The sequence below is a fragment of the Crinia signifera genome, chromosome 2, assembly GCF_055691185.1.
Source record: "Crinia signifera chromosome 2, ASM5569118v1, whole genome shotgun sequence".
Classification (NCBI taxonomy): domain Eukaryota; kingdom Metazoa; phylum Chordata; class Amphibia; order Anura; family Myobatrachidae; genus Crinia; species Crinia signifera.
Window position 1 is genome coordinate 110,742,758 of NC_139218.1, and position 119,149 is coordinate 110,861,906.

The window sequence follows — 119,149 nt, forward strand, 5'->3', positions numbered from 1 at the left end:
AGAGGGACAAGACAATCCAGAGGATGATTTTTCCTACCACATACTCGATAGCATCATCAAAACTTCGAGAAGTGGTATTAGAGCACTGGCACATACTAGAATCCGATCCCATCATGAGCACTTTTTGCAGTGAGAAACCGTTGTTTGCCTATAAGCGGAGCAGTAATTTCAAGGACCAGATCACATTCTCCGACATCAGTCCAGCCCCCAGCAGAGAGATGTGGTTGGGATGCAGAAATGGTGCATTCAAGTGTAGCGGCTGTGTGAACTGCCAATATCTTATTACGGGCGACACCTTCTCCGATGCAAGAACGGGAGTCAAGTTTAAATTAAAGCACCGAATGAATTGTGACAGCAAGTTCATCGTGTATGTAATTGTTTGTCCATGTCAATATCTATACGTGGGCAAAACTATTCGGATGCTCAAAGAGCGAATAGCGATGCATCGCTCTTCCATAAAAAAAGCCATGACGACCAGGGATCATACAACTCCGCCTGTGGCCAGGCACTTTTTTGAGGCTGGCCACAACATGAGGGATTTTAGATTCATGCCGTTACACCATACTAAGTCACCTAAAAGAGGTGGTGACCGTCACCTTTCCTTATTACAGAAGGAATGTGAGTTTATCTATAATTTGAATTCTTTAGCGCCCAATGGGTTAAATGAAGAACTCAATATGAACGTTTTTTTGTAGGTGGGACTACCTATGTGAGAGCATTTGTTATTGTCATCTTTTTTAGTGCGATCCCATTGTTGCATGACACAGATTATTTACTATATTGCTCATGATTCGATGTTCTATGACAGGCTATAATATGTTGTCATATGCCAATAATCAGTGCCATTTGTACCACATGGTGTGGCTTATGTCCCCAATCTGGGACTTGTATATATTTTCTTTATTGTAAGATCTTTTTCACATACTTGCTGCTATCACGATATCACTTGGTGACGATTCCCCAAAGAGCCAACTGGAGGTGACCAATAATCTATTCAAACTATTAATCCTCCCTGTACTATTAATTATATACCTTGATTCCGCCCTTTATTGCTATTCACTTTCAGGGCACGATATTTTATTTCCTTTTTTGTTTGACATCCTTATGCCGAGACTGGAGCCTGAGACATGGCTGTGCGTTCCACCGTCAGGCTCTGTGCGGTCCAGCGGCCGGAAGTGACGTGCCGCTAACAGCCTCGACCATGGACGGCGCTGATCTCACTGTGGAGTGGGTGAGGCACATGTTCCAGGTCTTGAGACGTAGCAGGTAGCGTCACCAGCTTTGTCGCCTTCAGTAGCGTGGTGTATCTATAATTTACAAGTGCCACTTGATTGTGCTGGGAGACCCGGACCGGAAGCGGAAGTGCGTGTCACGGAGGCTTCATGCGTTCCAGGGTCCCAGCGTGTTTTGTGAATGGGGCAGGTAAGGTGAAAACATTACAGGTGAGGTATGTTTGATTGATTTTGGCGCCACCTGAGGCTCTATATATGTGGCAGCTATCACATTTAGGCTTATACCCTTGACAAAGGTAGTAGCACCACCGAAACAGGCTGTTGGGTAATCTGCTGGAAGTTGGTGACGGGTGTCCACAGTACACTTTATCTGCAGTGATGGACCTATGATAAGTACCTGTACCTTCCATTCTTGAAATATTCAGTATGTTGCCATGTGCTGTTGTTTATTCCCTTTTGGGATTTTTTTCTTGTTATTTTTCAATATAAAAAGCTACTAAGCAAACTGGTGTGCGGATCACTTTCTACCTAGTGTGGAATCCTGCTATATGACATTATTTATGTGTTCTGGCACCCGAAGTTGATCTCTGGAGCAGTGTGCGGTTTTTCATCTGTAAATATATATATATATATATATATATATATATATATATATATATATATATATATATATATATATATATATACAGTGTTCGAAGTGGAAATTTTAAAGTGGGGGTATGGAAAAACAAAGGATTTATTTATTATGCGCTCCAGAAAAGGGGTGTGGTTACGGAAAAAGGGGCATGGTCACCTATAAAGGGGCGTGGTTACATTGTCAGATACACATGCCCCTACAGTGCGAGATACACACTGCCCCCACAGTGCCAGATACACATTGCCCCCCAGTGCCAGATACACATTGCCCCCCAGTGCCAGATACACATTGCCCCTCTGTGCCAGATACACATTGTCCCCCAGTGCCAGATACACATTGCCCCCCAGTGCCAGATACACATTGCCCCCCAGTGCCAGATACACATTGCCCCTCAGTGCCAGATACACATTGCCCCCCCAGTGCCAGATACACATTGCCCCCCAGTGCCAGATACACATTGTGACCCTATTAGCATTCAGTAATGGACAGAAATTGGAGATAATAGCAACTAGGGACTGGGGGTGGGGTGGACTGGATGGCACAGTACTAAGCTGGTTCAGATCATTTCTCACTGGCAGGTCACAGAGAGTGTCATCTGGAGTATACTCATAGTATAGTGGGAGACTGAAGAGGCATAATAGTGGGAGAGGGGAGAGGAGGAGGAATAGTGGGAGTCGAGAGAGAAGGAGGAATAGTGGGAGACGAGAGAGGAGGAGGAATAGTGGGAGACTGAAGAGGAGGAGAGAGGAGGAATAGTGGGAGAGGGAAGAGGAGGAATAGTGGGAGACGAGAGAGGAGGAATAGTGGGAGATGGAATAGTGGGAGAGGGTACAGTAGGAATAGTGGTAGACAGGAGAGAGGAGGAATAGGGGGAGATGGGAGAGAGGAGGAATAGTGGGAAAGAGGAGGAATAGGGGATATGGGAGAGAGGAGGAATGGGGGAAATGGGAGCGGAGGAGAGAGCGGAGGAGAGAGGAGGAATTACTGGGAGACAGGAGAGCAGAAGAGGGGGCATCTCTAATACATTGTCCCAGCAATCTAAGCCTTGTCCTGGACGTATGGACTCCTGCACTTGCTTATATAAGATGATTGCTGATCTGGACCCTGGCGCTAGCAAGGATGTAATGCCAGTGAGATAAAAGTGGGGGTGCTCTGTAGCAATTATTGAATCTATGTTCACTAATCACACACTGCTTTTACACAGAGTGGACCCCCAGGGCCGGCGCCACCACTAGGCAAATCTAGGCATTTGCCTAGGGCGCCGGCCACTGGAGGGTGGCATTTTGTGCCGCCCGGGTACCTGTCCTACGGCGCTGTCTATTTAAATCTGGCGGCGGAGGCAGCGGGGGTCCCTGCAGTCCATTAAAAATCACAAGCGCTATCCGCCGGGCTATGCGGAAGCGCTTCTAGTGTGAAAACTCTGGCAGCACGGCGCACGCTGATCTCAGCCAATCAGCGTGCTGCCAGTGTTTTCACACTAGAAGCGCTTCCGCATAGCCCGGCGGATAGCGCTCGTGATTTCTAATGGACTGCAGGGACCCCCGCTGCCTCCGCCGCCAGATTTAAATAGACAGCGCCGAACGACAGGTACCACCCCCACCCCCCCCCCATCCCCCCCCCCCGGCACCGGGGCGCCCCCAGCCCGACTCGCCTGGGGCGCTCCGGTGCCTTGCACCGGCCCTGTGGACCCCACACTGCTCACACACAGCACGCCCCCCACAGACACCCCACAGACACTGCTATTACACACACGTACACCCCGCAGACACTGCTCTTACACACACCACACACCCTACAGACACAGCACCAGGGATGAGAAGAAAAGAGTGAGGGGAGTGAGAGATAAAGAGGGTATCAGGGAAAGAGAGAAAAAGTGAAGATAGAGGGGTGTCAGTGAGAAAGAGAAAACTTTATTTAAAAAAAGAGGGAATGAGAGAAAGAGAGGGAGGAGTGAGAGGAGTGCTAGCGGAGGTTAGAGACAATGGGGGGGGGGGGGGGGTGTTCTAACATCCGCACCCCAGCTCAGCCCCCCTTCGCCGCCCATTGCATTCATAATTATCGCATATGCACTAACATATGCGATAATTATGGCAAAGGACAGCTCTTGCATAGGCTTCTATGGGACATCGGCAGATTTTTCTGGCGATGCCCCCCCCGCTGCGATAACCCGGCGGGGGATGCTTAATAACGGGTTTTTTACCGCATTTTTAGTTTAGAGAATCTCCCCCAATGTCAGGGATGGAGAGAGAAAGAGGGCAGCAAGAGATATTGAGAGTGTCAAGGAAAGGAAGAGAGAGAGGGTGTCAGGGAATGTCGCAGAGACAGGGAGAGACAGTGGCGTAGCTTGTGTAAGGCAGCCCCCGCCACTGCTTGGAGGCGCGTGGGCGCCAGAAGCCTCTCACTCTAACCTGCAGAGCTGAGGTGAGGTCCGTACTGTCTCACTCCGTCTCTCTCCCTCCCTTCCTCCCAGCAGCAGCAGCATACAGGCAGGAAGTTCGGAACTGTTTCTGTGTACACAGCACACACAACCTCCGTCCCTCCGCGCAGGCTGGGCAGCTGCAGCATCATCCCTCTCCCTGCTTTCTGTTCTTGACCGTCCTGTTCCAGCGGCTGCCTTCTATTCCCCTGCACTCTGCACTCCAATTACAGAGCCCACCCCTTCTACAGGCATCAACACAGGAGCTGAACACAACAATAAGGTTAACTCTTTCAAAACCTGGTTTTCTACAGTGGGATGCAAAGCACTCAGTGTCTGTGTCATCACATGTCAGCATATTTGTGTCAGTGTCTGGGTGTCTGTGTTATGTCTCTTGATGTCAGCGTCTGTCAGCATCAGTGTCTCTATTTGCAGTCCGTGTGTCAGCGTATCCCTGTGTATAGGCGTCTTTCAGTGTCCATGTGTCAACATATGTGTCTGTGTCGGCGTCCATGTATCAACTTGTCAGCGCCCGTGTTTTAGGATCTGTCCATTTGTCAGTATCTGTCTGTTTGTCGGCGTCTGCGTGTCCATGCGTTAGCATCTGTCTGAGGGGCTGGGGGCATGCCAGAAGCTCACAGAGCGCTTAGCATGCCTCCATAGTGATGAAAACGGGAGGCATGGCTTGTGGAAGCATTATTCCCAATAAGCCTTTCCCCCTCTCAGTGAGGTCACACCCTTTTCTTCGTCGACAGCGGACATCTCACCCGAGTTCAGTGTAGTGCGAGATGTCCGCTGAATTCTGACTTTTTTTTAAAGGGGAATTAACTTACAAGGCAAAACCATGCAAAAAACATCAGAATTCAGCGGATATCTCGCACTGCATTGAACTCGGGCGGCATGAAATTCCGGCCATAGTGTAAGGTGCATTTAGATTTGTGGAGTATAAGTTTAATGACGGCATGTGGCATATAGTGCAAGGGGCATTATGATGTGTGACGTAATGTTTAAGGGGCATGGGGGGGGGGGGGGGGCGCCAGAAACTTTTGCTTTGCTCCTGGCCACGGGCGTGGTGGATACAAACAGTCTTTCCCACCATAGCCTGACATGGGGGCTGCCATGTACTTTCCAGTCACATGTCAATCTGAAGCAATCCTGTACGGTCTAACCTCCCTTTCATACCTACCCGGCCAATCCTGGCCTTCCAGTGGGTATAAGCATGCTAGGAGCACAGACTGATGCTAGTGCTTCATTTGTCTTCTGCAAGTGTTTCCTGTTGGTGCATTTGTCCTCTCTCTGCTGCAGTGTGATTGTTCCAAGTGTTCTAGCTCAGTCTATATATATCTTTAGGATCAAATATTGCTGAGCAACAGAATAAAGTAAATTTGAAGATGTTGACCCACATATATTGCTTTTGCATGTGTTGGAAATTATATGATTTTGGCAAAATAGCTGCACAATTTAAAGTTTTATGACAAAACCAAAATTAAATGTAAATGCTATATTGCCAAAATATCAATTATAGTAATTCTAACATCAATTCTGTTAGTAAAATACATACAGCAATAAGTGTGGTTTTGGTCCTTCAATATAATATATTGGAATTGCATCTGTTGTATTACAAAAGTCAATAAAAATGCCTCTATTCACTGAAACGGATACCATAGTATTTTTTTTACTTACTCGTCAAAGGGAAATCCAATCTATTTCATAAAAGAACTCTATAAATATTCTTGCAGAATATATAGCACTTACGTAACACACAAAAATAACAATAACAAGCCACTTGGCTTTTGGGATTTAACTCCCTTGGCCTAACCCACACAGTGCAGCAGCACTATAAATAAAAAATAACATTCTAAAAGGTGCAGGAAAATGCATGCAGGGATACTTGCTCCCTGAGCCGTCAGGAACTGTGAAGTCGCACCCCCGGCAATTCTACCTCTCACAGTGGCACAGCATACCGTTCAGCAAAGGCCGGGTCTTCCACCCTAGGGGCACAGCTGCGGCTGGATCTTCCACTCCCGGCGGGTCCTGGCGGCGGCATTATCTGTTGGGGACAGCACATAGTGTTTCAGCAGTGAAAAGCAGCATCCACCAGGGCAGCTGCTTACATGCAGGCTGGCCACACTCCCTGCCTCCTGCTGCAGAGGGCTGCCTTTGCGCACTAAAAAAAAAAATCACTTCCGGATCAGTGGTAAAATGGTGCCGGTATGTCATACCGCCATATACCGGCCCACTTCGACCACTGGGCTTGACACAAACATCAGATATCAGCCACAATCAAATCCTCATTCTTTCATCTGAGAAACATAGCCAGGATCAAACACTTAATCCCCTCTTTAGATCTGCCAGTAGTCATACATCCATTTGTATCATCTTGTTTAGATTACTGCAATGCTCTCTTCCTTGGTTTCTCAGCAATCTGGTACAAAGCACAGCTGCCAGGCTGTTAACCAACCAACCCCATTCTAGCCACATAACACCCATTCTCTACTACCAACACTTACTGAGTTTCAAAGCCCTACATGACCAAGGCCCAAGGTACCTGAAGCAGCTTCTGATTCCATATTGTCATACCCAAGTACAGCATTCTGTAGATGAAGGACTTTTCACAGTACCTGGAATGTCCCATAATTCATCTGGGGTCGAGCTTTTAGCCATGCAGGTCCAACTCTACAGAACTCCCTGCCCTGCATAGTTCAAGAGGCCCCCATTCTAAAATCCTTTAAAAACAGACTCAAGACTTTCCTGTTTACTCAATCATTTCCATAATTCCCTTAAGTATTTCCATGTTCTCTGTATTTTATGAAAAGCTTTCTCTACTTCATTGTTCCTGTACTGTATTATCTTCATTCTATCTGTTAAGCGCATTTAATCCTATTGGAGAAAGAGTGCTATATAAATAAAATTATTGATGGACCACTAGAAACTACTGTTGTATTAGGCGCTAATAGAGAAGTTGCTATTATGTATTGTTAGTTAATCCAAAAAATGTAAAATATATATATATATATATATATATATATATATATATATATATATAACAAAATGAAGTAGATGGCACTCTGAAGATTTCATAGAAACTGCACGGCGGCAGATCAAAAGGTAAATCAAGGAGACAAGTCGGTCTGTGTGTCAACGTTTCGGGTATATAACCCTTTATCAAGACATAACATGAGAAGTGATAACATACATACATTTATAGGGATATGAGGGAGCAGGGACACCTCGTGCAACCATCACCTGCAACGCACCCGGCGAGTAGTGGATGACGTCATCTCAACCCCGTAGACGGGGAATCGGGGTCACCGGGGGGCGTGGCTGTGAAAACCAGGGCTGGTGACCATGGTAACCTGAAGACGCTGAGTGCGGTCTGACTGTCAAAGCAGTGAGCGCCGCAGCGAGCTGTGAGGGGTGGGATGAGGAACGGAGCGGGCAGGGGAACCGCTGAGCAGCTCACAGGTGATGGCTGCAGCGGGAGCTGGGGAAGACACAGATCAACAGCATTAATAAAACGCGAACAACCAGCGTGTGCATACATAAGGTGAAAGACACAAGAAACATGAGTAAAGTGGAGAGTGTGGAGGCTGTGTGCACCCGGTGAGTGGTGTTGGAAACAGAGTGTGGGGCGAACAGTAATGTGACATACAGTGAAAAAACCGTGTCCAAATGCAAGTAATGATGTGAGAAAAAATGTGTGAGCGCCCGTGTAAAGAAAAAGGGAGAGGACTCTGACCACGGTGCTGAAAGAACAGCGTCATGGTACAGCTGACCTCTGAGGTGTGTGTAGTGGAGTATGTGTCAGATATGGAAGTGGGAGAAGGGCAACAGCCCAGAACTGTGGTGTGTCAGAACCTAAAAGAGGACCGTGAATTGGTTATGGTGTGTGTGGACAGTGTGAGTGAGAAATATATCTGGTGTTGGACGGTGCACATCAGAGAGTGGGTGTGTAGGCAGAAATGAGAGTGAGATAAGGGGAGAGAAGGAGAGAACAAGTAAAGGAAAAAGAGAGAAAGAGAGTAAGGGAGAGAGAGTGAGAGAGAGAGAGAGAGAGAGGGTAAAAGAGAGCAGTTAATGTAAAAGGAACTTATATATAACACTGATCGGGGCAACGAGCAGATGAATAAGTGTCATAGGGAGAAACAAAATTAAATCTACACAGTAAGTGTGGATGCATAGTCCAAGAGAGGGGGGGGGACCAGATAAACTGCGGATACTCAGAGTTAGAGGAAACAGGACAAGAGAAGAGTCTCATTCAGTCCAAAGGTGTCACGGCCTGGACTGTCTGTGTTCCCGGCACTGACCTGGGTGCGCCAGTGGAGGGCGCAGGGAACTGGAAGCGAGGAGGCTTGAGATAGCTGGAGCTCATGCACGGAGAGAGGAGAGAGCTGAACTGCCGGGGACACAGGGAATTGGCTGAGACCTAAGGTAGAGGCGCGGGGTCTAAGCCGACAGTGGTATTCACCAGGGACCCCCGCAAGGGGATATGGACTTAGCTGCAACTGCCGACCAGGTCGCGGCCCTCTGCCCAGGTTCCCCTGTGACTTTAGCAGAGTTTGGATAACAAGAGTCTTTAATGGGGTACGAAAACCATCGATGGTGATCGATGGCACTGAATGCTATACAGCAACACGGAGGGTTCTTGAGAGTAGTGGGATGCGGCCTGGAAGCCGGGGATGACGTGAAGGTAACACAGGGGGACACTGGAGACAATGAGGAATACCGGAGCGGCTAGGGAGCCGATACTTGAGATCACTGGGGATCGCTGGAGCGGCTAGGGAGCCGGTACTTGAGATCACTGGGGATCGCTGGAGCGGCTAAGGAGCCGGTACTTGAGATCACTGGGGATCGCTGGAGCGGCTAAGTAGCCGGTACTTGAGATCACTGGGGATCGCTGGAGCGGCTAAGTAGCCGGTACTTGAGATCACTGGGGATCGCTGGAATCACTGGGGTGGCTAGGGAGCCGATACTGGGGATCACTGGAGCGGCCTGAGAGCCGAGAGGAGACGGGCACGGAACCCACGGATAACCGGACACTGAGCAAGTAACCTGGGCTGCACGAGAAGACAGGATCACACGGCAGATGGAAACACGTGGAGACTTCTGGCAGGAGTAGAATGACCAGGACGCTGAGAGTAACACAGGTGACAGCGGACTCAGGAAAACCAGACCTCTGGAGCACGTGGGGAGTCTTGACAGGAGCTTAACGCTGGAGAACTCACAGGTAAACTGACGAGTTGTTCAAGACAAGGAGGAGACTGTGAGCTGGGTATTTATCCCTCCAGGTGATTAGGGAATCAGACGCAGGTGATGGAATTAGCCGCAGCAGCAGCACACAGACCAGGAAGTGAGATGGAGTTTACCTGGATCATGTGACCCGCAACTTGATCAGGGAATACACCTGGAGCTTACAGTGACGCAGGGGTGACTTGGAAGCAAAAGACATCACGCCAGGGATTGCCGACCGTGCCGGCAGCTGACCTACGGAGGACACTACCCCAGCGTGCCGGTAAGGGGCGCATGCGAGCAGTGCGGGGACCGGGGTTCATGACAGTACCCCCCCCTTTAAGGGTGGGCACCGAACACCCTTTGGGCTTACTTGGATTGTCTTTATGAAAAGCTGCAATCAAACGGGGAGCATGCACATCTGCAGCATTGATCCAGCTTCTTTCTTCCGGGCCATAGCCCTTCCAATCGATGAGGTATTGGATATTTCCATATCTTTTGCGAGAATCCACCACCTTATCGACCTCGAATTCAACCCCTCGATGGGTATAAACTCTGGGGAGCTCAGGAGTAGTACTTTGGAACCGGTTGAGAACAAGAGGTCGCAATAAGGATATGTGGAAGGAATTTGGGATCTTCAGGTATGGTGGTAGCTTCAGCTTATAAGCTACGGGATTGATCCTTTGGATCACAGGGAATGGCCCAATGAATCGGGGGGCGAACTTCATGGACGGGACTCGGAGGCGGAGATTTCGAGTGGAAAGCCATACCTTGTCGCCAGGTTTTAACTGAGGAACTGCTCTTCTTTTACGGTCAGCAAAGAACTTGTATCTCTTTGAGGCTTTCTTGAGAGAAACATGTACATTTTTCCAAACTTGCGAAAAATGTTTGAGGGTGGAAGATGCGGCAGGCACTTCCAAAACTGGTAAGGGCTCAAAGATCGGTGGTCGAGGGTGATGACCGTAGACTACGTAGAAAGGAGAGTAGCCAGTAGCTGTGTGGTATCTGAAGTTGTGGGCAAATTCAGCCCAAGGCAGCCAGTTGACCCAGTTGTCTTGTGACGAGGACACATACAGGCGCAGAAATGCTTCTAGGTCTTGGTTAACCCTCTCTGTTTGCCCATTAGACTGCGGATGGTACGCTGTGGAAAAGTTCAATTTCACTTTCAGGGCAGAACAGAGAGCTCTCCAAAAGCGGGCTACAAATTGCACTCCACGATCGGAGACAATATCTGTGGGAAGTCCATGAGTTCGAAAGATGTGTTGGATGAAGATCTGGGCGAGCTTGGGAGCAGAGGGCAGGCCAGTCAATGGAATGAAATGTGCCATTTTGGAGAACCGGTCTACCACCACCAGATGGTATTACATTCTTGAGACTTTGGGAGTTCAGAAATAAAGTCCATGGAAATGTGCGTCCAGGGACGCGTGGGAATGGGCAATGGAAGGAGAGTACCTGCAGGGGACTGACGATGGACTTTATGTTGGGCACAGATAGGACATGAGGCCACGAAATCCTGGACATCCTTTTTCATGTGAGGCCACCAATATGACCGGCGAAGAATTTCCAGGGTTTTGTGAACACCTGGGTGACCGGAGAAGGGCGAGGCGTGAGCCCAAGACAAGATTTTGGGCTGGAGTTCAGGTAAAACTAGCATCTTTCCTCGAGGTGGCACAGGTGACACATGGGTGGCTGCAAAAGCCGTAGGACTGATGATGGGACGTTGTTCTTGTAGCACTGTGTCATCTTCCATAGAGCGGGACAGTGCATCGGCTTTTACATTCTGGGACCCAGGACGATAGAAAATTTTAAAACTAAATCGTGAGAAGAATAAGGACCAGCGAGCTTGGCGGGAATTAAGACACTGGGCGGTCTGGACGTACAGTAAGTTCTTGTGATCTGTGAAGATGGACACGGGAAACTTGGCCCCTTCTAACAGATATCGCCATTCTTCCAGTGCAAGTTTAATTGCCAACAACTCCTGATCACCAATGGAATAGTTTTTCTCGGCAGGGAGGAATTTCCGGGAGAAAAACCCACAGGGGTGCTGTTTGCCATCGTCTGTGACTTGAGAGAGCACAGCCCCAACACCCACATTAGAGGCGTCGACTTCCAAGAGGAAAGGTTTGTCTGTATCTGGCTGCCGGAGAATGGGTGCAGAAATGAAGGCTTGTTTTAGCAGGTGGAATGTGGACAAGGCTTCTTCGGACCAGACAGCTGGATTGGCACCTTTTTGGGTGAGGGCTGTGATGGGGGCGATGAGGGTGGAGAATCCTTTGACAAATTTTCTGTAGTAGTTGGCAAAGCCAATAAAACGCTGGACTGCTTTGAGAGTGGTTGGTTGGGACCAACTATCGATGGCTTCAAGTTTTGCGGGATCCATTCGCAACTCTGAGCCGGATACGATATACCCTAGGAAGGGTATCTGGGGAACTTCGAATGTGCACTTGGAGAGTTTACCGTACAATTTATTAGCACGTAAACGGGACAGCACTTCTTTGACTTGAGACCGATGAGACTGGAGATCTGAAGAAAAAATCAAAATATCATCGAGGTATACAACAAGATATTTGTATAGGACATCTCTAAAAATTTCATTGACGAATTCTTGGAAGACGGCAGGTGCATTACTGAGACCGAAGGGCATCACTAGATACTCGTAATGCCCATCTCTAGTGTTGAAGGCAGTCTTCCATTCGTCGCCTTGGCGAATTCTGATTAGGTTATACGCCCCTCGGAGGTCAAGCTTGGTAAAAATTTTTGCCCCTTTGATACGATCAAATAGTTCAGTGATCAAGGGAAGAGGATAACTGTTCTTGATGGTTATCTCATTGAGGCCTCTATAATCTATGCATGGGCGTAACCCTCCATCTTTTTTTTTCACGAAAAAAAATCCTGCACCAGCAGGGGAGGTAGAGGGTCGGATGAACCCTTTCTGGAGATTTTCTTGAATGTATTCAGACATCGCTTTGGTCTCAGGAATTGACAGGGGATAGGTACGCCCCTTAGGAGGGGACTTCCCAGGGAGGAGATCGATGGGACAATCCCATCGGCGGTGTGGAGGCAGAACATCAGCGGCTTGTTCACTGAAGACATCACTGAAAGAATGATATGCTGATGGAAGACCTGGAAGGCTTTTGACTGTGGAAGATCGGACTGGAGTTACTTCAGTCAAGCAATGTTTCTGGCAATAATCGCTCCATTCCACAATTTGGAGAGATCTCCAATCGATACGAGGGTTGTGGAGTTGTAGCCATGGTAATCCTAACACAAGATCATAAGAAGATTTAGGAATGACCAGGAAGTCCATACATTCTTGATGAAGTACCCCTACGTGGAATGAGACAGGGACTGTCCGATACACAATATCACTCCCGTGGATCCTGCTTCCATCCACCGCTGTGAGGTAGTGAGGCTGGGGAAGAGGCAGGATTGGGATTTTGCACCTCTTTACCAGCTCGGCTGAGATAAAGTTCCCTGCAGCTCCGGAGTCTGCCAGGGCTGAAACTTTCAGGGTACCCACAGGGGACACAAGGGCAACAGGTAGAATTAAGTCATTGGTGGGAGGAGCTTTACTGAGACAACCTAACCTGACTCCCCCACTGCAGGTTAGGACTTGGCGTTTCCCGGACGCTCGGGACAGGACCCAATGAAGTGACCGGGGGCGGCACAGTAGATACATAATTTTTCTCTTTGTCTCCTGGACCGTTCATCTGTAGATAACCTAGATCTACCTATTTGCATAGGTTCTTCTGTGGAGGTTGTCGCAGGACGGTGCTGAGACGGAGGCGGGACTCGGGGAACTACTTTCTTTAATTTTTCTAAACCTCGCTCTCTTAGGCGCAGGTCTATTTTGACACACAAGGAGATTAAATCTTCCAGCTGCTCGGGGAGATCTCGGGTGGCAAGTTCGTCTTTGATGCGCTCTGAGACGCCCAACCAGAAGGCGGCTGTTAGCGCCTCATTGTTCCATTTGAGCTCGGAGGCAAGGGTCTGAAACTGAACCACGAATTGACCCATGGAACGAGAGCCCTGTTTGATACGGAGAATTTCTGTAGAGGCTGACACAGGCCTTCCTGGCTCATCGAATATCCGTCGGAAGGTAGAGACGAATCTCTCATAATCGGTGAGAATTGGATCAGATCTTTCCCAGAGGGGTGATATCCAATCTAGGGCAGAACCTGACAGCAAGGAGACAATATATGCTATCTTGGTTCTGGCAGTCGGAAAGTTCTGTGGTAAAAGTTCAAAGTGAATGTCACATTGGTTTAGAAAGCCTCTACAGGCCTTGGGATTGCCATCATATTTATTAGGAGTAGGCAGCTGAAGACGAGGGAAATATGAGGAAGCATGAGTGGCAGGCTGATTAGATACTGGTGGCGGAGGTGGCCGGAGGGACTGCTGGAGGGAATCCAGACGAGTGGACACATCCTGGAGGTATGTAATCACCTGCTGCTGCGTCGCTTCTTGCGTCTCTATACGCGAGGTGACATCTTGAAGCGCCGCTGGCCCCACACTATGGTCGTGTGCCGAGTCCATCGGTCTTGAACAATCTGTCACGGCCTGGACTGTCTGTGTTCCCGGCACTGACCTGGGTGCGCCAGTGGAGGGCGCAGGGAACTGGAAGCGAGGAGGCTTGAGATAGCTGGAGCTCATGCACGGAGAGAGGAGAGAGCTGAACTGCCGGGGACACAGGGAATTGGCTGAGACCTAAGGTAGAGGCGCGGGGTCTAAGCCAACAGTGGTATTCACCAGGGACCCCCGCAAGGGGATATGGACTTAGCTGCAACTGCCGACCAGGTCGCGGCCCTCTGCCCAGGTTCCCCTGTGACTTTAGCAGAGTTTGGATAACAAGAGTCTTTAATGGGGTACGAAAACCATCGATGGTGATCGATGGCACTGAATGCTATACAGCAACACGGAGGGTTCTTGAGAGTAGTGGGATGCGGCCTGGAAGCCGGGGATGACGTGAAGGTAACACAGGGGGACACTGGAGACAATGAGGAATACCGGAGCGGCTAGGGAGCCGATACTTGAGATCACTGGGGATCGCTGGAGCGGCTAGGGAGCCGGTACTTGAGATCACTGGGGATCGCTGGAGCGGCTAAGGAGCCGGTACTTGAGATCACTGGGGATCGTTGGAGCGGCTAAGTAGCCGGTACTTGAGATCACTGGGGATCGCTGGAGCGGCTAAGTAGCCGGTACTTGAGATCACTGGGGATCGCTGGAATCACTGGGGTGGCTAGGGAGCCGATACTGGGGATCACTGGAGCGGCCTGAGAGCCGAGAGGAGACGGGCACGGAACCCACGGATAACCGGACACTGAGCAAGTAACCTGGGCTGCACGAGAAGACAGGATCACACGGCAGATGGAAACACGTGGAGACTTCTGGCAGGAGTAGAATGACCAGGACGCTGAGAGTAACACAGGTGACAGCGGACTCAGGAAAACCGGACCTCTGGAGCACGTGGGGAGTCTTGACAGGAGCTTAACGCTGGAGAACTCACAGGTAAACTGACGAGTTGTTCAAGACAAGGAGGAGACTGTGAGCTGGGTATTTATCCCTCCAGGTGATTAGGGAATCAGACGCAGGTGATGGAATTAGCCGCAGCAGCAGCACACAGACCAGGAAGTGAGATGGAGTTTACCTGGATCATGTGACCCGCAACTTGATCAGGGAATACACCTGGAGCTTACAGTGACGCAGGGGTGACTTGGAAGCAAAAGACATCACGCCAGGGATTGCCGACCGTGCCGGCAGCTGACCTACGGAGGACACTACCCCAGCGTGCCGGTAAGGGGCGCATGCGAGCAGTGCGGGGACCGGGGTTCATGACAAAAGGGTTGAACAGTGTTCAATTTATGGATCCATTTCGCTTCGCATCTCAGGAGGGCTCTCCCCCTATCACCCCCTCGAATGTTTTCAGGGATATGGTCGATCATTTTATATTTCATGCTTGGGAGGCTGTGTTGGAATGCTCTCCAATGTCGGGCTACAGGTTGATCGGATCCCTTGGGGCCCAATGCAGCTCTGATACTGGATTTGTGGAGGGCCATCCTCTCTTTGAACTGCCGGATGGTTTTACCCACGTACATGGAGCCACAAGGGCATTTGATATAATATACCACGTAGCGGCTGGAGCAAGTTGTATATATATATACAAACAATCCAGGCTTTGGCACTCCCTGTAACTGGAATCCAAGGAGCCAGTGCCTTCACTATAGGGTGATACAGGAGCAAGACAGTGGGGCCCTCATAGCCTTTCCAAAGAATACAATTAAGCCAGTAAGCAACAACTTGTTGCTCACTGGCTTAATCGTATTCTTTGGAAAGGCTATGAGTGCCCCACCGTCTTGCTCATATATATATATATATGTAACAAACATCGGCCAGAACAGTTTCACAGGGTAGCGCGGGTGAGAGATGTGCTCACCGTATATCTACAATATTACCTCTTGCAAAAACATTCCACTCTGGTGAACGGTCAAATCTTAAAGGACTCCCCAGTCATTGACTATATGTATGGAAGTGATTGTCACAATATAAAACGACAAATGTATATACTTACTACTCTAAAAGTAACAGTGATGATTTATTTACGGCTGCAAAATGGACTTAGTGCTATTTATTTATTAAATAGATCACAGTAGTGATCTATATAAAAAATTCATATAAGGCTTGAGTAAAAGCATATAAATGTTTTTTTTTTTTTAGATTGGATTAGTATTTTTAGTATAATTGAATATATTATTGTTATTTTATGTTATTTTATTTTTAGGTGGCCGCCTAAATACTGTTTAAACTCTAATTGATATTATATAAAAATAAATATTTACAATTTATTATTATCCTTCCAAGTGTATATGTGGGTATCCATCCATGGTGCTTTAGATATAGTGAACAACACAGAAACTCTGCCTATTGGTTATTTAAATAAAATTATTAATAATATTATGATGATCTTTGAAATACTGGAAAGGAAAGAGAGTAGTTTATTCCGGGAAGCGGTCATCTATTAGAATGAACTTAGGTCTACAGTCATTAGATCGACCCCACTAGGTCGACTGGCAGGAAGGTCAACCTGACTTAAGGTCGACATGGGCCAAGGTCGACATGACCTAAGGTCGAATTTGCATAAAGGTCGACATGAGGAAGGTCGACTGGTCATAAGGTCGACATGGGGATTTTCACTGTTTTTTGAGCCGACATGTGCCGACAGGCGGTATTTCATGCCCTACCATCCACTAGGGCGTGGTGGGAGAATAAAATAGTGTGCCGAGCGCAGCGAGGCACCGTGCCCGAAGCATTGCGAGCGAAGCGAGCGATGCGAGGGTCCGATTCTCATTGCCAACTGTGTCCATGTCGACTGTGTCGACATTCGGATAAAAAAACAGTGAAAAACCCATGTCGACCTTATGACCAGTCGACCTTCCTCATGTCGACCTTTATGCAAATTCGACATTAAGTCATGTCGACCTTGGCCCATGTCGACCTTAAGTCAGGTCGACCTTCCTGCCAGTCGACCTAGTGGGGTCGACCTAATGACTGTAGACCTAAGTTCATTCTGACAGATGTACCGCTTCCGTTTATTCCATAAATACCATCTCACAAATTGTAAAACACAGCTGACTTTTTGGTCCTATCAAAGACCTTCATTATGGCATCCTACAGTATCCAGCATAGACAGGATGACAAATGTGATTCCAGAGCAGCTTTAATTACCATATCCCTGATGACAACTCATAGTAGCTATGTGCAAAATGTTGTGACGCAATCAAGTATTATAGGCACACTCTTGTCCATACATTATATAATATAATATGTGTCAAAAATAGAGGTGTAAAGGGGCATACACCCGACGATTTCAGCCCCATCTTGTCAGATCACTTAGAAATGGAGCGCAGATTACTCTGTGTGTAAGCCCCCAGTGATGGCAATGGGTGGCCCCACACGTCGCCATCACCCATAGGGAAAGAGAATGCATGCACTGTCTCTCCTGCTAAGATTGCAGCATAGGAAAATTGCTGCTCCGCACTGATCACTCAGCACACATCGCGGGTGCATAGCAGGTGTGCAGAGATGGGTGATGAACGATCCGTGCTTAAGCACATTGCTCAGCACCGGCTCCCCCATTGCCCTGTGTGTGTGGGGCTTAAGTGTCTACATTATTAAATATGTGACATTTTCTATCTGTACATCTACCTGTTTATCTAATGCACTGCTATTCCCTCTGAAAAAGAAAGCAGCACATTGGAAATACTACACTGCTTATCAGTCGTGACACACTTCCTCTTAGAAAGGAAACCTTTAAAAAGTTGCAGGTCAAGAGCGGAAAAGCAGAGTTGAGTAAGAAAATGACACAATACAATGCAGTGTACGCAGCTAACAAATAGAGAAAACGTCTTGTTTCACATATCTATAAAGCTGCGGACGAAACCCTTCAAGTATTAAACTCTTCATCTATTACAAGGTACGTTACCCAGATAGAGGCGCACCTGTTTTGTGAAATTTGGCTCAAGAACATGAAAAGATGATTTTGTTAGCTCACACATTGTTAAAAAGTTAAAAACACATGACTTTTACAGGAATATTTGTGGAGGAATATTGAAGGCAGTCTTCGAATGCACACTATCTATTAGATAATCTATTTACAGAGTAACTGTAGCTAAATGACAGTAATAGCATTATACTGTTACAGTGTTTATTGATTTAAAATAATTAGCAGTTAGCAGATTTCATGACCTATTATATAAATATGACAGAATTACACTTCAACAAGGATTTTTAGAAACCCATGTACAGTATATGCACATTGAAAGTGAACACTCCTGTAATTTGTTATGAGAATTTTTTCTGCATTACTTTCACTACAGCTTAATGGCATAGTCATGACCAGAACTGTGTGGGCTCTATAGCAATATTTTGAAAGCCACAACTACAGTTAAGGTGACACATACAGGGGTAGAGTGGGGGTAATCTCACACACCCACACACACACATGAGTAGAGTGGGGGTACATGCTGTCACACACATATGTGGGGCAGGAGGTGTACACTCTTATACACACGGGTAGGGGGGTTTACCAGTTGTCACACAAAGAGAAGTAGGACATGTGTCATACACAGGAGGGGGGTACAAGTTGTTAAATACACAGGGGGTACTGGTCTCCCCATGCTATTAATACCGCAGTCCACCTCAGCGTGAGCTGCAGAGTGTCAGAGAGGGAGGGGGTGGCTGGAGGCTGGTTTCAGGGGTGTACATTTAAAGGTGTGTGCCGAGACAGTAAGCTCTAGCTCACCGGCTGGATAGATAAACCTGCCTCCATCTCTAGATAGATAGATAGATAGATAGACAGACAGATAAGCTATCCCCTCCCCCAAGCCACTTACCTGGTTAATGGACTCTCCTCTGCTCTGGAGCCTCTTCACCTCTGACCTCTCTATCTCTATTGTCTCCCTTGGTGCATCAAAACTTCTTTTGTAGCTCCTCTTCCCCTCAAATCTTCCTCTAAGCCCTGCCGCCATTTCACTCTCTACCCATCTAGTGTTCCTATGAAAGGAAACCTTGTCTCGTCAATGGCGGCCATCTTTTTTGTAGCTGTGGGGGGGGGGGGAGGGGGGGCAGCCATTTTCTGTTAACTTCTGCAGCTTAGCAGCATTACAGGACAGGGCCAGCCTCTGCATGTCTACTGCAGCTAGATGGGCCTGAAATACTTACATTGTACTGATCTGGGGGGCAGGTGGCATCCTGCCCAGCCCGCCACTGGTTTCCAGGCTACTGAATATAGGACCAAATACCTCTATATTCCCCCTTGGCCCAGTCCACCTGCAGCTGTATGGCCCCATGGCTGTTTCTATCGTTGACGTACAGTGTAATTAAGTGCTGGGGATATAGGCCCTGGAGTCAGTCCGGGTCCAATAGCAAGCTGCATACCCTGCACCCATGGTACTTATGCCACTGGGTAAAGCCATGTTGCTTATTGTGCCATGGAATAAATAAATCTTAACTCTAGGCTGCAGAGGAACATTGCATTATAACAGCCAGTTTATCATGATTTGATTTGTACGTTTACAAGACACTAATTTCGGATAACACAAACTAAAATATTATTTATACGGGGAACGCAGCCCAATTTCACAAAGTGTGTGTCCAATATGAACTTTAGGCCTGTCACTTGGCACAGTCCTCAAGTGGTGGTAAGTTGGGCTTAAAGTGATGCTATCATTATTTCCTAAGTACTGTACATACTGAGGTGTATCTGCAAAACAGATCATTTCAATGGACTAGGGGGGTTATTCTGATTCACTCGGAAAGGCACAATCGCTCTCTAATGGACAAAACCATATGCACTGCAGGTGGTGCTGATGTAACATGTGCAGAGAGAGTTAGATATGGATGTTTTATTGTTTCTGTGCAGGGTAAATACTGTCTGCTTTATTTTTACACTGCATTATAGATATCAGTTTGATGTACACCCCCCACCCAAATCTAACTCTCTCTGCACGTTTTATTTACTTATTTATTTGCCCGACAAAAATCCTGCAAGTGTAAATGGGAGCGAGTAATGAGTGTGAATGAGAGACGCAGATCTTGTGCAGAGCGAAGAGGTCGGGTGGGGATATATTTTGAGATAAGCAAAGAGATATAAGTCGGTGTAGTCAGAGTAATGGCTTTGTATGTAAGTAGAAGTATTTTATAATGAATGCGGTAATATACGGGCAACCAATGGAGGGACTGACAGAGCGGATCAGCAGACAATGGACGTCTAGCCAGGAAGATCAGCCTCGCATCTGCATTCAAAATGGATTGTTCTGGTGAGAGTCTTTTAAAGGAAGACCGGTAAGGAAGATATTGCAATAGTCAGTGCGTGATATAATGAGTGCATGGATTAGAGTTTTTGCAGTGTCTTGTGTGAGGTACGGATTGAATGTGAGGGATGAAGGACAATTGAGTTGAGGATGACCCCTAGGCAGCGAGCTTGTGGAGTAGGATTAATTGTTGTGTTCTCAACAGTGATAGAGATATCAGGTTGGTAACTACTCTTGGCTGGTGGAAATATAATTAATTCTGTTTTGGAAATGTTGAGTTTGAGGTGCTGAGATGACATCCAAGATGAAATGGGAGAAAGACATTCTGAGACACGGAGCAATACTGATGGGTACAATTTCCGGGGAGGATAGATAGATTTGAGTACCATCAGCATACAGATGATATTGAAATCATAAAGAGTTGATTAGTTTCCCAAGTGAGGAGGTATAGAATTGAGAAAAGCAGAGGACCTAAGACTGAGCCTTGTGGTACTCCAACGGACAGAGGTGGTGAGGAGGAGGTAGAATCAGAGAAGCGAACACTGAAAGATAAATTAGGTAGGTAGAAAGAGAACCAAGAAAGGGCTGTGTTCTGAAGACCTAGGGATTGTTACATCAGCCCCACCTGCAGTACAGATTGTTTTGTCCATAAGAGAGAGATTCTGCCTTTCTGAGTGAATCAGAATAACCCTCTAGGTCCAAGGCAAGGAATGGAAAGTTGGCAGTTTGAATTGGTATGTGCTTACTTAGTGGTCTATTTATGAAGAAATTATAATGGCCTTTATGACAAAGAAAGGAGCTATCACTGATTTCTATTTTACTAGAGGACTGAAGCAGCGGACTCTAACTTTTCTCCTGTGGAGAAAATCTCTGATGTAACCTCAGTTTCCATAGCCTGAGGATTTTATAGGACTAAACAGAGGTTCAATTTATTTATCAAGTAAGTGTATAGCTAGGTGACACCATCTTGGCTAGGCAATAACCCATATATTTTAAACTGAGACCTGCACTAAGCTGTCATAATTTTGAAATGCAGACAGGGAGAAAGAACTGATTCCACTCAGGCCCTTTCAGTATGGTGTAAAATTATAAATGGATATAATGTTCAAAAAGTACCAATATGAATATAAGTGATATATCCTAAATATAGGCAAGATAGTACGTTGGTGGTGTGCCCAAGGGCCAGTGGTACAAATTGGAATTTTGAAGGTTGATAAAGTGGAAATATGTTTCCATAAAAGGCCTTTTTTGAAAATACATTTTGGTACTTGTGGATTATCACGGCTCCCATGATGGCCATCGTATGCGAAAAAAATCGCATCGCATCGCATGCGATTTGATCGCATGCGATCGTATACTGAAAAGCATCCAAATGCATTGGAATTAGTATGAAACATGTTCAATGGCCCCCAAATGGCATTTTTGAGGCTGTACCACCCCCACTATCAACACGAACCCGAAGCGTGGCGAGCGCAGCGAGCCCGCGAGGGGCGTCGGTACGCGTCCTACGACCTTTTCATACCCCCACTATCCACGTCGGCGTGGAGTTGAGAATAGAAAGTGTGGCGAGCGCAGCGAGCCACCGAGCCCGAAGCGAAAAAAAATTCAGTGAAAAATCGTATGCGATCGCATGCGATGCGATTGCATGCCATTTTGACAAAAAACTGCAAAAATCGGTAAAAATCGCATTGCATCGCATGCCATCGAATGCCACTATATATGGCATGCGATGGGAGCCGTGATAATCCACAAGTACCTACATTTTTATTGAAAATTTTGTCAGGTTTACATTGTATATATCAAATAAAGACAATTTTTACAAAGATGACAAGAGTATTTGCTTATTGACATTGTGGTGAAGATCTGGTAGGAATGCAGTGAGATGATGTCTTCACCCTCACAATCCGGGAGGGCAAGTTGTATGGGCATAAACCGAAATAGGCAGTCCAACAGATTTATATTATTTGTTTGTGGAACATTAACTTCAACATTCAAGTTGTAACTGGGAAATCAAATTACTAAGATGTGCAATATAAACATATACAACAATATCAATATTAATATGATATAATACTTTAACTATTAAACTGACAAAGCAGAAAGAAAACAAAGGGGGGTTAGAGGGGATGGGCGCGAGGTAGGGAAAGGATGGGGGGACAAGACAAGACACTGACAGCTATTATCTAGATGCATCTGGTACCATAGGTCATTCAGACCAAACATGTTCATAACAAATTGTGGGCTTATAACTGTAGGGAATAGCAGTATTCATTAGGATGTGAGGTGGCGCTGGGTCAGGTGGAAGAACCAGGTCGTGTTTTCAAATATCTTCTGTATTTTTGTTTGCATGTCTGCGTCTAGGGTTAGAATATAAATCTCCCATTTGGCATAGAATCTGGCGACCCCTTTTTCAATATGACATAATGCAGATAGAATAGAATATTTAGGAGAAAGTTTTTCAATTCAGTCAGAGAGGGACCTGTCCTATGAATCCAGTGGGTCAGGATTAGTTTTTTCGCTAGAACTAAGATCAGAGTAAGTAGAGGGATAATTCATTTTCTGTTGATACCTAGATCCCAGTCGTGGAAATAAAGGAATAGGGAGGGAAGCGGGTCATATGTTAAGGTGGCCATACACACGCAGATTTATCTTCAGATCTGGCTGGTTGGAACAAAAACATGGTTATGGATGAGAGCAAATGACAGTTGACCATTTGCTTGGAAATGTTGGAAAACAGACTGTCTCTCATCCATAACCATGTTTTTGTTCCAACCAGCCAGATCTGAAGATAAATCTTACTAGTGTATGGGCACCATAAGTTGCAAGGAAAAGCAAAGTGTTCAGGAAACCCAACAGTTTTCTCCAAAAGGTTCTTATTAAGCCACACTCCCAAAAATTATGGAGGAAGGTAGCACCTCTCGCCTTGCATTTGGGACAGAGGCCTAGGTCATCAAGGATGAAATGGCTTCTCTGTTGTTGGGAAACACATGCCCTGATGAGGAATTTGAGAAGGGAGGCAGACTGGAGGCATTTTAGGGATGATGGTAGTTTTTTCAGTAAGATTTTATATGAAGGTAAGGAGGGGATGTCTGATATCCATCTAAGTTCAAGGTGCTGCATTAATTTTTATTTTGGAATAGTTATCAATTGTTGGTAAAGGTTCCTAATCCTATAGCCTAAAATGTTGTGTGGTGCCAGTAGGATAAAATTGGGTCCAGGGTGACTGAGGGTGGGGAATGGGTTTGGTTGGGATTGGGCGTAGTGATGAGCTTGCAGATATATAAAAAATTGGGATTTGTGGAGGTGATATTTGGTTGTAAGGTCTGAGAAAGGTATGATTGTGCCACCAGGGTCAAATATATTTCGTATGGCTGATATACCTTTCTGGTGCCAGTCTATATAAACAGATGTAGCGGGATTCATCTTTGCAGGGGATGGCGATGGCGTCGCCATCGCCATCCCCTTCCCCGCCGCCATCTGTATGCCGGAAGGGGACGCGCTCGCACGAGGTGCGCGCGCGTCCCCTTCCGACGGTGCTGCCCTCGGTCGCCCGCACCCCCCCACAGTGGCCAGAGGTCCCCCCCAGCACTATCGAGTAACATTTGCAGTAGATATGATAGTTTCAGGAATAATACACTTTTAACCACTGTGACGTGCCCATACAAAGAGAGGGGAAGAATCATCCATCTATCAATCAACTTCGCTATTGCTTGTAAAACTGGCTTAACATTAACTGCGTATTATATATCCAGTTGGAGTGGGATCAGGATGCCCAGATATTTAAGCGGTGATGAGCAGACTGTAAACTGTTGCAGAGGGGGGTGGGCTGCAATCAGGGAGTGGGGTAATGCAATAGGAAACATATGGGATTTTGTGTAGTTAATTTTGAAACCTGAAAATGCACTAAAGTCATTTATGACTGACATGGCTGCTGGGATCCAGAGGTGAGGGTTCGACAGAAATAAGAGCATATCATCTGCAAACATACTGAGTTTGACCTCCACCGTTCCCACCAGGATACCGAGGGCAAATAGAAGTGGGGATAAGGAACAACCCTGGCGGGTGCCTCTAAGTATTTGAAAGGGGGGAGATAAGTAGTTGTTAGCTAGCATCTGAGTGGTGGAACCTGCATATAAGCTTCGGATCGCCTCAGAGAAGGCCCCAGGGACTCCAAATTTATGTAAAGTGCTAAATAAGTGATCCCAAGAGATCATGTCAAAGGCCTTTTCGGCATCCAGTGACAATATGGCATGTGAGTCTGTGGTCCCTAAAGCCTGTGCGGACCAATGTGTCATTGCCATCTTTCAGGACGGTGATAATGGTAGGTGGGTATTGTCCCTGCAGTAAATTAGACATTAGCCGATTGGATTTAACCCAAATCTATGTGCTTGAAATTACATTTGTGTTTCTATTTTTGAGAGTAATGTATCAAATACTGTTTTAGCCTGGTTGAATGCAGCTTTGTTAGCAGTTGTGGGTGACATTTTGAAAGTTTGATAAGTGGATGTTAGACTGGACTGGGCTTCAAGAAATAATTTAGTTTTTTCTTTTCATATGTGGGAATTGTAGGAGATGACTGCTCTGCGTAATACTGGCTTAGATGCCTGCCATAATAATAGAGGGGAGCCCGTTTCCACCAACTGATTGTTGTGTTAATACTCCATCCAGGTGGACTCCAGGAGGGATTTCAATTTGGTGGAGTTAGCTAAGTGGCTAGGGATGCGCCAATGAATATAAGAGCCTCTGTCCTGTGTGGAAATTAGAGTAATCGAGCATGCTGCGTTGTCAGATATGGATATAGTCTCTATACCCGATTTATGTACCCTCATAGAGAGTAATATACAGTCTATTCGGGATAGGGTATTGTGAGCAGCAGATAAACAAGAAAATTCTCTCTCTACAGGTTGGCATGCCCTCCAGATGTCATTGCAGGCTAGGCATTAAGTATTGCATACCATGTCAGGGGGGTCTTCTAGTAAGCGAAGATGACTCTCGATTTAACTCATTAAACTTTGTAACATTGAAATCTCCAGCCAATACAGTTGTGGTATCTAAATACTGGGTGAGCAGGGTAAAAACAGTTTAGAAAAGGAATTGGGTGCATATACATTGCATAACGTGTATCTAGTTGAATGTATGGTGGCATCCAATAAAATTAATCTGCCATCAGGATCAGCCGTGGAGGAATGGATGACCACTGGGGGCTGCTTCTTCGCTAAAATGATGACCCCTCTAGATTTTGAATTATAGGGGGGCGATGCCAGCACCGTCCATCCCAGTAAGTTCAATTTGAGGGTTTCAGGGGGTGTCAAGTGAGTCTCTTGTAAGAATGCCACCTCTGCTTGAATTTTATGTAGGTAAAGCAGAGTTTTCTTCTGTTTGGAAGGAATATGGAAGCCACCAACATTCAATGTTGCTACCTTTAGATCATGCGTGACACATCACAGCGATCAATAAAATACGTTCAGAGCAGGTAGGTAAACGCTTTAGGGAGGAGCCAGATAGGCGTATCTTGAAGGCTATCAGTGACATAAAACACAAGACAAGACACAAAAGGCAAAAACTTGAGGAAAATGAGAAGGGAGGTAGAGAGGGGAGGGGGAAACCAGGGAGTCGGGGGTACCACAACCATGATTAAATGGATAAGATAGATGATGTAACTTGCAATTGCTAGTACCAGTCCCATACTCCCCAACACCCCTTACAGGGAACAAACATAATAATATACATAAGGACTTCCGGAGGCCCAGCAGCAGGTAGGACTACTGGGTACCATTGTCTCCGGGGTAGGGCAACGTAAGCACATGAACAAAATGCTCGCCTTAGCCTTAGATAGTATCTATAATGCTCGCAGTGTGGCACAGGGGTGTAAATCGCTCCCCGGTCAGCCTTCGGCCAAAGAGGAAGTTAAATAAAGCACACACTTAATTTTTGAAAACATATATAGTAAAGTGAATAAGGAATAAAGAAACTGTGAAAAATACCACTGCTTAAATTGAGACTTGAAGCCATGTAGGGAGGAGTGCCCCCTAGGGGCAACCATGGGTAGTCAGTAGGGTCATAATAAAGCAGTCTGTGGGTGATGCCAGCCCATAGGTGCATATAATTGCAGCAAATGATCTATAGAGCATAGGTCCTGATCACATATGGAGTGAAGCAAATCAAAGACCTAGAAGTGTGGATAAGCAGGGTCAGTCACGGGCCACACATTCAAATTGAGACTAGGTGTAGCAGCCAGGTGCTATCGTGGTCGTGTTTCTTATGAAATGTCTGGGCCAGCAGAGGAAAAGGTAGCTTGGGCCATCTCCACCAGGTATGCCTCTGCATCACTAACCTAGCTAAATTCCTTAAAGGATGTACCAGAAAAGATGCGTAGCTTGGCGGGGTAGAGAAGTGAATACTTTGTGTGTTTTTTTACCAGGAGGGAGCATAAGGGGGAAAATTATCATCTGGCTCTTGTGACCTCGGCTGAAAAGTCTTGGAATATGAGCAACTTGTTGCCCTCCCACTGCAGGGACCTGTTTTGCCTGAATGCTGCCCATATAGCCTCTTTATGTTGGAAGTTAAGGCATTTAAATATGACCGCCCTTGGTCTTCTGTTTGTTTCCTCCTGTGCGGGGCCAAGCTGTGGGCTCTTTCAATAATCATGCCTTTGCAGGCCTCCTCCACTTGCGATAGGGTGAGGAGTGTGGTAATTAGGAAAGTGAATAAAGCAGGGCCCTTGAGGGACTCAGGGAGACCAAGCACACACAGGTTATTTCTTCTAGAATGATTTTCCAAATCATCAAGCTTAATTTGCATCTGGTAGGTAGATTTCTGTAAAGTGTCAGTAGTGGATTTTAGGGTATACAGTATATATCCTAAAAGGCCTCACCAAGATAGGCCTCATTAGCATTTACCCTCTTGGTGGTCTGCTTCAGCTGTGATTTAATATCTTGCTGCCTGCAGGAGCTTAGCAGCATGTGCGTCCAGGATAGGATTAATAGTGTCCTGGATAGCTCTAACCATGTCAGCATAAGTAAGTGGAGCTGCTTGGGGCTGCTGAGACTGGGGTGTAAAGAGTTCTGGCTGTGTGGGGGGTGCCTGGGGTGTCTCAGAGACACTTACATGAGATGGGCGCGTGTCCAGTGTCCCCCTCGGCGGCAGCGGTGGTCTGGTGTGCGGCGTGCAGGAGCTGACAAGCTGTGGCGGTAGCGGAGCTCAGTGCTTTGCTGCCGTCCTCATCAATGCTGGAACCGGAAGTCCTCATAATAGGCCTTTAAATGATAATTGGAACTCTAGAACTTTTCAGAAGGAGAGTGGAATTACAAGTGTCTATTATACAAAGGTGTTAAAAAAAATAGGGCACAGATGATGCATGACCCACATTGTGCCTCTGTATCTGTATGGATCCTTTTTGTATTTATTCCGAAGTTGTACCATGCAATCATATGAACATAATTTTAAAGCTATTAAAATGAATAATTTCATAAGAAGGGCTATACTGCCAAAACAATTAGGTTTTTTTTAAATCTTAATCTTTATTTATTTTTCAAATATAAACACATCAGATTTACACAATTAGTTTGTGACATGTAAAAAAAATCTTCAATATTGGTAGTGACGATGGTTCCATTTTAATTCAAATAGGGGACTAAATATAAAAAGATTTTGTTTAAAATCTATTACAGGTTACACTAAACTAAAGCGAAACCTGGCTGCTATATTGTACCTTGGGCTCCCTCCCTTAAATATTGTTCCTTAGCCAAGAGACTTGTAAATGATGCCTTTGTCTTAATGTTGTTCTACTACAGAACAACTACTTATAATTACTACCTTGGGCAAGCCTTTTAATGTTGTATGTTGTGTACTTGCTTAATTCCTTGTTTAATAAAATGACATTGTAATATTTCTGCGGAATTGTGCAACTTTAACCAAATACATCTGTTTCCTGATATTTTTAATAGCTATTAAAGCGCAATGGAATATGCGGCGCTATATAACTGTAAATAAATAAATTATTACAAACTAGACTCACAAGGAAATCATAAAAAACTAAATGTTAGTTTAGCAGTTACAGTAAGTCTTCTATTGTATATTATCATTTTAACTTACACAGGAACCATATACAGTATATCTTCCCCTTGCTGTAAAACAAAATAAACCCTGAGTGTATTTATTTTCAGATACCCAAAAATGACTTCCCTTGTTGTTTATTTTGTTTTTAATCCATAAGAAGATATAGGGGGTTATTCTAGTCCATTCTTTCTGACAAAATCCTTCTTAGATGGACAAAACCATGTGCACTGCGGGTGGGGCAGATGTAACTTGTGCAGAGAGAATTAGATTTGGGTGGGGTTTTTCTTCAAAGTGAGGTCTATATTGAAGTGTAAAATCATGCAATCAGTATTTTCCCTGCATAGAAACAAAATAACTCACCCAAATCTAATTCTCTCTGCACATGTTACATCTGCCCCCCTGCAGTGCACATGGTTTTGTCCTTGTAAGAAGGATTTTGTCAGAAAGAATGAACTAGAATAAACCCCATAGTGAGTACGGTTCCTCTATAAGTTAAAATGATACACAATACAGAAAATAGATTGCAATAGTATATGTACCCATGTACCCCTCTTTCTCAAAAGCAAGACAGTCGAGAGCCTGGCCTGGCCCTTTGGGGAGAGCTGCGGTCCCCCGAGGGATGTTGGGAGGTGTGGAAATGCACCCTTGGAATATAATTTAGCACTTTAAGCACCTCCTTTGCCACACTGCATCCCAGGACACAGCAGCATTGTCACGATCCGAGGACTGAAGCAAGCTCTCTTACCAGCTGAGTGTCTGCGCAGGCTGAGTTTGTTTATCGAGTTCCAATGCGGCCGGCGTCTTGTGTGCTGTGCAGCTCTCCGGTGTGCCGCTTTCCTCAAGTAGAGTGGCAGTGTCCAGTGCCCGGCAATCTCCCAGTCTGCCGCCATTGCTCCTGGCCACGGGCGTGGTGGATACAAACAGTCTTTCCCACCTTAGCCTGACATGGGGGCTGCCATGTACTTTCCAGTCACATGTCAATCTGAAGCAATCCTGTACGGTCTAACCTCCCTGTCATACCTACCCAGCCAATCCTGGCCTTCCAGTGGGTATAAGCATGCTAGGAGCACAGACTGATGCTAGTGCTTCATTTGTCTTCTGCAAGTGTTTCCTGTTGGTGCATTTGTCCTCTCTCTGCTGCAGTGTGATTGTTCCAAGTGTTCTAGCTCAGTCTATATATATATCTTTAGGGTCAAATATTGCTGAGCAACAATTAGAATAAAGTAAATTTGAAGATGTTGACCCACATATATTGCTTTTGCATGTGTTGGAAATTATATGATTTTGGCAAAATAGCTGCACAATTTAAAGTTTTATGACAAAACCAAAATTAAATGTAAATGCTATATTGCCAAAATATCAATAATAGTAATTCTAACATCAATTCTGTTAGTAAAATACATACAGCAATAAGTGTGGTTTTGGTCCTTCAATATAATATATTGGAATTGCATCTGTTGTATTACAAAAGTCAATAAAAATGCCTCTATTCACTGAAACGGATACCATAGTATTTTTTTTTACTTACTCGTCAAAGGGAAATCCAATCTATTTCATAAAAGAACTCTATAAATATTCTTGCAGAATATATAGCACTTACGTAACACACAAAAATAACAAGCCACTTGGCTTTTGGGATTTAAGTCTTTATAATCTACCCAGTCCGGTCACACCTTTGGTGCACTGCTGTCTCCAGGGTGGTGAGGGAGGTGCTGACCGCACCCAGTTGTCATTCTTCCAGGAGGTGACAACAAAATACAGACTCTTCTTCAGGAGCTGCACTTTGACATTGTCATGCTGCACCTAGCACCTGTCTCTGAGGAGGTGCTGACATTGCAGGCAGAGTCTCTTGGGGCAGCCAATCATCTCCAAAAATGCTGGGTAAGCCACCGGAGTGATAAAAACAGGTGTGTGTAATGAGTCCCCTCACCTTGAAGTCACGTCTACTTTTTCCGATGCTACTGTACCTGCAGGGGATTTATACTGCACACTGGGTGTCACCGACCCCAGTGACGCAGCTGTTTTGGTGGATCATCCTCTAGGATTTTATATACAGAATGTTGGGTTGTAGAACCCGATGTTTCTGATCATGTGTATGCCTGATATTTAAAGGTCCATGCAAGATACAGCTAGTAAAAACACCTTTTAAATATTGGGCATAACACAATCAGAATGACAAATGCCTTTGTTTTAAAACATTTAGGGACATACAATCCCCCCCTTCTACCAACCCCTGTTTTCCCAGCCCCAGGGACATACACTATGTCCCTGGCTCTATTGACTTATACTACCACCCTCCCATTTGGCCCAAACACATTGTACCCCACATCCCTGGCAAATACACTATCCACCCTACCAACCCCCCAGTCCACTACCTTCTCCCCCAACCAAAGGACATAAATCACCTGCCCAGCCCCCTGGCACCCGAGACATACATTACATAAACCAGAGTCCCTGATGACCCAAAATGGCTGTCCAATATGAGTCCACTATAGTATATTATAATCGCTTTTCGGCCTTTTGGCTAAGATCAAGTGTAGTATCTGTTCTTATCAGTGGGTATGACCGGCCCCTGGCAGAAGAATAGAGAAAGGCTGGACTAAGTAACTGCTCTAATGGGCGGAGGGTATGGGACCCCTCATGCCTGGAAGCAGGGAAAAGTCTGGCTGAGTACCTTCACCCCTGCCAGATGGTGGGACAGTTCTAACGCCGTAATTCCACTGGTAAGGTGAGGGGAGAAACACTGGGCCATTAGGTGACTCTCTTGATGGGGTGTGTAGCCCCGGAAGGATGAGACCCACCGCCCTAATACTTCCGGGGGTTGAGGGAAGAGGGTCGCTTTAAGCTTCGGCAAAGGGGAGTAACGGGGCCCTTCTCCTTTGGGAGAGAGTCAATAAGTATGTACGGCCCCCTTTGCACCATTTAGGTCACTATCCTTGGTGTTAGGAGCACACCTCGGGCTCCCTGAGTTTCTACAAACTCATATTATAATCAATGATTATACCCCTGGAAAATATTTATACACTGTTAAAAATAAGTCTAACACATTTTTAAACATGTAAAATGAATCTGCCATGACAACCTTCACTGGTAGATTATTCCATATTTTAACTGCCCTTACTGTGAAGAATCCCTTTCTTTGTTGGGTATGAAACTTTCGGTACTTATGTAATATCTGGACTCCCGTTTTTCTTATGAGACCGCGTCCCCTCGCGGGGCTCGCTGCGCTCACCACGCTTCGGGCACGGTGGCTCGCTGCGCTCGCCACACTACATAAAATCAACTCCATGCGTAGTTGGATAGTAGGGGTATGAAAAAATGGGGTGCATTTAACATGGGAGTCCAGATAATACATAAGTACCAAACTTTCTCTCCTTTAACCTTAGGGTTTGACCTCAAGTCATGTGCACAGACCTCTTGGTAAATAGATTACCAGCTACTTCACTTTATTGACCCTTTATGTATTTGCATATGTTAATTAAATCCCCTCTTTCCCAATGTAAACATACCTAGCCTGGCTAGCCTTGCCTCATAACCCAAAACCACTAACCCCTTAATCAATGTATTGTTCTTCTCTGAACCTTTTGAACTTCCCAAATTTATTTTTTTGTGGAGTGGTGACCAGAACTGTACACAAAATTCTAGATGAGGCCATACCAACGATTAATAAAGTGGCAAAATTACACTGTCTTCCCTCGCCTCTCTATCTCTTTTTATGCATGCAATTACCTTATTGGCCTTAGCTGCTGCTCCTTGACATTGAACAATACAGCTAAGTCTACTGTCAAAGAGCACCCCCAAGTCTTTCTCCTTTGACAATTCCCCTATATTTCCCCCATATAAATTATAGATTGCCCACTTGTTTCAGCTTCTACTCCCAAAATGCATAATGTTACATTTATCAATAGTAAACCTCATTTTCTATGTTGCTGCCCAATCCTCTAGTTTATTTAAGTCTTTCTGTACAGAGACTACATCCTGATCTGATTTTATTACCTTAAATAGTTTAGTGTCATCTACAAAAATTGCCACTTTTCTAACTAGGCCATTACCTAGGTCTGGGGTGCCTCAGGACACTTGCAGGGGTGCTTTGGGTTGGTGGTCCAGGATCAATTAAAATTGTTATGGTTAATGTACTAGGTAAAAATAGTGCTAGTGGATGCTAATAATAAAATATGTGGACAAACAGAAGCAAGTGCTGTCCCTCATCACATAATTAAGTATGACATAAAAAAAATATATTTAGTTTAATAATTTTTTCTTAATATCTGAACAAGAAACATTTGAAATAAATTCTGATTTAAATCAAAATAGTTTGGGATCCTCTGGCCTACACCATTAATAAATATGTTAAAAAGAAGTGGCCCCAGCACAGACTCTTGAGGAACCTGGCTTAAAACTTTAGCTGAATTTGAAAATGTTCCATTTCCCACTCACCTCCTCATAGAAGCTAATTGTATTAGTTTAGTATGACCTATCCCTCACAAATCCATGTTGGTTTCCACTAATAATCTTATTGCACATCAAGTAATCCTGAATGCTATCCAGTAACTTCCCCACTATTGATGTTGGACTTACGGGCAGGGCCGGATTAAAGGGGGGGCAAAGGGGGCCAGCCCCCCCCCCCCCCCCCCTAGCTAGGACCCCCTGTGGTTGGCATGTATTTTTTTTAGCTAAAGGTTTTGTGCATGGGAGTGGGGTAGTGCTGCAGCTTCACCTATCTGCCAATCTGCCAATGATTAATGGTGCTGAGCATCGGGTGCCAAGGCACACTGACTGCACAAGTGTGCAGTGCATTACTGGGAGTTGACTAAGTCCCATGACACTTTGCACAAGAGGGGAGAGGCTGAGAGGTTTGTGCTGAGCTCTGATTGGTGGAGCTCATTACATGCTTCTCAAGCCCATGGAGGACAGCAGCAGCCTAGTCATGGGAGGGTTTTTAATCAGAGGCAGCACTGAGCCTGTGAGGTCTCCTACAGTCCTACAGAGTAAGGTGCAGAGGGACAAACACAGGCTTTTCATGTGGTATGTATGTATGTGTATATATATATATATATATATATATATATATATATATACATATATAGAAAACTTAGCTTGTTCGGCACTCCAGACAAAAATATCAATATACCGCGGTGCCCTTAATGTTCAAATGGTATACAGTCTTGTACCCCGGCCTGAGCCCAGGCTCCAGGGAATAAAAACGGCACTAACGGATTTATAAAGCAGATACTTATATTTTCAAAGTGCAAGTGAATGCTGTATTCACTTGCACTTGTACAAGACTATATATATATATATATATATATATATATATATGTCCCCTGCAGTTACCCATTGACCAAGTTTATACTGCCTTTACTCTGTGTTTTCACAGTGTAATATTCTCCCATGCAGTTTGCGGCCAGTAATGACAAGTGCAAGGGGGCCCCCTGTCTAAAGTGCCCCAGGCCCCCCAAAGGCTTAATCTGGCACTGTTTACGGATCTATAATTTCCTGGATGTGCTTTGCTTCTCTTTTAATGTATAGCACTACAGTACATGTGCTATTCAACAGTCCATTGATACAGAGTGTTAAGATATTGAATCTGTTAAAATTAAGTATAGTGGCTTAGCTATTTCTGAGCTACATTTGAACCCTAAGGTGCAAGCCATCTGGCCCTGGAGATTTATGCATCGTACTTTATCTTCATTTTTCCTAGATGATTATGAACTTCTTTCTCAGTTAAACAAGTATTAAGTAACGGAACGCTATCATTTCTACTTGTTTGTAATAATACCACCATTTGATCCTCTATAGCAGCGGTTCTCTATTGCTTTGGGACCACGTCAGGCAATCAAAATTATTTCAGGACCCCAACAAGTTATCACAGAACAGTCACACACATGTATGGTCAGCAGACAGCACATGCATGGCAGTATTGTGGAGGCACAAAATGATGGGAGGAGTCTAAAGTAACAGACAATTCTACAGATTTTTCAAACTACTTGGATCACTGGCTGAGAGATTAGAGAAGTCATCAGCCTGATGATTAACAACATGGAGTCGCGGCCCCATGCAGAGATGGTCGCGACCCACTTTGGGGTCAGGACCGACAGTTTGAGAACCACTGCTCTATAGTAAATATTGAAGAAAAGAATGTAATAAATTGCTCTACTTTGTCCTCAGCATCAATAATAAATCTGCCTACCTCACTTTTTAGGGGTCCTATATTTTATTTTTTTACATTTTACCATTGATAAACTTAAGATTTTTAGGGTTTGTCTTGCTTTCCATTGCAATTTGCTTCTCATTTTCCAATCTAGCAACTATGATTGCCTTTTGCATGTTTTGTTACATTCCTTGTATAAGTGGAAGGACTCAAACAATTTGATTGCCTCCCTCTTATTAGCAATTTCTCCCCTTATCTTCATTATTAGCCACATCAGTTTAAGCTTAATACTATTGTCTTTGTGGAAATTAACTTATTTATGTATTCTAACAATAACCTTTTAAAGGTCTCCCACTTTTCTTTAGTGTTTTTCCTTGAAACAATGTATCCCAATAGAGACTGCTTAAGTGTAGGTAAATTTGCTTTTCTAAAATGTAGTATCCTAGTTGATCCCCTATATTTTTTGCCTTTGGATTTCTATTTTAAATGAGACCATAATATGACTATATTATGATCACAATGTATGTTCTGTCTTTCTTTCCTGTAATGTGTTTTACTTTTTTCTCTTCGGGGGTCATTGTGTTTTATTTTTCCTTGTGGGGGCTAATATGTGTTAATTTTTTCCCATCAAGGCCAATGTGTGTTTGGGTTTTTTCAAGTGGGGGAAGGTTTTCTGTACTGATGGCATTCCTATAATCTTCAGTCATTGTACTGCTGTTTTGCCATACTGTATACACTTAATAACAACCATTAATGGCTGCTCTAATCTTCTCATACTTATTTGTCATTATTTTGTGTGTGCTCTTTAGGGTTGAACCTTCCCTAATAAATAGTTTTATGTATACCAATTGTAATGTTCGATCTGTATTGTTTTTACGCTGATACAAATAAGATTAAAAAAATAAAATAAAAATAAATCCACAAAACATGACCTGGTACTTGTGTAGTTTCACGACGCCACCGCGCGCACAGTGAAACTTTGAAACTTGGCAGTCTGCCAGACTCTGTGTTTACTGTGCTCGTGCCGCTCTAGCTGTTCTCAGCGCAGCGCATGGCTGCTTTCCTTATGTAAGCTACGTTATCAGCATAGCGCTGGGCAGCAGCAGCGCACGCTGCCCAGCGCACGCTGCCCAGCGCTGACAGGTCACTGTGGTACTTGTAGTTCCACAGTGAAATAGGCAGTCCTGCGCTGACAACCCGGCAATTTAGATGCTAAAGCGTCTAAATCCAGACTCCCTGAACTGGACACCCTGGCAATTTAGAAGTCTAGATTTAGACGTCTAAATCCAGACTTCCTGCAAACCGCTAAGATGGGGGCATCTAAATTTAGACGCTAAAGCGTCTAAATTTAGTGGGGTCTAGGGGTACACTATTAAACCTGTTTACAATGACACTAGTCGACGTAACAGCTGTCGACCTTGTTAATTGCACTATCCACGCCAACCCGAAGCGTGGCGAGCGCAGCTTGCCCGTGAGGGGCGGCGGTACGCGTCCTACGACCTTTTCATACCCCCACTATCCACATCGGCGTGGAGATGATGTTATAAAGTGTGGCGAGCCCGAAGCGCAGCGAGCCCGGCGAGGGGACGCTGATACCTGGGAAGCCCGCGAGGGGACGCGGATACCTGTGAAGCCCGCGAGGGGACGCGGATACCTGTGAAGCCCGCGAGGGGACGCTGATACCTGTGAAGCCCGCGAGGGGACGCGGATACCTGTGAAGGTATCCACGGCCCCTCGCCACGCTTTGGGTTCGGTGGCTCGCTGCGCTCGCCACACTTTATGAAATCAACTCCACGCCGACGTGGATAGTGGGGGTATGAAAAGGTCGTAGGACGCGTACTGCCGACCCTCGTAGGCTCACTGTGCTCGCCACGCTTCAGGTTGGCATGGATAGTGGAATTAACAAGGTCGACAGCTGTTACGTCGACTAAAGTCATTGTGAACAGGTTTAATAGTGTACCCCTAGACCCTACTAAATTTAGACGCTTTATCGTCTAAATTTAGATGCCCCCATCTTAGCGGTTTGCAGGGAGTCTGGATTTAGACGTCTAAATCTAGACTTCTAAATTGCCGGGGTGTCCAGTCCAGGGAGTCTGGTTTTAGACGCTTTAGTGTCTAAATTGCCGGGTTGTCAGTGGTGCGCAGGACTGCCTATTTCACTGTGGAACTACAAGTACCTCAGTGACCTGTCAGCGCTGGGTGCACTGCTGCTGCCCAGCGCTATGCTGATAACGTAGCTTACATAAGGAAAGCAGCCACGCGCTGCGCTGAGAACAGCTAGAGCGGCACGCGCACAGTAAACACAGAGTGTCTGGCAAGCTGCCAAGTTTCAGACACAGACTGTGCGCGCAGTGGCACCGTGAAACTACACAAGTACCCATGACCTGTGCTTGAGGACTGGAGTTGAGAACCCCTGCTAAAAAGCATGGTTCTAATTGCCCCACCAAAAAGTATGGTGTCAGAAAAATGTTTCCTGACCCCATGTCGGCAATCAAACAATTTCAAATCTTAGTGTGATATTGAATATCTCAGTAGATATCTGAATGGTCTGTCCTGCAAGTCCTTTGTGATCTATCAGTACCTGCTCCCGATACTCTTTGCATATATGCATGAAGGAGTATGGTAGGCCACATCTTTTAGAATTTTATTTCCAATAAATTACTTTGTGTCACTAAGATAGAGCAATGTGTTCAGGCCTACACAGCTTTATGCTGCATGTGACATTCTTCATTTTCTCAACAGTTTAAACAGCATGGAGCGGAAAAGAACAAAAGGAAGAAAGATGGGTTCATCCAGAAGAAGCCTACACAAACAGGAAGACACCGATGAGAGTGTAACCGAGACAAGTCTAGGAAGTGAAGAAGATGCTATTTTTAATGAAATGGCAGAAAAAATTAAAATAGTATTTTCAGAAGTTGACACAGATGGTAACATATGTATCACACGTGATGACATGAAGGTAATTTCAAGAAAATGTTGTGATAGATGTAAAACCATAACATATGATATGTAAAAATTTAATCTATCGCTATTTTAGAATGGTAATTAATCACTAATTAACACTAAAAAGTGCACTGCTGAACATGAATGAACAATTTTATATCCAGTAACATGAAGCAGATGTAACTAGCCACATAAGTAGTCATGTGTGAGCGGATTAAAAATTCAATGGTCCATTTTGTTAGATGTATGTATAGATTGGAAGGTTCTAAGTAAGCCAATATTAGCATACCTCTTGGTTGGCTAATCAGGCTAGTTTATGATCTTTGTACAATTAGCATTTCAATCAGGTGGGCAAATGATCTGGCCTGGCCTGGCTCTTAATTTGGGATAGTATTTCTGTAGGGTTAGAAGCAAGACAGCTTGCTGTTTTGCAGCTGGCTGTTTTAGCAAAGGGTGTTCTTAACTAAGGGTAGCATTTGAACAGTTAAAGAAACAGTTGAACAAACATTGAACAACTACATAAAGAAATACCGGAGGAACACAGAAGGACATAAAATTCAACATCATCCACTGAAAATCCAGCATTCTGCAGTGAGTTACCTGACCCAGCATCACCTACAGTCTGCACAGCCAGGACAATGAACTTCATACTGAACCATTCTATGTACCAGAGCCATGGTTCCTCAATCCTGTGCATTCCCTATTCACTCTGCATGCTTTCTGCCCCTAGCAGGGTGTGCTGTGGCATGGCCCACGGTGCAAAGCTATTAGGGGTCAAGGGTGCAGGTGGAGGGGGAAGAGGAGGATAGGAGGAGAGAGAGGACTACTTTGTCCATTCTCTTTACCTGCTGCCTCGTGTCCTGCCATGCTCACTTCTTGCCTCAGGTTTCCTTACCTGCACCTCATGTCACCTGTCTGTCTCCCCCTCCCTCTAGATTGTAAGCTCCTTAGAGCAGGGCCCTCCTCCCTCCTGTTCTCACTGCACTCTTCTTGTATTTCAACTACAGCTCTCTTACTCATCTACAATCTATACCTGCATCTATTCTCATTCACTTCCTTATATCTCAGCTGTATTGTGTACTAAGAATTGTGCTTTAATTGTGTTATGACTAGTTCTGTGTACCCTGTACTGTTCTTTTGTGTTCTATATGTACAGTACTGGCTGGTGCAATCACCATGTGGCGCCGCTGATTGGCTGCCTGGGTGCTGCACAGCTCAGTAATGATATGTTCCCCATGTCTGTGACCCTCATTAGAGTACATCTAGTATATATATCAGTACTGTTACTGGCTACCTAGCTGGCTGTGCAATCACCATGTGGCGCCGCTGATTGGCTGACTGGGTGCTGCACAGCTCAGTAATTATATGGTCCCCATGTCTGTGCTCCTCATTAGAGTACATCTAGTTTATAAATATCAGTACTGTTACTGGCTGTGCAATCACCATGTGGCGCCGCTGAATGGCTGCCTGGGTACTGCACAGCTCGGTAAATATGTTCCCCATGTCCGTGTCCCTTATTAGAATGCGTCTTGTGCATATCTGTATGTGTGATGTACATTTGTACTGCCATTGTTGCCTGTTCCTTGTACTGATAACCCTTTGTATTGCAGTATGTGCATTGTTATTTTTATTGTCTGTAAAGCGCCTTGAGTCCTGTTGGAGAAAGTGCGCTATATAAATAAAACTTACTTACTTACTTACTTACTTACACTTGGAAGTATTGGTGGTCCACTTGGAAGTATTGGTTATGTACCCATTGGCATTATAATACTAACGTGTTTATTACTGTGGATGTAAACCAGTGGCAATGTAAGCCTGGAAGGGGCCTATGTGCAGACGCTTAGCGACCATATTTCCCGCGATAGTGTACAAAATCGTCCCCGTGTGTACGCACCTTAAAAAAAGGCTATTTGATTGCACGGCTGCTGTCCACAAGGCACAGTAATTAGTCAGTAATTATATATTCATACACAAAACTGACTGAAATCAGGCCCTGATGCCAAACCCAAAAAAAGGACACACAGCAACACTATATATATATATATATATATATATATATATATATATATATATATATATATATATATATATATATATATATATATATATACACACATATTATAATATATTCAGATATGTATTTTTATTGTTATATTGTATAATAAACTATTTTGTATATATATATATATATATATATATATATATATATATATATATATATATATATATACTGCTTCAGAATCAGCACTCCATTAAACATTCAGTACTGTACCCGGTACATTTACACATATTGCACATCTTAACAATAAATATTTTGCACAATGTACAGTAACACTAATTTTATAACAATATAAAATTATTACATTAAAAAGTTTGCAAACAGTTGCTATTTATATAAATATATATTTCACATATACCCAAAAGAAAAAAAAAAACTGTTGTTTATGCAGCTCTTATGCAATTTAGCCAGTAAAGGGGATCAGTCTAAAGACCCCTGGAGCAGAGCTAGACATTGGGGGAAATTTACTAAGATGGGAGTTCTATTTTAGTTGATATGTGCAACCAATCAGAATCTACTTCTAATTTATTTAACACCTTCTACAAGATAATAGATAGTATCTGATTGGTTGCCCATAGCAACATCCCATGTAAAATAGAACTCCCATCTTCTTAAATTTTCACCATTATGTTTTCTTTTTTTTAATGGTGAAATGTATATTGCTAGAAACAGCAATTTTAGAGTATTTGAGTATTTAATTCACCTGCCAGACCTCTTAATAATTAGCACAAAAACTAATGTATATTTATAGTAATTGAATACACTCCTATATGTTTGATGTGCTTTAACGCAATTGAAAAGTTTACTTTCACCTTAAGAGGGGTATTCAATGTCGGGTCATGACTGTTGGACTGGCCTGATAGCCGTGATCCTGTCTCATTCTTGGCCAGCTCAACAAGGATTTTGCAGGCCGGTTTCAATGTCCCGCCTGCCGAGCGCCAAGAAGGTTGCCAGGAATCGGTGAGCTGCGGCCGGGAGCTCGTCAATTCCCGGCCAGTCTCAGCAGAAGGTGCTCGACTGCTTGTGAGGTTGGGCACTTTCTGCCGAGATCCCTGTTCAATGCTGTCGGGGAGGAAAACATTGATTAGGGCCCCGCCGCCATCTCCCTGATCAGGAATAGTAGCGGAAGACTGAAAATCCCCCTAAATATTAATTTTAAAATGCATATACTTATGAAATAAACAGTATGCAGCCAATATGGTATTTAGTAGCATTAGCCAGCAATACAAATGTGTACAGAACCATATAACTGTATAGAACTCTGTTTATATAAATCCAGTAAAATTATACAATCAGTTTGAAGTATCCTCACCATTATGCAATTAAATCATTTTCATTGTGGGAAAAGTATAATGTAAGCTGTTACAGGCAGGGTCCGCCTCCACCTTGCTGTTGCTTAGCACAGACCAGTGCTCTGCTACCTTTTCTCCGACTCCTGCTGTCTATCAGCGGCCCTGATTTGTCACTACATCGTATATTTTCTGCCTGGATGTTTCCAAAACCCTGATCACTTCTTGTCCTGCTAGCTACTGTACCTGCCTTCTTCAATGAATGCATCTCCTATCACTTGTCCATCTTCCACTAGGTGTGGATCATTAGATCAACAAGCATAAGGTCAACAGTCAATAGGTCGACCCCTATTGGTCAACCGGCAGAAGGTCGACACATGAAAAGGGTCGACATACATTAGGTTGACAAGGTCAAAGGGTCAACACAAACAAACTGTTGACATGGAAACAGATAACCTTGACAAAGTTCAACATGAGTTTTTCATGGTTTTTGGTGGCTATGTTGACATAGGTCGATATGGTCACCGTAATAGTGTACAGCGTCCCCTGGCATGGCTGGTTTCGCTCACCATGCTCTATGCATACTATTATATACTCCCACTATGCCCACTGGGATGATAAAGTAGGAACAAGCCAGTTGGGAAAAAAAACATGAAAAACATGTCAACTTTTTTCAGGTAGACCTTTTGACCATGGTCAACCTTTTGACCATGTCAACCTAATGCATTTTGACCGTTTTCTGCCTGTCTGCCAATCAATGTTGGGCTTCTAGGGCTTAAGATACATTTTTTATATGCATTTTTAAATATTTTCCATGGAAACCCACCATCGATCAAAGATCGATTGATCGATTTGTATCGATAAATATGAATTTTTGTTTTTAAATAATATTGGCCAACATTGTCTAAAATTGTCCTTTAGTAAATATACCCCATACTTGCTTACCCTCCCGCAATGGCCGGGAGGCTCACTGAAAACAAATGGCCCTCCCACCGCAAAGGCGTGCAAGTCTCTGCATCTTACCAGGACCCCCTGCATCACTCTTGGCGCAGATTTGGATGCATCACTGTGGGGGAGGGGCTAAAATGATGCAAATCATGTCATTTTAGCTTTAAAAGATGTTAGCATCCGTCCCCTTACTGTTTGGCACTGCTAAATTTCGGTGCCTTAAATATGATGATGTATTTATTTTGTATCAGCCTCATAACTATTCAGTGTTTTGTGTGTATGCAAATTCCAAAGCAATGACCGTAGCCCAGACTCAGAAGAGGATACTGCTGGTATGTGTGGTGGCAAACACATAATTGCTCACATTGGAAGCCATACTCTGATAAATAATCTCCCCAACAGGTAGCTCTGGCGATAGAGAATGGGGTTAAGTGGCTTAGAACATTGATATCTATTCATATAAAATGATAGAGCATTGTCAATATAACTCATAATTTCAATTATATAGTGCCACAAGACATGAAAAAATGACCATGCAATAATTTCTGAACAAAAACATTCTGAGAAATAAAGTAATTTACAAATAATTGCTCTATTATCCAATCGGCGGATTAGGCTGCAGCCTAGGGCGCCAGGAAAGTGGGGTGCCTTGCAGATAATAGCCAAGGCATAAAATAAAGGCCTTAATTTTTTCCATGCTTGTTAGCTATCACCTGTCCCAATGTACTGTGGGTGTAAAGTTCTTAGGATGACTGCCAGATGGCTGTGCCAGTATAACTTACTGAATGAACCATTACTTTATGTACATTGTGCTACAGCACCAGCTGGCCAGCCTAAAGCCAAAGTCTCCTTCACACGTCACAAGCATTAGATCCTACATGCCAGCACTGCAAGCGACAGGGGGGGGGGTCAAGGGGGACAAGTGTGATGGGCCCCAGAGATATGAAGGGTCCCAGAGTTTCCATACCCCGGCACGGCCACTGCCTGTACTAGGTGGCCTGTCAGTGACCCTTGCGGGCTGGCCGTCTACTGTGCACCATCTGTTTTTGGCTGAGTCTGACTGACTCACTGTGTGCCACTGCCATCTACTGTGTGTGCGCCCTGCCACTTGGCAATCAGAGCCATCTACTCTGTGTGTTCCCACGGCCTGGTGCAGCAGGTGCACAGCCTTACCCACCGCTGGTGCTGTGGCCTCAGTCTCTGGCTCCTGTACTTTTACTGTGCTCCTGTCTGTTCCGCACTCTGTGAAAGACCTGCCCTGCCTGCTCATAGTGCTCAGCATTCTTTTGTGAAAGTGACAGGCAAGCAGCAGCCGGAGCCAGCAAGAAGCAGCAGCAGGAGCCAAGCCAGCAGGACTGAGAACGAGAGAAGTCCGCACCTGAAAGCAGGATCTGGAGCAGCGAAAGGTTAAGGCTCATGCAGAAGAGCGTTCTGTGGATTTGGGATTAGGTGGGGGGCTCCAGAAATATCATTGTACAGGGCCCCAAGAATTCTGATGCCGGCCCTGCATGCCAGTTGTATAACCTTTGTTACATGCACATGGGCAGTATGACTTTCTAGTCCCAGAGTGCCCATACACAGTGGCGTAACTAAGCCTCCGCAGCCCCCGCCGTCGTGGGGAGGCGCAGAGTAACTATGGGCGCCGGGGGAGGCTGCGGTGCTATAGTTACCCGCTGCGCTGCTGCCCGGCCGCATCTGCGGTCACTGTCCCGTCACTCGCTCCCGGCGCCGGCTCCTGCTGATGATGAAAAGTGACACTTAGAAAATGGCTGCCCCCGTATTGCAGACAGTTTTGGCAGCCATTTTCTAAGAGTCACTTTTCATTATCAGCAGGAGCCGGCGCCGGGAGCGAGTGACGGGACAGTGACCGCAGATGCGGCCGGGCAGCAGCGCAGCGAAGACTGGAGCAGCGCAGCGGTGACTGAGGGAGTCTGGACGGGACAGTGACCGCAGATGCGGCTGTCAGGTATGGTGGGGGGGGGCGCCGAAAAAGTTTGGCGGGGGGGCGCAAGATATATAGTTACGCCACTGCCCATACACATGTGTTTAGCGGCATTACAAGGGGAGCTACATGTGTATTAGCCTAGGGCACCCAGAACCTTTTAAATAGGCCCCGGCTACAGAGCATGCATTGTTTTTACACCAGATAATGGAAGAGTAGGATAAATGTCACTTTAAGTGGATAATATTATTGTAACAAATAAGGTGCAGCTCCCCACTCACAACACCAGTTTCTGTAAAGGCTTTAAATCTTCTGACTGCAACATGAATCAACAAGTGAAGAAAACTTTATTTATGAATGCGGCTAACAAACCGCTAAAGAAAATTACTATGTTATGTAAAACAGAACTTACTTTATGTAGTCCTTTGATGAACCCACATTGGTACAGATATATGTGAAGAATATGAAAGCCTGTCATACTGTACAATACAAAAGCATAACAACAATTACACAATCCAAATAAATAACCTTTTAATATGTAAGGATGAGAATTATATCTACATTCTTTATTTTCTCTTTCAGAAAGTCAGTGACATCATTTTCTGCACGGTTGAAGACTTAGAACTTCTCTTCGATGAACTTAATAATGAAGGCAAAGGATACATAACATATGAAGAGTTCTCTTCAGGACTGAGTATGTGCACATTTAATAAACTCAAATTACCTCAAATTAAAGGCTAATGTTCTCCTCTACCAACCGGGGACCGTCCCACTCATGCACAGCGCACCCTGCTTTTTGTCACAAGTGGCTGTAGTATCAGGGCCGGCGCAACCACTAGGCAGCTTTAGGCATTTGCCTAGGGCGCCGGCCACTGGAGGGCGGCAGTTTGGAGCAGATCCCCCCCCCCCCTGGATGGAGGTGAGTTGAGGTGAACTCTTCTCCTCCCCCAGCAACTCGGTGGCATCACCCCCGTGGAGTGACTTGGTGGCCCTCACCTCTGCATCACACGGCACCCCCTAGCCTTTCGTGAAGACTGGAGCTGGCAGGAGCAGGCAGGGGTCCGTACGGCGCAGGGGGACCTGCGGCGCTGTCTGCAAGTTGCGGTCAGAGGGGTCCCTGCGGCGCTGTATATTAAGTTGGCGGGGTCCCTGCAGTGACTTGGAAATAACTAGCCCTATCCGCTGGCAGTGGCGGGGGAAGCACTGCTGGGTTTAAAAACACTGGCAGCACGCTGTCTGGCTGAGATTCATGAGATGGCATGGCTCATATGAATGATATAGGTGTGATCAATGCACAGTTTCTCATGTGTGTAATATTGGTTTGACTTGCAAACAGTGGTCTGTGTTTGTTATAAGCATGTGACCATATGTAATAGGGTATAACTTTATTGTGCATGACAAACTTGGGTACTTGTGTATTATCACGGCGCCCAAGTTTCTTATGTACGGCTCCGTAGGAAAATCGCATCACATGGGCCATTTTAACGGCCGTGCGATGCGATGTGATGCGATCCAACCCGATTTTCCTATGTAATTTATTCACTGCTCTCTTAGCCCCGGGGGATCGCATCGCACCTCCCGCATATATAGGGTGTACGATGCCATTACATTAGCTATACAATTATATAATTGTATGACATACAATGAAGTTTTAGGCACCCCCCACTATCCACGCCACCCCGAAGCGTGGCGAGCGGAGGCGGAACACATTCTCCGACCTTTTCATACCCCACGTCGGCGTGGAGTTGATTTTATATAGTGTGGCGAGCACAGTGAGCCACCGAGCCCGAAACGTGGCGAGCGGACGTGGATTACTTTACCTGTATTTCACGTCCCCTCGTGGGGCTTGCTGCGCTCGCCATGCTTTGGGCATGGTGGTTCGCTGCGCTCGCCACACTATATAATGTCAAATCCACGACGACGTGGATAGTAGGGGTATGAAAAGGTCGTAGGACACGTTCCGACGGCCCTCGCGGGTCTCGCTGCGCTAGCCACGCTTCGAGGTGGCGTGGATAGTGGGGGGGGGGTGCCTAAAACCTCACTGTATGTCATTATTGTATACCTAATGGCATTGTACACCCTATACAATATAAATAAAAGAGCACTGAATACATTACATAGGAAAATCGCATCGCATCGTACGGCACTTACAATGGCCCATGCGATGCGATTTCCCTACGTAGAATAGCTATGCAAATAGCTTAGTGGGCGCCGTGATAATACACAAGTACCCAAACTTGTACCTTACCACACATTTAAAGGTGCAAGTGTGTCCCACATCTTTACAAATGTAACAGCCTAAACAATATCCTTTACATATGGGCTTATTGCCAGGTCGCTGACATCATCTGGGGCGTGGGGCTGAGTGGTGGTGCATCAGGCTGGGGTGAGGGAGGAGGCAGCACTAAGGTGACGCTCGACAGGGTTACCCTTTCACACTGCGGTGTGAATCTGGTGTTCTATGGCCGTTATATAGAAAATCTATTATTTATTTGGGATGGTGATCACCTTTCTGCACAGCACTTCGTCACTACACTGAACAATAATGTATTCAATCTTTCCTTCACTTCACATTTTAACCCCACACATATTGATTTTTTAGATATTTCTTTACACGTAATAGACTCTAAATCTACCACTGCTAATTTCACTAAATCAGTGAATACACAATCCTACTAACACTTCAACAGTTCACACCACCAATCTTGGAAGATAAATACACCTAAGGGACAATTGATGCGAATACTTCGCAATTGTTCCTCATTAGAAACTTTAAATTCTCAAGCCCTCAAAATGATTTCCTCCTTCAAAAGAAGAGGATACCCAGACCCCCTCCTACAAAAAGCTCTCAAAGAAGTACAAATGATGGATAGGAAGACTCTCTTGGAACACGATCCGAAAAAAACTCAAAACAGGGAACATGAGATGGCCTTTATCTGTAAAAATATTAATGCTCATGCACAAATAAAACATATAATCAATAAAAATTATAACATTCTTAAACATGATAGAGTCCTTATAGACATATTACCAAACAAACCCACAGTTATATACAAAAGAAATCGGTCCCTGAAATCCACCAAGCCACTTAAAAAACAGTGAGGTAAAAATTACTACAACAGACTCTTTGCCGACAGGAAGCCTACTGGACATTCAAACTAAGCTGTTTATACCCTGACTGATTGAACGATGCTTTAGAACTGAATAGTGTCTTATAATCTTAAATGTATGTATATACATCTATTGGTATTCAATAGACAGTAATATTCCCCTGTGTCTTTTTTAGATTCTCTTTTTGGATTTTCTTGTTTAGTTCCGTTTATAACTTTCTCTAATTATATCAAAAATGTATAAAATACAAAATAAGATACTGATTTTGGTAGATCTATCCTATTGCCAAATTCTATGTGGTATTGTTTTCTATTTAATATTATATATTTTTTTCAATAATATATCAATTTGGATCATATATTACAACTAATTATTTCTATATTTATTTATATTAGTTTTTTAATATTTTTATATTTTACTATATTTTGATATTAGATCATATAGGAATTGATTGAATAATTTATGCACTAATTTTAAACATTCATCAAATGTATACAATATTGATACAGGTCGAGTATCCCGTATCCGGGCATCCATTATCCGAATTATTCCAAAAACCGTGGTTTTTGGAATCATTCGAATAATTCCCCCCCCTAACCCTCTTTTCATACTTTACCAAGTCCCAGGGCGTCCACAGCAGGCCTCCAGCATCTTCTCCAGGGTCTCCAGCGGTCCCAGGAATGCATTGCGCGAGTGTGCGCGCGCGCCGGTGACGTCACCGGCGCGCGCGCACACTCGCGCAATGCATTCCTGGGACCGCTGGAGACCCAGAGAAGATGCCGGAGGCCTGCTGTGGACTCCCGGGGACTGCGTGGACGCTAAGAGACCACCAGACACCATCAGGGGACAGGTAAGTATGCCTTAAAAAAAATATTCCAAAAACCGAAAAATTCCCCTATCCGGAATGCTCGTGGTCCCGAGCATTTCGGATAGGGGATACTCAACCTGTATCTCATCAGAATTACCATCTCTTGATATATTTTTCATTTTCTATATAAATCTTTATATATGTCTCAAAAATGTTTCTTATTTGCTTAGTGCAGTATACAATGCATGAAATATTTGATTCTCCAATGTCAGATGGAGATTGCATACATTATATATTCATTTAGCGTCCTTTTGTATAGAAAAATTCCAAACACTATTGATGAAAATACTTCCTTGCCAACCATATGTACAATGAGATTCACTTCCGCCATCCATAATACTTAACATTGCATTCACATTAGTCCCATTCATCAGGACCTAACTATTACTTCCGCCATCCAAGTAAACAGTTCAGAAAAGCGAACTTTGAATTATTCAGGGAAGCCCTAACAGGAATTGGGTGGGAAACGGTTATGGAGGGAAAAAATGCAGAGGAAATGTGAGATACTCTAAAAAAAGGTGCTTGATTCACTAACTATTGAATACATTCCTAAAGTAACTAAAGGTAAATTCAACAAAAAAAAGCCACCATGGTTGGACAAAGAAGTAAGGTCAGCTATCAACAATAAAACCAGAGCCTTTAAATTCTATAAGAATAACTTGAATGAGGAGGCGTTCGCAAAATACAAAGAATCAAACAAAACTTGTAAAGGGGTAATCAAAGCAGCTAAAATATTATATGAAGAGTGCATAGCCATTGAAAGCAAAACCAACCCAAAGAAGTTTTTTAAATACATAAATAGTAAACGTTTAATTAAGGAAAACATAGGCCCACTAACTGATACTAGTGGAAAAAGTGTTACTAAGGACAAGGGAAAAGCAAATCTGTTAAATGAGTTCTTCTCATCAGTATTTACTAAGGAAGAGCAGACTGTGGAACGAACATTTACCACAAACGGGACAAATAAGCCAGATCTCATTGTGGATTTCACGCCGAAGGAAATAATACTGAGGCTAAGCAAACTCAAAACAAATAAATCACCAGGGCCAGATGGGATTTATCCGAGGGTATTAATGGAATTAAGGGATGAACTAGCTACCCCCCTACATTATATCTTTAGCAAGTCACTATCGTCAAGTATAGTTCCAAAATATTGGAGAATAGCAGAGGTAGTGCCAATATTCAAAAAAGGAAACAAGGAAGATCCCGCTAATTACAGACCCGTTAGTTTAACATCAATTGTGGGTAAACTATTTGAAGGATTTTTAAGGGATGGTATCCAGGAATATTTAGACCATCACCGTCTACTCAGTTCTAACCAACATGGGTTCGTGAAAAATCGTTCATGCCAAACTAATCTACTAGGGCTCTATGAAGAGGTTAGAAAAAACCTTGATAATGGAAATGCTGTAGATGTGATTTTCCTAGATTTCGCTATAAGCATTTGATACTGTCCCACACAAGAGATTGATTAATAAAATAGAGAACCTAGGATTGGGTTAAAATATTTGCAGATGGGTAGGGAATTGGCTATGTAATAGAGAACAAAGAGTGGTTGTGAATGGTGCCGTATCAGATATGATACCGGTACTAAGTGGAGTGCCCCAGGGTTCGGTTTTGGGGCCCATTTTGTTTGACATTTTTATTAACGATATTGGGATAGGGTTACTCAGCAATGTATCCATCTTTGCGGACGATACAAAACTTAGCAAAGTCATCAAATCATCAGAAGATGTCACCATGCTTCAAAATGATCTTGCAATTCTAGATGAGTGGGCAAAAAAATGGAAGATGAGGTTCAATGTAGATAAATGTAAGGTTATGCACCTTAGGAGACACAACCAGTGTGCAAGTTACAACCTTAGCGGAGAGGAACTGGGTAATTCCATACTTGAAAAGGTTCTAGGAGTCCAAATAGACAGCAAACTGGGATGTAGTGCCCATTGTAATGTAGCTACAAAAAAGGCCAACAAAATTCTGGCATGTATTAAGAGGGGAATGGAAATTAGGGGCTCAAGGGTAATTATGCCACTGTATAAAGCATTGGTGAGACCTCACCTCGAGTACGGAGTGCAGTTCTGGGCCCCACACTATAAAAAGGACATCATAGAATTAGAAAAAGTCCAAAGGCGAGCAACAAAGCTTATTAGGGGAATGGAGAATTTAAGCTACGGGGAGAGATTAAGCAATTTGGGACTATTTACATTAGAAAAGAGACGTTTAAGGGGGGACATGCTCAACACGTACAAGTATATCAAGGGCAAATATAAGGAACTGTCACACACCCTCTTTTCTATTAGAAAGGAATCTAGGACACTAGGGCATAAGTATAGATTAGAAGAAAAAAGATTTCATTCAGCTAGTAGAAAGAATTTCTTTACGGTCAGAACAGTCAAACTCTGGAACTCTCTTCCCAGAGAGGTGGTAACGGCTGGCTCATTAAATGCGTTCAAGGCAAAGTTGGACAAACATTTACTGGAGAAAAACATCCATGGGTACAAATAAGAAATATAATTTGTCTGTAAAATATCAGAACCTACCAAATCAGCAATGGATATCAATACCAGGTTGAACTAGATGGACGCAAGTCTTTTTTCAGCCTTACCTACTATGTAACTATGGGCCTTATTTTGGTTCATTCTTTCTGACAAAATCCTTCTTAGATGGGCAAAACCATGTGCACTGCAGGTGGGGCAGATGTAACATGTGCAGAGAGAATTAGATTTGGGTGGGGTTTTACTTCAAAGTGAGATCTATATTGCAGTGTAAAAATAAAGCAGTCAGTATTTTCCCTGCACAGAAACAAAATTACTCACCCAAATCTAATTCTCTCTGCACATGTTACATCTGCCCCCCTGCATTGCACATTGTTTTGTCCATCTAAGAAGGATTTTGTCAGAAAGAATGAACCAAAATAAGGCCCTATGTAACTTCCACTCAGCTACATACACAGTATAGTTAACTGCAGACTTAATCACTTCCACCAGTCATCCTCAGAGTGGACGTCACTTCCGCCCTTTTGCACATACTCGAGCAGCTCGGCTCTTAGACACTGATCGAGCAACTTATAACATTCCCGGCTGCTAGGGGACAGTTTCCCCTATCACACAATGGGCGGTATTCAATGAGCCTGATTCGCCATGTTTTTATGGCGAATTTGTGCTGTTTGGCGAATTTTTGACTAAAACGGTGAATCACCCTATTCAATGACCACATGGCGAATACATTTGAAGGTTTTTTTCGCCATGATTCACCGAGTAGCAATCGCTATCTTTTTATGGTGAAGTGGAATGTGAACTTTTAAAATAAAGTGTTTTGTTTTTTCACATTTGGTGTAAAAAAATCAGGAATTTTATTCTGAGGAGGGGCATGCTATTTTTATTCATGTGCTGTAAGCACATGAATATATATTTAATTTTAAAAAAATGTATTTTTTTTTTATTTTTTTTACACAGCAGCCAGCAGGGGGCGCCGGAGCCGAGCCGCTCATTAGATATTCATATATTCACTGCACCCGATCGTTACGATCGGGTGTAGAGAATATACGCGGTCCCCTGCTGGCACCCCGGGGGGGCAGCCTGTGCTGCCTGGCACCCGGGGAGCCCACCTCCCCCCCACAAACGTTCTGGGGCAGGCAGAGAGACTTCCATCTCTCTGCCTGCCACCGTCCTCAGGCTCCCTCCGGCGTTAGCCGCAGGAGCTCATATTCGCCGGTCAGGGGCAGCGAGCCCCTGACTCATTGAATACCGGAGCCAGCAAGGCTCCGGAACGTGGCGAATGTGCAGCGAATCCTAAGAAGGATTCGCTGCACCTCGCAGGTATTCTCATTGAATACCGCCCATTAACTTATTGATCTTGTTTTAATAGATATCATTGATTATTTCATGCATTGCATCAGGGGCGGATTGGCCCACCGGGAAACCGGGACATTTCCCGGTGGGCTGGCACAAAACTCATTAAAAGGGGCCGACCACACTCCCCCCTGGGCTGGCCGGGCCGCGGGCAGCGGCCGCAGCACTTTGCCCAAATCAAAAATGCGTATGCGCGGGCAGCACCTCCCAGTGCCCGTTCCCCCTCCGCCCGGCAGCTGAAGAGCAGCAGCAGGTGAGCCGCCTGGCCGCACCCCCCGGCATTCCTGCCGCCGGAAGCACCCCCTTCTCCCCCCCTGGGCATACCCCCCCCCCCCCACACCTGCACCCGGGCATGCCCCTACCCCCCCGGCGCATACTGCCACCCACGCCCCACCCCCACGGCGCATGTCCCCTCCGCCAACCCCCCTCCCCCCGCTCTCCCGGGCTGGGTTAATCACCCAATCCGTCCCTGCATTGCATCTATATTCACACTAACTTCCGGGACACGTGGCTCACGGAGATCACATGACCGGAAAACTTTACTCATATGTTAACTTACAAAATCGCATGCGATCAAAAAATCGCATGCGATCGCATACGATTTTGCATGAGGTGCGATGCCATGCAATGAAATGGCCCTGGGGACATAGCAGTGAATAAATCAACTCTAAAATCGCATTGCATGCTATTGCATGCGATGTGATTTTAAAGTTAATGCGATGCTATGCAATGGCCTGGGGACATGAAAACAGTGAATAAATTAACTAAAAAAATCGCATCGCATCTCATGCGATAAAAATCGCAGGCGATGCGATTTTTCTAACGCCGAATAGCCCTCTACACAATTAACGTAGTGGGCGCCGTGCTAGGAAACAAGTACCGGAGAATAAAAATAGTGTCGACCTTTTGACTGTCGACCTAACCCAAGTCAACCTAATGACCCTGTCGACGTAACCCATGTCGACCTAGACTCATGTCGACCTTCCTGCATGTCGACCTAGACTCATGTCAACATAAATGTATGTCAACTTAATGGTGTCGACCTATTGACTGTCGACCAACATTGTGGTGAGCTAATGATCCATACCCAACAGCAAACCCCATTGGCCACCTCTGCAGTGAGTGACGTCACGTCATGCAAGCTTACTGGGGTAGACCATGCACCAGTATACTGTATGTCACTGTTATTGAAGTAGTGATGTTACTGTTCACGTGAACCGCTGCTATTCCAAGCTCGGCTCCCATAATTAATTATCCGCTGCTGAAACAATCGGCCCCTGATGATGAATAGGCTTCTTAGTGTTGTTAGTATAGCACTGCCACGTGAGCACAATGACTGACAGAGATTCAGAGCATACCTTACATTGCTGAGCGTATTGTTTTGCCATATACAAAGGAAATGCAATTGATCAATTTAGATTTATATTTTGTATTTTGGAAATTTGCTTAACAGCCACAAAGATGTGTAAACATGTTTCCTAAATAGAGAATAGAATGGATGTTTATAACAACATGTAAATCATTTCCCTTAAGCAGAAGCACAAAGGACACTTTCACTTCGGTGGGAAGCGATACATAATAGTTGCCTACCCTTCTGCATTCTGCAGGAGACTCCCTGAATTAGCAGCAATCTCCCTCTCTCCCTCATTAGTCTAGCAATCTCCCTCATTTCACCTAGCCCACATTACACTGTTACATTTTTGGGGAAACAAGGAATGAGAGATAGATACATTTACATTGAATCATCTGCACCATTTCCCAGCACTTTACCGCGTCACGGCTTCTCTGCCTTTTGGCTAAGATCAAGTGTAGTATCTGTTCATATCAGTGGGTATGGACTGGCCTCTGGCAGAGAATAGAGAAAGGCTGGACTGAGTAGCTGCTCTGATGGGCGGAGGGTGTGGGACCCCTCTTTTTTGCCTGGGAGTGGTGAAAAGTCTGGCTGAGTACCTTCACCTCTGCCAGTGGTCGGAGGTGTTGTTTCCGTAAACCCACTGGTGAGAGGGGGGGAGAAACACTGGGCCTAGTAGTTTGGCTCTCTTGACGGGGTTCGTAGCCCCCGAAGGATGAGACAGCGAAAGGCTCAGTCTAGTATCCATTCCCAGGGAGCGGAGAAAGGCTGGGACTGAGTAGATGACTCCTGTTCCAGAGGTTCGTAGCCTCTGATGGGGAGACCGCGAAAGGCCCAGCTTAGTACCTTAACCTTGGGATCGGAGAAACACTGAGACTGAGTAGATTGCTCTTCCGAGGGGGTCACAGCCCCTAAGGGAGTCAGTCGAAAAGCCCAGTGGAGTGCCCATTCCCATGCCAGGGACTGGAAAGTGCCCTATGATGGGAGCAGAGAAACACTTGGTTGGACACTGATCGGTCGGCTGCTTGGAGTCCGAGGCTGCACTGTGCCCCCGGGGAAACTCGGGGGTGCCAAACATGCACGGGTGATCCCAAAAACACCATGCACTAGTAAGCACTAGCACTGCACACTTCCCTCTAGGTTAGCACTTCACGTCCTTACCCCGTCCTTTTGGATGGGGTAGGACAATTTTTCCCACCCCCACCCCGGCCTTCTGGCTAGGGTCTTCTTTATTATTTATTTATTTTCCTTCTCACGTTCGTCACTTTCACGTTTTCTGTTTTTTTTGTAGTTTGTCACGTTTTTTGGGTAGTGTGGTCGACCCTTACGGGCCTTCCTTTTCCCCAATGTGCCAAAGCTCTCGACTTTTGGGGAGAGCTGCGGTCCCCCCGAGGACGACCCCGAGCCGCAAGGCGGAGGGAAGTCCACTGAGGGTCTCTCCAAACCTTCGGGTGCGGAAGACCCACCGTCCTAACCCTTCCGGGGGTTGAGGAATGAGGGTCTCTCTAAGCTTCGGCGAAGAGGACCCACTGTTCCCTATTTTCCCCTCTTCGCCTTATGGTTGAGAGGGGTTAGTGGAAAAATGGGGCCCTTCTCCTTCGGGAGATAAGCCCACTTCGATCGCACGGCCCCCTTTGCACGTGTTTAGGCACAGCACTGGTGGTAGGGAGCACACCTCGGTCTCCTGAGTTTCTGCAAACTCATTTCCCAGCACTTTACCAGGTATAGTAGCTCTTACTAACTGCTTTGGGGCTCATCTACATTTGGATATAAGTCATTTTAAATTGCACACCCATGCTTCTAGGTGCCACGTTCACAAACGTTTACCACAATTTCTCCATATATGGAAGTAGCCACGCCCTTTGGGTGGAGCATGAGACGCCCCCTCAATGGGGCGCTGTGGAAAATTATGCTACCAACCATAATCTCCCTGAAACTACTTTTCAAAATTAGGCAAGTATGCAATACATACAGATGGAGCGCCACTCAGCCAGCTCAGGGACTCGCCAGATTGCCTGAGCTGGTGCAGGCTGGTGGGGAGGCGATTCATTGAACGGGGATGTGCGATCGTCTCACACGTTCGCGCATCCCAGTCACTCTGCAGCGGTGAGCAGATTCCCTGCCTGTCTCCTCTTCAGGGAGACATGCAGGGTTAGGGGGGAGTGCGGGGGGCTACAGGTGAGACGGGGGAGCGGCAAGGAGGCGGCAGTGGGCTCTGTCACAACGGGGTGAGCGAGCGTCTGCTGCATGCGTGCCCCCTTCTGACGGATTGCGAAAGGCAGCGATTGAAAGAGCTGCTCCATCTGTAATACTAAGAAAATGGCCAAAGTGGTTCCTGACCATATTTTCATTTGCACTGCTACACAGTTCTAGCATATTGCTAATAGTAGAACATATATTATTGTTATTATTATCGGTACTTGTGAGTTATCTGGACGCCCGATTTTTTGATTGTATGCCTTAAGTTAAGGCATACAATCAGATGCGATGCGATGCGATATCGCATCGCATCGCATCGCATCGCATGCGATATCGGATGCGATGACCCGATTTTTCCATAGGAATCAATGTTAAAATGATTCCTATGGAAAAAGGGGTCCTTTTCATACCCCTACTATCCAAGTGGGCATGGAGTTGGATATAAACCTGTGGCGAGCGTAGCGAGCCACCGAGCCCGAAGCGTGGCGAGCGAAGCGAGCCCCGCGAGGGGACGGTATTCCGTGTCCCCTCGCGGGGCTCGCTACGCTCGCCACGCTTCGGGCTCGGTGGCTCGCTACGCTCGCCACAGGTTTATATCCAACTCCATGCCCACTTGGATAGTAGGGGTATGAAAAGGACCCCTTTTTCCCATTGAATTCCATGTTAAAATGGACTCAGTCCATTTTAACATTGATTCCTATGGAAAAATCGGGTCATCGCATCGCATCGCATCCGATGGTCGCATGCGATGCGATGCGATGTGCCCGATCCGACCCGATTTTCAAATCGGGCGTCCGGATAACTCACATGTACCTTATTATCCTTTATAATCAAATAAATAAATGTATAAAAAAATTTTGGGGCAGGGGGTATTGATTTCTTTTTCAACATACCGTAGTCTCCTTTTAGCTCGATGCACTTGGCCCAACAGTGGGGATGATTGGGGTTGACCCAGTGGCATAACTATACATTTTGCTCCCCCCAGCCAAAATATTTTATGGCAGTGGTGGTGGGGGGTTTAGTTAGTAAGGCTGTGGGGGTGCAGGATGTATAGTTAGGCTGCAAGGGTGGTGGGGGGTATATAGTTAGGGATGGGCTATGCAAAGCCGTCCTCAAAGCCACTCATCTGCTGGCTTTTTCGGCAACGACGCTTACCGCTCATGCTGAAAGCCGCTCAAATGTGAAAACTGAGCGGCTTTCACGTAAAAGTCGCCCAGTGTGTATGGGCCTTAAGACAGCACACTTTTTTATAATCCTCATACAGCAGGGGTAGCCATCTCCAGTCCTCAAGAGCTTCCAACAGTTAACGTTTTCCAGGTCTCCACACAGAGGGGGAGATTCTCTAAGCTAAAAATGCGGTAAAAACCCCGTTATCTGGGTTTTTACCGCATTTTGGGATGCTGTAAGCATCCCCCGCCGGGTTACCGCGGCGGGGGGCATCGCCAGAAAAATCTGGCGATGCCCCATAGAAGCCAATGGGCTTCTACCGCATCCCACCGCCGCCCCGCAACGACCCACCGCCGCCCCGCACGAACCCCCGCCGCCCCGCATCACCCCTTCCCCATCACCTGTGTCCGGGCAGCACAGAGCTGTGCAGCCCGGACCTGTGACCTCCTCCCTGCACTGATCCTCTTCCGGGTTCAGGGAGGAGGAGAGCCCGGTGCAGCAGCAGCAGCGCCGGGTGTGTGAGGGAGGGGGGAGCCGCCGGGACCTGATGGGACAGCTCTTAACGCAAGAGCTGTCCTTTGCTATAATTATCGCATATGTTAGAACATATGCGATAATTATAAATGCGAAGAGAGGCGAAGGGGGGCGGAGATTCTTAGAGAATCTCCCCCAGAATCACAAGTGAAGTAATTAGCTCCACCTGTGGATCTTTTAAAAAATGTTAGTCAGTAATGAGTGCACCTGTGTACCTGCGAGGTGAGCTGGAAAATATGAACTGTTGCTAGCTCTCGAGGACTGGAGTTGGCTACCACTGCCATACAGTATTTTCTCCCCAAAAAAAAAAAAATAACCTCATACTGCATTTGATCATGGGTTCTGTGTTTTTGTTTTTTTACAGAAACTTTCATGAATTCGGGTAGCAGTCAATGGAACCAAAAAAGAAAAAGAAAATCTACAAAAAGAATCACAGATTTCCCTCACGTTCCATCATTAGAAGAAGCAGGCACTGAAGAAAGAATACAATTTAAGTCCTTTATGGAACATCTAGGAGCACACAATGTTTTTGAAGAGTATGTACTGAACTACAGTGCTTACAGTATCATTGTTCCTGGGGTCAGTGGCGTCACTACAGGGGTGCTGGCTGCACCTGCTAAGTAAAAGGAAGCGGATGCTGCTGTTAAGATTATGTGCAGCATCCTGCTCCTGTCACAGGGTAGGGGCTGGCACGGCAGTCTATCTGGTTTCTGGGTGCAGCCCAGTAGCTCCAAGTCCCTGCAGTGGCAAAAACAGGGGTTTATTCTTGCAAGGACATGCCCTGCCCATAAGGCTATGCAAATTGTATCAAGCCACACCACGTACAGTTAAAAGTAGGATTGCCGCTGTCTAGGTTGTATTTGCTTACCAGGTAAGTATTTATGTACATCAGTCTATGAGATTATGCCCTTTTTCATCTCATCTGATTGTGTTCAGAATTATTCTATCCAAACACACTCCTGCTGTCCATTAGTTACAATGATGAAGCTGATAGCTTTGCTACGAAACACTGCTAAAAGCAGCAAAAATTAATGAGGACACATCTGTTTGGCCGCTATTTTCACATCCCCTTGGATGTTTAACATGCTGTTGGGTCATGGAATCAGAGCCGCTGATGTATGGGGGCCAGTAGTCATACACTTTTTATTCCATATATAGGGAGCAGAGGTAGATTTTCCACAAGGCAACCTAACCGAGGGGCAAGCAGGTCCCAAGGGGCCCCATAAAGGCCATCCAAAACATACCAGAGGAACACTGTGTGACTACCACATGACACCATGGCATCACGTGGACCTGCCCACACTCCAAAGTCCTTTTGATGTTCTTTGATAGGATAAAAGATATTTGTAGCATAAAGCAGGCAGCCAGTGTACTTTAAATGTGACACAGGTATTACGCCAATTCCAAAAGACCTAGGGCCTAATTCAGATTTGTATGCAATGCCGATGTTCATGCAGCTGAGCATTATTATTATTGCTAGACTATGCACCTGCCAATGTAATCTATGAATGTCACCTGCAATCTGCAGCTAAATATATATTGGTATGGATTGTTGGAGGGAGGAGGGCCTCAAACCGGCATATTGCTTAGAGCACCATGAGGTCTAAATCCACCTTTGATAGAGGGTTAATTTGGACCTGATAGCAAAGATGTTTTTTTTAAGCAAATTAACAAAACCATGTTGCACTGCAGGTGGGGCAGATGTAACATGTGTAGAGAGAGTTAGATTTGGGTGGGAGGTGTTCTGACTGAAATTTAAATGGCAGTGTAAAAATAAAGCATTCAGTATTTAACCTGCACATAAACAAAATAACTCACACAAATCTAACTCTCTCTGCACATGTTACATTTGCCTCACCTGTATTGCAGCATGGTTTTGTCCATATGCTAAAAAAACTGTTTTCGATTAGATCTGAATAACCCCCATGGTGCTTAACTAGTATTACAGATTACACTAGATAATTTTAGCTAATTGTAAAGAAAAATCTATTCATAAATAAGGCAATTGCTTTCTATTTTATATTCTTACCATTCATTTGATTAAATGAATGCAGGTTACACAACTTTTATACCCTAACGGTTCCCATTTTAAGTTTACTGTTCTGCAAAGATCTGCAATGAACAATCACTTGATTTTGCATAGAATCAGACTATTGGTTCAATCAAGAAAATCACATAGGGTGTAGCTAGCTTAAGTGTTAAAAAAAACCTTAACAAGATTGCCATTGTCTCCCAGGGCCTTATTCTGGTCGGTGCGGCCGGATCCGATTATGCGGCCAGGACCGTGCGTGCGAAACCCCGCCTTCCATACGGATCGCCAACTCCGTCCGTACGCAGTAAGAAGCTGGCCGAACGGACCGCACGTGTATTTTACACGGAATACGCCTCCTCCATCTAAGGGAACCTCCCCCATCATTCGATGGTCGCAGACAATCGAATGCAGGACCGAGTGCTCCACCAGCTCCCGCAACCTCAGACCACACGGACATTTTTCCGTGCAAAAGCAGGGATCTGGGCGGGCAGCTGACATCCGGCGATGTCATATGTCCGCCCCCTACACGTGCATCACGGCCGCATTACCATACGTACGCCCAGCGTTTGCATGGGAACGCCCATGAAACGCGGGGCCTATGCATATGGTAATGAGCCCTAATAGCCCTTCACGCCCCTCTCCACCCCCTGTTCGGAGTGTTCACATTTCATGCGGGATTTGGCCGTGCGCCCCGCTCGCACATGCGCAGAGACGCCTCTGCACATGCGCAGACACAAAACATCGGTGGGCCGAACGCACGCGGATATATCCGCACCGATCAGAAAAAGGGCCCCAGTTACACTTTGGCAACCTTCCAGTATGAGTGATAGCCTTACATTAGGATCCATTCTTATAGAATGTAACTATGTAGGAAAATAATGTAAGTCAAATAACACTAACTCATATGTCCTTGTATGTCATCCTTGTGGGCAACAAAAAATAACAACCAAAAAATAAAAAATTCCCTAAAATGTCTTCATCATTTAAGTGAAAGTGAAATTTGGAAACTGTGGACCAGGCTCAGTCTTGAGGAACCTCATTTGCTGGAGAACCTAGAAGAATTCTTGGAAAAAGTGACAAGCCAAATCAAAGAAGCCAAAAAAGAAAAGGAAAATTTGGAAATTATCCTAAAAAAGTAAGTAAAATATATATTTATTTAAATTTATTGGCTTAATTAGAATTAAGGTTACATATTGATAGTTGATATAAATAACTAGCGGTCGGTAGCAGTCATAGATAAGAGAAATGGTGAGGGAAACCATACATCTATAAAACAGCTATGACCAGGGCTTATGCTGCTTTCCCACTGCAGAAACGGGTAAAGACCTGGTATTGTTAAATGGGACTTTAAAACGGGTCTGAGCCTGAAACCCCTTTCCCACTGCATGTTGTAAATGGTATATTACTGGTTAATCTCCGTTTTTGTACCATTCACATTGCACCCGTTTTGAAAGGTACAGAAATGGTAATTCACCAGTAATATACCACTCATCCCCTGGTACCTGTCCTGCCCCCCCCCCCCCCCCCCGGTACCTGGTACCCCCTCCCCCCCTCCCCTGGTACCTGGCAGCAATTCATTCAGGCAGCGGGGCAGTGCATTAGGCAGCAGCGTGCCAGGGCTCCTAGTCGGCAAGTCACCCACTGATGCATGAAAGCATCATGCTGGAGTTTTATACAGGAGGAGGCTGCAGCTGGTGCACAGACAGTGGGGGCACTTGGGATCCGGGCAGGTCCGTGGCGTGCTCAGGAGGAGGAAGCAGAGGAAGCGGGTCCATTAGGAGATTGTCATTTCATCGGTGGGCCCGATCATTACATATGTGCATATGTAATGAGCGGCTTATCACATATGTGCATATGTAATGAGCCACTAATTAAATATGGGCATATTTAATTAGCAGCTCCGCTACTTTCCATTCGCGGCAGGGACCCCCGCTGATGAAATGACAATCTCCTAATGGACCCGCTTCCTCCTCCTGAGCACGGACCTGCCCGGATCCCCAGAGCCCCCGCTGTCTGTGCACAAGCTGCAGCCTCCTCCTGCATCATGCTAGTGCATGATACTTTCATGCATCAGTCCGGGACCTGCAGGCTAGGAGCCCTGGCACGCCCACTGCCTACTCTGCTGCCCCGCTGCCTGGATGGATCGCTGCCAGGTACCAGGGGAGGAGGGGTGCGGGGGGGGGGGGTACCAGGGGAGGTGGGGTGACGGGGTACCAGCTGCAAGGTACAGGGGGGGTGGGGGTACCAGCTGCAAGGTACCAGGGGAGGGGGGGGGGGCAGGGGTAGAATCTTATATACTGTTAAAGACCCTTTGCCACTGCCAAAAAATGGGTGTTAAATGGGTAAAACACTGCTTTTTACCCGATTAACAAATACCGGTATTTGTTAAACGGGTAAAGCAACCTGGAGCTTTCCCAGTGCAGCTCTACCCTTTTAAAAGGGCTACAAAAACAGCAAATTACCATTTAAGAGCTGCAGAGGGAAAGGGGTATAAAAGTGGTCCTGGAGTTGCGGGAAAAGTAATTTCCCTCTGCCACCTAATAACCCCCAGTCATTAGGCAGAGCCTGTTAGAATTACTGTGCTGGGCCAAGGTGGAGGTTGAACTACTGTAGTTCCACCTCACCATTACAGGTGGTGAAACTCAGTTCCACCCCTTTAACCCCTGGTTATGCCAAATCAACACATTATTTAAGTTTAAGTAAAAAGTTGAGTTAAAAGACTTGCTAAATATTACTAATAATAGTTAACATATACTACTGATAAATGAAAAATAAGGGATAAAAAGGGGAAGACATGAAAAAATGTAATAAATTATGATCTCATAGGACAAAACAAATAAGGCAAAGTATAAAGTCCATCAAAATATAAATATTGTATCAGTTTTTGTTTGAGTTCTCTGAGAGAGGGGATCATACATTTAAGATAAAGGGTTAGGTAGAAAGGTTAGGGAGAGAATGCTACCATTGAAGGAATCAAAATTCTATTACGAAAATGTTCCATTTTACCACATTCCCAAACACAATGCAAATAAGTAGCAATTCCATGATGACATATCATTTACTAGTGGCATTAGAGACAATGGGCCTTATTCTGGTGCATTCACTCCCCAGGGCATTCGCACAGGGGAGCGTGGGGCGGCGGCGGTGACAGGCTGCGCCCATGGGTTCATGGGTCTTCCCATGAAAATGCTAGGTGTTCCCATGGAAATTAGGCAGTGACACGGGTGCCGGGGCGGGCAGCTGACATCACCGATGGTCAGCTGCCCGTCCTCTTCCCGTACAGGGAGCACGCAAAGCTAAGACACCAGAGAGTGTCTTAGTTTTGCGTGCTCCTTCCAAATCATTCGATAGTTAGCGACCATGATAGATTTGGCCCCCGCACCAATGCAAAACATCCATTCGCAGCCATTCAGGGAACTTGGCGAGCGAGGGGGGGGGGGAGCGGCTGTACGAGCAGTGGGCAGCGCTTAATCCACACTTAATGCTCACAATTCCACAATGCTGTGAAATTTGCAGTATTGCGTGTGGACTACAATAAGGTCCAATGTGTATTTATTCAGCAGGGGATACGTGAGCTCTCTGTATAGTAAGGAAATGCACTACCTGTTAATAGGGACAATTCAGGAAACCTCACCGTAGAATCCTAAGCGTCTACAGCAATGACGAGGTGGACAATGATGGAATATCTCTCCCACACTATACATAATTCAACTAAATAAGGTTCTGAAATTAAATGAACAAAGTCATGGTAAATGAGTCTTTGCCTATAGTTAGTACATTCACACAATTTAAAGTAATGGTCTCCATTTGAGTAAATTGGAATAATATTAAAAATGGGGGGAAAGGATAGATTCCCCCACAGGAAGGATTCCTGATTCATTTTTATTTAGAGAAATCCAAGAGCAACAAGTATCTTAAAACGTGACATATATCAGGATGTATCTCTGAGGGTTTAGAATAAAGGAGAGCACTATGCGAAAAAGGCGCAAATAGAAATTTGTCCAAATTGAAATCAACGTAAGTACTCCTGTCCAACAGTCACTCAACAGCATTACAGAAAAATGAAATAGAGTAAAAATCAAAATCAGGTACCCCAAAATCAGGTACCCCAAAAATCAGGTACCCCAATACTACTCAAACATTGAGTAGTCATAAGTTTTGTGAGGGCAATTCTAGGTTTTCAGCATGCCATAAAAAAAATTAGACAATCTTCCTAAGGCGTATGATTTTGTGGTCTGAAATACAAATGGGTAGCATTAGAAGGTTTTTGGAAAAGCAATATTTTTAAGAAACGTTGTCTGCCCCATAAGTGATAAAGGTGGGAACTTCAAACTATCCAGCATGGCTTCATATATCATTTATATACAGCGGATGAAGTCTATTAGGGTGAGAGAATCAGAAAGTGAGAGATTTGGTAAGAAATCTCCAGTTTTGTTAAAGCGGCAATCATTTACACTGGTTTTGCAGTGTAAAGAATTGCTGTTTTAAAAAAACTGGAGATTTCTTACCATGCTATTCCCCATGCGGGATATTAATCACCAGTCGATAGCGATACGTGGGGCTGGGCATTGCAATCGCTATGGCCCCTATACACATGGCGATGTAGAGGCATTTTTTTATGCTATCTAGTGAAAAAATGCCCCTTAATCTCTACGTGTGTTGGACAATACTTTCAAAATAGCATAATTAAAGTGTAAAGGAAAGTACGGGAAGGAGAGAAGAACATTTTAAATCTTGACTAATGATTCACCTATCCTGGGGAGAGACTAAAATAAAAAATCCCCACTTGGTCCAACCAGCCATAGGGCCTTGTCAATTTTGAATGTTTGATAGCCCCAAGAATTTACTCAAGGTTTATAGAGGATTGAAGAGTGTCTCTATATGTAGCAGTAAGATCCAGTTTAACATGTTTACTCTTGTGACCTCTGCCAGGATTAGATGGGTTTAAAAGCTAAATCAAAATCTTGCTAAGCTACAGAATAATTTTTTTAATTCACCAAAATTTTCATAAAAAATATGGAACTTTTTACCATCCAACATCATGGATTTCCCATGAAGTGATGCCGACCAAATGCTGCTTTAAGTAGATAATTCAGACATTTGAAAATAGTGACCCTCAGGAGTGGTCCATACAGGGTAGGAGCAGAGCCCACTCTATGCACCCTTCTATAACCACTTCAGCACTCTGACTCTATGCCATAGTTGCCTACTTTAATAGTTGCATCTCCGGGAGAAGCCTGGAGAGGCAACATGTTGAGGCGGCAGGAATGAGGCTGATTTCCCCAAGCTCCGCTCCCATGCCACACAAACACCTCCCTTCCCTGCTGAGTCAAATACTGAAATTCATGTGTCCGCGGGACTTAAATGCCTCCAAATTTCGCTATTCATGTTATTTCAGTCCCGCTCCCTCTCAGCGAACCCACGAATTTCAGTATTTGAATCAGTAGTGAAATGGTTGTGGGGGCTCCGGGAATCAAGCAGGAGAATTTCCCACCTTCCCATGTGGCGGGCCCAAATTTCAGGATCCTCCCGACCATTCCAGGAGAGTAGGCAAGTATGCTCTATGCCAAGTAGAGAGGGCGGGGTATTATGTACATAATGTGCCAGGGCAGACTAGTTAATCAATTACAACAATCCCACCAGCCTAACAATATTCCCAAAATCTATTTTCCAAATCGTCTACTTTGTTCCAAAGTTGGTACTGTAGTTCTCTGTACTGTAGTTCTCAGCAGTGAGTTTCTTAACTGAATGTTTGAGACCAGAGATTTCCAGGTAAATAATTTTAATTAAATACCAGCAACTTTTCCTAAAGCATAGACCTCAAGCAAAGAATTCATACAATACACCCTCTGTTAGTGCTGTATGTTCCCACAGAGTTAGGCCAGCGAATAATATTTCATTTTGTTAACAATGTAAAATCACTTGACTTAGACACCAGAGTCACAGGGATTCGTTTGTGTGATATATATCATTTTGTATGTAACTGTATTATACAGTAGTATAAGTTCTATTAGATTTTTAACAATACCTGTGTCGTAGCTATACACCAGGGTCACATTTAATTCAGAAATTATAAATTGTTTCAACAATATTTTACACATCTCCTTCATTACTTCCTGCACTGATGCACTTTCAGGCAGTGAATAGATTAGCTTATTACAGTACAGATGAGCTTTGTAATCATATTATGGCACAAAACCACCGTACAGACTTTTATGTAGGCCAAAAAAGCTCCAATATGACTTCTAACAACTTTTCTATTTTTTATTTGGAATATCTAATTTCTCGACTTCCATTTAAATGACAGGACCTACACCCTATTCCCCAAATGTACCTCTCATCCATGTAAGGAGTTTATTTACTAAGATGGGAGTTGTATTGGAAATGGGATGTTACCCATGTCAACCAATCAGAATCTACTTCTTATTTATATAGCACCTTCTATAAGATAATATATAGAATTTGATTGGTTGCCCATATTTACATACCATTTTCAATAGAACTCCCATCTTAAATGTGTCACCCATCAATAGCTTGCACTCCTCATGTGATGGACATAAAGTGTGCTGATACCATTTCTTCTATAATTGGCAGTGCATACATCTACCCCAAAGTTACATATCTGCAAGTTTGGAGAAAGACTTTTCTTTGCCTACTGTTGTCCTCTACTCTGCCCTAATTCTTGTATCTATTTTATGTATGTATTTTATCTCATGGCAGGAGGATTGCTGAACATAATGAAGAGGTACAGCATTTATATGAAGAGATGGAACAGCAAATGTCTGAGGAGATAAAGAAATTGACCAATGAGGTACAGTGCTGTTTGTGATCTTTTCCACCTCTTCATAAAATTGTCAAATATTCAGAGCATGATTCATGCTGCTTAAATATAAGGTATTTTAAAAATGCTAACCTAAAGCTTGCATTGTGTTAGTAATTATCTTTACTGAATCCATGCTGAATAAAAGTTACCCCAGGTCTCCAACCCTTTCTAATATATACAAATTCCACTAAATTGTAACCAATGTCATGTATCCAACATGGCTGCCTCATCTGGTACTGTGTGCACTATGACAAATGCATGGCTCTGATTAACCTGTAAGGATCTTGCCATGTATGCTTATCTATGCATTATGAATATTCAATTCCAGGCATTACCTTTCCTGCCCAATATATTCCTGTTTAGTACGCCTAAAATGGCTTCCACATTTGGAGCCTTTATGGATGGGATGAATAACCCTAGCAATTGATGAATGGCTCAGATACCCTTGGTATGTTCTCTGTGGTTTCTCTATTTCATGCAAAGCTATAACATTATTATGCTCATAGACTACACATAGGGCCTTATTTTGGTTCATTCTTTCTGACAAAATCCTTCTTAGATGGGCAAAACCATGTGCACTGCAGGGGGGGCAGATGTAACGTGCAGAGAGAATTAGATTTGGGTGAGTAATTTTGTTTCTGTGCAGGGAAAATATGGACTGCTTTATTTTTACACTGCAATATAGATCTCACTTTGAAGTAAAACCCCACCCAAATCGAATTCTCTCTGCACATGTTACATCTGCCCCACCTGCAGTGCACATGGTTTTGCCCATCTAAGAAGGATTTTGTCAGAAAGAATGAAACAAAATAAGGCCCATAAACACCATACAAACTCTCTGTTCAGCACCATGAGTCCCATCTGAGAAAGAGTGCTATATAAATAAAATGATTGATAAGATTATTAGGTACTCTTTACCTAGAAGGGCGCCCGCGATTGGAATCGCGGGCGTCGGGGGTAAAAAATCGCGGCCATCGCGGGCATCGCGGGTAAATCGCGGGTACATTAAAATCGGGTGCCCGCGATGACCGCGATTTTCCCGTAGGGATCAATGTTAAAACCGGTGATTGACCGCGATTTTAATGTTAAATGCCTCAATGCCCGCGATTTGGCCATAGGAATCAATGTTAAATGGGCCACAGAGCCCAAATAGTCACTGTGAACTCTGAAATGGCCCCCACAATTGTTAACGCCAGCCCATGATCAACGTGAACCCGAAGCGTGGCGAGCGCAGCGAGCCCACGTGGGGCGGCGGTACGCGTCCTCCGACCTTTTCATGCCCTACTATCCACGTCGGCGTGGAGTTGAGAATAGAATAGTGTGGCGAGCGCAGCGAGCCACCGAGGCCCGAAGCGTGGCGAGCGCAGCGAGCCCCGCGAGGGGCCGCGGATACCTTCACAGGTAAACGCGTCCCCTCGCGGGCTTCACAGGTGTCCGCTTTTCGCCACGGACACCTGTGAAGCCCGCGAGGGGACGCGTATAACTGTGAAGGTATCCGCGTCCCCGGGCATTGAGGCATTGAACACTAAAATCGGGTCCAATCTCATTTTTAACATTGGTCCCTATGGGAAATCGCGGCCATCGCGGGCATCGCGTCGCACCCGATTTTTAGTGCATTCGATGGTCGCGATGGTCGCGATGGGCGCCCTTCTAGGTAATGAGTACCGATTATTATTATTATTATTATCACACTCAAATTATTTTCATGAAACAGGAACTTCAGAAAGGTCTATTTAAAAAATAAATAAAACACAAATGCATATTTTTAACATAAAAAGTTACCACGCTCAGGTGCGCCAGAAGGATGGAACCAAGCCTCTGAAGAGCTTGTGTGCACGGCCTGGGAGGGGGCAAGCTTCTTGGGGGTAGAGATAATAATTGACTTATTTAATAAAAAATAAAAGAGAGGAAAATGGAAGAAGATACAGAAATGTACAAGTAGTAGACCAAACACCAGCAAAAGACCAAATATCAGCTACATGCAGGGTAATAGTAAAAGCATTTGGGACAAGCAAAATGAACTACTAACACCTCTTTAGACAATTCTTAGCCTCTAATAGTGAATGAAGTCTGCAAATCTTCAAGCTATTATTGGAATCAATAAACAGCTACACAGCCTGCAGATGTCCATTATAGAACTGTAGGCCTATTCAGACTCGGTTGGTTAAATCTCATGTTAAGTGGGTTTCAGGGCTCGAACATATGTGCTCTGGCATGCACGCATGTGCAGAAATGCATAATCCACTGAGTTTTCAGCAAAAACATAGAAACAGAATTTGACGACAGATAAGTACCATTTGGCCCATCTAGTCTGCCCCTTTTGTAACCGTATTTTTGCCTCAAATCCTATTAAATCCAGCACTGGGAGAGAGAGAGAGAGAGAGAGAGAGAGAGAGAGAGAGAGAGAGAGAGAGAGAGAGAGAGAAATAGATGTATATACTGTATTTAGAAAATAAGGCAATCACAGGGGACTTTAAAATAAAACTTATCCTTATCTTATGGAAAGTAATTTTGGCCCAGAACAGATTCAGGAACCCAATCCTGATGGTGTCATATTTAATTATAGGCACAGGAACTGAGGTCCTGCTGAAAAATAGCACTTATTACAGTAGATCCTTATTTCTGTGTAAGAATATCATTATGTCTTCCAATTCATGTATAAAATGCTGAACTGCCTCAGTCTCTACCCCCTCTGATTGGAGGCTAGTCCACTTGTCCAGTATTCTTTCTGAAAAGTAATTTTTCCTCAGATTTCCCCTGAACCTCCCTCCCTCCAGTTTCCATTTATGTTCTTGTGTTCTAATATTCTACTTCCCTTTAATTGAAGAATGTTTCCCTTCTGGACATTGTTAAAACCCTTGATATATTTGAAAGTTTCTATCCTGCCCTCCCCACCCCCCTCTCGTTCCCTTCTCTGCTCCAAACTATACATATTAAGAATTTGTTTTAGTCTTTCCAGGTTAGTTTTGTGATGTAGGCCATGTACCATTTTAGTTGCCATTCTTTGTGGCTTCTCATAAGGACATCTGTTTTATCGGGGCTCAGACACAGCCATCTGGCACTCCCCTCCTGGTGCTCAGCTAGACTGCCAATTAAGGTTGTTATTGGGTGCTCAATACCTGGAGCAAAATACAGGTACCGGTGTGTCAGCTGCGTAGGCCATGCCATCTGATTATTTCATCCAATAGTAGCATGTATACTGCAAATAGAATGGTAGATTGTATAGAACTCAAAATATTTGAAACAGCGAAGGACTGTGCCATCCAGTCCACAGAAATTCTGCAGGCACTCAATTATAATCCCATGGACCACGGTGTCAAATGCTGCTGAGCAATCCAGAGGGATTAATATTAAACAGTCACCTCTTTCTCTTGCCATTAGAAGATCCCTCAGCACACATACTAAGGATGGTTCATTGTGTCTTCTCCTAAGTACTGACTGGAATGGATCATAAATATCATGGTTTGACACATGGGTTTCTAGTTGAGTTGCCACCACGTTCTTAATCTTCAGGGTCTAAATTAGGCTTTTTGAGAAGTGGTTTGACAATTGCTTCCTTTAGTGCCTATCTTCAAAGAGCACAAAAACTGGTCCAATAATACAGGTCCAATAATGTCCATAGCCCATACAGGTCCAATAATGTCCATAGATTTGGATGAGATAGGATCCAAATCACAATACGAAGAATTGCCTTTTCCCGTATTTCTATGGTCACCCAAAGGAGCCTCAGTTATTTCTTCAATACTTTGTATTAAGGTAGTATTTATCTGCTACCGCTACTTCTTCCAATGGTGTGGCTCTGCACATACTGTACGTATGTACTGGGCTGCTGTGCGGACTCCTTCAGCGACTATAACAGTCGCCGAGACGTTCCCATAGGTAGGGAGGGAGGAGGTGGGCAGGGGCCGGAGCAGGATAAATGCCCATCGGTTTTTGGGCATCCCCATGAAACTGCTGAGCGTTCCCCTGGGAATGCAGGCATGCCGATGTTTGCTTTGGGCAAGTGGCTGAGGTCACATGCACTGTCACACACTACCAACATACAGTACAATCACTTGCTGCTAGTCTGTATGCTTCGCTCCATGCTGATAGTCTGTTACATGAATAACCTGTACATGCACATTACTGCTGAGTAAGCCACTCCACTGGTTTAGTACTGGGCTACCTGGTGATTCAGTAGACCCACTGGTGTGTACTGTTACTTTGCAGTGCTAGGGCACTGCAGGGTGGCGCTGCAGGCCACAGGGTTCCAGCAGAATCAGAGGCACAATTACAATGTTCCTGTAATTGATTGATTATTGCTACTGCACATGCACAAAACATTCAGAAAACCCAGCTGTGCATGTGTTACGCAGAGTGTATGCACAAAGAGGGGAACAGCAATGGAGCAGTACATTTATATTTGTTCCTGGGCAGTGTCCTGAAGTGAGCATCACTTCTGATCAGGCCATGTGTGTCCAGGCTTTTAAGATGATGCATAAGATATGTTACTTATATGGGGATTTATTTATTATTAGTCATCATTAATATATGACCAACAAATGTCAATTACTGTATAAGGAGAAGTATGAATGAATTTATTAAACCTGGGAAATGTAGTAAAAGGTAAGACAGGGCTGAATCAGCATAGTGCCGGAAAGCTTTACATTTTTGAAAATCTAAGATGGCCAGCGCAAGACAGTCTGATGACAGAGGAAGAGCGATGAACAGCTCTTCCTCTTAGCAGATACAACATACAGCGGAAGCCCTGGATGGGTGGAGTTTACAGAAAAGAGCTTCAAGTCCACCACCCCTGAGGTGAAGACACCATGAAAGTCCTGGATGGGCAGTGGCTTTACAAATAATGTTAAATGCTGTTGCCCACTAGATGAAGAAGGTAGGATACCTGCTGCTGAACACTGCAATGTGAGGGGAGGCTACATGTCACAGCCTGGACAACCCATTCTGGCAGGTCTGTCATGGTGCCCTATTATCCCTACTCTAGTTATGCCACTGGTTACCTGGTAGGGTATTTGAATACCCTAGTACACTAAACTTTTGCCTAGGGAATAGTGTAGGGGTGGAACTCCATGAGACAATGGAGTCAGTTGGCACTGGACTCCAGCCCTAAAGGGGGCACTTCCATTGTCTCTGTGTCCTTCCCGCAGCTGGAGAGGACAGAGGAGGCGCCGGGTGGAGCATGTTATCAGCCCTCCTACCTTATAACAGGCTCTCAGTGGCTGCTCTGGTCATGGATGTCACATGAAATGTGACCCAAGTCCTAAAGAGTGAGTGTGATGGAGCCGGAGAACAGTGTGCTGTGACCGAAGTAGAGGAAGGGGCAGTGAGGCTAACAGTGGCACAACTGTGTAAACAAGAATATAGTAAGTGTGAGCAACGGGATGCGGGAAATTACACTTTGGTGAAAACTAGAGGTATATACATTCAAATGGAATTGGTGAAAACTAGAGGTATATACATTCAAATGGAATCATCAGTGCCATTTCCTGCTTTGGTTATAAGGCACAACGATTCCTATGAGTACATGCAATTTAAATAAGGATTCTCATGGCCACTTATATGGAAACACTTGTAAAATACAATACATGAACAAGCCCTGACATGTATCAGTGTCTTTTCTTCAATAAGTACAATAGATTTTACTAGCTGCTTTGGGACTCATCTACATTTGGATGTAAATCACCACTTGTCCATACTTGCCTACCAACCTGGAATGGCCAGTAGGACCCAAAAATTGGGTGGCCCCCCTGGCCCCTTAGACAGGTGGACAAGTCTCCCACATACTGATGACATCAGTTCTCCCCCCCCCCCTAATGTGCAGCCTCTGCGTTTTATCCATGGGCTTATCCTGGACAGAAGCCAAAAAGGTTGGCATGGATGTCCTTGTCCAAATATAAGAATTATGTAGATATTTAGCATCTGGGCCTATCCTATGTCAAACACCATTGGGTAAAAGAGGAGTTGACCCTCTATAACTGTGTTCTACAAACCTTATCAACCTTATTGTAATAGTGTTAATGATTTCCTGGTTAGAGTCACGTCCGGAGCAGTATCCACAATAAAGAAATGAAAACTGTGATAGACGTGAAAAACAAAGAGGTACATCAGCTGGTTTCTGTTCAGAATGAGGTAAGAGAGCATTGCATAATCAATAAAAACTGGATGTAGCATGGGCCATATATAAATGATATGTAATTTATTTACATTTCTGGGAAAAATAAAAGTAGATTTAAGTCTAAAATAGAATATAACATTGTACTGAAAACAAGGCATATACTGACATATAGATTAAACTAGTAAGCCCACTCAAAGCAAATGCTATGGAAGCTAGTCTACATCCTTGTGATTGCCTCCGTGTTTGTGCATGTGCGAGAGAGAAAGAGATGTAGTTTCACTCGCTGCCAACAGACAGCAGTATTTCGGAGACACACAAACAGACACTAGACATACTGTATATATAGATGATGTGCAAGCAGAGGCATGAAGGCCCATGGGGACAATGCAGTGATAGGGACCCATACTTACATACCGCACAGCTAACTATTAGAAAGTGCATGGCCTGTGCCTCATTATACACTGCTAGTGCATCCATGATAATGTACCAAGTTAATAACAGCAATAATAGAAACCCAAAAGTACTCAAAAAGGAGCTTGGAGTAATGGTCCGCATCACTGAAGGAGAATGTCATAAAATCAGTAATGGACTAATTTGCACAGGTATAAGCAAGGGAGCATCCAACACTTGTCATGAGCATATTGTGCAGGTTTGGTGCGATCAATAAGCGTAGTGTAGTAGTATTGAAAAGAACTGAAACCATAGCATAGCATCCAGGAGTACGGTAACAAAAGGATTTAGCTTCGAACAAAGGCATAGGCAACAAAGGAGCATGATCAGAAGCTGATGTTTTAAGGTCTACAGATGCAGATGTCGGGTGTATATCCTGCAGAACTCCCTCACTGCACCGACCACACAGACAACCTGGAGAAGTAGCATGCATCGGTGGATCATCAAATATTTTGAGGAGCCTCTGAGTCGAAGCAGATATGGCACAGAGAATTTGTTGAAGAGGTCTCCCCATGGCCCAAGAGATGTGATCCTGTGCAAGGGTAATAGCACAGCAGGTAGTCCAAAACACTGAAGTAGAACAACCAGGGCTATTTTTGTGCAGGCTCCAGCAGGAACTGTGGCCCTTATTCTAGTTCACTCTTTCTGACAAAATATTTCTTAGATGGACAAAACCATGTGCACTGCAGGTGTGGCAGGTGTAAAACCCCACCCAAATCTAATTATCTCTGCACAAGTAACACCTGCCTCACCTGCAGTGCACATGGTTTTGTCCATCTAAGAAATATTTTGTCAGAAAGAGTGAACTAGAATAAGGGCCACAGTTTCTGCTGGAGCCTGCACAAAAATAGCCCTGAGAACAACTGTAAGCTGGCAGCAGCTAGCATGCCACCAGAGAGTTATGAGATGTAAAAAGTCAGTGTGCCAAGCTGATCCAAGAAAGGAAGCTTAGCAGGTTCAAAAGGCAGGTGCAGCTCTATGGATCAGAAATGTAAGGATTAGCAGAAGATCAGCCAGTCCTAGAGCCTGGAGGCAGGGTCCTACAAAATGGTGCCCGGTCACGAGCACGATCGAGCAAGGCCTACAGCAGGAATCCGACCGGAGCTCCCGGCGTGGCCACACCAGACACAGGCGCAGACGGATGGCAGGAGAAAAGCCGGAGAATCACTCGGCCGGGTCCTCCAAGATGGTGCCGGGTCCCGCAGTGGCGTCAAGTAGGTAGTGGCTAGCAATAGGGATGCCTGTGTCCCCTTAGATAGGATTTTTTCCCAGGATTTTGGACGGAGCTCCTTTCCTCTGCTGCCGCTCACAGGCTCGTCCAAGCCACACAGAGCCGGCCTTAGGCATAGACAAACTAGGCAATTGCATAGGGCATTTGGAATGTCTAGTTGCATCATCAGCTTCTGCTGATTAAAATGATATGCAGCATGCCTATATTCTGTGTGTGAGTGAGGCTGTATCTGCATATGAAATAGTGTATTCATGGAAATCACTGTAACATAGCATTCCGTATGTAGGTACAGCCACAGTCGCACACAGAATATAGGGATGCCACATATCATTTTAATCATTGGAAGCTCATTGTGTGTGCTGGTCATAACAATAGCAAAAAAGGCACCCAACGTTAGCAGAACTGGCCAGGAGCTGCATGTCCTATTGAGGCAAGATGTATGAGGAAACATCTGTATCCAAGCAGAGGCAGGTGAGGCACAGCTTTTCCTGTCATACTAACGTATATGCCAGAGTTTTGAATTTATAAAATATGTCAAAAATACAAAAAAAAAAATATAAAAAAAATATTTTTATTGTTCTAATAAATTTTATAGTCAAAACTCTGAAGTAAAAAGTCTATGGCAGGTGAGGCAGTGCCTCACCCGGCTATCTTTTCTGCACATCTCTTATCAAAACTCATCGAATCTCCTGCAGTGTATTCTGCTGCAAATGTGTATATATTGTGTGCAAATCTAGCTCTGGTACTTGCCAGGGACTCCTCAGCCATTTACCTCACCGCACATCCCTGCTTCATTGTGCATATCCTGTTAACATCTTGCATGCTTAAATAAAATAGACTTCTTTCTAGTTACCTTGTTGTCCTGGTTACGCCTTTGGGCTCAGTAGTAGTGGTCCTGCATGTCTAGGAACCCTATACATGTCCCCATGACCCCTGTTACATGACACTGATTACAGGTCTCTGGCACATTTTTCTTGTCAAGTGGTATTTATCTATAATTAAAGCAGTAGCTTCAATGGGTTGATGCCATCTAAATATCTGACAGCTTTGCAGTGTCTACAGAACCTACAGGAACTGAGACTGTTGTCAGAAATGAAAGGCATGTAGCAGATATGGAGATACCTGTTGCGGTCACTCCATGGTGCATTCGAGGGATACTCAATATTTGATCAGAAAACATCTGTTTTGGGGGAATATTCTAGAAATGTTATAGTCGCCATTGGCGTTACAGTATTTGAGTTGCAGTCTACTAACAAATTCATTTCTTATATTGAGATTCGGTTTAATTAATTCTCAATGCTTACATAAGCCACACACTATATTATACTGGATAAGCGTACAGTGTTTGGCACGTGCAAATCATGTCAGGTGCTTTATGCCATGTGCTAGAATATCGTGTTCAACCTACAGCTGGAAAGAGAGCTACATAATCTGCAGAGTACAGAACAGGTGACCAAATCGGAGAATGAAAAGCTAAAACGAACCAACCAGGATTTGAAGCTTCAGCTGGAGAAAATAGGAGACCAGCTGTCCGAAGCGCAGGACTGTCTGAGCGAGATGAAACAACAAATGATTCAACATGAAGAAAAGCAGTAAGAATAAAACAGTTACAATAATAGTACATCAATTCTGTTTTCCAGAATGCAATATGTAAATTCCATAACAGTTTGCGTAACATTGGGTGGTAAATTTACTAAAGCTTCTAAAAATAAAAAGAGGTGGTGTCACCCATAGCAACAAGGTTCTGTCTATCATTTTCTAGGGTTCAATAGAGGAATGATGGACAGAATCTGATCACCTCTTTTCATTTTTAGAAGCTTTAGTAAATTTAAAAACAGGTGCTTCCCGCAAGGCCACACCCCTCCCTGTGATGCCATGCCCCCATATTGAAGTAATCAATGACTTCCCACCCCCGTTCAATTTACGATAGAAGACACCCACAGGAGTAATACTTATGTACCGGGGGGTGGGGGCTGATCCAGGTCCGGAATGTGCAGAACAGGTCTGTGGCAGTCTGCTGCCTTTTGGGGGAGGGAGCGGGTGGCAATGACCTACCCTTTGCAAAAGGGAGGCATGTGATCCACCGTTCTGGAGAAGGATAATGCTATGATATCGGTAAGCAGGCATACATTTCCTGGCGTATTTGTAGGACCTGAGGAGGCTGGATTGTGTGAACTCATGATTCATGCAGCTGACCGAAGGTGGAGATGATCCAATGTTGCATCCTAGAATCACTAATGCAGCCTGCTGCTGGAATTAACATGCATTTACTATTGCTGCAGCTTCCATGCATGCCTACTTTTGAAAACTAGTTTCAGGGAGATTATAGTTGGTAGTAGAATTTTGAACAGCGCCCCCATTGAGAGGCGTGTCATGCTCCACCCAAAGGGCGTGTCTAGTTCCATATATGGAGAGATTGTGAAAAGATTGTGAACATGGCACCTAGAAGGGTGGGTGTGTACTACTACATCTGAGAGGAATCTTGTAAAATTACTTGTATCCAAATGTAGATGACCCGCAAAGCAGTTAGTAAGAGTTACTATACTTGGTAATGTGCTGGGAAATGGTGCTGATGATTCAATGTAAATGTATCTATCTCTCATACCTTTTTTTCCCCCAAAAATGTAAAAGTGTAATGTGGGCTAGGTGACATGCGGAGATTGCTAGACTAATGAGGGAGAGAGGAAGATTGCTGTTAATTCAGGGAGTCTCCTGCAGAATGCAGGTGGGTAGGCAACTTTGCTTCCATGTAACCATGGCAATAGCCACTCCACCCTGGCGAGGCAGGGAGGAGGGGGCCTGGTTGGAAGAGGCTACACATAAGCATCCTCCTCTATTAAAACTCCCCTAGCAATGATGAAAATTGACTCATGGAGTGTGTCTATGATCACACAGGATGGACACTCAATACTGATGCCATGTTGATCTATGTACATTATTACAGCTGAATGCAGAGGCACACTTGCATTTTTGTCACTACTCCCGTTAACTTCCCACATTTGTCCCTCCGATCAATCACGCTGTGTTTAAATTCTCACTGCGAGTTTCATCGCAGAAGTGATTTGACATGTCTACCGATAATTGCTCAGTTGCGTGACATTGCATAAAAATGTGAATTAGGCCATTAGCCATAAAATACACATTCTTACAGTTTAAAAAACTACATTTGCACAAAAATATTTGTAAAAGGGTGTATGCTGTACAGGGCTGAAGTTTTGTACTTTTGAAATACACCTAATTATGTTACAAAGTAAAACAGACACAGTTATTGACTAAAAGACGTATATTGATACTAGTGTTTAATCTTATGAATTAAAGATATCCCAGATGTACTGAAATTGCTAAATATTTGATTTACTTAGGGAGACAATGGATAATGAAGAAACAGAGAACATTTCAAGTGCACAGGTATTGCAAAAAATGTCAACTAAATTTGTTAATTTTCTTAAAATTTATTTTAAAAAAATTAAAAAATTCACACTATAACACCCCAATAAGTGTACGCTTTCCCTCGCACGGCTTGCTTTGCTTGTCACACTTTAGGTATGTTGCCAGTTTTTTAATACTAGTCCACGCGTATAGTAGAGTATTAAAAAAGCAAAGAATTATTGTGTCGACTATATGTGTGTCGGCCACTCTCATTTTGACCACTTGCACCAGCTGACTTTTTGTGATTCACAATCAAGAAATGAAAACTGTGATAGACATGAGGTACATCAGCTGGTTTTTGTTAATAATGAGGTAAAAGATCAGCGCATAATAAATAATAAATAAATAAAACTGTATGTAGTAGGGGGTTTTATATATATATATATATATATATATATATATAAAAGCATGTAGTCGGGGCTATATATATATATATATATATATATATATATATATATATATAAAAGCATGCATGGATCAATCTGATTGGAGAGTTAAAATAAATATAATGGCGTGGGTTCCCCCCTCCTAAGCATAATCAGCCCAGGCTCTTTGAGATGGTGCTGGTTCTAAAAATACAGGGGAAAAAGGATGTAGGGCAGTGGTTTCCAAAGTTTGTGCATAGCACCTTGGGGTGCCATGAAACACTTGTAGGAGTGCCTCAGGTTGGTGGTCCAGGACCAATTCAAATGATTTATGGTCAGTTTATTAGGCAAAACCAGTGCTAGTGGCTTCCAATCATAAAATGTGGTGAAACCTAAGAATATCCTATCCCTCCCTACATAATTGATCCTAATACTGTATACACATGATGCAATACTGTGGCCACCTATATCGATTCGGCTGGCAGGGATGGAGGGATGGCGTGCAGTGCTGCACAGTCTATTTCTACTTTCGGTTCCGATGCCTTGGGGCTGCGCTTTCGGATCGGATGAAGCAGTGCGATTTTGACTAATTTGCTATCGATTATGATTATACAGTAAAAATCAATATCTAAAATCGCACCGTGTGTACACACCGCAAGGGTGGCATATTAACACAATATTTACTATTGCAATTTTTTTCTAACTTACTCAATAATAAAAAACGATAAAAAACTCAATAAGAAAAACAAAAAAAAAAATGGCTGATAATCTAAGGTGGCAAGATTAGAAAAAGTTTGTGAACCACTAACATAGGGTCATTCTGGTTCATTGGGTCCCGCAGTGTTCGCACCGGGGACCAATATTTTAGCAATGCACATGTGCATATTTGCACATGCGTATGTGCAGGCCTGCAATGCGTGTGCCTTCGGAGACTAGCATAGTCTCCATGGCGCTCGCATGGGGGGGGGGGGGGGGGGGTTGTTTGGAGGCAGATGCGAACTCCCTGCATTTCCTGGGTGTACCCATGAAAACACTGGGTGCGCTCAGGAAACCGCTGAGCTTCTCAATGCAAATGCAGGCGACAACCTGGCTTCCAGGGGAGAGCGGCTGACATAGCCAGATGTCAGCTGTCCACCCAGTTCCCCAGTTCTCAGAGCAGGACACCACAAGTCTAAGACAGCAGAGACTGACTTAGATTTGTGAGTACTGACCATTGAATGATTTCAGGTCTGCATGCTAGCCCGCAAATGGATGTATGTGCAAATCATCCATTCTCAGTGCTGAGGCTATATTCACTGGGCGGCGCAGCGGGGGGGGCGTGCATTCGTACATCCGTCAGGCGGCATTACAAGGCTCTCTAAGCAGCGAACTAATGCTGCTTAGCGAGCCAACTAAAATGCCCTTCAATGTGTAAGAAGCAGCTCCAAGCTCTTGGGCCAGTCCTGGTTCCAAAAAATTGTGAGTAGAGATTGAGGAGTCCCCTGTATTTTTACATTTTAAATTTTTAAGTCTTTATTTTACATTTTAAACACAGAAGCACTTCACGGATCTGACTGATCCATGCATAATTCTGCAAACTCGGTAGCTAAAAGCACTTCTATATTTTTTAGCTGGAGAAAAGAAGTAATACTGCTACTGTCCAGCGGTGTAGCTAGGTGCCATGGTGCCCGGAGCAAGGGCATATTTCGCCCCCCCCCCCCCCCCCCCTCGGTAATAAATTGGGGGCGTGGCTAACATGTGTTGGCATGTTACATTTGAAATACTGTTTATAAGACACTGTAACGGAATCTGCTGCACTATATAAGACACTGTAACGGAATCTGCTGCGCTATATAAAACGCTGTAACGGAAATTGCTGCTCTATATAAGACACTGTAACTGAATCTGCTGCGCTAAATAAGACACTGTAACGGAATCTGCTGCACTATATAAGACACTGTAACGGAATCTGCTGCGCTATATAAAACGCTGTAACGGAAATTGCTGCTCTATATAAGACACTGTAACTGAATCTGCTGCGCTATATAAGACACTGTAACGGAATCTGCTGCACTATATAAGACACTGTAACGGAATCTGCTGCGCTATATAAGACGCTGTAACGGAATCTGCTGCGCTATATAAGACACTGTAACGGAATCTGCTGCGCTGTATAAGACGCTGTAACGGAATCTGCTGCGTTATATAAGACCCTGTAACGGAATCTGCTGAGCTATATAAGACACTGTAACGGAATCTGCTGCGCTATATAAGACGCTGTAACGGAATCTGCTGCGCTGTATAAGACGCTGTAACGGAATCTGCTGCGCTATATAAGACACTGTAACGGAATCTGCTGCGCTATATAAGACACTGTAACGGAATCTGCTGCGCTATATAAGACACTGTAACGGAATCTGCTGCGCTGTATAAGACGCTGTAACGGAATCTGCTGCGCTATATAAGACCCTGTAACGGAATCTGCTGAGCTATATAAGACACTGTAACGGAATCTGCTGCGCTATATAAGATGCTGTAACGGAATCTGCTGCGCTATATAAGACACTGTAAAGGAAGCTGCTGTGCTATATATAACATGCTGACAGCTGTAAATAAAGATAAATAAAGACAGATAGATATATATACAGCATAAATAAATATATATACAGCACAGCAGGCCAGGGCAGCAGCAGAAGCCAGAGATTCACTCTCCCATACCCCCACCCCACCTCACTACCCCCCCCCCCCTCGGGCTCCGCGAATCCAGCAAAAAAACAGGCTTACTATGTTTATTTTAAGAACATTCTTTAGCTGTCAAAAAAAAAATCAATCCACCTTGATTACCGGAATAAGGCACGGGCGGCAGCCAGCAACACACCTTCTCCCCCTCCAGGCTACAGCCAGCGCTTGGGAAGGCTGATGAGGCTGCTGTAGCCAGGGAGGAGGGAGGGGGTCAGAGAGACATGTGACACTCTGGCTGCCGCAGTGCCGCTGGGAGGAGTGTGACACACAGTGACAGTGTACATTGTTGTCACTAGTGCTGCTTCGCTGGCTGCCTGCGCTGCCCGGAACTTGGAAGCGGGACTGAGCAGCAGCAGCAGCAATACAGAGGCAGCCGCAGGAGGACATGATATGGACTCGGCGTGACTGTCAGCCCGCTGCCCGGCCTCACCGCCCGTGACGCTTGGCGGCGGGGACCGGGCGAGCAGGCTGGGCAGGAGGCAGGCGCCTGGCATGGCAGTCGCCGGCGCTGCCCGGGCGTACGCCACAGGGATCATTTGCGGAGGGGGGGCGGGCCGGCGGCGCCAGCCAACCAATCGGCACCCGGAGCAGGAGCTCCGGTGGCTCCGCCCTCCCTACGCCTCTGCTACTGTCTAGGACATTGCTACGGCCTCATCTGGAATATTGTGTTCGGTTCTGGACACCATATAATTCTTCAAAGGAAGTAAAGTAATAGATCGTGATGACACATTTGAAAATTGTTTAACATAAGTAGGGCATTATATAGTATATTAGTAATGACACAAATATGAGGTATTATAAAATGTACTAAATACAGTGACCATTAACCCCTTGAGTGGTAGGTTTTGCTGGGGCAGGACAAACCTACCAGGGCAGGTTTGTCCTGCCCCAGCAAAACCCACCACAGTTAAAAGCCCCCCTCCCTCACCTCTGCTCCGGCGTTAGTACGCCAGAGCTTCCTTGCCACCGCTGTCCCCGCTGCCTTAGCCACCGGCCTGTCACATTCAGCAGTGACGTCGGCGGCAGGCTGGGGGATGTTCGCGGCGGTTTGGGAGGACTCGTGTGCCTGAGCGCTCCCCAAGCCTGCTGCCTACGTCATTGCTGCTAAAAGTATGGCGGCAGGCGGCTGGGGGAGCGGGGTTAGAAGAGTTCCTGCGTGCAATCACCGGAGCACAGGTGATGGGAGGGGGAGGGGGGCTCTAGAGGTGCTGCGCCAGCGGTGCACACCTGGACACCACAGGCACGCACCTATTTCATATTTTTGTTATGCCTGAATTTTTTTCGGGCATACCACTCAAGGGGTTAATATGGAATTATAAATGTCTATTTCAGTGGTTGGGGAAAGTTGTAACAACCCACTTAAACTGTGTTACCTAGTTCTCATAGTATTTATTGAGGACACTGCTCTGAAGGGCTACAGATGAGAAACTGCTATACAGTGCAACCCTTCACAAACATTTCCATAATTATATTCAATTGACAGATATTCTAGATGACTTCAAAATATTTTTTTATTTATGCTCAATACAGTTCTACCAGATTTTCTTTCAGGATCCCACTCAGAAAGAAATAAATAATGCAGGAGAGACTGAAGAGAGCCTACCTCAGGAATCTGCAGAACAGTAAGTGCGACATATTATCTTTAGTATAATCTAAACAAGACACATCAATAACGTTCGAGCTTAGAGTGTCTCTTCTCGGACTAGCCTTTGATGTCTGCATAGAACATATTCTGCTTTATTATACACACAATGGCTTTTGATGTGTGCCGGCAAAGTAGAAGAAACAGATAATTTTGGTTTCATGAAGTTCACGTCCCTTTTACTGTATGTTGAACTGCACCTTAAAATAATGTCTTTAAGGTCAAGGGTAAACACAGAAACCTGCTATGCAAGAATATAACAGTAGAAAAGAATAAAAATAATAATTAAGTTGTTAAGATTTTTTTTAGCATGAGCAGGATGTGAGTAATGTACACCAGCAGCAAGTTAGAATTTGCTTTTGAACGGTAAACACAAGTGGGTGACATAAGTGTGAAGGGAGCCTTAAGACAGTAATAGATGCTAACAAATTCTGAGGTAACTGAAGCATAGTTGCCTACCCTCCTGCAGACTCCCTGAAATAGCAGCAATCTCCCTCTCTCCCTACTTAGTCTAGCAATCTCCCTCATGTCACCTAGCCTACATTACATTGTTACATTTTTTTGGGGAAAAAGGAATGAGAGATAGATACATTTACATTGAATCATCAGTACCATTTCCCAGCACTTTGGAAAGTATAGTAGCTCTTACTAACTGCTTTCAGGCTCATCTACATTTGGATATAAGTAATTTTAAATTACACAACCACGCTTCTAGGTGCCACGTTCACAATCTCTATTCACAATCTCTCCATATATGGAACTAGACACTCCCTTTGGGTGGAGCATGACACGCCCCCTCAATGGTGCGCAACTATAATCTCCCTGAAACTAGTTTTCTAAAGTAGGCAAGTATGAACTGAAGCACACATTTTCTGTGAGAAATAAGCCATTTGCAAAATAAAACCTAGCGATGTGCAAAATTGTGGTGGAACAGGCTGTATCGCAGGGATACAAAGTTCTAATCACAGTATTCAATATTTCAGTTCCACTTTTGCTTTGCCATCCAACACAGCACTGATGGGCTTATGCAGCCTTACATGCAAACACAAAAACCCTCCCAAATTTGCTTAACTTAAAGAGCTGGCTGTGTCAAAAGATGAGTACATGTCAGAAAAGGTAGCACACTAAAGTCCCATACACACGGTGTGATTCTAGCAAGAATCTCCGGGGATATGGTTGCTGAGAGACCAGATCCCTGTATCCCTGTGCGTACGGGGCGGCTGTTGCTGGGAGCGCACTCCCGCGACAAGACCACTCCTGCGACCAGCGGCTTCTCCCGACGGCTTCTGGTGATCAGCTGTTTCCCCATGCGGCTTCCCCTGGCAGTGTCTCCTTTTCACCAGCGACCATCTCTGGTCTCTCGGTGGCTCGCTGCGCTCGCTACGCGTCCTCCCGACCTTTTCATACCCCCACTATCCACTTCGGCGTGGAGTTGATTATATATAGTGTACCGAGCGCAGCGAGCCACCGAGCCTGAAGCGTGGCAAGCGCAGCAAGCCCTGCAAGGGGACGCGGGTAACTTCACATGTATTCTGCGTCCCCTCGCGGGGCACGCTGCACTCGCCACGCTTCGGGCTCGCCACACTTCGGGCTCGGTGGCTTGCTGCGCTCGCCACACAATATAAAATCAACTCCGCGCTGACGTGGATAGTGGGGGTATGAAAAGGTTGGGAGGACGCGTATCGTGTCTCCTCACAGGGATCGCTGCACTCACCATGCTTCGGGATGGCATGGATGGTGGAATAAACAAGGTCGACAGCTGTTGCGTCGATAAGTGTCATTGTTAACAGGTTTAATTAGTGTTTTGCAAACTGCACCCCTATGTACCCCTATACCCGACAAAAAGTTAGACACTGTAAGGGTCTAAATTTAGATGCACCCTTGTTAGCGGCTTGCGGAGCATCTAAATTTAGATGATAAAGCGTCTAAATGAACAGTATGCCGGTGCTGTACTTAGACATCTGAATTTTGCGTCTACTACTAAGTAGTCTGAATTTGGCGTCTACTAGTAAGTAGTACAGTGTTTTTCAACCACTGTGCCGTGGCACACTAGTGTGCCTTGAGCTGTTCTCAAGTGTGCCCCCAGATCTAGAGACGCCCAAACCAGATTACAGACACCACCAATTCAACTGTTATTTACTGGTCTCTTCTTTTCATGTAAAGGGCCAATGTATTATATTTTTGTTACCTGTGGGGACCAGTGTGATTGTTTTTTATATGGGGACCAATAAGTTTGTTTTTTCCTGTGGGGGCCAATGTGTTTTGCCTGTGGGGATCTCACGGTGTGCCTTGGCAATTTTTGAATCTTATTTAGTGTGCTGCAAGGTAAAAAGGTTGAAAATCACTGAAGTAGTAGATGCAAAATTCAGACGCCCCCCTTTGTTAGCGGTGTGCCGGGCTGTCTATTTCTCTGTGAAACTACAAGTACCACAATGACCTGTCAGCGCTGGACTGCCGCTCAGTCACTACGCTAACAACGTAGTTCAAACTGGCACCGTGAAACTACACTAGTAAGGCTGCTACGCTGATAACGTAGCAACCTGTCAGCACTGAGCTGCCGCAAAGTCACTATGCTGACAGGTCATTGTGGCACTTGTAGCTACACAGAGAAATAGTTCAAGTAAGGCAGCTACGCTGATAATGTAGCTTTGCGTAGCGCTGCTGCCGCGCTACGCTGATAACGTCGTTAGAAAAGCCGCAATGACTTGTCAGCGCTGGTCTGCTGCGGAGTCAGCGTAGGATGCTGATAACGTAAATTACAGAAGTAAGGCAGCGCTACGCTGATAACGTAGCTTAAGGCAGTCTGGCAAGCTGCCAAGATTCATAGCTAGAGCGGCAGGTGCTGCCGCCAGGTGCTACGCTGATAACGTAGCTTAAAGCAGTTTGGCAAGTCGCCAAGATTCATAGCTAGAGTGTGCGCGCGCTGCCGCCGTGTCGACATAGACATAAAAGAATGAAAAACTCCTGTTTACATTTTTCATGTCGACCTTTTGACCCTGTCGACCTTTTGACTGTCAACCTTTTGACCCTGTCGAACTTTTGTCTGTTGATCTGTTGATCCTGCCGACCTTTAGACTGTTGACCTATAGTGGTCGACCTTATGACTGTAGACCTAAACATAGTAGACCTAAAATACCATAACCAAATAAAACTTACATTCTGTAAAGGCCCCCATACATCAGAATGACATTGGACCCGAATGTCCATTCTCGACTGTTCGTGCAATGAATCGTGTGCACATCTTGTGCACACGATCGCACGATGCACGGTCCCGCCGGTCGTGAAGTCGGCCCACAAATGAGACATGCTGCACGTCTCATCCGTCTGCTCTCACTATGGTCGTAAGCAGATCGTATGTGCGTTCTAAGAACATACGATTGCTCTTTCGACCCCCACGACCTGCATACGATCAGGTCATATGCAGGTCGTCATGATGTGTGGCCAGCTTAAGGGTATATTTTCAAGCTGTAACTCCCCCTTTACATGCAGTATTGTACAATATACAACATTTAAACTTAAAAGCAACAATATAATGGTTAAATGTAAGGAAATCCCCTTAACCTTTAGAATGTGCCTACTGATACCTATTCCCATGGAAATAACAGATTTAATGAGTGAGGAAGTTTCCAGTCAGCTCTGGAAAAAGAAATATTTTTGTACCAATTAATGAAATAAAACTTCCTTAAACTCTAATTTTAGTACCTGACAGTAATGGAAATAGTAAATTGTAAAATATGAGCACATCGTACAGTGCCCTCACAGTGTTCATTACCAACATGTCATCTAAATCATTTAAAAAAAATAATAATAATTTAATGTTCCCTCAAACAGGTTTGTGTCCAAAGAAAGTAAATTAGAAGAGTTACTCTACTCACACTATGTTATTGTTCCTCCCTCAACACTCACATTTTACCACCTACTGCAAAGGTCATCAAAACTTCCCCTGCTCTCTTGTACCCACCTAAGTTCTCCCACTTTAATGAGAGCAAGGTACAAAATGCAGATGCCAGGCTATTAACCAATCAGACCAGTTCCAGCCACACAACAACCATTCTCTACTTCCTTCTCTTTCTGCCTGCAAGATGGCAAAACGCTTTCAATACCATTTTCAATAGAATGCCCTTCTTAGTAAATTTACCCCTTACTGTCCCTCAAGATTTATCATTTTACTCAGCATTTTACTAATGTTCCTTGTTAAGTTTACTTGTCATTTGAGTTGTAAATGCAAATCTAAAGCACTTTGATGGAGAAAAATGTTATACAAATAACATTATTAGTATTATCACTCCGCTTTTTCCCATTCCTTTTAAGATCTGGCTCAAATTTGTCCCTTCTTGTCAACCTCTTATGTACTTTTTTGCATTTATATCTGTTATGGCATTATATATTATTTATTTTACTTGCTACAGCCAACTCTCTCCCATTTCTGACCCTTTGGCCACTACTAGCATGCACAAAGACATGCAAAATGTAAATTTTGGTAGTATCCCATTTCACTACCAATATATTTGTGGAGTATAGGAGAAAAACAGGGTACCAGAAGGAATCAGACACAAACATAGGGAGAACATACAAACTTATACACATAATGACACATAGTAATTGGGACCCTTATACACATAATGCCATACAGAAATGCCCCTCACACATTACACCACACATTAGTAATGCCTTTATATACAATGGCACATAGTAAATCCCCTTACACATTATGTTGCACATTAGTAATGTCCTTATACACATAATGCCATACATTATTACAATCTCCCCCATAGCACTCACCTAACCTGGGCTTTGCAGATATTGAAATCTGAGTCAGTCAGTGTAAGCTCGTTTTGCTGAACTCCACAAAGGCCTTTGGGAGGAGAGCTGCTGGGACTGATAATGCACAGCAGCCCTTATTCAGGGTGAGTAGCCATCTCTGCTCATATTGTCTCTGCTATCCACACTGGCGCTCCCTCTGCTGCTGGCTTAGTTGCATGAGCTGCATGCCCCGAGGCATTCTAAGTTTCCTACGCATTTGGGATGCATCTGACACTCCGACAGTCGTGATACAGACGGTCAGTATAGTGATGTCGAAATCCCAACTGCTGGGTCTCCAACAGGGGGCAGGTGCTAAGATGCCCCTTCTGGGCTCGGTGGTTGCTGCACTCACCACAGGTTCTACACAGGTCGTGGACCCCCATGAGGAAGAATAGCTCCTGTCAATTGGTATCCTGACTGTCGGACTATCTAACAGTTGGGATTCCGATGTTGTTGTACAGACCATCAGAATCCCGACTGTCGGAGCATCATCTGGCACCCACACAAATTGCCTATGCATTGTGCCGGCTCTGACTGCAATGTGTAATCACTGATGCAATCACTTTATTATGAATTTCTGATCCTGGAGCTCTGCTGCGAGCAGTCTTTTTGCATAATGTAACCCAAATGGTTAATGCCATCTGAAGATGCTGGGGCACAGAAATTGGAGCTATCTCAATGCTGGGGACCGTTAATATTTGAAGATACACCCAAAAACATGTTTTTGGGAGAAATAAGGCAAATATTCCCCTTAGCAGTGGTGTCACAAGGGGGTTGTGGGCCACACCCGGGTGTCAACTGCTGAGGGGTGACAAAAATGTGACAAAAGGGGTGAGGGTGACAAAAATCAAAATGAAGGCTTGGTGGCAATGTAAAATTATGTTCAAAACCTGACTCTAACAGTGTAGGAGCCAGCACTGCAGCCTACACGGTTTCCGAGGGCATTTTGCATCTCTGGGTCCCCCAAATTAGAATCAGACTGTGAGATATGCCCCCTACTAGCATAGTTATGTTCCTTTTTTGCCGGTATGCACCTTGAACACACAAGGTGTCACAAAGGCTAGTGACGCCAAGGGCCGGCAACAGAAAACTTGGGGCCCTGTACACTGATATTTCTGGGGCCCTCGCCCCACGTAATCCTAAACCGACACAACCATCTTGTGCATAGGCATGTTGCCGACTCCTGTGTGCCCCCCTTATGGCTAACTCCCGGCGGCCAATGACTCCATTGCCTCCGGCAGTTACGCCACTGCACTTCTACATACACTAGCACACTCAAATGCAGCCATGCCTGGCTGGCTCTCTATGAGATGAGCTCCAGCCTCCAGGCATCTCCGTGCCTCCTTCCCTCCTTAAGTTACTTTACCTATATCATTGAGGATCCAAGGGGGGACCTTTTACACAGGGGATGACTTTTCTTTTCTTCTCCAAACTGGCAGTAGTAGAATCTCCGCACTCAGGACCGCTGCAGCAGGGAATAACTCGGAGGCACCCACAGTGTGGAATAAGAAAGATCAGGTGTGCCGCACATGCGCAGTAAGGTTGGTGGCATTCGCAGTGCAGCAGGGACACAGCCGACTCAGGCTCAGCCTTCGAGCGCTGAGCGCCGGCTGCGACCTGGACTGATGGCGGAGTCCGGACACTTTGAGTGCACATCAGCGCTGGCATGCACTGCGGCAGCCTGCAGGAGAGACCCTGGTCCCGGGGGCGGTGCGCACTGTCAGACAAGTCAGTCGGGCAGCACACAGACACCAGACTGCTGTGGCCAAGGGGGAAACACACAGACGGACCCTGGCCGGGCTCTGGGGCCCTTCAGATCGCTGGGGCCCGTCACACATGTCCCCCTTGACCCCCCCCCTGTCGCCGGCCCTGGTGACGCCCAATGGTGCCAAAAGAGGGGCACCTCCAGGTCTGGTGGAGGGGCCCTGTGAAGCCCAAATTACCTGGCAGCAGCAGCTGCAGCAGCTCTTCTAAACCCAACAAATACTGCTGTGTGCTGGGCTGCAGTGTGGCCAGACAGATGTTTAAAGTACTTACTTTTTTGCTTTACTTCAAAATCAGTCTTGGGCCCATGAATTAGGAAGGTGGGTGCATTGGTGCCAAGAGAGAGGCGGTATAGGGTTACCACCCATCTGGGATTATTCCGGACAGTCCGGTAATTAAAACCGGCTTTTGAAGTCCAGACGGGTGGTGTTCCAGGACTATACAATGTCTAGGAACACTTAGCTTGCTTGATGATCCGAATTCCAGCCTTTTTTTTCCAAGTTCCGGCCATTCCACTGTGGCGCACGCTGCGAGTGTGCTTGTCTATAAAAGGTTGCACCCCAGGCGACCTGTGACACACTTTTCCATGAGCCACCAGGCAGCCAGCCTGGCTCCTATGACCAGCAGCTGCTGCTGTGCCAGCCCAGGATTGAAGGAAGCAGGATGGTCCGACTCCTGTGACCTGTCTACTCCGACTGCATTGTGACAGTGCATTGCATCCATTAGTGCACAATCTCCAAAGAGAGGGGACAGGTCATGTCATGGCAGAGGCAGAGGGAGAGATGGGGGGGGGGGGGGGGGGGTCAGATGCAATGAACTGGCAGATATGAGGCAGTGATGTGCAGTGGTGGCTGTGTGCAGAGACGCACTGTACACAGACACTACCAACCACCGGTCCCCGCATCCAATACCCCCAGACCACCACCGCAGCTGTCTCTGCTATCCAAACTGGCGCTCCCTCAACAACCAACTCTCCCCCCCCCCCCCCACACCCTCAACCCAGTACATGCTGTTCTTCTGTATTTTATTCTAAGCGTGCATGGCCACACCTCCCTATTATAGGCATCACACCCTGTAAAGTACCTGGGCCCGGCCAGGCTTTCTACTGCCCAGGTGACACCTCTGCTCCTAAGAAACACTATGGGGTAAATTTACTAAGATGGGAGTTCTATTGAAGACATGATGTTGTCCATAACAACCTATCAAATTCTATTTATTATTTATTTTGCACCTTCTAGAAGACAATAGATAGAATCTGATTGGTTGCCAATAGCAACATCCCATCCTCAATAGAACATCCATCTTAGTAAATGTACCCCTATCTATTGACTATATTTTCTTGTGGAGCCAATAGAGAACCTCTTCCTCTTATAAATATGAGGTGGAGATCTAAATAATGCTCCCTATCCTGTAATGACAAATATTACACTATTTGTACTTCCTGTGACTTTGAAGTGAGTGCTGTAGTAGGTCACAGGGGTCTGTCTACTATTCCACAACCTCTTTTTATTTCAAGTATGGTATCTATTTCTCTCATCCTAATTCATTTTTTGTTTACTTTTTTTTTATTAGCTCTCATCCTTAACCCTTTGAGTGCCAACAGTGCTGTGAGAGATCCTCAAAATATCTGCTATAAATGCCCGCGTCGCTCACAGCGGCTGTTCTTTCTTTTTTTGGATACAATATTTGACTAAACTTTAATTCATTGACTTTGCTGTATTTGTATTTCTTTATACTAAAAGAGCAGTCACTGAATGACGATGGCATTTTAGCAGATATTTTGAGGATCTCTGACAACATTGTTGACACTCAAATGGTTAAAACCATTATCTCAGTAACATCAATTATTCTAATGCATAGAAAGTGAATATAATTTGGGGCAGATGGTACAGTTAATACATACTGGAGATTATATGATTTTGAAGGTGAATTTACAATAGATAGATAGATAGATGCTTAAATTCAGCAGTATAACAGAGGTACCTGAACTTCGATTGCAAAATTTAGGTTTATAGCACTGCCTATTTGTTTAATAGCATCATGAGCCACCACACAGTGCCACCTTGTGAGCAAATCTAGTACTACAAAAGCTTTAGATTTTGTACTTTTTGGAAGTTCATTTTCATTTTGCTCACTTATCTTTTATAACCGTGCATTTGCACAAGTAGTGTGATATTACAGAATTGCATTTCTACTGTTCTACTGTAAAACAGTGACACCATCTACTATATGTCATGCGCAGCAGTTTATACTGTGTGACATAAATTAACAATTAATATTGTACCGTGGGTTTAATTAATAAGTATCTGATGTGCCCGGTTTCAAGTGGACAAAGATTAGCTGGGTGGAACATTTTACCCCTTTTCAATCCCTTACAAGTTGATACCCTGGACAGATGGGAGTTATATAACTGTTTCCACACCACTCGGCAGGTCACATGTTCCAGGTCACCCAGCAGTTTTCTCATCATTGGAAGGAAGAGGAGGTCAGGGAGCTATTACATGTGCAGGGAGAAGAGGAGATCAATTCTTAAATTACAGGCACTGTGAAGGATGCCATAGTGTATGCTAATATCACGTCATTATTGTGAGCCAGCAATGTGGTGAAATGCTTGAAAAACCTGGCTTATGTGTGAAAAGGGTCTATCCAGGATTTTCCCTGGTCTGGGGTCTGTAACTAAAATCCCGGAATCGTACTGGGTTCAAAATCCCGGTTAGTATGTCTTAAAGGGGTATTAGTTTGTTTAGAAAGTCAGGTGAATGGTGAACACATCGGACAAATGCACTAAGCTTCAAAAGTGATAAAATGGAGAGTGATAAACAACCAGCCAATCAGCTCCTACCTGTCATTTATCAAACAAAGTCTGTGACATGCCAAGTAGGAGCTGATTGGCTGGCTGTTTATCACTCTCCATTTTATCACTTTCGATGCTTAGTGCATCTGGCCCATTAAGAGGGAATTGACTGCAGTCACTGCATTTATTAATGTCAAAAATTAATTTTGAAAATCAGAAAAACTGGTAGACACATAATGAGAAGGGAAATGACTAACGTCACTATTTAATGTGAGAAAGGAAACACTTCACAAATCTAATGTTCTACCTGTCCTGTGAGTGTTGCCAGTAACAGGAACATGGGTGTCTGGGTGCGCCACAGCGTACTCAAATATACATACACAGGTCTGCCAGGCTGCTATTGGTGCCTGCCTCCCGAGCCGCTGATGGTGCCTGCCTCCCGCTGTGAGTGCACGGTGGTTGCTGCACTCATGCGGAGGTCCTGCGGCTCCCGCCGCTTCCAAGAGCCAGCCTCCCCAGCCACTGCTGTACTTGCAGCTCCTGCATCTTCCAAAGCTCCTGCCACTGTAAACGCCTGCAAATCACAGAGAGCTCTATTAAGCAAGCAGTGTGTACGCCACTGAGTCAGGATCCAACACCAGGATTTGGACCACTAGCATCCCGGTTGCCAGCACGGTAACTGCGTCCCCACATATTACTTTTTTACTACATGAAGAAGACTACCACAAGAACCAAAGGATGGCATTTATATACTGTACTCAGATATCTTCATGTCACCAGACATGGATGAGAAAGGTCCCCTCTTGGCACAGAAATGTGAATGTTTATACCATGGCTTGTATTTTAAATTAAAGTGATATTTTCAACAGCCCAGTTATTATTAAATTGGCATTTACATGTATTTGCATAGATCATTGTATTGTAGGTATAATCTCCTTTCCCTAGAGAACGAAAATCTATTTAAGATGCTAGAATCTTGAAAAAAACATTTTTCTCAATTCTCATGGCTGTATCATTAAATTCTACAAAGGAATAGTCCCTTTAAGCACCACATTATCTCTACACATAAACCTTTCTCTTCCGATAGTTGAATCCAATATTTGAGACATCATTAAAGCAATTAATTCAAGAAAGCTGAATAAGCCATTTTTTGTCTTAGCAGCATTACATGCTTTAAAGATTGCTTTGATTTTCATTGTTGCACAATTGTGTGAGAAAACCAGAACCCAACCAATCTAGCGCCTATGCCCCACCCTCCAGTAGCACTTTAAAGCAAATATAATTAATTGCAGGCTTTGAAGAAGAGTTTCACCGGGTGTGGCAGCAGTAAAATAATTGTTAAGGTTTTTTTTACATTTTCAAACAATAGATCTGTATACATTTATTGTTTAAATAATATGGCAAGATTAGCCACAGGTTAAGAAGGCAAAGATACTATACATTTAAAGAAATGTCTTCTGTTTAAAACTTCTGTATATCATTACATATGGAATTACACATTGGCGAGAGAACTTAAAAAAGTGTGCCATCTGCTTTCGATGTACATACAGTAGTTGCTGTATGCTTGTGCTTAGATTGCCATATACAGGAAAACGATTATTTTTGTAGTGCTTATGCACAAATGTGCGACACAGGATACACAATGGAAGCAGTCAGTGATTGACAGCCTCATGCTCATTCCTAGGTTGCACCATTTTAGCTATGATAAATTAAGCTTTTAGTTATATTGGGGGTTATTTAGATGTGGCTCCTGATGTGCAAAGTACCAAACTGCATGGGTGTGCAAATGGGTTTTGCAACGGCTGAGAACATAAAGCAGCTTAGACAAAGACAGCAGAGCATATAGAACATTGAATAGATTCTATAGATAAAGTTAAGGCATACATAGAAAATAAGGCAAAGTCATAGGAATACTTAGATCTTAAGACCACCATATACAGATTTCCATTCAACTTCCCCGGGAGCTTCCAGGGAGGACTACATACGATTTGGCATTTGATGTGCTGACACAGACTTACAGCCCTGATTGGATGAGATACATCGCAGGTGCCAAATAAAAACCTGTGATGTACACTGATACATTCGATTCCTATAGATCATACGTGCAGCATGTATGATCTACAGTGTCGGATCTGATGCACACGGGAATGCACATCGTATTGGATGTCAACCAGGTCCGATTTGGACAGATTTCATATTATATATTTGCCCGATCTGTCAGAATCGGATAAAAACAGGCCAAATCAGACCTGTGTATGGTCAGTTTTAATGTTGTGAAAACCCCACTTCCTGTTGTGTAATATCAAACCAGAGCAGGGCAGCCATCAGGGGGGGACTGCGGGGACTACAGTCCCTGGCCCAGACAGAAAGTGAGCCCAGGACTGGAGTTTATAAAGTATAATTTGCCATAAGAAAAGTTCACATTTACCTTTGATGCAATGTAGATGTTGAGTAGTACGGCCAGGGCTGCCGATACAGGTCTCACTCCAGGTGTTAGAGAATGGGAAGGGGGCCCTGCCTGTTTTGTCAGTTCCAGGCCCCACAATTTCTGAAGGCATCCCTGAACGAGAGGGACATATAGGTTAGGAATCAGAAACATTTTATATTCCATTTTAGATATTTGCTTAATTTCGGTGTGCTCTAACATTTCTAAACTGTTATATTTTTTAGTGCCGAACAAAATATTAGCAACTATCCAATTCCTAATAACATAAGAACAAGAGTCATTTCTATAGAAGAAGACCCAATGTCTGAGTGCCTGCTAAAGCACCACAAACTACTGGAAGATGTAATTGTAGAAGAGACACCAACCCAAGAACTCCCTGGTACACAATCATTGAGCCACGAAGGACAATGTCTTACTTCAGAAGCAGAACTCAGTGTTTTATTTCTAAGAAAGGAAACACCAAACCAAGAAGCAATACAGAAATCATCTGCATCATCAGATCTCATGGCTACCCAGCCTAACTCTGTTGTAAGAGATACAACTGATATTCTTCATAAAACAGAGGAAGGAAGTGATGTCTCCATTGCAGGAAGTGATGGTCAGATGGAGCAAAAAAATACAAATATTCTGCTGTCAGAAAAGACAAGCTTCCAATTCCATGGAAATCCAGACTATGTTTATAAGATCATGTTCGTTGGAAACTCATCTGTTGGGAAAACTGCCTTTTTACAGAGAGTACACGAGGGATCCTATAAGAAAGATTTGTCTGCTACAATAGGTAGGTGTCCTATTAATGTTCTATTCATTTAAAGTGTGCACAGGACAGGTTAAAAGGAAGAGGTTGTTGGTAAGCATGTGTGATAGGAATTTGATAATTTGGGCTAGCCTGGAAATGTTACTGCTTTGGGTACTTTGGGTACTTGTGTTTCACGGTGGCAGCCTAACCAACGGCTGCCTAGCGTAGTAAGCGTAGTGTCTATGTGGCAGCCCTGCATAGTTAGCGTAGTCACCGTACCAATGGCTGCCTAGCGTAGTAAGCGTAGTGTCTCTGCGGCAGCCCTGCATAGTTAGCGTAGTCACCGTACTATCCCCTTGTAGTTAGCGTAGTCACTGTACTGTCCCCGGGAGCTGCAGCTCTGTCCCCGGCATCTCTGGCAAGCGTAGTGAGCACCTCTCACACAGCGCCAGTAACCGCAAGATGCCCAGCACTGGCGGATGCTGGCGGAGAGGGGATCATGCGGGCGCCGGCGGAGAGGCGCTCCATCTGCCTGAGACGCATTTGTGTCTCAGACACTTGTGCATCTCAGTAATCCCTGGGCGACGGCAACCCTGCCTGTGTCCACTTCAGGGAGACGGGGTTAGGGTTCGGTAGCACGTGCGTCTCGTGCACAAAGGGGGGTGCGGGCGCAAGTGCATCTCATGCACAATAAAGAAGGCATTTGCCAGTGCTCCATGTTACATACTGGCAAATGCCTCCTTTTCAAATACCCACTATCCACGCCAGCCCGAAGCTTGGCGAGCGCATGCGTTACACGTCCTCCCGACCTGTTCATACCCCCACTATCCATGTCAGCGTGGAGTTGACTTTATAAAGTGCTGTGTGCGCAGTCAGCCACCGAGCCCGAAGCGTGGTGAGCGCAGCGAGCCCCACGAGGGAACGCGGATTACTTTACATGTACTACACTGGCTCTGACAGGGTTGCTGACTACGCTAACTACTTAAGTGGCCGCGGGAACACTACGCTACTTCTGACAGGGACGCTGACTACGCTAACTACGCTGGCCGCGGGAACACTACGCTGATTCTGACAGGGACGCTACTCTGACTACGTAACTGCTGCCGTGAAACTACATAAGTACCCTGCTTTGCCTTAAGTCCCATACACACTGGGCGATTTTGAGCTGAAAGCAGCTCAGTTTTCTAATTTGAGCTGCTTTCAGCTCAAAAGTTGCCCAGCATGTGTGGCGATGAGTGGTGAGCGCTGATTTGCACTCAAATCATCAATCACATCATCGCCGGCCACTACCGCTCACCTGCTGGTATTACCATAGTGTTCTGCTATGGAAAGCCGCTTACAGCAGCGAAAATCGCTGGGCAGGTGGAAAATCAATAAGCGATTCTCAGCCTATTGATTTCAGCGATCACTGCTGTGCATACACGCTGGGCAAAACGCCCAGTGTGTATGCACCTTTAGCTATGAGAGTGTGCTGCGGAATCTATCTGGTTGGAGGACCAGTGCCTGAATAAATATTAGGTTGACTAGGCAGCAACCTAGGGAACCATGACTTGGGGGAGGGAGGTGGCACCATACAGGTGGCAGCCAGGTAATAAAATGTAGACCTTGTTATTATTCATCCACATCAAGGTGGTTTGAGATAAAAGTTCTTAAAGTGACTGCCACATGTGCTGATGTGTGTAACTTACCGCTAACCTTTACTTTATGTACATTGGGCCACAGCTCTATCTAGGTAGCTTGTAACTGCATACAACCACCTTTAGAGTCTGCACTCGGGATGCGTCAAAATCCCGGCGGTCGGAATACCGATGGTCGAAATACTGCCGCCGGAATCCCGACTGCCGCAATGTCGGCACTTTGTCCCTCTATGGGTGTCCACGAGAGGGAGAGAGAATAGTGTGCCGTGCGTAGCGAGGCACTGGGCCCGCTGCATGGTGAGCGCATCGACCCCGCAAGGGTGGGCGATCGACGGTCCCCCCTTGTCGGTATTGCGGCGGTCGGGATTCCGGCGTCGGTATTCGACCATCTGGATTCCGGCATCGGTATTCGACCATCGGGATTTCATACTGATCCCCTGCACTCACCTAAGGCCAAAGTATCCTTTACACTCCATCATTAGAAGACACGTCAGTTGATTAACCTTCTTCACCTGAACATGTCCAGTGTGCAAAGTGATTATCTGGGCAAGTATAGGCACATTAGCAACATTGCATAGTAAGAATGTATCAGCTGTGGGCATCCAGAGCCCTTAATAAGGCCCTGTGGAGGTCTATACTCACTGAGCTGACTTCTCATTGGTACATTAAATGCAAGAAAACAGTGAGGAGCTAAATATTCTCCACAAATCAACAGTTTTTTTACAAATACCAACAGCGATATTGAATTTACTGGTGCCATTTTGCATATGGTATGTGGTTATGATCACATTAGTGATCGCAATGTGGGGGGGGGGTTACTTACTAAAAAGAAGGGGTTAGGGTTAGACATTAAGGGGGAGGGTTAGGCAGTGGGAGAAGTGGTTTAGGGTTAAGCTGCAGATAGGGAGTATTAGGTGGTAGGGGGTAAGTAATATACTTATACTTGCCAGGATTCTGTTCAGCAGGATGTCACTGATGGTCTTATGACAGCGGGCATTTTTCCCCCAATCACTATATATTCAAAAAATTATGTGTTTGTTTCCATTCATATTTTTGAGTCCCTAAATGGGTATATGCTGGGACAAAGGCATCGCTAAAGGTTAGTGTTGACATCGTTGCAGTTAATGTTACAAGAAGAAGGGGATGCAATCACCCTAAAATGAACGTGTGGTACACCTTACAGCTTCGTTCTTTGTGGTGCAATAACAGGTGCATTCCTTTGCTACTGCATTTAGCTATGAACAGGGACGGATTAAGGCTTGGAGGAACCCGGGGCACTTTAGGCAGGGGAAACTGGAGGAAGGGGTGGGGGTGTTTATTATATTGGGCATACCTCCCAAGATAACATACTGCAAGAGGGACAAAATTCTCTCTATCTGGACTTCCCTCTTTATATACAATTGGCATAACTATTTCATTTATAATCAAGGAATTTCAAAACAGGTGATTGCAATAATAATAAGGAAGAAAATCTAGGCAAAGAGTATTTTTTATCTACTGGAATGGGTCCTATTGGAATGTATCAATTGTGTATATTCAATTTAAACCACTGGAGTATATTAGATTTAAACTAGTACTTTGGTTACTGTAATGCCTGGGTACTCTTTATAGCTCCACCTAATTGAGAGACAAAACTGTGGTTGTTTTCTTGTAGTGGAATAAAAACAACTTAACCTTACACTACACCTAGAAAAATAAAATCTACCATATCATTTATCTTGTCTCAGGGGGTTGATTCATACCTGATCTCACAGCAGTGAATTTGCAGGGAAATATGCTTGCACAATCTATCGATTTTCATGAGAATTCGCTACTGTGCAATCAGGTCTGAAGTACCCCAAATGCAAGAATATCCACAGCCTCTATACTACTTACACATTAGAACAGGACTAAGGAGAGCTAGTGATGTCACTGTGCTCTGGCTGGGGGCCCCATGACAGAGGGGGCCTGGGGTACAGTATACTGCAGGCCCTTGTAGCAGTTGCTTCTGCCATAGGATTCATACTGTCACGCACCCTTACAGTTGACCATATAGTGATATATATTCTTGAAAATGAATTTGAGCTGCAGGTCTGCCCTTTACCATTATGTCTCTAGCATAGTGTATATTGCAGCTCTGTATTACAGAAGAGGTAAACTTTACAGGATACATATTTCTCTCATCATTGCAGGAATAGACTATCGTATCAAACTCTTAACTGTGGACAACAAGCAATATGCACTTCAGCTTTGGGACACCGCTGGGCAAGAGAGGTAATGAAATACGCTATGGGGAATTATTGTTTTTGATGTCGTGTGGGTCTCCTGTTCTATATCTTGGATCCAACCATGGCTGTATGATTTAAGCATGGCTCAAGAGGCAGGATAGCACAGGGCACAAACATTTAATGTTACAGCTCTGCAGGGCCGCCGACAGGGGGGTGCTGTGGGTACAGCTGTCCCGGCCCCCGGCCTCTGGAAGAGCCTGGGCAGCTCATTTTGCCCACAGCAACCCTCCGCTGTGTACTGCCTGCGCTCTACTCTGTCCTTAGATGGTTCCGTAGCACAGCCTGGCTTCTTCAAAGAAGGAAGCTTGCGGCCAATTCAAATGCTGCCCTGGCTTTTGAACCAATCAGAGCTCATGTACCGTTAGCCAATCAGAGTGGCTGCCGGTACACGAGTTCTGATTGGCTCACCCGCCGGTGCTACATTTTAATTGGCTGCCAGCGTCCTGCATTGAAGAAGCCAGACTTTGCTTCAGGACCTGCTGAGTCGGTAAGTGAAGGGAGGGGGATGGGGGTCCACGCACTGACATCCACGGAGGGGCATGGGGCCCAGACAGGAAATCAGTCCTGGGCCCCAAAATTCCTGGTGGCAGCCCTGCAGCTCTGGCACTGCTTGTAAAAGAAACAGGGTTCACAGAGATTGAAGTACAGTAAATGGTACTATAATCTCATATATAGCCACATATTCAGGGACACAGAGTAGAAGATCGAGGTAGTAGCAGCAAAGCCATTACTAGACATTCTGCTGTCCTGTGTCAGAAAGACAACTGGTGCCCCTTCTCCCCATATTAACAATAGGGATACTGCGCAGATGAGGCACCTGTAAAAATATAGTTTTGTGGCTTTATAGGGAAGAGATATGACTTCATTGTGAAGGGACATCGCCACAGAATAGTATTAATTCACAATATCCTGCATCGCAGTGTCTATTAGTCGCATTACACCACACATTAGTACTCCTTATACACATTGTACTGCACAGTAGTATCCCTTATACACATTATGCCACACAGTAGTAATGCTTATACATGTTCTGCCACAGGGTAGAGCACCTTATACATATTCCAGTAGAGCTGCTTATACACATTATGTCTCAGAAAAGCCCCTGTACAGCACATTTCTTGTCCCTGCTACTATATATAGGAATGAAGTGCTTCAGATGGCATACATAGGCTGGCTGTGGCAATCGCTTGTGGATGCACCATCTAGTTATAGCCCTGGATATCAGGACCAGATTAATAGGCAATGTAGACCTAGTGCTGAAATGATCAGGGGCCTGTTGTGAGCAGCAATGGAGCTATATGGCCTGTGTCCAGAGCTATGTGATCATGTACACCCCTGCAGTATCTGACTCTTATAAAAGTAGGAAATGACATACATTTCTGAGGAAAACAGTAATACAATTGTAATAATGATTTATGGCCAACAGGTTTCATAGTATCACAGAACAATTCTTCAGAAAAGCAGACGGTATGGTGCTTATGTATGATATTACTTCTAGGGAATCTTTCACTGCTGTACGACATTGGCTGAACTGCATTCAAGTGAGTATGTTAAGCTACAGAAGGTACTGGGATTCTATTGTCAGATCTGTAGTGAGATGTCATTAATTAATATGAAGAGATGTGGAAACAAAAAGTAACCTGATGAAAAGATTATAAATTGTTCTGAAAAGAAGGCTGAGGGAAAAGGCGTCAATAAGCCCTCAGCAGTGTAGAATGTTTTTGAAAAACCATGGGACAGTAGCGACAAAGGATCTATATTCCACAAAGGGAAAGTTATATATTGAACTCTTGGGGCGAGATATACTAAGTCTTGAAAAGGGATAAAATGGAAAGTGACAAACCAACAGCCAATTAGTTCCTAACTGTCATATCACATGCTGTGTTTGAAAAATGACAGGTAGGAGCTGATTGGCTGGTGGTTTATCACTCTCCATTTTATCACTTTTCAAGGCTTAGTACATCTTGCGGTACTTGTGTAGTTTCACGACGCCAGCATGGCGCCGTGCTACTTCCGGGTTCTACACTCGCCACAAACTATGTTAAATAAAGTAACTTAACTCCATGCCAACATGGATAGTTCATACCCCCACTATCCATGTTGGCATGGAGTTGACTTTAAATAGCGTGGCGAGCATAGCGAGCCACCGAGCCCACAGCGTGGGCGAGCAAAGCGAGCCCCGCAAGGGGACTCAGACCGACGGAGCCACAGTATTGCTATTAGAGAATGCTAAAACTGGGGCATTGCATGCTGGGATGTGTAGTTTTGCAACAGCTGAAGAGCCACAGGTTAGCCAGGCCTGTTCTAGTAGATAATAGATACATCTATTGCTATGGGCAACATCCCATCTTCAATAGAACTCCCATTTGAATACATTTACCCCTTAGCTTGGTCTGCCAGCTTGGCTAAGCACAATAGGAAAAGACATACAGTACAGCTATTTAGAAAAATGATAACTCTGCCTGCTATGCTAAGTGTGGGTTGTATTCTCTGTACTACGGTAAGCAAGCATACTATAAAAACAGGATGTGGTTTGGTTGGTAAAACAAACTAGTCAAGTCAGTGAAACCTGATATCATGATCTGGTAAAGGCTCACTATACTGTACCTGCTATTTGTATCTTCACCTTTGTCATTTCTAATGTATCTATAAGTAGACAGTAATACAGAATGACCAGTGGCGTAACTATAGCACCGCAGCCCCCGCGGTTGCGGGGGGGCACTGTGCATATGGGGGCGCCGGGTGGGCTGCGGTGCTATAGTAATCCCCCCGCCCCCCATCCCCCGCATGCTTACCTGTCCGCGCGTCCCGGCTCCCCTCCTGGCTTCAATCAATGCTATGGAGACGGACTGTTCTCTGAAACTGTCTGCGGTATGGGGGCGGCCATTTTATCGTGGTCCGTCTGCATAGAATTTATTGAAGCCAGGAGGGGAGCCGGGGACGCGCGGACAGGTAAGCATGCGGCAATGGGGGGTGGGGGCACGGGGGGCAGGCACGGGGGGGCGGCCGGACGGATGGGCGAGCGGGGAGGGGGGGCGCGCCCCCCCCATTAACGGCGGGGGGGCGCCCCAAACAAAGCTACGCCGCTGAGAATGACACTTGTTTTGTTTGATGTTACTTTGATTCTGTAGTTGCTACAATAAGTTTTCTTGATTATGCCCATGAAAGAGTGTAAAATAAATTGTGATATATATTCTGTAATTTCCACCTTTCAGGAAAAAGTTATGGATGATATTGTCATTCTACTTATGGGGAACAAAATAGACTGTGATTCTGAAAGAAAGGTGCCGTTTGATGAAGGGAAGAAGTTGGCCCAGGTATCTATGATTTATTCAACGAGTAAATGGATTTTACCTTCAAGAGCATCTCATATTTAGTCTTTGGGAGTTCATGTGACCTACTGTTCCATAGCATTCAGGGCACTAGTCCCACCACCACACACTGCTAATCGCAGATGGACTTGCAGCCATGTACAGAAGATGGGAAGCAATTAGTGAGACCAAGGGAATATTGGTATTTTGGAGATGTTTTCCTTCAACAGAAAGGAAATCTAATTTGCAGTAAGGTGAAATTTTAGATTGTGAAAATAATGCTTCAATAAAATGTAGGACAGATATTTCCATTTAGGAAGGTTACTGAAGGAGAAGCGGCCGGTAGCTTCTTATATGTGTAGCTGCTTGCCCCAGGTCCTGGATTAGTGTCACGCTGGGAGTAACAGCCAAGATGTCACAGCAAAGTGCAATACTCAGTCTCGGGAGCATAGGATGTCAGCCCTAACCTCACCTGCTATGGTAGCGAGCCGACGAGTGGACCATGATGCAGTAAGAAAACATTGCACACCATTGCGAATTTGCACCGGTGCGCATGGACCAGAATACGGTCCTTTAGCTGTTTTATGCCAAATAAGGGTCCTCCTTTTTTTTAATCCCAAATGCAAAATGTTACTTAGTTACTGAATACTTCATTAATGAGGATACTGTATCAAACTCTACTGTTTACATAGCTTGAATACAGGGGCGTATCTAGGTGTGTGCCAGTGGTGCCTTGTACACAAGGCATCCACTGGGCCCCTTTCACACACATAGGCCCCTTTCACACACACTGGCAGCCGCTGGGTGGCGAAACCCCGCACGGCCAAGAAGCCGTGCCGTGCACACACTAGTTTACAATGGATGGCATGGTGTCCATTCACACCCGCCCAGTTGCAGCTGGCTGTCACCACTGGAAAGGACGGCTGCCGGGCTGTAGCCATCCCCACCATTGTAAACTTCTATGTGCGGCACGGCTTCTTGGCCGTGCAGGGTTCCGCCGCCCGGTGTCAGCCGGAGCGTGTGAAAAAGCCCATAGTCTGCAGAGTAGGGAGGCACCATGCAGGAGAGCATTATGTGCATATAGGGCGCTACCTGGTGCAGTGTGTCTACCTATGCCTGGTGCAGAGCATCTAAGGGACTCTACCTGATGCAGTGTGTCTTAGATGCTTTACCTAGTGCAATGTATCTAAAGGCTCCACCCAGTGGCATAACAATAGAGGGTACAAGGGAAGAAATTGTGATGGGGCCAAGTGACTTGGTGGCCCCCGATGCCCAGCAAGCCATCCTCCTGCTTTACTTACTTACATTCTGGAAAAAAATACTGTGGAGGCAAGACACTTCCGTGGGGGTCCAGGGGCCTTAAAAAGGGGTCTGCCAAGGGGGTAGAGGACATTAATTGTGTTCAGATTAGATTCACAGCAACTTGCACCCCCAATCTCGACCCAGCCTGGGGGCCAAAAAGGGGTCCAGCCACTACACAAAGTGGGTTAGGGAAGCAACATATGGCAATGTTGCATAACATAGAGGGGTAAAGGACATTCAATGGGTCCAGATTAGGTTCAAAGCCACCTCCGGGGACCCTGGTCCCAAAGAGGGGTCTGGCCACCACACCATAGGTCAGGGTTGCAAGATATAGCAGAGTTGCATAACATGATGGGGGCAGAGGACATGGGGTTTAAGAGAAAAAATGAGCTGAGATGCAGGAGCCCACCACAGACATGGCATGGTAAGCGGTTAAGCTTAGAAAAAAAGAATGATAACATTCAATTAATGCTAATTGTACAACCAAACCCAGGCAACACTGGGTAATTCAGCTATTATCTAATATAGTGCCATGTTATTAATGGAGGCCCTATTTGTGTTTATCTGATACATCCTCTGAATAATTTAGTGTATGGTATTTTCCCTATAAAACCTGATCAGTTTACAAATACAATCACAACTTACCAGGACTCTTTTCCTAGGAGCACAAACTATTATTCAGAGAATGCAGTGCAGCATCCGGCATTAACATCATGGAATCACTGAGCCATATAGTCAGGTGAACACATACTGTACCTGTGTGTTATGTATCCCGTATGTTACATATAATATAAATGCCCATGTTTTGTCTCCTGGGCATTTTCATGTTAAATACTTAAATATGTTAAATCATCACTTATTTTACATTTGTTACAAAGGGTTGGCATAATTTGGTCTACAGCATGATGGTCGACAGTCATTAGGATGACACCATTAGGTCGACATGGGTATAGGTCGACATGGGAAAAGGTTGACATGGTTATAGGTCGAAAATTCATTAGTTCGACAGGTCGTTAGTATGACGGGTCATTAGTTCGACAATGTCTAGGTCGACAGTCTAAAGGTCGACATGGGGTTTTTCACTGTTTTTTTACCTGAATGTCAACACAGTCGACATGGACACAGTTTAAAGTGCACCGCATCCCCTTGCATCGCTCGCTATGCGTCGGGCACGGTGCCTCGCTACGCTTGGCACACTATTTTATTCTCCCACCATGCTCTAGTGGATGGTAGGGCATGAAATACCGCCGTCGGCACATGTCGGTGCAAAAAACAGCGGAAAACCCCATGTCGACCTTTTGACTGTCGACTTAGACACTGTCGAACTAATGACCTGTTGAACTAACGACCTGTCAAGCTAATAACCTTTCGACCTAGAACCATGTCGACCTTTTCCCATGTCGACTTAGACCCATGTCTACCCTTTTCCATGTCGACCTAATGGTTTAGACCTAATGACTGTCGATCATCATGCTGTAGACCAAATTACCACATCCCATTACAATGCCTCATTTAAAGTTGTTTTAATGACTTGTGTAAAGTAGTTTTAAAGCACGCTATACAGCTCAGTGTCAGTTGTCCAATTGAAAGCCACAAAGATCCACATTGCGAGACTACAGTAACATATTACCAGATTTAGAGATGATCTTATATCAGGGTTGCCGACTTTCAAGAAATCCTCTCCGGGAGAAGCCCGGAGAGGAATCTTTCATTACGATTTTGGGGGGCGGGGCTTAACGGTGACGTCATTAAGCCCCGCCCCCATTACGGGAAATAGCCTAAGTAACTGATATCCATGGAGGGGGCGGGGCTAAAACGTCACGATTGTGCTGTTTTAGCTCCGCCCCCTCCCCTGAGACCCGCGGATTGCGGCATATAAATGCAGCGATCGGGGGGCTCAGTGGGGGTCCCCCTGATTCCGGGAGGGTTGCCCACCCTTCCGGGGGCCGGGAGGAAGGACCTGATTTTCGGGAGACTCCCGCAAATTCCGGGAGGGTCGGCAACCCTGTCTTATATTGCAATTATGGACTCAGACATCTTGTGGGTTGTGTTAAGAGAACACAGGCTCGCCGACCATCGAATGATGTGGAAGGTCCACGCATATCTAAGGTTACTCTCAGGTAATCTTAGATATACATGGACATTCGTCAGGAAGTGGGCGGGCAGCTGACATGTTTCCTGTGCTGGGAGATCCGAATACACCAGAATAAGACCAGATATGACTATTCATACACAAATATATTGCTGGTCTCTTAGCCTTATGGTAAAAATAACATTTCTACATATCTTTATTCAGGGGCAAAACTTTGTGGGCCCCATAGCAAAATCTTGAAAGAAAGTGAGGAGAGTCAAAAAGGGTGTAAAGGGGGTAGAGAGATAGAGATGATGTCAGTGAGAGAGAGAAGGTGAGGAGTTTAAGAGAGGGAGGAGATATAAATAGAGAAGGGAGAAAAGAGAGCAAGAGGCAGTGACTGGAAAAAATGCAGGTGCTAGTTGGCTGGTACTTTATCTCTCTCTCTCTCCACTGTATCACTCTCCAAGGCTTAGTACATGAGATTGACCCTGCAACAAAAAAAAGTGTGCCTCCGGGGAAAGCAACATAGTACTTCCTGGCACCCTTCTACTTATTAGTCACAGTTAGATCAAGTTTGATGAGAAACTAGTAATGCAGGAAGCCTGAGCTGCAATTACATATTTCTTGGTGAAATCTTATTCCCATTTCTCCAACAGATCCCTAAAGGAGCATGAAGATGACATGAAAAATAATGTTGTAAAAATAAGAAGAGCTACAAGTCCAAAGAAAACAAGTTGTTGCCTGTAAAATCTAAAGAATGTATCATTTAAAATTAAATAAATGAACCAGGTTGAACACTTTTAACATGTACTGCCTGCTTGAGTCTTAAGGCCCTCATACACTATTGCGATTGCGTGTTTGACATCCCATCCGAACCGGCGGGTTGTCCCGTGCGCATCTGGATGGACCCTAGTGATTGCTCCTCCTGCACTAAGGTTCTATCGGATCCAACCCATCAGTGCCACACCGCGGGTGCTTTTTAGCACCCGCAATGTATTGGGTCCAATTTCATAGGTGTGTGCCAACGGAGAAGCTCCCCTGGCACATACCTATTTGCAGGTGTGGCCAGCAGCTGCTGAGGTCCGAACGGGGTGGGTGACAGCTGCTGAGGTCTGGGCAGCAGCTGCTGAGATCCAGGTGCAGTGGCAAACGCAGGATTTTTAGAGGGGGGTTTCCAAATGTAATCCAAAATTCTCCACTCTGCAGCACATTGGAGTAAGTACGGGAGTCTGAGGAAGTGGTAACAGCCCTGAAATTGGTCTTATGTACGGAACACAGTATTAATATTTATCAGTACAGATCGTCTATAGTATAGGCTGTTTCAAACATTAAAATAAGATAAGCGGTCAGGAAAAGGTTAAACATAATAGAACCAGCACTGCACTTTCTAAGCCCACAATCTCCCACTTCATGGTAAGGCTCCTGTCTCTTCCTGCTGGCAGCTACTCTCTGGTCCATTGCGATGTTTGAAGGCTCAGATCCACATATAGGTTAAATGTAATAGGGTGTGAGAATCAGAAAGTGAGAGATTTTGGAAGAGTTTCCCGTGTTTTTCTTAAAGCGGCAATCATTTAATCTGCAAACCAGGTTGATTTTGCCATGTATCGTTATGCCGCTTTAAAAAACCTCTTCCAAAATCTTTCACTTTCTGTTTCTCACACCCTATTACATTGGGAACATACAGTAAATGTGGCAGAAGAAGCTGGTACACTATGCATGTGCTCCAGCTCTGCTCTGTCCCTTAAACTGCATGATGTGGTGGCACAGGGCCATCTTAACAGCATTATGGGCCCCGGGCAAAGCAGTGCAGTGGGGCCCCTACCTACACAACCACTCACAAAAATTTAACAGCCATGAAATACTTCATATATGCCCTTATTCCGATCTGATTGCAGTACAAATTTGTTCTCAAAATGGGCAAATCCATGTGCACTGCAGGTGGGGCAGATGTAATATGTGCAGAGAGAGTTACTTTTGGGTGGGGAGTGTTGAAACTGAAATCTGAATTGCAGTGTAAAAATAATGCAGCCAGTATTAACCCTGCCCATAAACAAAATAACTCACCCAAATATAACTCCTTCTTTACATGTTACATCTTCCCCACCTGCAGTGCACATGGTTTTGCCCATTTTGAGAACAAATTTGTACTGCGATCAGATCTGAATAAGGGCCATAAAGTTTAATAGCAGCGTGCAATGTTTCAGTACAATTGTATTACAAATAATACAGTTGTAAATAACTTTGCACTTTATTAAATTTTATATCAAGTATGGCTGCACATCTCCAGGCTGCGATATATATATATATATATATATATATATATATATATATACACACACACACACACACACACACACACACACACACACATATATGTGTGTGTACATATTTCTGTAAAATATAATATAGGCCGTTTGCTTACTTTAATTAATTTAATGTCAGTCACCGACACTAAGTAGTGTCTTTGTAGTGACAGCGGATCATGGGAGTCAGAACTCTGGATCAGTGGCGCCGGAACGGGGGGGGCGAGGGGGCAGCTTGCCCCCCCCAAAATTCATGAGGCGCCAAAGCAGACGCCAGTGCGGAAGCCAGGGGAAGGAGACGTGACGTCTCCTTCCCCTGACTAGTGACAGTCCCATCGCGGCTCACGTGGGCGGGGGCTGACGATGCGGCCAGCGCGCGCCAAGCCCGTCCGCCCTCCCTCCCGCCCGGCCGTCCTCCCTCCCGCCCGGCCGTCCTCTCTGCTGCCCGGCCGCCCTCCCTCCCGCCCGGCGCTGCCCGGCTCTGCCCGGCTCTGCCCGGCTGCCCTCCCTCCCGCCCGGCGCTGCCCTCCCTCCCGCCCGGCGCTGCCCAGCCGCCCTCCCGCCCGCAGAATCAAGGAGCCGCCCGACCACCCACCAAAGAGGTGAGCAAAATTAAGGAGCTGCCCAGCCTTCATTGGCCCTGTATTATCAGCATTGTCCCTGTATTCATTACAGGGACAATGCTGCCAATTCAGGGACAATGCTGCCAATTCAGGGACAATGCTGGCAATACAGGGACAATGCTGGCCTGTATTGCCAGCATTGTCCCTGTATTGCCAGCATTGACCCTGTATTGTCAGCATTGACCCTGTATTGCCAGCATTGTCCCTGTATTGTCAGCATTGTCCCCGTATTGTCAGCATTGTCCCCGTATTGCCAGCAGTGTCCCCGTATTGCCAGCATTGTGCCCGTATTGCCAGCATTGTGCCCATATTGCCAGTATTGTGCCCGTATTGCCAGCATTGTGCCTGTATTGCCCGTATTGCCAGCAGTGTCCCCGTATTGCCAGCATAGTGCCTGTATTGTGCCCATATTGCCAGCATTGTGCCCGTATTGCCAGCATTGTGCTCTTATTACCAGCAGTGTCCCCGTATTGCCAGCAGTGTCCCCGTATTGCCAGCAGTGTCCCCGTATTGCCAGCAGTGTCCCCGTATTGCCAGCATTGTGCCCGTATTGCCAGCATTGTGCCTGTATTGCCAGCAGTGTCCCCGTATTGCCAGTAGTGTCCCCGTATTGCCAGCAGTGTCCCCGTATTGCCAGCATTGTGCCCGTATTGCCCGTATTGCCAGCAGTGTGCCCGTATTGCCAGCAGTGTGCCCGTATTGCCAGCATTGTCATTGTATTGCCAGCATGGTGCCCGTATTTCCAGCATGGTGCCCGTATTGCCAGCAGTGTGCCCTTATTGCCAGCAGTGTGCCCTTATTGCCAGCAGTGTGCCCTTATTGCCAGCATTGTGCCCTTATTGCCAGCAGTGTCCCCGTATTGCCAGCAGTGTCCCCGTATTGCCAGCAGTGTCCCCGTATTGCCAGCAGTGTGCCCGTATTGCCAGCAGTGTGCCCGTATTGCCAGCATTGTCATTGTATTGCCAGCATGGTGCCCGTATTTCCAGCATGGTGCCCGTATTGCCAGCAGTGTGCCCTTATTGCCAGCAGTGTGCCCTTATTGCCAGCAGTGTGCCCTTATTGCCAGCAGTGTGCCCTTATTGCCAGCATTGTGCCCTTATTGCCAGCAGTGTCCCCGTATTGCCAGCAGTGTCCCCGTATTGCCAGCAGTGTCCCCGTATTGCCAGCAGTGTCCCCGTATTGCCAGCAGTGTCCCCGTATTGCCCTGTGTATAATGCCCATGCATATATGCCGCTGCCCTGTGTATAATGCCCACGTGTATATGCCGCTGCCAGTGTGTATAGTGCCCGGGGGTAACATATAGCAATTTAGGGGGCGCCAAAATGAGATTATATCTTGCCCCCCCCAACCTAAAAACGTTCCAGCGCCCCTGCTCTGGATGGGAGTTGGGACGGGAGACGCAGAAAACTGCTGCTGCAACTTGGAAACAGGCAGGTATCCCGCCTCCTGCCGATGGTTGGTGCGGCCGCCACTTGACCGTGTCCCCTCCCACAATCCCAGTCAGGGCTTAAAGTGGTCCTGTCCCCCCGTCCCCCCTCATTAAGTGGAGCCAGGGACGGTGCCAGGGCGTGCAAGGAAGGGGCATGGGCACACAATAGTAGTGTCCCTTATAAAACATTATTTGATGGCAGAGTACCACTTGCCCATCTATTGGCCCATTTCTTTATCCGTTGAGTAAATCTCAAAGCTTTTTTATCCTTAATAAGGTTACACGTAGGCCTATACCAAGCCTGTTAAAATTGCTCTACTTTCTTCGCCCCTGTCACCTCTGACAAAAGGCTGTTCCAATTATCCACTACCCTTCTTGTTAAATGTTTCCTTAAATTACCCCTGAACCTCCCTCTCCTCCAGTTTCAGAGCATGTCTTCAATGCCCACAATAGTAGTACCCCTTAAACCAAGTACATACGGTGCGATTTTAGCCATTATCACTGGGGATATGGTCGCTGAGCCCTGGGTTGGTCGCAGGAGCACACTCATGCGACCAGCGGCTTCCCATGGTAGTGAGTTGTTTTCCCTGGCAGTGTCTGCTTTTCATCAGGGACCATCTCTGGTCGCTCTGTGTGTACGGATACACATACCACAGTAGTTTCACTTCTACATATAATAATACCCACAATAGTGCCATTACTACACATAATATTAGCCACTGTAGTGTAACTTATAAACATAACAATACCCATTGTTGTAGTGCCACATATTTATATATATAATGCCCAAATAAGTGCCACTTCTACAAATATCAATGTCCATAGTTTTGCCACTATCACAGAAGTGCCACACACCATACTTGCCCTGTATCCTCCACATACAGCTCATAACACTCTTCCCCAACCCCCACCACATGCACCCTACTACCCCAATCCCCCTCCCCACACACATCGCACCTGGGTGGTGTCCTCCATCTTCCGGGAGGGACAAATCTCCCACAGCAGCCGCACAGGGATGACCTCCTTCCAGTAGCCTCTCTCCAGCAGAGTCAGCTCCATACGGGGCACCAGATGAGAACTGTATGTCCCAGCCATGGCAAGGAGCTGGGGCCGAGCAGTTTCCAGCCAGAAGTTCTGCTCACGGTGCTCATCCGCCTGAAGCTCTAGGAAGCGGGTGCCGGTCTGGGCAGCAAGCACCGGAGGAGTGTGTGAGGTGCCGGGTAATAGACAGGCAAGTAGAAGCCAGGCATTGCTGCTGGGGCAAGGAAAGGTGGGCGGACAGAGGCGGAACTGCAATTAGAACTGACCCCTGCTCCCACTTTAACCCCTGCAGCCAGTAATGCATTGCGGACGGCTTGAAGTCTGCGTTAAGGGGCGGCGGCACCATCAGAGGGGTATGTGCCGGTACCCTGGGGCTTGGTGGTATGTGGAGTACAGGCTGCGATTGGGGGGGGGGGCTTTGGGCCCCTAGCACTTTGGGGCCCTAGGGAAACTGCCCTTTAAGCCCATACGCTAAGAAGGCCCTGTGGTGGCATCTCTATTGATCATATTATATACCAGCTAATGTTGCCATAATTTAAGGTACTTGCATAGAGGAAACCCCCCCCCCCCTGCGTTTGCCTACGAGGCGGGCGGCAGCCATTGAGCGGTGGGGCAGGCAGCAGAATTAAGAAATAAAACTGTAAAAAAACTGGCTTTATTTTAATATTCTCCTGCACCCCCATCGGCCTCCCCAGGAGTCTTTACATGATAAAATTGCATGCGATTTACCGCATGTAAACTAGGGATGTTCACCGGCCACTTTTCGGGTTTTGGGTTTTGGGTTTTGGGTTCTGATTACCTTGAGGTTTTGGGTTCTAATGGGTTTTGGCAAAACACCTCCTAAGTGTTTTGTGTTTGGATTTATTTGGGTTTTGGGTTCTGATTTTTTTGTTAAAAAAAGCCTAAAAACAGCTAAAATGGCAGAATTTGGTGGTTTTTTTGCTCCTACGCTATATTGACCTCAATAACATTCATTTACACTCATTTCCAGTGTATTCTGAACACCTCACACCTCACAATATTGTTTTTATTGCCAAAGTTTGCACTGAGGTAGCTGGATAACTATGCTAAGCCACACAAGTGTGCGGCACAAACACGTGGCTCATGTAAGAGTGGCACTGCAGCGGCAGACATGATGGCAGTTTAAAAAAATAGGCCCATAAAAGATACCTATCTGGCTTGATCATGCACTGTTTACCATGTGCAGCCAAGGAGCGGTGGGCATTTTGTGCAGCACAGAGTTTGTCTGCAAGTGTGTAACTGTTTCGATCACTTTAACATCCAACAAGACCCCTATCTGGCTTGATTGTGATTATGATTATTTATAATTAATTTCATCTGATTTTTAATTTGGTGATTAGTAATATTATTCATTTATTATTTATTATTACCATTCGTCTCGTCAATCATTGCCTAATGGGTGGAGGGGAGGGGGCTAATCAATGACTAGGTGGCAGCTGGAAGAGTTCTATCTGGCTGCGACTTCTGTAACTCTATTGATCGCTAGGGTGGATTCAGGTGATCTGGCTCGCTAGGCGGGTGTTCCCTTTGCTCACTGCTTCACATGCGTCCCTCGTGAAGCTGTGCGCTCTGTCGAGGAGGATGTCCTTTGCCGGTAGAGAAGTACTGATCTTCTCTCAAGGTGTTACGACTCGTAGCTGCACTCCCCTGCTACAACCTCAAAACAAGCACCAAGACCCCTATCTGGCTTGATTGTGCACTGTTTACACAGTGCAGCCGAGGAGCAGTGGGCGATTGGTGCAGCAATCAATTACTCTCATTAGTGGAATGCAATCAGTTGTATGCATTTAAAAGACAAGTCCCTCATACGAATGACTCTCAGCAGTGGGCACCAGACCAGACAGGTAGATAATGATATACGGCAGTATTTAGGCAGTGAGCACCAGACCACAAAGGTAGAGATATACGGCAGTATTTAATTATTTATTAGGCAGGCAGTATTTAATTATTTATTAGCCGGTGAGCCCCAGACCAGACGGTACATACGGCAGTATAGCCAGTGAGCCCCAGACCACAAAGGTAGAGATATACGGCAGTATTTAATTATTTATTAGCCAGTGAGCCCCAGACCAGACGGTACATACGGCAGTATAGCCAGTCAGCCCCAGACCACAAAGGTAGAGATATATGGCAGTATTTAATTATTTATTAGGCAGGCAGTATTTAATTATTTTTTAGCCGGTGAGCCCCAGACCAGACGGTACATACGGCAGTATAGCCAGTGAGCCCCAGACCACAAAGGTAGAGATATATGGCAGTATTTAATTATTTATTAGCCAGTGAGCCCCAGACCAGACGGTACATACGGCAGTATAGCCAGTGAGCCCCAGACCACAAAGGTAGAGATATACGGCAGTATTTAATTATTTATTAGGCAGGCAGTATTTAATTATTTATTAGCCGGTGAGCCACAGACCAGACGGTACATACGGCAGTATAGCCAGTGACCCCCAGACCACAAAGGTAGAGATATACGGCAGTATTTAATTATTTATTAGGCAGGCAGTATTTAATTATTTATTAGCCAGTGAGCCCCAGACCAGACGGTACATACGGCAGTATAGCCAGTGAGCCCCAGACCACAAAGGTAGAGATATACAGCAGTATTTAATTATTTATTAGCCAGTGAGCCCCAGACCAGACGGTACATACGGCAGTATAGGCAGTGAGCCCCAGACCACAAAGGTAGAGATATACGGCAGTATTTAATTATTTATTAGGCAGGCAGTATTTAATTATTTATTAGCCAGTGAGCCCCAGACCACAGACCGCCAGACTGGCAGATTCAGTGCAGGCAGCAGTGCAGCACCAGTGGACTATATATATATTTATATTTAATATAATTAATTAATAATTATATATATAATAAATGGCACAGCACAGCACCAGAGGTATGCCCCAGCACAGAGGAGACAGTACTACAGGCAGGTACACAGTTAGACTGTTCTCCTAAGCAGAGGAGAACATAGTACACAGCAGCACTGAGGGAGACAGCCCTAGCAAATAAAATAATTAATTACAGCACAGTTCACCAGAGGTAGACCGCACAGAGGAGACAGTAGTACTACAAGTACACAGTTAGACTGTTGTCCTAAGCTGAGAACAGAGTACACAGCAGCACTGAGGGAGACAGCCCCAGCAAATAAAATAATCAATTACAGGCAGCACAGCACACCAGAGGTAGACCGCACAGAGGAGACAGTAGTACTACAAGTACACAGTTAGACTACTACACAGCAGCACTGAGAGACAGCACCAGCGATTGCAAAAGCTCAAGGACAAGCTCAAGTTTAAGCCCCAGCAGCAGCACCAACACACCCTCTCCCAACCCACTACTTAACTGGAGTGAAGATGGCGGGGGCGCGGCAGCTGCTTATAAAGCCTCGCGAAATCCGACGCCGGGAGATGACGTTCTAATCACGCGGACGGACCGAGTCAGGCGGGAATCTCCGAGCGCTGCTCGGAATCGGGCTCGGAATGATGACGTCCGTGGGGGCTCGGATCTCTGATATCCGAGCCCGCACATCTCTAATGTAAACATGGCATATCAAGTGCCAAATTAAGTGAGCCCTCCCGGGAGTTGCCGGGAAGCTCTCATGGGAAATTGGATCCGTCAAGTCGGCATAATGTATGGGGGCCTTTACATACTATACTTGTTAATCCTGGATTTTGGATAATAAGATTTTTTTACTGTAACAAATATATAGTGAAAATACATGTTGTGTTGAAAAAGTGTTTATTAAAGATATAACATATATTTCCATGTCTCCAAAAAATATTGCTTATTGTGGTTGTAAACTTTCAAAATGCATATAAAATGTATATTTGCATATCCTCTAAACTTCTGCATCCTGTTCGTGAGACCATAGTCTGCGTACTTTTATGGAAATGTGCCAAAATCTCCAGTAAAAAAAATACTGTATATGCTTATCTGGTTACATTGAAGGACAGCCTCAAAGAACTACCCAGATTCAATATTTCTAGAACAGAACTGGATTAGGACCCCATGGCTCCTTGAAATAGATGTTGGTTATATTTTGTTTATGCAAAACATCCATTCGCAGTGCAGTGGGGATGTTCGCTGGGCATACGCACGCCCGGCAGGTGGCGTTACATGGCTCACTAAGCAGCAAAATATCGCTGCTTAGCAAGTCAACCAGAATCAGGCACTTGTAAATTGCACTGTGCAATGCAGCAACTGATCACCCTACGACATAACGAAAGTACCACAGAATCGAAAGTAGAAATGGACTGTGCAGCACAGTCAATTTCTACTAGGTCCGAACAAGGGCATTCTGCACAATGCAGCATGGCCCCCACTCCCCCCGCCGTGCCGGAACCCGGTGACCGCCGATATCGAAAAGATATTGGCGGCTGCCGGATCGGCCCTCGTGGACACACCATTAGTCTAATCTCATATGATTCAGGTGAGGCTAGTTTATAACTTTCTGGGAGGGGGGTAGGGGGTGGTGGTGAGGAGCTAATCAGAATACAGCACCACTCCTAGCAGTGGCGTAACTATAGAAGGTGCAGGGGATGCAGCTGCTATGGGGCCCAGGGCTTGGGGGGGCCCCAAAAGCAATCCCCTGCACACTTTTTAGTTTTTGACAGTTTTTTGCTCGGGTAACGGTGGCGCGCCCCACTCCCCTCCCCCTTACCAACACGGATGACAAGACGGCGGCACATAGGAGATCTGCCGCTGCGGGAGCCAGCGCTGGGGCAGTTGAGATCAGCTGCTGAGAGAGCCAGGGATGAGGGACCAGCCGCTGGGGGAGCAGACGCAGAGGAGACCCCTGGTTGCTGGGAGAGACAGAGCTGCTGCAGGACCAGTGCTGGGTGCAGAGGAGACCAGCAGCTGGTAGACGCGGGGATCAGGGACCAGCACTGCCAGAGCCGAGGCAGCGGAGGCCAGCTACATGCGGGAGCCGGCGCCAGGGCAGAGACTGACTATGCGAGAAGGATAGGGATGACATGCTGGAGATCAGCCACATGCTGAGTGGTGGTGGTGCCGCATCCCTCTTTTGCTCTCATACCATCCCCACTGCTGCGGAAGCCAGCGCTAGGGCACATAAGACCCTACTGCTAGTACTGGGTGTTGGGGAAGGGGGGGGGTGAGAATACCAAAGTGAACCCCCTTGCCTTGCCTTCCCTGTCTCGCCCCACACCCCTCTTTTTCACTCTCACCTCTTTCCCCACGCTTCCCCTCTTTCTTTTCTCCCCTCTTTCTTTTCTCGCTCTCTCTGACAGTATCTCCCTCTCTTTGACAGTCTCTTCCTCTCCCTGACAACCTCTCCCTGATACCTGTACTTCCTCTCTTTACCTGACATACTATCTCTCTCTCGTTCCAGGACACCCCTCTCTCCCCCTTTCTGTCCCTGACACACTCTCTTTCTCCCCATTTCCCTCCTCCTTTCTCTCACTCTCTTGCTTCCCTCTTTCTCTCTCCTCCTTGATATTCTCTCTCCTGCTCGCACCCTTCCTTTTCTCACTTGCTCTTTCCCTTTTCTCTCTGACACCCTCCCTTTAATTCCCTCCTTTCCCATAAAGGCCTCTCTCTTCCCCTGAGCATCCCTCTCTCCCTACTCCTCTCTGTTTTCCATCTTGGGGCAGGATGTACCAAGCACTGGTGGTACATCCTGCCACCCATAGCCACAATGTTCATTGCATATGTACTCACATATGAAATTAGCAATGCAGGGGCGTAACTAGGAATTTCGGATCTGTGACCTGGGAGCCCCTTTGCAACCTCAGGACATGCTGGGAGGCAATCCTGTCAGATACCTTACACAGCAGTAATGCGTAGAGAAGCCCATAGGCTTTTATAGTGTTAACCCACACACACACACACACACACACACACACACTTTGCAGGAGCCCTGCCGTAGGGGGCTTTAGTGCATTCTAAATTGCAGTGTTTTTACCACATTTCTAATTTAGTCCAACCTGGCCTTTGCCTTTCACTCCCCTCACTGTCCCCCCCCCCCCCCCCACACACACACACACACACACCAATGGTCATTGTAGTGATAATGGGGGGGCCCCTTTAACATTTTTGCTATGGGGCCCATAAAGTCCTAGTTACGCCCCTGACTCCTAGGATACCTCTAGCCATGTCTTATAGCAGTGGTTTCCAACCCTGGTCCTCAAGTTCCCCACGCAGTGCATGTTTTGCAGGTCTCCACACAGAATCACAAGTGATATAATTAGCTCCACCTGTGGATCTTTTAAAATGTGCCTGAATAATCTGTGCACCTGCTGGGTGACCTGGAAAACATGTACTGTTGGGGTACTTGAGGACCAGGGTTGGGAACCACTGTTTTATAGGATTAGCACTTGCTATTCTGTCAGTGTGCGTAGCAGAGCTGCCAGGCCTCAGCACCTCCCAACAATAATTTTTAACGTTTCATAGGGCAATTATGCTGCATGAACTACTACCCTAGACCATCTTTACATTGCAGATGTATTTTGTACCCAAGAAGATTGCAGATTTAGGTACGTGTGTATTATCAACTTGTGTATTATCACGGCGCCCATCGCATCGCATACCACTAATTAAGGTATGCGATGGCATGCGATGGACCCGATTTCAGCCTTTTCCCGGGCTGAGTATACATTTTTAAAATCGCGTCACATCGCATGTCATTTCAATGGCATGCGATGCGATGCGACGTGATTTCCCACTGAGTCCCATGTTAAATGGCACCCCCAGACCCAATTTTTAATTGTATACCCACCCTGATGGGTAATAAATATGTTAAATGCCCCCACATTGTTAACGGCCCCCCACTATCAACGCCAACTCGAAGCGTGGCGAGCACAGCGAGCCCGCAAGAGGCGGCGGTACGCGTCCTCCGACCTTTTCATACCCCCACTATCCACGTCGGCGTGGAGTTGATTTTATAAAGTGTGGTGAGCGCAGCGAGCCACCGAGCCTGAAGTGCCGAGCCCCGCGAGGGTACGCGCATTACTTCACAGGTATGCGCGTCCCCTCGCGGGGCTCGCTGCGCTTGCCATGCTTCGGGCTCAGTGGCTCGCTGCGCTCGCCACACTTTATAAAATCAACTCCATGCCGACGTGGATAGTTGGGGTATGAAAAGGTTGGAGGACACGTACCGCTACCCCTCGCGGGCCCGCTGCGCTCGCAACGCTTCGGGTTGGCGTTCATAGTGGGGTGGCATTAACAATGGGGGGGCATTTCACATACTCATGACCCATGAGGGTGGGTATACAATTAAAAATCGGGTCTTGGAGGGGCATTTAACATGGTAATAAGGCATCTGGGTGCCTGTACAATTACAAATCGGGTGAAATCGCATCGCATGCGATCATATCTCATGCGATGCGACGCGATTTTTAATTGTACAATGCCCTGAGATGGAAATCGTGGGCGCCGTGATAATACAGAAGTACCCAGATTTATTTTGTATACATTCCCTAGTGCCTAATTAATAACCTAGCAATGCTAAAAAGTCTTGATGTACTAGATGATACAGTAGCTTGAAAAAACAAGTGAAAAAAAAGTAAGGCACTGAACAGTAGTTTAGTTATACCTTCCAAAATTGGACCAGTGGAAAGAGAAATAAAACAACTTGAAGGTAAATTATTTGTTAATTCCACTAGATCCCACATTAATTGAAATGTAATATTTCATGTGATTTTTGGTGTGGGATTTGAAACAGCGGTTTTTATTAGTTTTGTTGAGATTTTTTTTTTAACTGTTTATGTTTTTAAGGACAATTTTGTCTTTTCAACAAATTGCTGCTTTAAATCTTATTTAAAAAATAGAAGAAATTCAGCAATTTTGACAAATCACTTTTCATTAGGTTTCCCCAATGGTGGCCTCCAAACCACTAGATTTAATATGCAGCAGTTTTGACAATTAAAAATTGCTGTAAATGGTCCTGATTCAGATGCTAATTAGAGAATTCACAAATCGAGCGATTATCAGATGACTGCACAAACGTATAACTCACATTACATATGTGAAATGGAAGCTGGCCAGACTTTGACAGGAAGCCGGCATTCGGGGTAGAAACCTGCCTTTTCCAGGTGTGTCTGAAAAAACAGAGGCGTGTGGAAACAGTGATGACCACTTCCCCTCTGCCTCAGTCATAGATTAGTGGAAGCCTCAAAGTTACTCAAATTTGCACAGATGAAAAAACCTGTTCTATGGTTCGAGAATTGCCTATGGATTTGCAAGAGGTTACCGATCCATTTACCGATCCATTCGCAATTCTCTCATAATTTAGTTTGGAGCATTTGTTCTTTCTGTCTGGGTGGGGGCTTTTTCCTCACAGTCCGGTCCACTGCAAATTCTCACATTAGCAGTCAGGTCTGAATCAGGCCCAGTGTGTGGCAAATTTGCTGGGGTTTTAGAATACCAAAATTACAACAGTTTGCATTTGAACCGAAAGCCATCAAAAAATATATCTGACTGACAAGATTTAGTTTGCGCTATCTGACCAGCCAGAAAAAAATAAAAAACATAACATAGAGGCACCCCTTCACTGCTTAGGCCATCATCTAAGCGATTTTTACTACATGGTCAAAATCGCTTAGAATGTGTTCCTGAATTGCCCCATGTGTACACAGCGGGCAATAGCGATGCGCGGCCCAGTAGCATCACTTTCGCCCAGCCAAATAGACACTGCATGCAAGAATATTCTTGCTAGACGCTGCAGTGTCTGTTAGGCTGGATTCATGGGCTGCTGCTGGGGATGGCCGCTGGCTTATCTCCTGCAGAAACTGGGAAATTTTGAATAAGCAAAAATAGCTTAATCAAAATCTCCCAGCTACAGCCCGTGGGCACACCCCTTTAGCGTTTTCTCACCCCTGTGCTGAATCCATTTTTCAATGTTTGCACTCATCACACACCAACATCAATATGAGTGAGTTTTTTATGCAATATCCACTCCACACAAACTATTCCTTTTTTTGTTTCAGAAAACTTGAAATTTTTGATTCTATGAACGTGGGAGGGTCTTAGAGGGACCCTCT

General features: G+C 45.2%; 1 protein-coding gene and 2 pseudogenes across 3 annotated transcripts; all 3 read left to right on the forward strand.

The window, feature by feature from the left end:
• Window positions 1-17,866: 17,866 nt before the first annotated feature.
• Window positions 17,867-105,539, forward strand: LOC146059969 (EF-hand calcium-binding domain-containing protein 4B-like). 3 transcript variants are annotated; one of them, XM_083172700.1, is made up of 16 exons: window positions 17,867-17,984; window positions 37,274-37,490; window positions 44,295-44,406; window positions 57,158-57,329; window positions 59,814-59,960; window positions 65,546-65,636; window positions 71,682-71,777; window positions 74,855-75,036; window positions 76,807-76,852; window positions 81,490-81,581; window positions 93,633-94,186; window positions 97,953-98,034; window positions 99,475-99,589; window positions 101,264-101,365; window positions 103,324-103,400; window positions 105,392-105,539. In XM_083172700.1, the coding sequence occupies exons 2-16, from the start codon at window positions 37,284-37,286 to the stop codon at window positions 105,480-105,482; spliced, it is 2,166 nt and encodes a 721-aa protein (XP_083028826.1). In that variant the 5' UTR covers window positions 17,867-17,984; window positions 37,274-37,283; the 3' UTR covers window positions 105,483-105,539. The 3 variants fall into 3 exon arrangements, with proteins under 3 accessions (XP_083028826.1, XP_083028827.1, XP_083028828.1); XM_083172701.1 differs by having other exon boundaries at window positions 81,499-81,581; XM_083172702.1 differs by having other exon boundaries at window positions 81,511-81,581.
• On the forward strand, window positions 30,885-31,020 carry LOC146060893 (U2 spliceosomal RNA; annotated as a pseudogene).
• LOC146060906 (U2 spliceosomal RNA) lies at window positions 53,319-53,454 on the forward strand (annotated as a pseudogene).
• Window positions 105,540-119,149: the final 13,610 nt, after the last annotated feature.

Bases quoted from the DNA above. Each gene is read 5' to 3' on its own strand.
- LOC146059969 (XM_083172700.1), top strand. From the start codon at position 37,284: ATGGAGCGGAAAAGAACAAAAGGAAGAAAGATGGGTTCATCCAGAAGA. The intron at 71,778-74,854 runs GTAAGAGAGCAT...TTCAACCTACAG, and splicing joins TGGTTTCTGTTCAGAATGAG to CTGGAAAGAGAGCTACATAA. The intron at 94,187-97,952 runs GTAGGTGTCCTA...TCATCATTGCAG, and splicing joins AGATTTGTCTGCTACAATAG to GAATAGACTATCGTATCAAA.